The following is a 107,809-nucleotide window of genomic DNA, read 5'->3' as shown; positions in this document are numbered from 1 at the left end:
AATTAATTTCCGCTAATTGTTTGTAATTTTTCTCATTTGTAAAAATGTACATTCCAAAATCATTATACAATATATATAAGTATGATATTATTGATACGCCTTCCGTTATTTTCTTGTTCTAACTGATATCAAGATAAAAAATTGTGGTTTGGATGTTATTTATTTTTTTAGATGGAATTGTCACGTTAAAAAACGAGCTTTTATCATGAGATAGTATATTGATCTTGACGACCTTTTATGTGATTATCGTAAGATGTAAAGAATGCAATATGTATATAGTATCTATATTTTCATCTTTGAATCATTTAAAAATTGTGTAAATTGAAATGCATAAGTTGCATAAGTTTCAGTGGTCAATTCATTGTTCATTTCTAACATTGTTCTCTATATATAGTATTCGATTTAGACGAAAATAATAATTTACGTGGAATGTCATATAGTTTCCATTAAAACTTTGATCTTGCCGTGTGTGTTTATGGACGTTATTAATTATGTTATACTTATTTTTGTATTTCATTAAGAATTAGAACGTGTAGCCCTTTTTGTTAACTGTTTTTTAGCAAACGATTGCGGCTAAATAAGACACGGAAAATGGTTAAAGCGACACTTTCATTAAAGGTTTAATGTGAACAATATTAAATGAAGCCTTTTTTGGTATTAATATATTTTATTGACATGTTAAATTCGATACTGGAACAGGTGTTTAGTCTTTAATAAATGTCGCTGATATTGTTAATTTCAATAACTGTTAATATGCTTAATGTTGTATAAGAAATTGAATAGTTTCACTGAGTTTGTATTCCCGCCCTAAAATCCGATGTCGTAAAACGCGCAACGGTTAAGAATAAGTCTGAATAAGTTTAGGTATTCAAATCCGAATATCTGCAGCTGTTCCAGCTGGGAAGCCCCGTTTTAGCTTTAACAAACCGCAAGCGAAACACATACTTTTTTTAAGTCTTGCACTAAGACTCCATGATCACAAGTATAGGTCCCTGCTGTGGCGTATGACACCATAGTGCTATTTAGTATTGGTCGGCACAGTATCTGATCATAAGAGATAATTGGTTTGTGCTGAACACAGGGGCAATAAAACCACAGATCTATCGATAACAAGATTATTGAGATATCTTTTATTGAACACCGCGATAAAAATGCTCAAAACCACGGACTCTAGATTACACGGATAAGAAACATGGCAACATTCTCAGAATCATCACTGCATATGTGTAATCACCTAACAATTCGTCTAAAATAATTTATATATTTGAGTTGAAGACGATGTACTGTTGTATAAGTCTGAATAAACTATCTGTCTGCCTGTCTAAATCTAAGCCGTCATCGTCCCAGTGAAAAAAAAATGATTTTGAATAGTTGGACATGATGCCCTGATGTCAAAATACGAAATGCGTAACACCGACCGTGATATCAAGAATCTTTAATAATTGATAATTTAAGGTAAATAACATTTCATATAATTATACATAAGTCCCTCGTTGATAATTAACAGCAAACGATGAATGTTTTTGACACCCCATTTTATTTTCAAGTATGCATGCAAAGCCGAATAAAATCGAGAGGATCCGCTATAAAAGCTGTTTCACTCATCATATCATAAGTTATCACCCTTTCTGTGTTATAAACAAGAGCTGAAATCGTTAATATTGTTAAGATTTATTTATAATAAGCTTTATTGATATGTTTCGTGAACAAAATACCACAATATATTCCATCAAAAATATAATAATCATGGCAAGGAAATTCAATGGCCGGTTTCTAAACAAAAGCATAATCGCCAAGATCGTAGCATCAGTTCAGTGCGTTAGGAACGCGCGCTACTTTCTTCCGCCTTCATTCCTTAATTACTTTCGTTTTTTTAAAACAATTTTTTTCTATCGTATACAGAATTCTATTCTCCTAAGCAAGATGTAATTTTTAACAACTGAACTCCAAATATAAACGCTACAATTGGTTTTAAGTACGAACATGTCAACCGTAATCTAGATTCTAAAACTCCAATACGGTATGATATTTGCAAAAGTTAAAGTTATAACTCGCCGGGCTGTCGAAATCAAAAGAAAACACTTAAATATGTTTATATATCTGTTTACTACAGAACGTAAGCTTCTAATGATATATAATTTGTCAAAATCGGCCGAGAAATGAAACATAAATTCAACAAAAGACGTGAGTGGGTACATCAAAATGTATAACCTCGGCGCTTCGCTTTACGCTAATTGTACAAGATCGATAGCCACAACACGGTAAACGCGCGGTGGTAAAACATAAAATGTGTATTTCTTGTGTTTATCTCGCTATAAATCCATTAATAGCAACGGGAGTATACTAAAACGTATATTTTTTGAAAGAGGATTAATAAGCAACAAGATAACGTATAAACCAATAAAATCGAATGAATAGTTTTTGCATAAGATTGAATTTACTACAGTAAGGGTCAAATACTCGAATCATCTCCTATCAATATACACTCCGTGATACAACTGGTAGTTTTAAACACACCATATAGGTTTCATTTAATTAAAAAGTACAGAAAGCTAAAAAGTGATGTGGTTTGTTGTACAACAACAATTGGTTATGTGTAACCTATTCAAAAAATAATTTCGTTCAAGATAATTCAATGTAATTCTATAAACGACAAAACACTTCGTGTGTTGTGTATGTTTTTTTTAAAAATGTACATAAGTGGTTTAAAAGCACAATTTTTACACATTTAAGAGGTAATCGCTCACATTTATGTCTAATTAATGATAATTTTATGCATTAGCAAAGATTTAACGAGAAAAACTGAAGTTTAAGTTGAACTCAATTTGCTATAAGGAACCGACGGTAGCCGTTTAGACGTAAGCGGGGTAGCTTACGTCTAATTATTGGACTAGGTATTTCCTTACCTGTCTTTCCAAACATATTAAAGAAGATATACCGAAGAACAAGAACCGGATGTAATATATCGGTTTCTGTGAAGAATGAGAAACTGGAAACTGTGTTTAATAGTTACTTATATGACCATTGTGTGCACAATGTTTTGTTGTAAAGGGGGCCTTTTCACAGATTTTGGGCATGTTTTGAAGTTTGTCATTAAATGCTTTATATTGATAAATGTAAGCATTGGATCTAAAAAGCTCCAGTAAAAATTCAAGAATAAAATTTAAAAAAAAAGAAAAAAGATAACCCTCAGCAGTCAGCAGGGCTCGAACCACTTGAGTCCTGGAGTAAAAACGACTTAGACCACTGGGCTATCCTTCCTGATACAATGTCAGAGGTATTTTATTGCTTTATATAAGCATTCCTTGTAGTTTCACAAAATATAACGACAACAACAGAATTTGTTTCGCATTGCAACGCTTTATCATTTTCATTTTTTAAAATCGTCAAAACATGCATATAATGGCTATTTTAGAGCATGGTATTGGTAAATGTTCAGTATTACTGTTTCCTCCTCACCAATATCATAACTAAAACGAAAATTTGCGAATCTGAAACAACTTTTTTCAATTTTGTCAATTTACCCAAACGTGAAAAGGCCTCTTTAAGAAAGCTATAATGGATACAAAAGTCCATTCAGATCTATTCGGGTCGATTTTTAAATGCGGATTTAATGCCTCATCATTATGCTGTCTTCAAGTTCACCGTAAGCGCCCAACAACCTTGGGCCAGTAAAATTTTATATTTATATAGTACCTGCTAAAAACTGCAAATGTATCTACAGTATGAATGTAATCACAAAGTATAACTGTTGTTTCAGAATTATGTGCATCGGGCCATTGTTTACCGTCATTCCTACAAGATATCACCGATACTGTCAAAAGACATTCTGAAATCTTACATTGCCTGTGACGATAAATACAGAGACCAGCTCCAAAAACAAATGTGCCCAGCTGACATACCTGTAATCGTTCGAGAATACACTATAGCTGTTTATCCAAAGGTTTTGGACAACTTAAATGCCATAGGAAGGCAGCTTTAGAGGACCTCCATCCCTGGATACTGTGCACGTTAATTGACTGGGAAGATTCGACAGAGTTATATGTGACATGCCGGGTTCTACTTGTGAAGGTAAGTTGGCAATACAGTTTAGAAACTTGTTCATCTTGTTAAGATCATATTATATTAAAGGATAAAGAAGTTTGGATGGGGGATTATAGGAATCTTAATCACCTGCCGGTCAGATTGTCTGTTGACTTTAGTAGGCATTTTTGTCACAAAGTACATGTAATGGTACAGATTCAACTGAATTAATACTATATGCTAAGGTCATAATATTTGACGTCTAACTTTGCTTCACAGAGTTGAAATTTACCGCAATTTTTGTCACAAACTACTTGTACAGTTTACATTGGATTGGATTTGTACATTAGTTAGTTTACCAAGTAAATTGATGTGGTGATTGAAATCATTAAATTTCACCTGATCTTTTCTTTGCAGAATAATAAATCAGAGCTCCAGATAAGGTTTTGTGAAATTCTTAACGTTACTACCAGATTTTCAAAAATAATAAACTTAAAGTTTAGAAGTGTCAAAAGTCAGCCATATGTACATGTAATGTACATGTATATGTAAATATTAAGGATGTGTGTATTTATCAGAGAAATGTTGTTTTAAATTCAGCACGGGGCTGAAGGATCTGTTGTGCAGTTGCCACAGGAAAAGTTCCACCGGAAAAAGTAAGTTCACTGACATTTTATAAAATAAATTATTTTTATTAAACACATTTTGAGAAAATGCATATACATGTATTTCAATTTGCTATGTTTCTGTGGAAAGCAGTTAGAACATAAGTTAGTGTGTGAAACCTGGCTCTCATTTCAATGCCAGAAATGGTTGCATAATGATTGATGAACTAGTTTGTTTTTTCCTGACTCATGGCTGTGAACTTTGCAATGATTTGACCAACATTGTTTTATATGCCCCAAGCATTAGTGTTAGCACACGTCCTTCCGGGCTACCGGTAAGGGTTGGGAGCCATCTAACTGTAAACAGAACATAAGATAACAATAGACTTTATTCCGTAACAACAGAATAGGGGGACAATGGCCCTGTATTAAAAGAAAATAACAATGGAAATGGCCCTTTATCATCCCATTCCGGCATGCTGTCCGTACAAAATAGCTTAACCTTTTTTGGCAAGTTGGCTATTAGTCTATTTCTACAAAAACCTACAGTGATGAAACTTCACACACTTACTTGTTAATGTATTTGCCATCATATGTTTTTTTCAAAATGCATATTCTTGAGAACTTAAGCATTTGGTTAACAGCTTTGTAAACTTGGCATTTGTCTATTTTCACAAAAGCGACAGTGATTAAACTTCAAACACCAAATTGTATCCATGGATTTTAGATTCTGTTGATCCACCTTCAGTTGACAAAGAAACAAAGCAAACATCAAGTGCCCAAGGTATAATTTTTCATAATCATTTTGTTTATATACAGGTAACCACATTATTGTTTTATGGGTATATGGAGCCAGTTATTTGACCTAATGCAAGCTGGCTTTTAAACCCTTTGAGCGCTGGGAACCTGATTTTGAAGGCCTTTGCAAACAGTTTGGATCCAGATGAGACGCCACAAAACGTGGGCGTCTCATCAGGATCCAAACTGTTTGCTATTCTGATAGTATTCTTTGAAAAAAAATCGAACAAAATGCTAATTTTAGAAATTTAGCAGACAGCATTTTAGCAGACGACAAATTTCCCAGCATGCAAATTGTTAACGGGCTGACTAACAAACACCAATGGCAGAAATGTTAGTGCATAATACTTGTTATTGGAGGTGTTCCTGTCATTGGCCAGCCGTATTTTGATGAGCAAGAAACTTAATGCTTTGCTTAGTACTTGTTGGTTCAAGGAACATATTCCAGATTGTATCTATAAGCTTTAAGCCTCCTTCCATACAAATTCAATAAATCCTGTATAAATTAACCTACCATTTGAGTGGAACACTAGTGCTAAATGCTGACAACCTCTCTACATATTCATCAGCAGGGTTTGAATAACTTTAGAAACATTTTCATAAACAGGTTTAAGTGGTCTGGTTGATTCTAACTCACGAAACCCGAATCGTTTGGATTGCTTCTATCATTGTGCACCAAGTATGACTTTGGGTTTTTAAGATTCTAGAATAATTTGTCTTTTCTGTACCCTTTTCACATTTTGAGAAGAACATTGACAGTGTCTTGTGTCCTTGATTTTCTTGTGATGCCAATACAAATCAAAATCCTTTGAAAATTTTGACCTTAATACATGTAAACTTAATTAATCACTTAAATAATAAACTTATAATATAAACATAATTACTTCAGTACATGTAATTTGATTGTGAAAAACAATTGATTAAATAGTTGTTTTTATGCCCCCGAAGGAGGGCATATAGTGATTGGACCGATCGTCTGTCTGTCTGTCTTGCCGTCACACTATGCGTTTAGGTTTCGCGTTTAGGTTTCCAAAAATGCTCATAACTTCTATGTCGCTTCAGATAGCAATGTGATTCTTGGGCAATGCATGTGTATCTCATGGAGCTGCACATTTTGAGTGGTGAAAGGTCAAGGTTATCTTTCAAGGTCAAAGGTCAAATATATGGCATCAAAGCGGCGCAGAAGGGGGCAATAGTGTTTCTGGACAAACACGTCTCTTGTTTATTATAACTCACAAATAAAGTTAATTTACTGTTTTAGATTCCAACAATGGAGAACGTCCATGAATGGAATGAGGCCGAGACTAAACTACTACTTGACACGACTGCAGAGAACATGGGAAAAATTGAAACTGCAAAAAACAAAAATAAGGTGTGATCTTGCATTGCAGATGTTCTCATAAGACATGGTTTCAATGTCACTGTAACTCAGTGCATAGACAGGTACAAATATATGAAACGATCATACAAAGCATATCTTGATAAAAGCAAAAAGTCAGGAAGTGGTAAATGCTAATTAAATATGATGAGAGTGTAACTGCTTCTAGTAGTTCTACACCAGTGTCTGAACCCAAGCGTTATTGCGGAGAAGCATGATAAATGAGTTGAAGGAATTGGATGGAAGAAAGAGATCAGAGGTTGCTCTCTGCACTTAAGAAAATGAATAATGAGCAAAATGAGCTGATGAAAAAACTTATTGATAAGTTGTAAACTTATCTGAACTAAAGATGTATTGTTTTAAAGAATTAGAAAAACTGTTTTAATTTGTTGATTAATTTTAATTTGAAGAGTTAATTTTAATTACTATGTTTTTTCATGCTAGTAAGGCTATTTTGAGGGTTAAAAAGCATTATAGTGAACTAACTCACACGATCGTCATTTTTAGAAAAATGGAATCGAAGTGTTTAAGTGTGCCTTCAACTTATTAAACATTGGTGTCATATATCGTAATTTTGTTAATAGTCAATTGTAGGCTTTCATAGACGAATGTTTATTAGTTTAATTTCTTTATGTCCCCGGATCGATAGATCGGGGGTATATTGTTTTTGGCCTGTCTGTCTGTCATTCTGTCCCAAAACTAACCTTACAGTAAAGTTTTGCAATAACTTTTGAAATATTGAACATAGCAACTTGATATTTGGCATGCATGTGTATCTCATGTAGCTGCACATTTTGAGTGGTGAAAGGTCAAGGTCATCCTTCAAGGTCAAAGGTTAAAAAATTTTAAAACTCTAATATAGTAAAGTTTTGCAATAACTTTTGAAATATTGAACATAGCAACTTGATATTTGGCATGCATGTGTATCTCATGGAGCCGCAAATTTTGAGTGGTGATAGGGCAAGGTCATCCTTCAAGGTCAAAGGTCAAAAACAAAAGCGGTTGCATTAGGGGGCATTGTGTTTCTGACAAACACATCTCTTGTTTTTTTAATAAAAACATAAATTCGTGGGATAGTTCTTTATGACATTCTTTTATTTCTAATTCGTAGATAAATATGTCATAGTCAACCAACCCACATTGCAAATGTTTCTCAATACAAAGGGTTATTAGCGTAGTCGTCGTGCAAAAACTTTGATGTGAGTCATTACTTCTTTGTTATTTGCATATGTTCATCAAATTCACAAATATTTTTCTTCTTGCAACAATGCCTATCCAGAGCTGAATTTTTTACCTTGACCTCTGATTTCAACCTTGACTCCTTTGACTCTGATTAACAGACAAGCATTGGTTCCCGCGGGAGCTGTTGTATATAAACTATAATTCTATGCTATATAAATTTATTTCCAAACTTATCACAATTTAACAAGAAAGCATTACATGCATAATATTTGACATAGTGATATATTGTCATAATGCCCTCACAGTATGATTACGTGTAAAATTATGACTAAGGGTATTAAATGATGGAACATTGATTGAGGCTAATTAATTAAAAATTACTTTCATGTAGAATTGCACAATCTAGTAGTGGTACTAAAACAGATTGCATAAATATAATTTCCCTAAATATTTTACAGAAAAGTATACTCAAAATTATTGAATTTTTGGGTGCCTTTGACATACAATGAAACTAAAGGAATTTTCCTACCTTCATTTTGGGGCTGAAATATGGCTCAAATGCAGTATACCTATTTTTCTATATCTCTTCAATGAAATCCTAATTTACAATTTCAAAATTTTAACACCTAGATTCTTAAAAATTAATCATCATTTTCCAATTTTGAATTCTGTAAGAAATCAATAACTCTTTTTTGTGAAAATGTGGTTTACTTCACTATTGCTTTTCACCAGCCATTTGTTTGACAATTTTTGTATTTTATTTCATTTTTATGCTCCCCCCAATTTTTTTTGGGGGGATCATATAGTCGCCGCTTCCTCTGTCCGTCCGTCCGTCCGTGCACAATTTTTGTCCGGGCTATTTCTCAGCAACTAATAACGGATTTCAATAAAACTTTATGGGAAGCTTCACTACCAAGAGGAGATGTGCACATTATCAGTGGGTTCTGGTCGGATGATTTTTCACAGAGTTATGGCCCTTTGAAATTTTCCATTAACTGTACATATAGTGCAATTCTTGTCCGGGCTATTTCTCAGCAACTGATGACCGGAATTCAATGAAACTTTATGGGAAGCTTCACTACCAAGAGGAGATGTGCATATTTTCAGCGGGTTCTGGTCGGATGATTTTTCACAGAGTTATGGCCCTTTGAAATTTTCTATAAACTGTACATATAGTGCAATTCTTGTCCGGGCTATTTCTCCCCAACTACTGACTGGAATACAATGAAGCTTTATGGGAAGCTTAACTACCTTGAGGAGATGCGCATGTTATTTGTGGGTTCTGGTTAGATGATTTGTTTAGAGAGTTATGGCCCTTTGAAATTTTTAAGTTGCTAAACCATCCATCGTATTATTTTGTCTAAAGTTATGCCCCTCAAGATGTTTCCTTTTATCTGAATATATAGTGCAATATTGTGACAAAAAAAACTTAAGGGAGCATCACCAGTCCCCGAAGGTTTCTTATTAAATGTGTTTGTCAAAATTGTTCATTCCCGTAGGTTTAAACTTCAACCTTATGTGTTTTAATAACAGAAATGGGGAGGAAAAAGACAAGCAGGTGAAAGATGGGGGGGGGGGTTGCATTAATTTAATGTCCTGTGGACTTATTCCTAGTTTTGTTTAATCTAGTCAATTCCCTAAGAGTACAAGGAGTACATGTTACTATGATAATTTATTTTAAATTTCTATAATTTGTTAATAAATTATGTTTCAACTCAATCAACATTCTTCGTGTTGTGGATTGAAGGTTCCCAGAATCATATGTTCCGGCAGCGAAAATTAGTAGTGTCTTAATACATGTCTGTTCCAAGCTTGCCTAGATAGCTCATTGGTAAGACATCAGACTGTCATTCCAGTCGTTGCTGGTTTGAACCACAGGGTGGCAGGCAAAATTTATCTGTGGTTGTTTAATCAAGGTCAGTGTCTTAATGGATATTAACCTTCCACCTAAGAAATTTTAGAAAAAAATTGTCAGTACTCATTGAACTCCAGGAATGCTGGTTAGTTATCCGACCCACTGGAATGTTAACTTATCTGTTGAAAACTTACATTAGGCGTATATAAAGACTATGTATTAAAACGTAATTCTTACATATGAAATTTGAGTATAATATTACTATGTTTCCTGGAAAAGATGTATTCAAGAAGGAATCTATCAAACATAAATTAAGAACATCAGTAAATACTATGCTTTATATGTGACGATAACGTTAGAATATGACACATGAACATACATGCAAATACAACATAACTGTAACCAGGTGTATTGCTGTAAATTAGGACATATAGTGAAATGTAAGGTAAAACCAACTGGTACCTTAATTTACATCTCAATCTGAACTGATTATGACATAAGCTCAAAGCAATGCATCTGATAATAAATCATTTCCAACATGCAACAGTACAAATAAAGTACAATGTTAAACTTTCACTGAGACAGATGTCGTACAAGTTCATCTCTAAATTGGATTCCACTCTCTCTGTCTTCATTTAGTTCATCATACACATTAATATCAGGTTCTGCACAAAAATCAGTGATTTCATCGTCATTTATAAGACAGATATTATGGAGAACACACGCAGCTACTATACAGTAAGTTAAAAACTCAATTTTGTGTACATAAAAGAATGTTAATCGTCTAAACCTCCCCTTCAGTTGGCCGAAAGCACGTTCTACAACCTGTCTTCCTCTGCTGTGCTGCTTGTTATTATTTTGCTTTTCCCTTGACAGAGTTCCGTAATCTTTGAATGGTGTCATCAGCCAAGGTAGTAGTGGATATGCAGCATCTCCAAGTATATACTTGTTCTTGGGTATAACCTTTTCAGCACTATCTTAAAAGAGTGGTGAGTTTTTGAAAACTCGTGCATCGTGACTGCTGCCAGGCCAGCCAACAAATATATCAAGAAACAAAGACGATGATCACTAACAGCCTGGAGAATAACTGAGTGAAATTTTTTCCTGTTGTAATAGGATTCTTGATGTATCTGAGGAGCCGTTATGCGTACATGAGACGCATCTATCGCGCCAACAATGCCTGGAAGCTTGCTCTTTTCCGAAAATCCCTGAGTTACAGAGTCAAGTGCTTCATTCCTTGGCCACTTTATAAATAGTCTCACTAGATGCATACTTATTACACGTGCAATTTTCCAACAACAAATGTGTGCGGTAGATGTTGATTTCCCAAATCTGTCTGCCAGTGACCGAAAACTGTCGTGTGTTCCTGAAAATAAAAAAAATGGATATAAATAAAGCTTATTCAATATTTTGACAGTGTTTAGAAACGGTGCCACAGGGACCTATACGTATAGGTCCCTGGGTGCCATGACTTAATTTTCTGATACACTTTTCCAACTATCAATGAGTGATACTATAAAACACATGCACAAAATATTGTATGAAGTAATTTGTGCAATACATATTACTGCGCGGTAGTAAGTATATGATTACACTTGCAGAAATCATGACGCAAAAAGTCATAAAGAGGTATGTTTTTCACCAATCAGATGAGTCTGTTCATTTGTTCATGAAATGCAGTATAACTATAGCTCTAATAGATCTACATGTTTACTGTATATACATATAGGCAAAGTAGTACTGTTTTTAATCTATGAAGATTTAGTAAAAATAAGTACCCATAAACCATAGGAAAATCAACAGTTGTTTCTCCAAAGCCAGTGGTATGTTTCCTTTGCGTCGTTTCAAATGACTGCCAATGACACCACATATGATTCAAATGAGCTTTTTTCTAGGCGAAAGTGACTTTTGAAGTCGCTCAAACTGTATCTTGGCACTATCGATTCTGCATACAATCTTTTGCGAGGTACACTGTCGCGCCGTAAAAGTCTTGTAGTTACAAAGTCATTTTGAGTCATGAGAATGAACAATGATCTGGTGCGGTTAGCGTCCATGAGTTTTTTAATTGCTAACGTTATTAAACCTTTCTTTCTTCGTGTTTTGTCAGCCATCTTGAATTACTCCATAAGCGTTCGGACTAAATCCGTTACCCGAGTTACTCGGGTTACATAGGGTAAGCAAAACGATTTTACACGGGTATGTATGCCGAATGCGCTCATTGTATATATCAAAGCGATTTTCTTGAAAATCGGTTATCGTCAACTAATTTTGAGATGAATTTCATGTTCGTATAAATGATTTTACCTGTAAAATCCACACCTGTAACAGCCGTAAGGTGTGGAAAGTAGGACCCCAATGGCATAAATCCGCAATTGCATAATCAATATATCGTTGTAAAGGTGTGGAAGTGGGTTTCTGTCACAGGTTATTGTTTACTGCGTACATGACGGCCGGTAAATTTACCTCGTGTTACAATGCGGTTAAGGCCCAGTCTCAATATGATGCCGGCGGAGCCCCAGTGCGTGAACAGGCATCTACCGGGATGAACCGGGGCCCTACCGGGATGAACCGGTGCTCCACCGGGATGACCCGTGGACGACCGGGGACAACCGGGGCTCCACCGGGAAAGTATTAAAATGTTTAATACCTACGGGATGAAGCGGGAGTCACCGGGTAGGACCGGTAACGACCGGCGTGGCACCGGGACTGTACCGGGTACAACCGGGACGGCACCGTAGCTCCACCGGGGCCCAAACACACCCCGGCAGAGCTACGGCAAACGCCCCGGTAGAGCCCCGGTGAATGCCGGCAGAGTCCCTTTATAGCTACGTTGCATAAGTAAACCGGATCTCTGACGGTGCCGTCCCGGTTGTTCCCGGTGAAGTCCCGGTTGTTTCCAGTGCCAAGCCGGTCATTGCCGGTCCTTCCCGGTAACTCCTGGTTCATCCCAGAGGTATTGAACATTTGAATACTTTCCCGGTGGAGCCCCGGTTGTCCCCCGTTAAACCGGGGCGTTGCCGCAGCTCTGTCGGGGTCTGATGCCGGTATAGCCCCGGTGAGTGCCGGCGTAGTGACGGTATACAGGGGCTCTGCCGGCTTTCACCGGGATCAACCTTTTCGTTTTGATGTTTATGCGCACAGTGAAGCACGGCATCTTTTGCACTGGGCAATGGCATGAAATGGATACAGAGACTTCGTTGAGCAACCTATACATTATATTTGTACTTCGTTGCGCAACCAATACATACTCTGTGCGAAACCTATACATAAAGCGACATGTAATTACCTTTGAAACAAAGCATTCGAATAATTAAAACACATGTTCGTAACCTGTTTTGTACTTTAAAATGTGTAATGTACACTGAATCAAAGTAACATGTTGTTTTATTTAATTTAAGTTACCGTAATTGGTAATTTTAACAGAATGACCACCTTATGCATTGCTTCAAATCAAAATATTTCGATTTAAGCTCAAAATAAACTTAAAGGTTGCAACTACGCGCATTTGTTATTAGTTTGTTATTGAAAATAAGTGCCTAACATTACTGGATGTTCCGTTCTCTAATCCATAAACACCAGAAAAGATGAAACTCGCCTGATTAAGTAGTGTATTTACACAATGTTTTCGTAGAAAAACATATACCCGACGTCGTAGCGAAACGGACTACGCTTTGACCTCGTCAGCCCCCAGTGACAACAGCAACACTAAATTATGTGAAACAGATGAAACAAGAGATGTGTTTGTCAGAAATACAATGCCCCCTTCTGCGCCGCTTTAAAGCCATAAATTTGACCTTTGACCTTGAAAGATGACTTTGATCTTTTACCACTCAAAATGTGCTGCTCTATGAGATACACATGCATGCCAAATATCAAGTTGCTATCTGAAGTGACATAGAAGTTATGAGCATTTTTGGAAACCTTAACGCAAAAACCTAAACGCAAAGTGTGACGGAAAGACAGACATACATCACTGTACGCCATTCTTTTGATCCTGCGCCGTTTCTTGTCCTTGGATTTTCTATTTCCTGTATATGTGTCCTCATCTGAGCTATCTTCTGCCTTACGCTTCCCTTTGCTGCAAATTGCACAATTAACAAAGTAAATGCATAAAACAATCATCATACGAAAATTCAACCATTTTGTACCTTTTGCAAAGCAGAGTATTTTTCTCAATTCATCACCAATAAAAATGGTGAATAAATTGTTGGCGATAACATATCTTACCAACCCTTATGGTTCCTTACCTTTTTCCCTTTTTGGCTCCCTTTTTCCCATTTGCCTCTTCTTTGGAATTACTGTCTGAAATATTGGCATCTAAGATTTTGCTTTTGAATCGCTTCTTTTTCTTGGGTGTCACAAAGTCCGAATTGTCACTGATGTCGTCTTTAAACTTTGATTTCTTTCCTTTACTCTTGCCCTCTCTCTGATCACCTTTCTTTGGAGTGCTCAGTTTGGGGAATGACATCTCTGCAATAGAAGTAAAAAGACCATCGTCAATACTTTTGTTACTACATGGACAGACTTGCAATGAAATTCCTGAAGTACGTTTATTGCCTTGTACCAGTACCAGTACCATATGGTGATCACGTGAGTGTTTGAACATTATGTCTTCATATATTCAACACATAATTGAACCATTTACAATACTTTTGCTATCTTCACATCACAATTTTTTAGTATAGGCAAACTTACCTGGATCTCTAGACATGCCAGAAAGCATTTCATCTTCAAAGTCACTTTCTTCCTCCTCATAAGCCTTTTTTGCCTACAATGATAAATTAAATACTAATAAAATATACATAAAGTAAGCAAACTATTTTAATAATGGCACATGCAGAGTAGAGCATGAACCTGCTACTGTGTTTATTGTCACAAAAACTCTAAATATTAGTAGCATTTTTTACATGCTAAATAAATAGCTCAGCCCTAAAATGCTTTATAGTTTGTATTCAAAATAATCTAGACTTGTTGGGAATGACGGATTAAACAGTAATTTATTTATCTATTATTAAAAATGAATGAACACTGTGTATTTATTAGCTATAGAAAATTAAAGGTTCTATAAGAAGTTTATGTTTGTAACTATTTTACATCATTCAGTACCTCTGTACATGAAAGAATAAATAGAATTCTACATGCATTATACATGCTGCTATACATGTTATTTTGTTTACTGTAGGTAGCCAAAATATGTACATGTATTTGTATTTTATTTAGTTCAGCCATAAACATGTACACATATTTTATTTAGTTAAGCCAAAAATATTTGCATTTATTAAAATTTTCAGATAAGCCATAAATATATCAAGATTATTATATTTATAAGGGTAAGATAACAATCAGAGCAGGTTGTTGCATTAAAGATGCAGGATGGAAGCAGTACCAGTGCATCAACATTCTCTTCTAATAGGCTTTGCTCAAAAAGAGGTCAAACACCAGTAATAAAGGCTTTTTAAGCATTGTCTTTTCATTTTCCTTTAAATATTTGCAAAAAATGACATACATTAAAAGAAAAGATGTTTAGACTTTTGTGTTGACCAGTCCAGAAGGGCAGGTGGGGGCTTAGCAAAAAAGGAGCAGGGCCAAGCAAACTATTTTGCTCTAGATCTTTCCATAATTTATGTAAGCCATCAATAGAAATCAACATACTTTTTATAGTACAGCGTTTTTTTCCCCAATTGGCAAAGGTTCCTGTACCTCCTGTACCTTTACCAACGGGAGTTTTTCGCGTCGTGAAATCTTCAAATTGGGGAAAAAAAACGTGTCGCGAAATCAATGAATTGGGAAAAAATTGAGTCGCAAAAAATTGATGATTGGGAATCTTTTAAATGCATCTTATCTATCATTAGGGGCTATATTCTGCATCACAAAGCATTTTAAACTCTAGGTTTTAACAGAAAAACTACTAGTGATTATATGTTGACAATCATATCATGTCATGTGAAAATTGTGTTATTCCCACATCAGTGGGAATGTGCTGTCAATGGAAAGGCCCAAAGTCGCTCACCTGAGATTCAAAGGAACTGACCTGTTCTGTGCAGCCCAAGATGTCATTAGAAAAATGTTCTTACCAACTTTCATAGAAGTGAACACCCTGGCAGCCACGTTTTTCAACAGACCAGAACTATTTGTATACACATCCAAGATATCATTAAAACAAATATTCTGACAACGTTTTCATGAAGATTCATGAAGCCATATAAGGAAAAATGCCCCGCCCCCTGGTGGCCATGTTTTTCAAGCAACTGGGACTATTTTCAAACTTGTCAAAGATATCATTGGGACAAATCTTCTGACCAGGTTTCATGATGATCGGACAATAAATGTGGCCTCTAGAGTGTTGATAAGGTTTTACTATAGCTATATGAGGACAAATGCCACGCCCCCTTGGCGGTCATGTTTTTTCGCCAACAGGAACAATTTTCAAACTCATCTAAGATATTATTGGTACTAATCTTTTGACCAAGTTTCATGATGATCAGACAATAAATGTGTCCTCTAGAGTGTTGATAAGGTTTTACTAAAGCAATAAATAGCCATATAAGGAAAAATACCCCGCCCCCTGGTGGCAATGTTTTTTAAGCAACCGAAACCATTTTCGAACTCATCCAATATATGATTGGGACAAATCTTCTGCCCAAGTTTCATGAAGATCGGAAAATAAATGTGGCCTCTAGAGTGTTAACAAGGTTTAACTAAAGCCATATATAGCCATATAAGGAACAATGCCCCACCCTCTGGTGGCCATGTTTTTTAAGCAACCGAAACCATTTTCAAACTCATCCAAGATATCATTGGGACAAATTTTCTGATCAAGTTTCATGAAGATCGGGAAATAAATGTGGCCTCTAGAGTGTTAATAAGGTTTTATTATAGCCATAATAGGAAAAATGCCCCGCCCCCTGGCGGCCATGTTTTTCAACCAACCGACATCATTTTAAAACTTGTCCAAGATATTATAAGGATAAATTTTCTGGCTAAGTTTCATGAAGATCGGACAATAAATGTGGCCTCTAGAGTGTTAAAAAGATTTTACTATAGCCATATATAGCCATATAAGAAAAATGCCCCGCCCATTGGCAGCCATGTTTTTTCAAGCAAACGTAACCATTTTTGATATCAACCATGATCTTATTGCGACCAATCTTCTGACCAAATGTCATGAAGATTGGAAATAAATGTGGCCTCTAGAGAGTTAACAAGGCAAATAATGACGCCGCACGACGGACGACGGACAAAAGGCGATCACAAAAGTTCACCATGAGCACATTGTGCTCAGGTGGGCTAAAAATATTAAATACAAACAAGAGCTGTGTTTGTGATACACAATGTCCCTTACTGCGCCGCTTTGAAGCCATATATTTGACCTTTGACCTTGAATGATGACCTTGGTCTTTTACCACTCAAAATGTGCAGCTCCATGGGATACACACGCATGCCAAATGTCAAGTTGCTTTCTTCAATATTGCAGAGGTTATGGCCAACGTTTTGTGACAGACACACACATACAATGACAGACAGACAGGCCAAAAACAATATAATACCCCCGCTCATTCAATCCAGTGGCATAAAAACTCTAAATAAATTAACACAAAGAAAACTTTGAACGCAGGATCTACATCTAAGTGTCATAGGCACTTAAATGAAGCAACATATCTCCATACGAATTAAAGGCATTGAGCCGAAATAGTGTTTTCACTTTTTAGAAAGAATGACCTTCCCCAACTGTTGCCAACAGCAATCCCTTACTAAGTCTGCATAATAGCCGCATACAAATACAATGTGAAACTCACATGTATCTGGAGAGCCACAGAATCAACTGGCTGCCTAAAAGGCAGGGATTCTGGGTCTTGTCGATTCAACTTTTCAAGAGTTGACATCAATGCCATGCGCATCTTGTCTGGCTTGAAAACTGAAAGTACACACAATTGAGTGTTTTGTTATGTATTCTTCACCAATTTCAGAAATATCCTTCATAAGATAACAGTTGATAATGTACCGCACTTGGCAGTTACAAAATTTTGTAATATAAAAAAATTAAGTGTTGATGGATTATTCTCATGGTCTTTTGCAGTAAATGAATCATGTAACCTCATTCCACCAAACAAAAAGGCCCTATGTTGCTCGCCTGAGAACCTAAGTAACTAAACAAATCTAAGCAGCTTTTGTGGTGCATGTATAACAAATATGTCTTCTGAAATTGATTTTTACCTAGAACCATTTTTTCAGCCCATCTCTGATAGATATCCTCAGAATAAATGTTTTGATAATGTTTTATTCTGACTATGCAAAAAGTGAGACATCCAAAGTGTTCACAGGGATTCCAAATTGTCATAAAACGAAAATGCCTACTGTGATTTATACTCACTTTTCTTTGACCTAGGAGGTTTGAGCTGTGCAGGTGAGGTTACTGGGGTGGTGCCTGAGGGCTTGCTGGTGTCCATCGGGTTTGACTTCATGTCATCACTGGAGTCCAGGGGCTCCGTTTTGGGTGTGGACACCCCACCAGTGTCCAGACCGGTCAGCTCCTCTTTAACTGACCGCATACCAGGCTCCTGGTTCACCTACAAACATACACAAACATTCAGTTAGCTGACAGCTTTGGGGTGGTTCATTATATGGCCTGGCATGCGTGCGCACATGGGCTCAAACTGCTGAGTGTTAAGACCAGGGTTCATTTGTGGTGGGATCGATGGTAGGTTCATCTGGAAGCCAAAAGAACAATAATGTGATGTGTCTCAATTAGTTCATTACAATAAATATATGAAGAGTAGAAAGAGGATGGACATAACGTAAATCAGTGCAAATTAATTCGAATACTTACAAGTGGAGGTGTGGTTCGACTGGATCCCGGCTGCATGGCAGTCATTCTGGGGCCAATACCAAGGGTTGCTATGCTGGTCTGGTTGCAAAACAGGTCACCAGGCAAGCTGGACGTAGGGTTAGACCTTGGACCATCTGAAACATTTAAAGTACACAAACTATTGACTCCTCTGTTTACTATATCATTATATAAAGTTAAACCTTTTTTGGCTTGATTGCATGGAAAGCTTTAGATTTATTTGAAACATTCTCGTGCCCGTTTCCTGGGACTAGAACCAGTCCTTGGTGTCTTTGTGGGAGATCTAAAGAATGCTTCCACAGTGGGGATCCAACCCGTGACCTCCTGGCAGCTAGACGGACACCATATCCATTTCGCCACGGCGACTTTAAATATCATATTAAGTTAAATACTTACCAATTTAAGTTTTGTAAAATGTGATTTTCAAACCTTTAAGGTAAAGAAAACAGCATAATCCACATAGAATTTTACAAAAAGTCTTCATTTTCAATCAGATCCTTATATTTTTCAATAATATTGCCATGTAAAGGAAGGAAAGAATCCAGTTTAAAACCTTTGTATATTATCTAATCAATAGACAGTACAATCATGTTTTGCTCTTTAAAATGTCAAACAAAACTCACAACATAATTCTTCACAAAACAAGCAAATTATTTTAATTGATATCCCCCGCAAATATACTTCTGGACACAAAAGTATTATATTTGACACTCAAAAAAGCATTTTTTCAAGATACAAAGGGCCATAACTCCGTTATTAACAGATGGTGTACAATGCTATTTGGCGTGCATCATCCTCTTATCCATATACATACTCATACCAAGTTTCAATGAAATCCGCCAAAGCACTTCCAAGAAATGGCTCCGGACGGACGGAAAGACGGATGGAAAGACGGACGGACGGACAACGCAAAAACAATATCCTTCCGCCTATGGCGGGGATAACAAAAATATCAGAGCATAAGAAGCCCAACTGACTGGCTTGGGCAACAGGCCTGATTGGGTCCATACCTGGTACATCTGTCCCTGCACCCTGCTGCTTGTGTTGTTCCTCACGGCGAAGGATACGCTTCTCCTCCAACTCTTTCTGGATTTTATAGATCTTCTCCGCCAAAAAATGGTAATATTCCTCCTGTTTAAACAATTACTCATTTTGGTATTGTAAGTTTGTTCCCATGAAAGTATGATACATTGAGTAAATAGCTCTGTCAAAAGCGAGTTATAGCAATTATTTTACAAACATTCTTTAAAATGCCTGACGAACACTCTGAGTGGTCAGTAGCAGGAATTACTGATACAGTCTATTATATTGGGTTAATGTGGATTAAATGTGTATTTCACCTTTGGTTCTGATACCCATTCTTTGGAATGTCTGATCATCGTTAAATTTTAACAAGAGAGTCAAGATCATTAGGGTTATGATTGGAATTACCTTTGAAATGGACTGCAATCTGATGTCACAAAACAAATATCGAAGCTGTTGGCTTTTGGGGTTGAGAAAAAGTTGTTTCTTGTCATTATTCTATGTAATTCAATATTGCACTAATCCAAGATATCAATACAAAAAATGTTCTTACCAAGTTCAACTAGAGCTTTGTCACAGACGTGACGAATACCCCCACATGCCGCATTGACAAAGACTATTTTGCATGTTGTCTTCACAAAATAACAGCGGACAGCATGCTCAATGTTCAAAACGCACTAAGTGACCCCGTGACCTAGTTTTTGACCCGGCACATGGCCAATCTTCGAACTTGACCTACACATCATCTAGATACAACTTCTGACCAACTGTGGTGACGATTGGATGAAAACTACTTGAATTAGAGAGCGGACACCATGCTGAATGTGTTAATCGTACAAAGTGACCCCGTGACCTAGTTTTTGATCTGGCATGGCCTTAAGAACGTCTAGATAAAACTTTTGAACAAGTTTGGTAAAGATCGGATGAAAACTACTTGAATTAGAGAGCAGACAGCATGCTAAATGTTAAAAAACTCACTCAGCGACCCCTTGACCTAGTTTTTTGCCCAGCATGACCCATATTCAAACTTGACCTACACATCATCTAGATACAACTTCTGAAAAGTTTGGTGAAGATCGGATGATTTTTTTTTAAGTTAAATTCATTTTAATTATTAAATACTTACCTGCTATCAATTAGCTTTCTCCTTTCCAAGGGGAATTAACTCATCCGGAATTTTAACTGGGAACCGGCCACCTCCATACCGTAATACAGGCCAGGTTAAACATAGTGCAATTCAACCTAGGCAAAAACCGGTAACCAACCCTCAGTATTCTTTCAATATATATACACAAATATTAATCGAATAGCGGGGTATGAGGTGGGACTTACCGATAGCTGGTAAGTATTTATTAATAAAAATGAATTTTACTTCAAAAAAATGTTTAAATGTTATAAATACGTTACCTGCTATCTTTTAGCTGATTTTGCAGCTGCAGAGGGAAGGTTATTATATATTTTCCCATCACAGTAGAACCCATATACTAGGTTATCAGCTAATGATAGCAAAACCCAAACAAGGGTAATCAGCTAATCTTCGTTAGAACAGTATTAATTGTGACTTCTCGGACAGAGTAAGTATGTCAATGTCGTAAAAGACACTACCGTTATTGAAAACACAACGAGACCAAACATATACAAATTGTATTGTTGGCACTTCAGAGAACGAAGGTAAAAAGATGAAAAAGGTGGTCGGATTCCTCCAGAAAACAGATTGGAGCACGTCAGAAAGTTGAGTGTGATTAATATACGCCCACGAAACAGACAGAGCTCTTAATTCATTCAGGAATTAATCCTTATATTAGAGATAAGAGTAAACCTTCCTTAGTCACGGTCCAAACCCGGAAAATAGAAGCCGCAGACACATCTCCCCCCCCCCTATTTCAGGGAAATGAAGAGTGTCTTTTGAGAACCTCGATTGGACCAACACCTCTGAGATGGAACTTCAAAGCCCCGATTGGCCATAGAAGTTTATCCTCATCTTTATGTCTACCAGTTTAAGAAAAACTTGGAATCTTGAAGATTTTAAGAAGCCATATAGAGGGGTTGATATTAAGCAAGAAATCCTGGCTGTCACAACAAAATAACGCGCCATCAGATCAAACTGAAAGTGGTCTTATTCAACAGAAAAATCATGAATTTCACTTCTCCGTATGGTTTAACCATTATGAGAAGGAAAACCGTCTTAAAATTATATTGGAATTGTTAATAAGCCTGATGAAAAGGTTCATAGGAAGCGTATTAAGTAACCCAATAACACAAGCCAAATCCTCTTAAGAAAGTAAGGGAACGAAAAACATAGTGTTGAAGTTCCATAACTTGGATCAGTTCCAAAATAGGTAAGACAGCACAGAGTTGTGATCATTTACAAAAACCAAGGCATACGAAGGCATAATCTGTATCCTTTGATGGAGATGAGAACAAATTTCTTATCATAAAAGAAAAAGATGACAAAAACCTCTATGCATCTAGCAGAGTGATTAAGGTCATAAATATGCTCTCGAATACCCAGTAAAAAGAATTTCCAGAGAACCTCATAGAAAGTAACAAGGATTTCTGTAACAGAAAACGTTCTTCTGTAGAAATTACTAAATAATGGCCAGACATGTATTAAGCGATATGTTTACACAAGTTTTATTTGAACAAGGTCGCCCACCTGATACACATCGGAAAAAAATGTTTATTAGCCAATTTTGTAATGTTTGTGTTTTAACGGTTCCTTTCTAAGTTTTTTTTCTGTACAGACGAGATTTGATATGGTCACGATAATAATCGTGACAATGATGTAATTCGAACTACACCTTTTCCTTCCTTGTACAATTTTGATGTAGAGAGTAAGCATTGGTAAATCAGCTTTTTCATTTAAATATCAAATGAAAGGAATTTCAAGCCAAATTAATTAATTTATCTGCATTTTTTTCTTTTTATTTCATTTAATGAATTGGCCTAGAATTTTTCCACTTGTCCAGTCAGACCAGAAGATTCTTTTTAACTTTTTAAATTTGAATTAGATAACTGTAAATATCTGCCACTCAGCGATGAAATATTAAACCAACACCATCATCTATATACTCACAACTTATTGACAAGATGATTTCTGAGATCCTGTGTGACACTCTCATGCCACTGTTTTGTGCCGTTGTTTGTCTGTGCCACAATATGCAGCCAATCTGTGGCATTCAAACCACCCACAGCAGTGAGGGAGTTCTGGGTCGGATTGGAATTACAAACCTGCGCTGGCTGGCCTGGATTCAAACCTAGGTTCACTGAAACACACACACAATACTGAACCTTAGCAATGTCAGTCCATATCAGTTTAAAAGCACAAATATTATTCCAAAGTCACCCAAACCCAATATTTCAAGGCTTAGACCCTTTTCCCAAGGCCTAATAAAACTCTGCTTATGCATTCAATATAACTATAAAATAAAGTCATTAAGATTTTTTCTATTCAAGAATCACAAAGTACCTTGATTATTTAGTTGTCCAGGCCTGGAGGTGGAAGCCTGTATCCCATTGAAGGTGAGTCCTAGGGCAGCGTATGCCTTCTGCATCTGTGCCTCATTCATGTTTGAGGGGATTTGTGGGGTAGCAGCATTCACCTTCGCCTGTGGACCAGTACTCACAGCTGGGCTAGCCTGTGCTGCGCCTAACAAACAACAATGTAGGCTTACAATACTTATCAACAACAATGCTTGATTAAAATGACCTCTTAACCCAAAAGCATATTTTGATTGTTCAAATATGAACACATTCTTGGCATTTATGCATAATTGGTTTCAGCATACAGTGATTTTTGTCACCATTTTTAATGGGGCCAGGTTCCTTTGGATTGGACGAATCAAGGCGTTTTGACTAAAATTGGGAAAATTATGTTGTTTTGCTTACAAATGCTCAACAATATAGAGTAAACAGGTCTTCAATATTATATTCACTAAGGTACAATTTAAAGATCTGGATTGGAACTAAATGTAGAGATCTACAAAATTTTTTTATTGAAACCTTCAATTTTTTTGGTACAATTTGGGAAGAAGATATACTTTTTCCCATCAGGAATGAGGCCCAATACTGGCCACGACTTTGAACGAAAAAATAAACCTTGCTTTATTTGAAATCAGGAGTCACTTGACGAACTGCTCACAACTTTTAAGGAACATGATTTGCACACGTTTTTAATGTTTTGTAAATTGTTAAAATATTAATTTTGACTACGTACCAATTTACACGTATTTCTTAAATCAAACTGTACCTGCTGCTGCTACTGCCACAGGCTGTTTCTGGCGATCAGAGGCTTGCTTCAATGGTAAGCACACCGGACAGTCCTGTCGCAAGCAGTTTCTCCAGTGGGTGATTATCTGCCTTGATGAAGCACAGTGAGCAACTGCAAATAGATATTAGAACTCCATATGAGGTGCTTACTAGTGAAGCAAAAATAACACATATAACCTAAACTATAACCAAAGTTAACACTTTCTTAGTTAAGTCTTGGCTACCGTTTTTTCGTCAACCATCAATTTCAGTCTAAAGCGTTTTCTTGAAATTAAAATATGGCGCCGTTCGATGTGCTGATTGCATAATGACTAAATGATCATAAATTAGAGACTAACAATTACTAAGGAATTTGACAGTTTAAGTGTGATCATCTATTTTTTGGCGCAATAGAGGTGTGATAATAGCATGTGTTTCAAGCTCTTTTGCTGTTACTATGTATGTGCTATCGATCATATAAATAATTGACAGCTTTTACAAATTTTACAATACATGTTTAATGTCCTTAAATTTGTAGGCAATATGAATTTAAATAGTGTCTGCTAAAATGCAATTGAAAACGTAACAAGCAAAGAGAAATTAAATAAACAATGAAGACGATTAGTTCCATCCAAACGCATGGTAAATGTTTATACAAATACACTTTCATTTTTATGCGATAATCAGGACATCGCCGGGATGCATATTGTTTGCATGACTGAGTATGATGCAATTATCTCATTGCATTCAATCTAATTTTATTCTCATCTTTATATTGGTTGTTACAATTAAATCTGAACAATGCCCCATGAAACCACTGTTCATAATGCATTGAGCATTTTACACTTCTGAAAAATGGTGTATGTTTGTTTTTATGAAAGCAAGTATTGGCGAATGGAAACACAACCTTGCAATAATTTATAAATGAATGAGCTCAAAATGCAATGCGAATCCATTTATAACGCTATCTTGAGGCTTGGACCCCGTCATTCGCGTAATAATGGAGTTACAGCGTATAGATACAATTCACAGGCATCTTTGAAATTAATTCCTATAAGTGAGATGAACAGCAACATCTCACACCCAAAATTGTGTACGGAACGCAAGATGAAACAAGAGGGCCTGAAAGGCCCAAATTCGCTCACCTGAGATACCAAGATATTATTTGGACAAATCTACTGAACAAGTTTCATGAAGATCGGAAAATAAATGTGGCCTCTAGAGTGTAAAAAAGGTTTTACTATAGCCATATAAGGAAAAATGCCCCGTCCCTTGGCAGACATGTTTTTCAACCAACCGGTATCATTTTTGCACTCGTCCAAGATATTATCGGGATGAATCTTCTGACCAAGTTTCATGAAGATCAAACAGTAAATGTGGCCTCTAGAGTGTTAACAAGATTTTTTTAGAGCCATATAAGAAAAAATGCCCCGCCCCTGGTGGCCATGTTTTTAAAGCAACCAAAACCATTTTCGAACTCATCCAAGATATTATTGGGACAAATCTTCTGACCAAGTTTCATGATGATCGGAAAATAAATGTGACCGCTAGAGTGTAAACAAGATTTCACTATAGCCATATAAGGAAAAATGCCCCGCCCCCGTGGTGGCCATGTTTTTCAACCAACCGGCATCATTTTTTAACTCGTCCAAGATATTATTGGGATAAATTTTCTGACCAAATTTCATGAAGATCGGACTATAAATGTGGCCTCTAGAGTGTTAACAAGATTTTACTATAGCCATATATAGCCATATAAGGAAAAATACCCCGTCTCTTGGCAGCCATGTTTTTCAAGCAAACGTAACCATTTTCGAACTTATCTAAGATATCAATATGACAAATCTTCTGACCATATTTCATGAAGATTGGACAATAAATGTGGCCTCTAGAGTGTTAACAAGGTTTTACTATAGCCATATAAGGAAAAATGCCCCGCCCCATTGCGGCCATGTTTTTCAACCAAACAGCATCATTTTCGAATTCGTCCAAGATATTATTGGGATAAATCTTCTGACCAAGTTTCATGAGGATTGAACAATAAATATGGCCTCTAGAGAGTTAACAAGATTTTATTATAGCCATATTAGGAAAAATGCCTCGCCCTTGGCATCCATATTTTTCCAGCGAAGATTACCATTTTTGTACTCATCCAAGATATAATTGGGACAAATCTTCTGAGCAAGTGTCATGAAGATCGGAAAATAAATGTGGCCTCTAGAGTGTTAACAAGGTTTTACTATAGCCATATAAGGAAAATTGCCCCGCCCCCTAGCAGCCATGTTTTCCATCCAACCGGCAAACTCGTCCAACATATTATTGGGATGAATTTTCTGACCAAGTTTCATGAAGATCAGACAATTAATGTGGCCTCTAAAGTGTTAACAAGATTTTACTATAGCCATATATAGCCATACAATGAAAAATGCCCCGCCCCTTGGCAGCCATATTTTTCAAGCAAACGTAACCATTTTTAAACTCATCCAAGATATCATTGAGACCAATCCTCTGACCAAATTTCATGAAGAACTGACAATAAATGTGGCCTCTAGAGAGTTAAAAAGGCAAATGTTGACGCCGCACAACGCACAACGGACAACGCACAACGGACGACGCACGACGGAAAAAAGGCTATCACAAAAGCTCACCATGAGCACTTTGTGCTCAGGTGAGCTAAAAACGTCAGCTACCTTGACATGACTTTTCAGCACTACAAGTGGTCATGTGGTTAAGCACATTCTTCATGGTTCTGCAGTGTGGCAGGGTGCACGCCTCACCACTGCTCTGCTCACGCCGCTGACACATGTGTGCGTGAAGAAGCAAGACCAATTGGTTCTGGATAAGTTTGCGCTTCTCTGGATCTGCAGACTGGAGCTGGGCCCATTGTGTCTGGGAGCCAGCAGCTCCCTGAGTACTGGGTACACCAGTGTGGACGACTGGCTGATTCTGGGAAATCTGCTGCTGAAAAAAAAACTTTATTGCTGTATTTCACTTAAAATGGATGATAGACAACACACAAAAGAAACAAGAGGGCCTGAATGTCCCAAAGTCGCACACCTGAGATAAAAAGAAATGACCTGTTCTTTGCAGCCCAAGATATGAATGGAACAAATGTTATAACCATGTTTCTTGAAGAATGAACAACAAATGGCCCCCTGGCGACCATGTTTTTTAACAGACCTGAACCCTTTTTGAACTCATCCAAGATATTATTAGGACAAATCTTCTGACAAAGTCATGAAGATCCCACAATAAATGTGGCCTCTACAGTGTTAACAAGGCAAATATTCATGACACACAACGAAAGACAGATAATTGACAAAAGGTGATCAAAAAGTTCACCATGAGCAAAAAATATTATGCTCATAAAGATTGTCTCCATGTTTGAAGATGATATTATTAAAACTAATTGAGTAAACTAAATCAAGATATGATAACAACATTTGTACTCAGCAAGTGTCATTCAGATTGAACTAAAAATGTGACTTAAAGAATTCACAATGTTACACTATAAACAACTGTAGACATACAAAATGCTGAAGGCACTGCAGTTGTTCGCTTTTTGAACGTATCTTATATTCCTTACAGTCACCGGACATGAAGTTCGTTTTTTGAACACCAATGTAATTTACTTTTAATTGTCTACAGTGGTGAGATTTTGAAAAAGAAGGGAAATGCCATTGATCAACAATCTCTAATAGTTTTATGCAGGATTCTCACAAACTCCACTTATGATTACAAAGATGAAAAAAGAAATTCAACGTATATCTAAGTTGGCGCTAAGGAAAAGTCTGTGAGTCTAACAAAGAATGAACCACACCATAATTATAATAATAAATGTATTGGTATTAACGAGCTTTGTATTAAATTCTCAATCAAACCAAATAAAACAAGGGCTGTTTGTTAAACATGTGTACCTCCCAGTGTGCTGTCAGTTGTAGTGGCAACCATTGTGTGAATACGTTTTTATCACTGTGACATTGACCTTTAACCTAGTGACCTGAAAATCAATAGGGGTCATCTGCCAGTAATGATCAATGTACCTATGAAGTTTCATGATCCTAGGCCTAATTATTCTTGAGTTATCATCAGCAAACCATTTTACTATTTCGAGTCACTGTGACCTTGACCTTTGACCAAGTGACTTGAAAATTAATAGGGGTCATATGCCAGTCATGATCAATGTACCTATGACGTTTCATGATCCTAGGCGTAAGCATTCTTGAGTAAACATCCGGAAACCATTTTACTATTTCGAGTCACTGTGACCTTGACCTTTGACCTAGTGACCTGAAAATCAATAGGGGCAATCTGCCAGTCATGATCAATGTACCTATGAAGTTTCATGATCCTAGGCGTAAGCATTCCTGAGTTACCATCCGGAAACCATTTTTTCTATTTCGAGTCACTGTGACCGTGACCTTTGACCTAGTGACCCGAAAATCAATAGGGGTTATCTGCCAGTCATGATCAATGTACGTATGCAGTTTCATGATCCTAGGCCTAAGCGTTCTTGAGTTATCATCCGGAAACTATCTGGTGGACGGACCGACGGACCGACGCACCGACCGACCGACATGTGTAAAACAATATACCCCCTCTTCTTCGAAGGGGGGCATAACAATATTAAATATTTTTAGCCTGATATTAAATGCTTCATTTAATGCGTTTCCATTATTTTTATTTGATTTAATTTAATTTTTATTGATTTTCATGTACTGACATTAACGCGTAACTCCTCTACTCCACGGTCACCAATATTTTTATGAAAGAACCATCTACTGTAATGTTAATTCGTAAATTAACGTATTTTTTTTCTAAAGTTTCAATACTTTTTCATCGTGTGCATTTATTCCGATTTATATTTTTCACCCAAAAATACTTAATGTTCTGAATTCCACGTCTATATTGAGTTACAGCACCTGGTCTGTTGCAACATGTACACTTTTCATGCCAATCGGGAAACCTCGGACAATTCCGCCATCTTTGTCACACTTCCTGATATGTGGCTTGTCAAATTCACCTCGGCTGCCCGGGTATTCGCGAACGAAATAATTGTGATCCAAATAAACTAGTGCATGGTGGCAAATGACAACTTAATGTGCACTGGTAGGCCATTTAACGACAAATCATGTCTGGTTGCCCTTAAAAGGACAAGGTTACTCTGCAAAGGGAGTGCTGAAAACTAAAGAAGATCTCTTTCCCGCTCCTTGCGCGCTCCGCTGCTTGTATGGCCTCTAGAATCCACAAGCTGTCGACCCGAACCCCAGAACGGGTTCCTCAGCACGTTGAGCGTACTGGGTACCGCCGACCTTCGACACTTCCATTATCTTCATAGGGCCATCGCCTCGAAATCCTGGGCTGTATGTATGCCACGCTCGTCCTCTACGCTGCCAGTTACTCTGTACCCGTCCCTCTTCCGGCGATGTAGTGAAACCCTTTTTTTCCTATGGACAATTACCATTTCGCTTAGCGATCCTTCGAAATTCTGGGATTCAGCAAAGTCAGGAGGAGGGGACGTCCGGGTCGAGGGATGACGGTACTCGCTTGATTAACAGAGTCGCCCTTCGAAGTCTTCAGGAAAATCTTCTGCGAGCGACTCTCCCCCCGATCGCGACGTGCATTCTCCAGCTGCTGACCGAGCTCTATTAATTTAATGAATATTATATCATTTATCGAGTTACCTTGATTTTTTGTACAATCGCCATTTTCTTTTACATGTTCAACATTAATCGCGAGCTGACAGATTCAATGCCATAGGCGATTTTGTTGATTGGAAACGCTAAAATATAATATCGTGACTTTGAAAAAGAGTTAGAAAAATATGCTTTAAATAATTTAATTAAACACAAATATTTAAATTATTGTTATTGATTTTTGTCACTTGTTTTTCGCATATTCATCGCTGAAATTTGTGTGATTAATTGCACCTGTTTCAAACCACACGTAAATGTATGTACATAAAAGTTATAATTTGTGTCCTCAATTTGCTTATTATGAGTATATTTTTTCACCATCGAAATATATGGTATTGAAATATTTGATTCACATGCAGTTTTCTTTTGACATGCATTTTGTTTCGACACATTCAGCTCATACTTTTGTAGCCGCGTCATGCGAAAATAGGTATAACGCCGCGTTGGCTAACGAAGCTAAAACCCTGTCTGCGCAGTTGCGCAAGGTTTCGTTATCTCATTATGTATCTCCCGACCTACTGCGGGATGTGCAGGCTGGACCATTGCTACGCTAGCCGCATATGGCATGAGACCCATTTTCGCATGACGCGAATCTATAAAAATATCTTTATTTCATATAAATAGAACATCTTTGCACAATACTTTTCGATAGGATATTGAAGTCAAACTGTGTTATTTATAGCGAACTGACAAATTTCGGTAGCATTTAAGTCTTTCAAGAACGACTGCCATACAGACTGAAGATTACGGTAAACATTTGTGGTTAGATAATGAAAAGATTTCCGTCTTATCATGACTCTTTATTTTTTCGTAGTTTTTGTGTCTCATCTTTAAAGCAATACTGTGTTATCAACGTTTATCGATAGTCCATTGTGTATTTCCGAGTCAAAATGCAAAGTATTATTTAAACATATATCAAACACACAATAATATCGAAAATGATCAACCCAAGTAGTTTTGCTTTTTTCAGTTGAGTTTAAGCGAAAGTTGATAAATAATGTCAGATTGTCACGAATTTCCCCCAATGAACTTCGTTTTACGTATCATTATAAAACAATAATGAATGGAATTCATATTAATATTAAAATAAAACGTTTTTCTTTAAATAATTTATACTTTTCCGTTTTCTTCCGTTTATCTGATAAGGAATCGGCCGATATTAATTAAGGTTGGTAACTAATAAGCTCATCTGCGCACGTGAATGTGTGAATTTCAAAGTTCATTTAGAAGTTCTGCTGCAGATTTTACAGCCTTATCAGATCCCCCCCCCCCGCAATTCTACAAGAAAGCAGTAAAGCTCTATCAACTTAGTTACGCTAAAAACAAGCATAACCTTATAAACCTTATACTATTGCGTTGTTATCACCCGTGCAATTGGACTTTCCCCACTACGCTTGTTTATCTTTTCCCGCATCTATTAATAGATTCTTGTTATATTTAGTTGTTTTTTATATTCGGTTTTAGTGATTATGAACCATTTTTTTGTTGTCTATCGTATCCCTGTAATTATTGTTGAACTCATGTTCAACGTTTTATACATTGAGAACTGTGAACTATAGCCATATAAGGAAAAATGCCCACCACTTGGTGGCCATGTTTTTCAATCAACCGAAACCATTTTTTAACATGTCCAATATATTATTGGGACAAATCTTCTTACCAAGTTTCATGATGATCGGACAATAAATGTGGCCTCTAGAGTGTTTACACGGTTTTAATAAAGCTATATAAGGAAAAATACCCCGCCCCCTTGGCGGCCATGTTTTTTCACCAACCGGAACCATTTTCAAACATATCCAAAATATCATTGGGACAAATCTTCTTACCAAGTTTCATGATGATCGGGCAATAAATGTGGCCTCTAGAGTGTTAAAAATGTTTTAATAAAGCTATATAAGGAAAAATGCTCCGCCCCCTTGGCGGCCATGTTTTTCCACCGAAACCATTTTAAAACTCACCCAGATATCATTGGGACAAATCTTCTGACTAAATTTCATGAATATCGGACAATAAATGTGGCCTCTTGAGTGTTAAAAATGTTTTACTAAAGCAATATATAGCCATATAAGAAAAAAATGCCCCGCCCCCTGGTGGCCATGTTTTTAAAGCAACAGGAACCATTTTCAAACTTGTCCAATATATCATTGGGACAAATCTTTAGACCAAGTTTCATGATGATTGGACAATAAATGTGGCCTCTATAGTGTTAACAAAGTTTTACTAAAGCCATAAAAGGAAAAATGCCCCGCCCCCTGGCGGCCATGTTTTTCAACCAACTGGCATCATTTCTGAACTCTTCCAACATATTACTAGGATGAATCTTCTTTCATGAAGATTTGAGAATAAATGTTGCCTCTAGAGTGTTAACAAGATTTTACTATAACCATGTATAGCCATTTAAGGAAAAATTCCCCGCCCCTTAGCAGCCATGTTTTTCAAGCAAACGTAACCATTCTCGAACTCATCCAAGATATCATCGACACCAATCTTCTGACCAAATTTCATGAAGATTTGACATTAAATGTGTCCTCTAGAGTGTTAACAAGGCAAATTTTGACGCCGCACGACGGACGACGCACGATGGACAAAAGGCGATCACAAAAGCTCACCATGAGCACATTGTGCTCAGGTGAGCTAAAAAGCTATCCTTTTACAAGGATTAGGGAAAGAAAGGTGCCCGAAGGGACAAGCATACCAGAGTGCTTGTCAAACAATTTTCAACACCACCAGTTTGAAGCAGTCAGCAGGATATGCAACACACAAGTCAACATTTCTGCAAAATATTGTCTGTCTTACCATGCAACCTTAAATAAAACCATGAATACACCATGAACATGTGGCGTTTATCATAAAGATATCAAGTGTTTCGGGGATTTTTCATCCAATTTTACATCTTGATGCAACAGTCGGTACAAAGCATACATGAACAACACACATTTGTCAAGAACAAAGAATTTAATTTTCAGAGACATTAATTGTTCAAAACAATATCTTCAAAAAGGTTAAAATAAAACATTAACTGGATATAAAACTAGAACGAACAGCTTAACAACAATGCACGAAATATTATGATGCCAATTAATAACTGCGTAATGAGGAATTTCGGTTCCAGTAGTTTTTATATATATTCGAGGCCTCGACACTAACTTTTTTTCAACTAGCCCACTCGGGTTAGGAAATGCAGAACCTACTAGCCCTGACCAATCTTTCATGTGCCCTGACCCAAGTATCATCAAAACATTTATATTTATCATTCAACTTGTATTTTCTTGTGCGTGGAGATGCGTAATTATGATTCAATCATTCTTATAAGCTTGCCTTACTAATGATAATGAATTCATCTACTTAAGACTAGTATTATATGATTCGTTGTATTCCAGCCATTTGTAATCTTCGAGCAATTTCGGGAGACGCGATCCCACAAGTAATTCCAGGAATCGGAACAGTATTGAGTTTCCTAGCAACCGACCGGATCTTCATTAAATTCCATGCGAAACCACTTAAACAATCCCTAGTCCCCCTACACAATCGCTCGTATAACTGCACGTGGGTACTTTTCACTCGTCTGCGACGTCGATTATAATGTACACGGGCGTATATGCTAATCTTAAGAGTGTCTCGGATCGACCGGCGAATATCGAACTACCCCGCCTTGTGTCGAACAATATCATCAAATTGTCGATCGACTTGGTTGAATGCTGTAAACTGCGCTAAGTGGGTGACTTTTATTGAAAACTATTGCCGGTGTAATATTTCAATACAATTTACGTTAGTCGGCGTATTTCCAATAGCTCTTTAAAATGTCTTTTGGTACAAGTAAAGTAAATATTTTGAGATATTAATGAAACTTTTGACGAGGTGATATTGTATCTATTCATGTCGTAGGTCGATAATGTGCTCATGTCGATAGTCATGGAGTGAACTCGAATTTATCACGGAAATCGATTCTCTGAAAGTTTTAATTAACGAAGCAGCATGTTGAGGTTAACTCTCAAAATCGTTATCGTTGAATACGGAATGAGCATTTTTGCTGAAGTTTCATCATATATACTCATGCATGCAGGTGCATTTCTGTTTTTAAATAATTATATTTGCATGGATTTGGTGTGAATGTGTACAGGTAGGACTAGATTTGACGCACGTATGTACTGAAGGTAATAACGGCCAGTCTAATTGCAAATTTTGTGTCTCTTACCTCGTAGAAGCATACCTGTCAGTGAGCATCGGACTCCGGATGTTGCAGTGGTAAGAAATGACAAATGCCGAGGCATCAAACATACTAGTATGTTAAATTCTTATATGTTTTCATACCAAATCACTCACAAACTGCATCTCAATAATGAAACCCAACCGTCGCATGTCAAAATAGATATCACCACTATATGATTTTTTTCAGGGCTAACTGATGTTTTTCATTTTATGTCCATTGTATGACAGACTAGTATAAATGTATTTCATTAAAAGTGCCGTTTGTGGCCTTTGCGTAAGCAAGGGAATTACGTAATAATTGTCTGTCGTTATGTGTCGACAAGTTTTTTTCTGTATGCGTTAAAGATCTCATGAAGTATGTATTGGACAACTCTGCAGTAGATCTTTAGTATTCAGACAAGTGCATCTTCATTGGACGTTATCAAAGAAACAAGCTAATAAAAGGGTTACTTAAAGCTAAAGTAGTCTCCCTTGCTCGAACGGTAAAACCTCAAAACTATCGAGTATTGAACACACTACACAATACAGTTTTAATTATATTTTATACAGATACTGTACATCATCTAGCATTCAATCAGCATCAATTGCGCAAAATAAAACAAATGAAGTCATAATAATGTTTATTTTGTTTTACATTATTTGCAATATCAGCACTTAACATGACATTACCAACATATCCGACATATTAACTACGACGGTAGCAATTTGTTCTTACATAGTGCACTGGTTTCTCTTGGAATCGGGTAAAAAATGTTAAAAAAATAAATAAAGGAGTCCAAGAAGCCAGTCCACTGTACCACAAATAATTTGAATTGCTGGTAAATTCTGTACAGATATGAAAGTGGAATAAGATAAGATATATTTTATGTACAATGTTAACTATAAAATAACTTTAATGAATTATTTTAACAACATCCTATTCACACTGTCACACTGCTTGACACTTTGTGCAATGTTTGAGAACACATAAACAACATCAGGGGAAAATCTTTCGTTATAATTAAGGATATATTACATTATGAAACAAATTCTATCTTCCATAAATTACTAAATGTTTGTACAAAGAATGATAATGAAAACACTTAAGTTTTGGTTTTATATCGTGTAGCGCACTTCAACACATGAATACGGTTGCTTTCAAGCCCTGCTATAATGTTTCGACAAACCGCGATAATTGATCCTGTGGTTATAACTGACTCACTTCATTGTCCGGTGAAAGCGAGTGCACCATATCAAGGCCTGGGTTCTGATCTTGAGGCACAGAATTGTGAGATTGTAACTGGGATAGCACCACTGAATCCGATGTCATTTGATTATAGTCCTGACCATGCATGCCAGGGTCGGGCGATTGGTTCGGAGGTATGTGATGCGGCGACATCTGGGGTTGCCTAGGAGACGGATTGAGCTGTTGTCGCAGTGATGGTGTGGGCTGGGGTGAGCGCACTTCAGGTGCAGGGTGGAGGAGGGGGTCAGCGAACCTGCTGCATGATGTTGGAGGTCTGCTGGGACAGCATCTGAGGATTGACAGGCTGGTCCCGGCTATCTGCTGATTGAGATGCTGCTGGACCTGGTGAATCATCAGGTGGTTTTGGTTCTGGAACTGCATGCCGTCTCTCTGGAACCTCTGCTGCTGCACATAATGGGACATCTGCGTTCATTGTTGGTTAAACGGAGGTGGCGGCGGGTTGAAGTGGCCCATATGTTGCTGTTGGGGCTGCCCCATATGCTGCTGCTGTGGTGGCTGCCCCATCTGCTGTTGCTGTGGTCGCATCCTCTGCTGCCACAGCATGTAATGTTAGGCTGACTGAGGGCCTTGTTCTGCTGCATGCCAGCCGTTGCCTGCATCTAAGGGTTGTTGGGCCGCGGCTGCATCGGACTGGGAGCCAAACCACCAACTCCCTGCACTGGTGAATTCCTCTGCTTAATGAAAGCTGCCATCAACTGAGGATTTGATTTCAGGATCTGTATAACCTGCTGTTGTTGCTGTGGGGATGGCGGAGATTTCAAAGTACGCATCAACTGCTCCAGTGCCTCATTGGGTGCCCTCTGGCCAGGCGGTCTCTGAATCATTGGCTGAGCCCTGTTCTGGTTCATGACACTATTCATGCCAGGTACGCCATCTGTCATGCCAACCATGATTTGGTTCTGGACAAGCATTCGGGGCTGCTGCATAGCCTCTCTCGACCAATGTTGGGAGCATTTTGCTGCTGCTGCTGGATGTTCTGGGGCAAGATGGACTAAGGTATGGTCTGGGGCACTGGCTGTGGTATCTTCTGAGTGGCCTGAGGCCACTGCTGGGGAATGGTGCCTCCACCCATGTTCTTGCCTTTACCCATGCTGCCAGCCTGTCTCGGTGCGGCCTCCTGGGACTGTTTAGCTGCCTGCGCCAGATGTAGCCTCTGTTGCAACTCTGGCTGACGCAACTTTTTGCCTGATTTGCTGGCAAAATGGCACTTGACACTTCTGTTCATTACACTGTTTTGCATGATAGCAACACAATCCAATCAGCTGCTTACAGATAGGACACCCAGAGTTTGTCTTTCTCCTACACATTCTTGTATGCGCCACAACACGTTTTATTTTAATACAGCCAGGCAAACTGCAGTTGGCATCCTTACAACCACAAGCATGAACCAGCGACTGATTACACCGCTGAATAGACTGTTTGCGATTCTCTTGAGGATCTTGCTTGTCACCACCAGAAGACCCGTCGTCCAGGTCGAGACCCAACCGGTCTATCTCGTGATTATGGCCATCTTTTTGGTAACAGTTGTTGCACAAGTCAAAGTCCTAAAATAATAGACACACCAGGTTCAGAAACTAAAAAACCCAAATTGAACATCAATTCACCAGTCATTTGTGATCGTTGATGTGTTGTAAGCAAAGATGTCTTGATTTACAATGATCTCATTACATAAAAAAAATTAACATACAACACTAGGTTTAAATATTTTTTTAATAGTTTTCATACATAATAATATTTGGATTCATATCTTTATCATTTGATTTCAATATACAAAACTTGTCCTAGTATTGATGTCAACATAATCAGATACCATAGAAAGCAAACTTATACAAGAGGGCCTGAAAGGCCCAAAGTCGCTCACCTGAGAGGAAAGAAACTGACCTGTTCTGTGCAGCCCAAGATCTCATTAGAACAAAATGTTCTTATCAACTTTCATGACTAGTGAACACCCCGGCAGCCAAGTTTTTCAACAGACCAAAACCATTTTCATACACATCCAAGATATCATTTAAACAAATGTTGTGACAATGTTTCATGAAGATTCATGAAGCCATATAAGGAAAAATTCCCCGCCCCTGGCGGCCATGTTTTTCAAGCAAATGGAACCATTTTCGAACTTGTCCAAGATATCATTGGGACAAATCTTCTGACAAAGTTTCTGATGATCGGACAATAAATATGGCTTCTATGGTGTTAACAAAGTTTTACTATAGCTACATAAGGAAAAATGCCAGCCCCCCTTGGCGGTCATGTTTTTCCACCAACCGGAACCATTTTCGAACTCATGGAAGATATCATTAGTACAAATCTTGTGACCAAGTTTCATGATGATCGGAAAATAAATGTGGCCTTTAGAGTGTTAATAAGGTTTTACTAAAGCAGTATATAGCAATATTAGGAAAAATGCCCCGCCCCTGGTGGCCATGTTTTTAAAGCAACCGGAACCATTTTCGAACTCATTCAAGATATCATTAGGACAAATCTACAGACCAAGTTTCATGAAGATCGGACAATAAATATGGCCTCTAGAGTGTTAACAAGGTTTTACTAAAGCCATATATAGCAATATAAGGAAAAATGCCCCGCTCCCTGTTGGTCATGTTTTTAAAGTAACCGGAACCATTTTCGAACTTGTCCAAGATATCATTGGGATGAATCTTCTGACAAAGTTTCATGAATATCGGACAATAAATGTGGCCTCTAGAGTATAAACAAGATTTGACTATAGCCATATAAGGAAAAATGCCCCACCCTTTGTGGCTATATTTTTCAACCAACCCATAACATTGTCATACTCCTCCAAGATATAATTAGAATGAATCTTCTGACCAAGTTTCATGATGATCGGACAATAAATATTGCCTCTAGAGTGTTAACAAGGTTTTACTATAGATATATAAGGAAAAAAAGCCCCGCCCCTTGGCGGCCATGTTTTTCAACCAACCAAAACCATTTTAAAACTCATCCAAGATATCATTAGGACAAATCTACTGACCAAGTTTCATGAAGATTGGACAATAAATGTGGCCTCTAGAGTGCTAACAATGTTTTACCACAGCCATATAAGAAAAAAATGCCCCGCGCCCTGGCAGCCATGTTTTTCAACCAACTGGAACCATTTTCGAACTCGTCCAAGATATTAAAGGGACAAATTTTCTGACCAAAAAGTTCACCATGAGCTAATTGTTCTCAGGTGAGCTAAAAACTTTCATTCTTTCAATCAATAAACAATGATTTAAGGTAATGCACTTTTAATCAGTTTTTATTGAAAAACATTTCTTTTTAATGCATTCTTTATTAAATGAAATCCTCAGACTGAGCAAGTAAAGAACACAAAATAATTTCTGACTAGAGTACCAAGCAACAAAATGTCAGGTTACTTACCTGTGGCTGGTCAGAAGTATCCATTGGTTCATCCTTCACTTCAGACATGCCATCGTCTACAAACAAGAGTTCACTAGTTATTTAAGATTCTTTTTTCCTGATGTACCCTAGGTACCCGAAATGTTATTTGGACATTTTCTAACAAATTGATCTATTTACATAAAATACATATAAGTACATAAAATGCAACTAAAATTATTTTATTTTTAATAGTTTTCATTTCAAATTCAAACTTCAATGCCATAAAGACACATGTCACAAGCAATTAAAAAACAACACAAGTGCATAACACGGTACAACAGTCAAACAAAAGTCAATTTGCCCTCACAGAAAGCCAGTATAATTTAACGAGGACAGGTCAATGAAAAATATCATTAAGCTGGCACACAAGACCAATTAAACACTTAAAACAAGGAAAATTGAAAAGTAAAAATTTGTATTTGTCTCACCAGTTAATTGAAATTTGATCAATAGTTTGATTACCAGACCTTATGGCAAATAATGATTATTTGACTTCCGTTGAGACTAGATGCTTATAACTTAACTTCAAGCAGCATTTAACCAATATTAATTGTATATATTTATATAAGTGCTAACCATGTTGTTCAAGTTCTGTTGGTTCTGACTCCTCAGCCAGGTGCTCATCCTGCTGGGTTGTGTCCCCTGCCTCCTGCAGATGGCTTTCCTCCCCTGTCTCCTGGAGATCAGTTGCAATCCCTGTCTCATCCGCTGTTTCCTCCCCCTCAGCCATCATTGCACCCTCATCCTCCTGAAACACAATCCTAGTATGGTCACATGATCATATGGGAAAGTACAAACAATAACCCAACATCATTCGATTGACAATGTGTTGAGTGAATAATACATCTAGGACATACGTGTTGAATATTTGATGGGTCTGTGATGTTAAACCATTTGTACATTGTATGTTATGTATGATATAAATTAATTATTAATCAACATAAATTGCTGATAAACAAAACAAATGTGTTGCAGAGAAACTTTAAAGTTGCTTTACTTGTCTCTCTTTTTTTAAAAGTTGCTCAGGTGTGGTGCTAAAGGTGAAATTATACATGTGAGTTATTAAAGGGACCTTTTCTATTTTTGGTAAAAAAGCAAAATTAAAAAAATGATTCAGATTCGCAAACTTTGGTTGTAGTTATGATATTTGTGGGGAAACAGTAATACTGAACATTTTCCATGCTCTATAATATCCATTTTAGGTATCTTATGACGATTTAAAAGCCTGAACATATGAAGCCTTGCAAGGCGAAAAGATGAATAATTTGGAAAGTTCTGTTGTTGTCCTTATATTTTGTGACACTACGAGGATTGCTTATATGAAGTATACAAGAGGGCCTAAAAGGCCCAAAGTCGCTCACCTGAGATAAAAAGAAATGACATGTTCTTTGCGCAGGTTAATGTAAGGTAGCTTTGTTCCCAATATTTAAAGTACACATAGAAACTGATCCCGATTGAAACTGTTCCAAAAATTACTAAGTTCAATAGTGAGTTGAGAATCATCAAACTTATAAAAAATGGAATCATCTTCATCTCTGTTCTTTAATAAACTATCTTAGATGTTGGTAAATTTCCCAAATGTCCATTTCTAGAAACTATATTCAATGTCCAAAATATTAATTAATTACCAGTGACGCAGATTATTTAAGCAAGTAAAATTAAGTAAATTTAAGTAAAATTTTAGTTTTCGGGATGCTGATAAGCCCTGTGCAGCATGTTTTATACATCCTCAGGCTAGAAGGACATTGGCCAATAGTCAACATCCAATAATATACTTCAATACATCTTTTCTGGGCTTATCTCAATTTTAATTGGCTTTTGCATAGTCGAAGAGGAGTGTTGAGATTTTGATTGACATATAAGGATCTAAGACAAGCATTTCAGCCCCTCCCTCTGTGACTCCTCAGCTTAGACAAAGGAAACATGACAATTAACTAAAATTCATGTATAAAAATAAGAGTCAAAATATTACAAAACAACAAATAGCATATTCATGCTCCTCTAACAAAATGCTTCATTTTGAGTATAAACATGATCTATATTGGTTATCAGATGACAGAATTGTGTCATTAATTAATTACTGGCAGTTGAGACATTAAACATCATATAAACACTACTCAGAAAGAAATGATTTACAGTATTTACACAAACAAAGTATATACACATGTAAATGCAAATTAATGACACCCTATAGTAAAAAAAAATTCATGAAAATAATGATCAGCTTTATGTCTCCTTTATGGATGGTCATTATCTACTGCACTAAATGTGTACAGTTAAGCCAGTGCATTTTACTGGAGTCAAGGTTGCCATGGAAACAGTTTTATAGCACAGTAGTTTGCTGAGATTATTGATTTTCACAATCCAATTGATCTTAGAAGATGTTCAATCAATACACCAAAACACAGTAGGTTAACTTGGCTTATCACTAAAGATCAAAGATATGGCTCTACAGGGCATTAGTACATGTACAGTTATTTTATGACATAGAAACAATAGGTTTATGAAATTGCATGCAAACTACTGTCTTTACGTACACCACATTATATAAAGGAAGTCCCAGGTTTAAACAAGGGAGTTAAATATTAGAAAGTATGTACAGGTTATCTTTCTTTAACATTATGGCTTATCAGAACTAGACTGTTCACATGTTTTCACTATATACATATAGAGAAAACTGGCCCTACCCCTGGCGGCCATGTTTTTCCACCCATCATTACCATTTTAGAACTCGTCCGAGATATTTATAAAATTGATGTTTAAAAAAAAATCACGATGATAAGGCAAAAAATATGACTTCTAGAGTGTTCACAAGCTTTTTTTTACTATATAAATATAAGGAAAATGACCCCCCTGGCGGCCATGTTTTTTTACCGATCCGAACCATTTTCAAACTCAACCGTTATATTCAGAAAACCTATGTTTTGACCAAATTTCATGAAGATTGGACCAAAAATGTGACTTCTAGAGTGTTCACATCTTTTCACTATTTACATATAGATAAAGTGCCCCTCCCCCTGGCGGCCGTGTTTTTTCACCGATCTGGACCATTTTAGAACTCGTCCGAGATATAAAAGAAACCAATGTTTTGACCAAGTTTCATGATGATTTTGCAAAAACAAATTTTCTAAAAATAAAATTCATTTTAATTATTAAATACTTACCTGCTATCCCTAGCTATACCTTTTCAAGGTGGGTTAGCTCCTCCAGAAATCTTCAAGTGCCGGGAATCGGCCACCTCTTCACTGAAACATATCAGATTAAACCTAGTACAATGTAACATAACCGGAAATCAAGAACCGTAACTCATCTTCCTTTTCATACAATTATGAAAATATTAAACGATGAGTGGGGTGGGAGGTAGGACTTACCGATAGCAGGTAAGTATTTAATAATTACAATGAATTTTTTTTTAAGAAAATGTGTTTTAATGTCATATTTACATTACCTGCTATCCCTAGCTGATTTTGTAACTTCGGCGGGAAGGTTCGTTTATATTTGCCCATCACAGCAAAACCCATATTCAGGTTTTTCAGCCAGAGATAGTAAAACAATGTCCTCATGTAATCTTCGTGAGTACAGTATAGTACTTTAATTTCCGGATAGCGCCAGTACATTACGCCATGGAAGAAACTACAGTTTGAGCCACAACAAGAGGACCTAACATATATAAATTTTCTTGTTGACACTCAAGAGAACGAAGATAGAATGAGGGAAAGGTGGTCGGATTCCTCCAGAAGGCAGCTTGAAGCACTTCAGAAAGTGGAACATTATTAATATACGCCCACGAGCCGAAAGAGCTCTTAATTCATACGGTCTAATCTTAAACAGGGACAAATCCCTAGATGACAGAGATGAGTAAGCCTTCCTTTTAGTCGAGGCTACCCAACGAGAAATAGATGCTCCAGACACATCCCCCCTTTTAACGGAATGAAAAGTCTCTTACGAGAACCTCGAATAGACTTTACTCTTTTAAGATAGAACTTTAACGCCCTGACAGGGCAAAGAAGTCTATCATCATCTTCACGTCCACAAGTATTAGAAAGACTTGGAACTTTGAAGGGTTTAGAAGCCATTGAGGGGAGTTGATTTTTAGCAAGGAATCCTGGCTGACATAACAACGTATCAGATTCATCTGAGGAATCAAAACGAAGATGACCATCCTCGATAGAAAGAGCATGAATTTCACTTCTCCGTTTGGCTGAAGCCATAGTAAGAAGAAAAACGGTTTTCCAAGTTAGAAACTGTAACGAAGCTTGATCAAGAGGCTCATAAGGAGCCTTAGTAAGAGAACCAAGAACACAAGCCAAATCCTATTTAGGAGCAAGTGTTCGAGAAAAAGGACGTTTGAGTTCCATAGCTCGAATCAGTTCCGAAATCGCTGGATCAGCACATACATGTGATTACTTACTAAACGCCAATGTATGCGAAATCATAGAGCTGTATCCATTGATGGAGCTAAGAGAAAGTTTCTTATCACCAAAAAGATAGATGAGAAAATCCGCTAAAATCTTCTGCGTCTAGAAGATGGATTGAGGGGATCAATTTTCCCTCAAATACACCAATTAGAGAAGAGTTTCCCGCGAGCATAATAGACTGCTCTGGTGGACTTTCTCCTTGCAGAAGCAACGAGGGTTGAAGCCCTGACAGAAAATCGTTTCTTTTGCAGAGATTGCCTGACGTGTAAGTGGAGCATTGCTGGATCCGCATGAAGTCTGCCTCTCTGAGACAGAAGATCTATTCTGTGAGGAAGTTTCCTGGGGTAATCGTACAGGAGACTGAGAAGATCGTTGAACCAAGATCTCCTGGGCCACCAAGGGGCAATCAGGAGTATGCGACACGCACCCACCCTGATTTTCGCCAATATTTGGGATATCAGAATGGGTGGGAGATAGGCGTAAGCGTCCAGTTGGTCCCAATCGAACGAAAGCGCGTCTACTGCCCACGCTGCTGGATCGTAAACTGGACTATTTTCTTTTGAATAAGAAAAAAACGACTGTAAAATCCTGGAGAATAAGGATCTAGAACCCTTTTTACCGCCTGTTTTTCCAAGAGACCGAGAATGGACTCTGGAATGTGAGGATGCGGAGATACCAGCTCTATGGGGACGCGAGAAAGTGGAGGTCTGTTTCTAATTGATAAGTCAAGCCTTTTGTAACAAGAGAATGAACCCAAGCGTCCGAAGTTATTCGAAGTCATCGATTTGAAAAATGTAGAAGTCTGGCCCCCAATGGTATTTTTGGCATCGGCGGAGATGGCGGCCCGTCCCTGCCGGCAGGAGGTTTGGAATTCCTCTTATCCAGCTGAGGTTATCTCTTTTTACCAGAGTTCTTAATAGACGACCTCTGAGAAAAGGAAGGTCTGTTATTTGAAGACGGTCTATTAGAAACTGACCGAGGATTCCAGGAAGGCTTTTTAGAGAAAAGATTATTCCTTTTATCCTTCTTAACTATTGGAACTGCCGGTGGTCTAGAAGCTTGACGCTTTAAGAGCCCTTGGCGTTGACCAGAGTTATTTCTTGCTAAAGAAACATGAAGTTGATCATCTTTGTCCGCTGTGAGTGCTTCTTGTATCTTTCCACCGAAAAGCAAACCTGATGAGAGAGGTGCTGCTCTGAGAGAATTCATACCTGGTTCTAATAGAAAATCTTTAGGTAAAGATGAAAGGATAAGATCTCTACGAATCCTTAACATCTCAGACATTGAAAAAGCAGCATTATGTGAAAGGCACAATATCGTTCGTGATAGATGAATCAATAAATCCCGAAGTTCTTCCGGAACAGAGTCTGACCAATCACAAACCAAGCGCAAAATAGTCGCAAGCATTAAGTCTACCTGGTTAGAAAGACCTAAAGCTTTCCGCTCTCTTCCTTCGCATTGTTCTAAAAAAGAATAAGGAACAGAAACCGAAGTTGACGAACTAGACATGGTAAGCGAAAGCTTATTAATGTCTTTATCCTGAACCGGTAATTTTGAAAAATCCAAACCGGAAGTCGGATCAGGTACAGTTTGCTTATAGCTTCGAGCACGTTCCCGTAAGTTTAGGCTCAGAAAAATCCTTAGGTACCTTCCATATTTCTTCTCGTTTAGGATCCTTTTTAAAAACTGGTTTCCAACGATTGAAACACAGATTAAACAGAAGAATCAATCGGAAGGCTTGTATCAACGCCGGGAACTCGCCATAGTAACCCTGTTAGGATCAAATGTCCGAACTAATTGCTCAGTGACCGAGATCGTCGAATTAGTAGAAACTCCCAACAACACCAGCGGTGTGCAAAGAATCCGTGGAAACAGAGGTAAGGATAATAGGAAGATTATCCTGCAACAAATTGTGATTCTCTGGTTAAGACGAATGACCATCCGCAAAGTCGACACGCTGATAATTAAAACCGGAAGTCGACGGTAGATTATCAGAAGTGACAGGTACAAATTGTCCAAAGGAATCTTGAACCCATAATGTGTTACGAATGGATGGAGTAGCAGCCGGGGGTACACGACTAGGAACTGTAGTAGAAACCCGCGGTGCAGACAAAGCAGCCGTAGTGGTGAGATGAACACCAGAGCTGAATGGCTGTGAAGTAGGACCAGTCACTGCAACATGAGTTGATGTCAAACTGGAAACTGGTACATTAGGTATGGAGACATTACAATCCGAAATTGGATAGTAATGTGAACGATCAGGAAAGTCGGAATGACAATGCGTACGTGAAGCTTGTCTACGACCTTTATCCCTGCGATGCCGAGATCTAGATTGGCTGCGACGGGAATAACGTCTCCTAGAGTATCGTTTCCGTGAGGATCGAGCTGCTCGATAATGATCATAACGACGCCGGGAATGAGGACTGCTCGATAAATAAGAGCGTGTCCGACGTCTACCCCTATTGTCGGTACTAGTCGACGACGAAGATTCATTCGACGACGACGAGGTAGAATAGTCCGGTGACGAAGAGCGACGTCTGTTTCTGGTCGTTGACCGGTGACCGGCAACTGTCGACCGGTCAATGACCGTAGCATGTTGACCGATGCCCGATGACCGGTACCCGGTGACCGGACCGGTCCCTGTTGACCGATGACCGGTGCCATGGACCGGTGACCGGTGACCGGACCAATCCCCGGTGACCGGTAGCATTGAGCGGTTACCGGACCGGTCAACAGTGACAGATGACCGGTGACCGGACCGGTCCCCGGTGACCGGTACCATGGACCGGTACCCGGTGACGTACCGGTCATATCATGACCAGTGTTGTTACCGGATGATAATCGTATGGCGGCTGCCAATTGGTCAGGCATTGGTCAATGTCCTTGACCAATGCCATCGGGCAAAGACCGGCTGACGGTTGTCACCATATGGTCTGATGTTGATCGACTTTCTAAGAAACTTAGCGTAATGCGATCTCCATCTGACCATGTTTTTCAACCAACCAAAACCACTTTGAAACTCATCCAAGATATCATTAGGAAATCTACTGACCAAGTTTCATGAAGATCGGACAATAAATGTGGCCTCTAGAGTGTTAACAAGGTTTTACTAAAGCCATATATAGCAATATAAGGAAAGATGCCCCGCCCCCTGGTGGCCATGTTTTTAAAGTAACCGGATCCATTTTCGAACTTGTCCAAGATATCATTGGGACAAATCTTCAGACTAAACAATACGTTTTTACTATAGCTTTATAAGGAAAAATACCCCGCCCCATGGCTGGAATGTTTTTCAACCAACTGGCATCATTTTCGAACTCGTCCGAGATATTATTTGGATGAATATTCTGACCAAGTTTCATGAAGATTGGAAATAAATGTGGCCTCTAGAGTGTTAACAAGGTTTTACTCTAGACATATATAGCCATATAAGGAAAAATGCCCCGACACTTGGCAGCCATGTTTTTTAAGCGAATGAACCATTTTCGAACTCATCCAAGATATCATTGAGACCAATCTTTTGACCAAATGTCATGAAGATTGGACAATAAATGTGGCCTCTAGAGTGTTAACAAGGCAAATGTTGACGGTGCACGACGCACATTGGAGGACTGACGACGGACGACGGACAAAAGGCGATCACAAAAGCTCACCATGAGCACATTGTGCTCAGGTGAGCTAAAAAAAGACCTTTGACCTTGAAGGATGACCTTGACCTTTCACCACTCAAAAGGTGCAGCTTCATGAGATACACATGCATGCCAAATATCAAGTTGCTATCTTCAATATTGGAATAGTTATGGCCAACCTGAAAGTTTTGGGACAAACACACACATACAATGATAGACAGACAGGCAGGCCAAAAACAATATACCCCCAATCATTCAATTCAGGGGCATAAAAACTTTCCAGTCTGTTTTCTGGGTTTAACTAGAACTTGGGTGTCTTTCAGGGATGTTAATAGAATGCTCCCACAGGTGGGATCAAATCTGTGACCTTTCGGTCGTAAGGCGGACAGCATATCCACTAGGCTACAGCTATCATACCCACCCTAGCCTTAAGATCCTGTACTTTCTGGAGTACGGCAGACTGTCCCAGGTTGGCTGAGCCCTGCAGGAGGAGGTTCTGCATGTTCAACTGCTGGGTGGCCAGCATCTGCTGTTGGACAGAGCCTATCTGGCCTGGCATCATCCCCCCCATCATCGCACCACCCATCATCTTCTGCACTGAAAATGAGAGGAGTTAAGCGTTTCTTAGAGGCTAGTATGAAAACTTAACCACTCAAATACGCACTTTAACGCATTTTAGTCTCTTAGAAAATCAAATTAAATTAAAGACCTTTCTTATTTGCTATAAAGTTTTAGAGACTTCCTTTTCAACCATTAATCTTAAGGTACTGATGAGCAGCAAACCTCATAAAACCTAACCAGACTGTGAGTCATTCGCAGGCTGTTGTGGTTTTATGCTGTTTGCATATAACGATTTTCACTTTATATATGATTGGGAAAGGGTTAAATATGGGAACATCAAGTAAGCTGTCTATAGTGGATGAATCTAAATTTATTAGACAAGGTATCCTTTAGTTATATGCAAAAAAAAGTTACTTTTGCACTCATATAATAATGAATTACAATAGAACAACGCAGTGAAGTCTCCACAAAAGATCCTCGCCAACCCTCAGATAAAACCAGTAAACTACACAAGGTCCAGCAATAGTTTCCAGAATACTGACCGCCATCATTGGTAAACAAGAGGGCCAGAGGCCCACAGTCGCTAACCTGAGACATCAGGAACTGAATTGCTCTCAGCAACTTTTGTGATGTTTCTGAAACAATTTTCAAACTTGACCGAAATATCAGCTAGAGAGTTAACAAGGTTTTAATATAGACATATAAGGGAATATGCCCAGCCCCCGGCAGCCATATTTTCAGACGACCAATAACGAACCTGACCTGCTCTGTGCAGCCCCAAGATATTAGAACAAATGTTCTGACCAAGTGTCATGAAGAGTAAAAACTATAAATGTAACTTTTAGAGAGCTAACAAGGTTTTTCTATAGCCATATTAAGATAAATTCCTCGACACCTGGTGGCCATGTTTTCCAACAGACCAGAACTATTTTCGAACTGACCCAAGGTATCATGTTGTTGCTAAAGCCATATAAGAAAAAATGCCCCGCCCTTTGGCAGCCATGTTTTTTCAACAGACCCAAAATATTTTGGAGCTCGTCCAAGATATCACTGGAACACATCTTCTGACCAAGCTCCATGAAGACCTGACAATAAATATGGCTTCTAGAGTGATAACAAGGCAAATACATGTATTGACGACAGACAACAGGAAATCACAAAAGCGCACCATTGAGCTAAACAAATCAGGTCAAGTGGTGCTTTGAAGTTCATTGGCCAGTTAAATGGACATTTGACCAGTATTTAATATGACTTTACCAGACCTTGTGGCAATAATGGTTTTTGTAACTTTGCAGAGACTAGCACAATAACGACATCGCTTACTGTTCATGTTGATTCCCTTCTTTTCGTTCTCATAGTCTTCCCACGCTGCCTTCTTTTCATCCTCCGTCAGTTTCTGTTCCTCGACATTTTCCAGAAGAGAATCATGCTCGTGGAATGTAATGATCCACTCTTTGTTTGTTGTACTTAACTCAGCCAACATGTGATCCTAAACATGCAATTTAAACATTGTTATAACATATCTTAGTTTTTTATTTCAATCAATCATTTTTTTTCTTTCATTGAGCATCTCCTTTTATTATTCATTTTATCGTATCTTTCCCCTTTTTAAATTTCTATAGTGCCCTTATTTACAAAACACAGGCATTAAATAACATTGAGCATAAGAGAATTTAGTAACCCAATATACTCAAGAAGAAAATTATCACTATCAATAATATTTGCAGTGAAAGAGACAGTTGATAAGCAATGTTGCTGCGCTACTGACCATTGGTTGCTTAATACCTTATACGAATTCGGACAACTGCATTGGTTGTTGGTCATTAATTGCAGATGTTTTCAATGGACTTTAGATTGGGTTTATTAGTAATAGTCATTTAATACAGGAGTTAGTCAATACATGCGGGTGATGGCGACCTTAAGTCAGACTGTTTTGATTCAACTAATGTAAATAATCAAGCACAGACCTTTGGCAAGATGGGCAGAGGTCGCTCCTTCCCGTTGGGATCATCCAGCCGGTCAGGTGTGAAGCGGTACAGTTCCTGAAGGTCGGCCGCCGTGAAGTGACGCTCTATCTGGTGCTCATCCACGACTCTCTTCGACAGCGACTGCTTCGTGACCTGCCGCTCGTATATCTTGTCTTCCATTGTTCCCTAAAGTGATTTAAGGCACAAGCTTTGTATAAACTTGACGGCTTATTAGAAAAACTTTGTTTCCTATAAATACAGAAGAATCCTTTGAGACGTTTATTGCAAGGTTCGTATAAACCTGAAATTGCTAGTTGTGGATCAGTGCCGCTGTTACAACAATGTCACAACCCTGTCTACACACTAAGTGACAATTTATTTATTTTTATTTTATGCTTTCCGGTGGTTTAAAAAGAAATATCAGTGAATTAAAACTAATAATTTCACTGTTTCAAACAGTGAGAATTATCAGTGAAAATTATCGATAATTTTCACTGTTTAGTGTGAAATGACGTCATTTTTCTGACGAAATGACGTCATTATTCCAGCAAAATTCTTTAGTTAAACTCTTTAACAATGTATATAAACGGTGAAAAAAAGCATGAAATAAAAAGAAAATATGTTGGATTCGGTGGAATATCGATGTGAATTCACTCGTGATCATAGAAAAAATATATTTTCACTCGTGGCTGCGCCACTCGTGAAAATATTAATTTCTATAATCACTCGTGAATTAAAATCGATAATCCACTGAATCAAACAAATATCCTCTATATTCCACAAGTTAATCATATTGAGGATCTAATTTAATTACAGTAGGTCTTCTATACATTGAAACAATTATTTAATAATTTACCTTAGTCTGTGTCAAACATGGATCCAACTACGAACAGAAAGAAGAACTAACCTGTGCTAGAAATCTGTACACATACACTGGCTTGACTTGTCCAAATCTGTACGCTCGGAATATTGACTGAATGTCGTGGGAGGGGTTCCACGAAGCATCAAAGATGATGACACGATTGGCCGACACAAGATTAATTCCTAAGCTTCCAGCCTTCGTTGAAATCAAGAATACACGGGCTCTGCAACATGCAATATGGTTCGATGAAGGTGTAGTATTTATTCCGTTTTCAAAAGCGATTTTTTTGTATAATGCACACAACAAATGAGATATTACATTTTTTATTTTGCAAGAGGTCATCCCTAACTGGCAGATCATAAATGATTTTTATTTAAAATAGGAACATTGTTAACACAAAAGGGGATGAGATGCTTCAAAGTTAACTAGCATTTCTATATACATTATTATTTTACGACTGCATCGATGACGATTAAACAACACGTTAGTTCAGTTGACCAGCTTAATGACATGAATGCAATATATTTTGCCTCCCAATAAACATCACGCAAATGAAATCGAATGTACACGTATAAAATATTCACTAACAGATCTATATAAAATATTATGCAAGTGAGAGTCGGATATAATGGCCGCAGCGTTAACCAGAAACAGTTATTGGTAACAACGAGCCCCGAAAGATTGGATGATTTAATCGTGGAAGCTGGCTTCTAGAAAATTATGCCTACCAGAGGTGGACGAGCACACGTTGAATTACCGATGTGAAGTTATGACGCTATAGTAGCAACACCGTCTACCCAAATAAAAATACTCTTGCTTATCAAGCGACCGGGCCAGGACAAACCATTTACTTGATTGGGCTAGACCTAGCTCGCTTGACCATTAATCGCTCACCCAGCGATAATACCTTTACGCAACACTTTTTTATACCAATGCCCACATCAATAATCGCTACACTTGCGATCACACTTTTACACGACTCTTTTAATATCAATGCTCGCTACACTTTCGATCTCACTTTAATTGATTGCTTCACTTGCGATAACACTTTTCTTGATCGCTACACTTGCGATCACACTTTTACAACAACTGCTACAATTGCGATCACACTTTTACAACAATCGCTACAATTGCGATCACACTTTTACTTGATCGCTACACTTGCCATCACACCCCCACAACCAGCGATACCACTTTTTATACCAATGGTCACTTGAACATTAATCGCTCAACCATTACACACTTTTTAAATCAGATATTTATTAATGATAGAAAATAAGCTAAAACAAATTTGTTATTATTCTATTGCATCAAAAGCTTAAGTCATTAAGGGACCCTCTACAGTTACTCTCCTGGGAGGAACCAATTTGGAATCTTTGGGGAGATCTTAAGAACGCTCCTAAAGAAGGGCTAAAACCTGCAACACCTAAAACAGTCCCCGAGGTAAACACATCCACTATGCCACAGCGACCTCATAATTCAACATTGTTCAAAAGTTGACCTGACGGACAATTTAGTGTTAAACAAAACTGGAGAACCTTGAAGAGCAGAATATTATGGCAAGTTTGTTTTTAAATATGTTACTCAGCAAAAAAATAAATAATGTAAGCAATATACAACAATAGTGTCTCTAGGCACCATTTTAAAACATTGGTTGAAAATAAAACTATGATTTGGAAATGTTGACTAAATAAATGGGACTGCTGACTATAAAGAAAAGGCCAAGACATTGCCTGAGTACTGAATAATTGTAACAGAATATGAATCCCGCTCTGAAAAAACAGGGTTTATTGCATGTGCGTAAAGTTTTGTTCCAGATTAGCCTGTGCGGTATGCACAAGCTCATTAAGGACGACATTTTCCCTTTACACTGGATAAGGGACTTCCTTTAAATAAAAAACTCCACAATAGAGAAAAGGTTCTTCCCTGATAAGCCTGTGCAGACTGCACAGGCTAATCTGGGACGACACTTATCGCACATGCATGTTTTTCCACAACGAGGCCAATATCTATGACACATTCAGATTGATGTCAACAACTACCTGAAGTTCTCTGGGTCATTAAACATATCTTGAGCTGCTTTTCTGTGAATAGAACTTGTTGAGCCGTCCATGCGGAAATAATCACCACCCTTTATCCATGACTTGCCATATTGAGACAGCTGAAAATAAAAATCAGGTGCATTTACAGGAGCATTTAAATGAGAAATAGTTTTCTTCAACTTTACTGGCGCTGAATAAGATTGTTTTAATCAAACTCTATTTAAATGTAAATGGCATTTCAGATAATTTCTAAATAAAATTCATTCATGTATACCAATGAAGCAGAAAAAAATCTGTCTGTTAAAGTTTTGTTCTCATTATAGGGAAAATATGCTGTACGGTGAACAATAAAACAAATTTTTTAAGTAAAATTCATTTTAATTATTAAATACTTACCTGCTATCTTATAGCTTTCTCCTTTCCAAAGGGAATTAACTTATCCGGAATTTTAACTGGGAATCGGCCACCTCCATACCGTAATACAGGCCAGGTTAATGCAATGCAACCTTAGCAAAAACCGGTAACCAACCCTCAATATTCTTTCAATATATATACAAAAATATTAATCGAATAGCGGGGTGGGAGGTGGCACTTACCGAAAGTAGGTAAGTTTTTTTATAATTAAAATGAAATTTACTTAAAAAAAATATTTAATATCAAAAATACGTTACCTGCTATCTTATAGCCGATTTAGCAGCTGCGATGGGAAGGCTCGTATATATTTTCCCATCACAGCAGAACCCATTAAAAAGGTTATCAGCTAATGATAGCAAAACCCAAAACAAGGGTTATCAGCTAATCTTCGTTAAAACGGTATTAATTGTGACTTCTCGGACAGAGTAAATTTGCATGTCGTAAAGAAGACACTACCGTTAGTGAAATCAAAACAAGACCAAACTCATACAAATAGTATTGTTGGCACTTCAGAAAACGAAGATAAAAATATGGAAAAGGTGGTCGGATTCCTACAGAAAACAGCTTGGAGCATGTCAAAAAGTGGGGTGTGATTAATATACGCCCACGAAACAGACAAAGCTCTTAATTAATGCGGTAAGATCATAAGAAGGAATGAATCCTTAGATTAGAGATAAGAGTAAACCTCCACTTGTCGAGGGCTAATCCCGATAAATAGAAACCGCGGACACATCTGCCCCCCGTTATTTTAGGGAAATGAAGAGAGTCTTTTGAGAACCTCGAATGGACTAAAACTGCTGAGATAGAACTTCAAAGATGGGCCATAGAAGTTTATCCTCATCTTCATTTCTACCATTTTAAGAAAAACTTGAAAACTTGAAAAATTTTTGAAGCCATAAAGATGAGTTGATATTAAACAAGGGATTCTGGCTGACACAACAAAGTGAAGACGACATCAGATCAAACTGAAATTGGTCGTATTCAACAGAAAAAGCATGAATTTCACTTATCCGTATAGTAATAGCCATAATAAGAAGGAAAACCGTTTTAAAATTATATTGGAACTGTTAAAAGCCTGGTCAAAAGGTTCATAGGAAGCTAATTAAACAACCCAATAACACAAGCCAAAACCGTTTAAGAACGCAAGGGAACTAAAAACATAGTGCTAGTGTTCCATAGTTTGGATCAGTTCCAGAATAGGTAAGACAGCACAGAGTTGTGATGACTTACAAAAACCAAGGTATACAAAAGAATAATATGTATCCTTTGATGGAAATAAGATCAAATTTCTTATCATCAAAGAAAAAGATAAGAAAAACCTCTATGCATCTAGCAGAGTGATTAGTAAGGTAATTACAATGCTCTCGAATACTCAGTCAAAAAGAATTTCCAGAGAATCTCGTAGACAGTTTTGATGGACAAATCATTGCAAAAGTAACAAGGATTGAAGCTCTAACAGAAAAACGATCTTCTGTAGATATAACTAAATAACGGCCAGACATGTAGTGGAACATGTTAGGATCAGTATAAATAAGTCTCTCTGAGATATGATATTTGATCTGTGAAGAAGTTTCCTGAAAATAATTGTACAGGAGACTTAAAAGGTCGAAGAACCATACTCACATGGTTCACTAAGTAGATACTATGAATTATGGCAAAAACTCACCAAGATATTCCAAAAAATAGAATAAACGTAAGTATCCAGTTTATGTCAAGTGGACGAATGTTTAACAATCGCACACGCTGCTGGATCGATTTCTGTGATCGGATTTCGCTCATAACTAGCGTCAGATGAAGAACAACGTTCCTCGATATTATTTTGAAGCTACATGTACGCCATTTGCAAAAACACTGCCGCGCATGCGCAAATCACATTTCACTTCAACTAAACGGAAAACTAATTCGACAGAAAGAACTGCAAGACAAAAAGTCCAACTGGGCGTTGAGACGACCTGGTATGTATAAGACGATAGAGAAAATTGATGTTGTTGCAAAGAACGAATGAGTTCCTGGTTTCCAGATACAAGGGGTGATAATATGTTCACCTCTGTGTCTGGAAGTAAACCACGACCAATGTGTGTTAGTTGAAACCATCTCAAAGGAGTCGTGAAAATGTGTTGTAAATGAATAACAGCTAAAAAGAATGCTCGCTTTTCAAGATGTTGATGTGCAGGTGATATTTATTAGGATGCCACATAATTGAAAATATCAGGATAAGTTGTTCTAGGTGATCGTACCTAACTTTCCCTGCTCACATCTATATAAGATGTAAAGGAAGGTTGTGGTAGAATAAACTATACTCTTGCAAAGATAATCTTCTAGTCTTGACACCACTGAATAGTGGGAAACAATGATGAAAAGATGGAAATCTGTGTCATTTAATAATCTCGAGATTAATTTCAATAAACTTAAAAATAAAGCTGAAACGTACGTAAGAAAAGACGTCTCAGCACAAAGACCGGTGACCGGACCGGTAAATACCGACCGGTGGTATGAACCATTAGTCAAGGATGGGTGGGGAAAGAAATCACGACAAACCGAACTTTTCCACTCCCAACAGACTTGAAAATTGGTAGAATAGGAAAATGGAGGTCGTTGATATGGCCAGTAGGTGCATTAATGCCTACGTGAGAAGTGGCGACGTCCCATATACCTGCGATGCCGAAATATTTTTAGGCTACACTCTAAATATTGTCTCTTACAATATTTCCACGTGAGCGTTGACGTGATCGCCTACAAGCATATCGACGCCGCGAACTGCTCAATGAAGGAGAGGTGTGTTCGATGACTATCCTGTTGTGGTCAATGAAGTAGAGGCGTGTCCGATGTATATCCTGTTTTGCTCAATGAAGGAAAGGTGTGTTCGATGACTATCCTGTTGTGTTCAATGAAGAAGAGGCGTGTCCGATGTCTATCCTGTTGTATCTATGGTGGAAGCTCGTTGACGATAATAAGGTCCTTCGACGAAGAAGAAGAATAGTCCGATGATGATGAAAGACTTCTTCTTCTGACCGGTGACCGGACCGGACCGGTGACAGGACCGGTGATGAACGGTGACCGGACCGGACCGGTGATGAACGGTGACCGGACCAGACCGTTGACCGGACCGATGACCGGACCGGACTTGACCGGTGATGAATGGTGACCGGACCGGACTGGTGACCGGACAAGACCGATGACCGAACCAGTGACCGGATTGGACCGGCCGGTCAGACGTCGATCAATGCAGAGCCAAAGGTCCGTGATTAACGTCCTAGTTGACGTACCCGTCATATCATGACCAGTGTTGTCACCGTATGATGACCAAAGTATGGCGGCGGCCATATGGTCAGACATTGGTCGATGTCCGTGACCAATGCCCTCGGGTAAAGACCGGCGTATGTGGACGCCATACGGTCTGATGTTGACCGACTGTTTAACTTAATAAGCTAAGTACGATCGCCATCTTGCCCGGTACCCGGTGTTTGATGCTGCAACTTTTGTCAACGTGGTCTGCGAAGTCACCGAGTATTTATCAACTCTTGTATCTGCGACCATAATGTAGTCGATTATATGAAAAACAAGAGCAAAACGTATTCAACAATAAACTGGTCACAGACCAGATTATCATACGGCACATAAAATCATTATTTGCCCATAATGAAAATTATAAAAACACTGCCGTAGATCATAAATTAAACAAAAGTTTAATTCAAAACAGATGAAAAATAAAATGACCATCAATTATTTTGTCATACGGAACATTAAAATCATTATTACACACAATGGCAAATGATAATGATAAACGGACTGACTGTTTCACACGGACACAACCAACAGACAGTCATTATGGAACCCCACAAACTTTGTTTGCGGCCGGTATAATGTACACACTATGTATATCTCACCCTTTCTTTCAGTTCCTTGGCCTTCTTGTCCTCCTCACTCAATTCCTTGCTGGCCCCTTCACCAGCTCCTATCTCCGACGAGGAGGCCCCTCCAATTCCTCCTTCCGCAACCTCCATTGGTTTATCTCCCTCTTTCCCGTCCTTGTTTCCGGCATTGTCTCCATCGCCGCTGGCTTCTGGTTGATTTAATTCATTTATCTTTGCCAGGATATTCTCAATGATGTCAAGGGAGAGGAGGCTTTGACTGAAGACTAGCCTGTAACAACAAGTATGCCTTGAAATACAAAATGACTTAATACTACTAAATCAGCTTTTACTAATTAGTTGTTTGTATATATTAGCCAGATTTTGGGCGATAAATGTTGATTGGAACTTTATTGTTCGTATTTTTCTTAAAGATTTTCGTATCATTTGAAAATTTTGATAAATTTGATTTGCAATCAGTTCATACTGACAATCTCGAATTTGTCCACTTTATGTATCGGTTAAAACAAAAAAAAAAAATGTTTCTACGCCACCAACAGGGCTTTGTGACCGGATACATGTATACAACAGAATTACTGATTTTAAAACACTAAGGAGCACCAGTCTTGCAAATGATTTCAGACCAATACACTTTTGGCATACAGCAGTCACACATTCTTATAGTCTTCATACTAAAACACTTGTCCATAGCCCAAGCCAAGGAAAACAAGCTAATTAGTTAAAATCAAGAGCTGTCGGTAGGACAGCATGCTCGACTTTTCTCAGTCTTGATAGAGTAATAGATGCTTGATATTAAAGCAAAAGGAGTATCAAGAAAGACAGTATATGGCTATTTGCATTAGTGACAGTAATTAAAAAATCAAGTTAGGTTAAAATCAATTTTAGGTCACACATACAATATTATAAGATATATTTTACTTATGTCTGGCATTAGTGTTTTACCCAAGTGTTCCATTTATAAAACTTTAACAAAAATGTCTTAGTTAAAAAGGGCATAACTTAACTAAACAAAATGTGAGCAGCTTAATAATACATGCATCTTGTAGAAATTGTTCACAGTCTCAACAATTGCAAGTTTGAGTTAAATATCTTTGACAGTCTTAAAAATATAGAAATTAAACTAAATATTTCAAGTTAAAATGGGACATAATTGTAAAGAAACTGTTGTCAGAGTTTTTTAAGCTTGACCTACACATGAGTCCTGTCACCATAAGGAAATAGTCTAAGTCTGAATTGATTATCTTTGATAGTATTCCAATCATTGAACATAACTGAAGATTTAATCATAATATCTTATTTAAATAGAGGCATAACTCTAATAACAATGCTTATAGAGTTATGCAGCTTGACCTACATGTGTGACATGTTGCCGTAAAACAATATTTCAAATTAGAGTTAAATATATTTGATAGTGTTAAACTTTTAGAAATTTAACAACATACTCTAAGTTAAAAAGGGCATAACTTTAAAAATATTGTTGACAGAGTTATCCAGTAAGACCTTAACAAGTCTTGAAGTGTCTTGTCCTCATAAGAATTTAGTCAACGTCTGAATTGATTATCTTTGATAGTGTTCAAATTATTGAACTTAATAACAAAATAACCCGAAATTATGTTAAAAAGTGGCATAACTCGGCATATAATGCTGACAGAGATATGCACCTTAACCAACACCATTGTCTTGTTGCCATAAAGAAGTATATCAAATATGAGTTAAATATCTTTCATAGTGTTAAAGTTTTAGAAATTTATCAACATATGTAAGTTAAAAAGGGGCATAACTTTAAAAATATTGTTGACAAAGTTATCCAGCAAGACCTAAACAAGTGTTGTGTACTTATAACGAAGTAATTCAAGTCTGAATTGATTATCTTTGATAGTATTTAAATTATCGAACTTATTACAAATTTAATTCGAAATTCTAAGTTAAAAAGGGGCATAACTCTAAAAAAATGCTGACAGAGTTATGCACCTTAACCTACACAATTGTCTTGTTGCCATAAAGAAGTAGTCCAAGTTTGAGTTAATTATCTTTAACAGTGATAAAGTTATTTGACATTATAAAAAACTTTAAGCAGCGCCGACGCCGGGGTGAGTAGTATAGCTCTCATTTTTCCTTCAAAAAGTCGAGCTAAAAAGTGTAAAGTTATGGTATCTTTTGCATGGCACTTCTCGTCATAGATATCAATACACCCATACAGTTTTGTGTCGAATTATTGTGTTTTATTTCAGATATAGCCCTGAAAAGTTACATCATAATAGAAAAGACAAAGGGCAACAATTATGTTATAAGAAAGTGTAGGATTATGGCCCATGTGCATGGCACTTCTCCGCATTGATATCTATACATCCATAAAGTTTCTTGTTGATATCTTATAAAGTTTCTGAGATATAGACATGAAAAGTTTTGTGACTGACGGACAAACGGACTGACAGACTGACGGATGGACGGACAAAGCAAATTCAATATCCTTCAGCCTTTGGCAGGGGATAATAAAAATCGGGCAAGTATATAGATTTAATTTTTGGAGTCAGGCAAGAAGCAAATTTAATTAGTTCACTAAATATCATAATAATTTTGGGAAATGTTTTTATAAGTTAGAGTGAAGATTGCTTCCCAGTATCTTAAACAAGCAAATATACATCTAGTGACCATGAAACTGAGATCACATGTTAGCACATATCACTAAAGCTGTATTTAACAAAATACATCATCTTTAAGCTTGCGTTTATTAAAAACACACCAAAAAACAAGTGAAATAAATTATCTACCGTTATATTTCCAGTAAGTGGATTACACCAAATATCAACAGTATATTCACATTATTTTGTTATCATGATGTTTTCAATAAATATCATCAATTTTATTAAGTGTTTTTCTTTCTTTCATTTCAAATTAATCCCTTCAATTTAGAAATTGATGAGCTAAAAACAATACATGAGAAGCTTGTCAAGAATGTTGGTTTAGGTGTGCCAATTCTTGCTATACAAACTTTAATCCTAGCACCCAACTTACACTTTGTCGCCTATGTCCTCACACATCTTGAGTATCTCGAAGAGCAGCATGAGCTTGCCAGAGAGCTCCAGCTTGTACTCATCTTCCTCCTTGACAAACTCCGCCCACCACTCGGAGGTAAGCTCCTTGGGGCCGCCGTACCCCATGTCAGCTTCGTCCATACACGAGGATCCCGCACCCTCCTCTGAAATAGGGGGAAAAGTGTAATTTATTGATATATGCCACACCCGTTTGTTGTGCCTTCGATAATCATATTAAATGAAAGACCTTGCTAAATATATTAACCTTTAAGTCTTCTTTTCAAACACTAAGGTACTGATGAGCAGCTAACAGCATAAAACCTAAACATCCTGCCAGTAACTCTCAGGCTGTTCTGGTTTTATGCTGGTTGCATATGGCTATATCACTTTCCTTCTGAGTGGGAAAGGGTTAATTCATGTGCATAAAGTGTCAACCCAGATAACCCTGCGCAGTCCCCACAGTCTTATCATGGAAAACACAGTCAGCTTACATGGAAATTTGCCTTTCTTACTTTTGGATTTCTTCGTCGAGTCGTCGGACATAACGTTATCATCCTCATCCGACGTGGTGAAGTCATTTATAAATGAGTCTTCAGCCTTACTGTCTTCATCCTCTATGAAAGAATCCTTGCTGTCATCAAACTGACGCTGGACAAAAAAAAGTGTTCACAATAAGTTTCAACAAAATAGAATGAATTAATATCCAACTATAAGGGCTTATTCTCTCTCCAAGGGAAATCCAAATGGGACCCGAGCCTTTCTTGTCAGGAGTTTTATGTAGAATACCCCACCAGGGTACCAGGCATGTTAATAACAAGCATACCACTATATTGGATAAGCATGTGTTGCTGATAACTCATCTGTTCTGACACTCTCACACTGAACACTGTCTTAAATAACTCAAAAATTTAACATATGCGCACAATACATTTTCAAAAGATTTTACAAATAAATCTCATGCTTTCCATTTCAGCCTGGCTCTGGGAAAATGGGGCTTATTGTATGTACCTATGCACAGGCTAAACAGGGATGACCGTTTCTGCTCGCATGTTTTTTTTTGTTTAGAATAAAGTATAGCTTAGATATAAAGTGTCGTCCCTGATTAGCCTACGCACACTTCACAAGCTAATCTTGGACAACACTTTATGCACATGCATTAAGCCATGTTTTTTCCGAAAGCGAGGCTCATTTTTTATAAATTGTATGGTTAATTGGGCCACCTTATTCTCTTGTCGGATCTCGTCAAGTTTCAGCACCCAGGGGTGGGTCCATATCCTCATGAGGGCCTGATAGTCCTTGAAGAGTTGCGCCCCCTTGGTTTTTGTGTCAGGGTTGGTGGTGACCCCTGACAGCTCCAGGTACTTTTCATACAGGGACATCTGCACTTTTGAGAGTCGCACGGAAATCACATACTCCATCTTGGGAGGAAGGAATTTTGTGAGGGCCGAGTAATCTTTCCTCTGAAAATTAATTAACGGTAATTTTTTAAGCGAATTAACAATAAATACCTTCAAACGCAAAATTTGTTCAAAGAGCGAAAGCATGACTTATTTTTTTTATTGGGGGGGGGGGGGAGGAATGAACAATATCTTAGCTTATATGGAACATTAATTAAGCTGTAATCATTTGAAGAAATTTGTTTAAGAAATTTTGATTTGGATGCAGTTTTTATCAAGTTCAAGTTACTTATAAGATCTTTTTTTATTGGTGAAGTGCTCTTCACATAACAATACTTATCTGAAAGTATCTAAGGTTATTCAACCAGAATATGTACATCTTCAGAATGAAAAATGATACATTTCATTAACATATACCATTACATTAAATTGACATAAAACAGTGCATTATACTAACACCACGTTAACATTATCTTCATTCACCACTTACCTGGACACACCCTGCCAAAAGTTCGTGGAGGATATGGGCGCGACGTTTCATGACCTTCACGTCCGTAGGAGTGGAGTCGCTACACTGTCCGTTTGTGATCGGGTTGGCAAAGCGGTTGTTGAACTCCTTCCTGGTACCGAGAAGGCTGGGCTTGACAAAGCTCACCATGCAGTGGTCTGTAACAAGGGATACATAACATGACGCATGCAAACTGGTCATTGTTTCAAGTACATCTTCTAATCCTGTTAATTTAAGACCTTTCTTACTAGATTCAAGTTTTTGTGTTAAAGAATTCATATCAAACCCTAAGATACGTATGAGCAGCAAACAGCATACTACTTAATTAGACTGCAAGTTATTTGCAGGCTGTTCTGGTTTTATGCTGGGTGCATATAGCGATTTTCTCTTTGCTTTGAGCGGAAAAGGGTTGAAAACTTACATTCTCCAAGGTTATTCTGTAAAGAAGTGCCGGTGAGAACAATCCTACGGCGTGACGTTATTGTGTTCATGGCCTTGAAGAGAGAGGTCTTGTCATTCTTCAAGATGTGACCCTCATCACACACAACAAGGTCAGGACCTGAAGAAACACGAGTTCCTCAATAGCCAAAATAGCTTGAAAGAAATGCAAATATAAACAATTAAGGCTAAGTAGATCATCAAATTGGATGACGGATGAGGAATTCATATGAACACTTCCTGAAAAATGAAATAATATTTTTATTATCTACCGGGTGGTCCCGTATTCTATTTCTAAATGGAACATATTCTTAGAATCTTTCAGAAACCAAGAACATGTTCTTCCCAGGCAAGGGACTCAATAGTGTGTATAAAAGCCCACCGCTTTCAATGTAATAAAGCTATACAATCTACAGCTTTACATTTAATAAAATATTTTCATATATCACCTAATCTTAAATAAATGTGAACTCAAGCCTACCAGGGTTAGAGAGCGTCTCAAAGAATATTTTCTTCTGCTTTTCGCTTTCGCAGTGTGACCCCTTCACAAGATTCCTGTACATGTCATAGCCGAGAATCATCACTCCCGCCCTGCTCTCGTGCCACTCCTTCAACATCTCGGCATGCACAAAGTTCTGCTTCAACCGCGACATCTCGTACACCTGATGAGAAAAACAGCCATCAGCAACTTTACATAGAACTTTGGAATAACCTTAACTTTACTACTTAGATACTTATTTTCACGCATTTGTAGTCCCTAAGAAAGTTAAATTTAATTAAAGACCTTTCTAAATAGATTCAAGTTTTAAAAGCTTCATTTCCAACCCTTAGATACTAATGATCAGCAAACAGCATAAACAGGCCGTTCTGGTTTATGCTGTTTGCACATAGCCATTTTTACTTTGCTTCTGAGTGGAAAAGGGTTAAAAGGCTGAAAAAATAAAATTTTCACTTGTTTACTTTATATTTTGCTAACATTTTGCTAACATTTTTAAACTCTCATGTACATACGATAATTGAAACTTTTATGCATACAAGAACCTCGAATTTTACAAGACTTTTAAAGCTTGATGGACCACTATTAGCATTGCTCACTATTTTTAAATTGTGGTTAGTTTGTTTAAAGATAGTTTTGACTTAATATGTTGTAATGCCAATTTTTAAGCATAAAATAAATTGATTATAAAATGAAATTGAATATTTCATTTAAAAATCACTTCGTTTATAAAATTTCTTAGGAGCCATTTGAAAAGGGCCTTTGTTTTCCATGGGACAGATATCATTTTATTACCTTTATCTTAAAGTCAGCTATGCAAATACCATACCTTGATTTCAAAGTCGACGTCGTCCAGCCAAATCTGGAACTCGTTGACCCAGTTGAGGCAGGTGTTGAGTGGACACACAACAAGACACTTGGACATCTTTGTTAGCTTCACGTTGCTCAACATGGTATGTACAAAAGTGATCACCTGAGGAAAAAGATGATCCAAAGTCATTGATTTTATTAACAAAATAAATCTGAGATCATACAACTTATGTTTATGGTTGTTCCACCATTAAAAACTGTAAGAAAATATATGTTGGGAAAGATTGAAAGATTACGATCATTTCACTTTGGGTTGAGTGAAGCTGTAACACATAAGAATTGAGCAATAATTTTGAAATCATGGCAGTGTTTTGCCAAGTCCCATGCAATGAGCCAGGATACGGCCCTTCCCTAAATCGCTACAGAGAATGGTTCCTAACTTACAGTGTTTTGCCAAGTCCCATACAGTGAGCCAGGATACAGCCCCTCCCTAAATCGCTACAGAGAATGGGTCCAAACTTACAGTGTTTTGCTCAGTCCCATACAGTGAGCCAGGATACAGCCCCTCCCTCAATCGCTACAGAGAATGGTTCCCAACTTACAGACAGTGTTTTGCCAAGTCCCATACAGTGAGCCAGGATACAGCCTGCTCCCTCTTCCTTCTTCCGTATAGCCAATCTTTCCACACAGCAGTTGTACATGAACCGCACAGCTGGGAAACAATAAGTGAACTTTATTTAGACATTGAATTTGATAACCTGTTTGACAAGCTTGAAAATCTACTGAAATGACTGTGCTAATCTGACATTAAATTTTACCAAATATGCCCATGATAACAAAATCTTTTTGTCAACAACTTATTCTTCAAATAAACCCAACAGGATAACAAAATTGATACTACTTAGATATAGTAACACAAAAGAAAAAAATGAGGTGGATATCAGGATAAATAGAACTTAAATTGAGATGTTGAACAACTCAAATTTAAAAAAGGTAAGAGCCAAAATAGAAGAGTAGTCAATTACATACTCAGTCTACAATATTGACATCAGATAAAACAACAGAAAGTTTTTGTCAACACCATACAAGGCATCTTATAAGTTTAATTCTAGTAATCGCAAACTTACCCTCCACCTGGTGGGGCTTCAGTTTCCTAATGAGGGTCCTATCCACCTCTATGAGTGGCTTCTTGTTCTCGTCCATCTCCAGGACGCACTTGGTCGTCACCAGAACCTTGCGGGGCGACCCAAGAATCTTATCGTTGGTGCTAGACGTGTCAGTGGCCTGCTCCCGCTCAGTGCCCTCTGGAATGTCCCCTTCCTCCTCCGCCCCTTCCACCTGTACGTATGCGTTGTACTGGAATGAATGATGCAAATATTCACAGAAATTCCTCAGATTCACAAAAATCCTTGACTCCAAGGCCATTTTATTTTTTTAATAGTAACACATTTTTAACAAGTTGATTTGAAATTGTCCTTGCGGTATAACTTAAGATTTCCCTTTGTAAATACAGAATATGACCTTCCTTTTTCATTTTTTTTAAAATTTATTATTACAATTCTTAAGTGGATTTTTTGGTTTTTATAACTGGATATCAGTAAACTGATACAGTCTTTCACTGCTACCATACCTCTTTCTGCCTCTCCTCAATACATTTTCTCCGAGATTCCTCTGCCTTCTGAGCAGCCATTGTCTCGTCTGCAAGCTTCTTTTGACCCTGAACCTTCCTGATCTTACGACGCTTGAGATACCCGCCAGGTGTGTCCGGGTCTGGGACGTCCTCGTCGTCTGTCCCAATGTCGTCTTCCTGAATTATTAGAGAATAATTTGTTGAGGGTTTTTAAAGGTGTGATCATGCATCGTATTGATACTAAGTAATAAGTTCTTGTTAAATACAGAATAATAGCATCTTGGTGTGCAAATGGACTTATGAACGAAGAATACTGCCAAGATCACCACAATATTTATATGTACAAGAGTAATATGAGGAAATAGGGCTATTCAGCTGCCTTGAAAATATTGTCATTGAGCAAACTTATTTATTTGTAAATGTTTTTTAAAAATATCACATATTCATGGTTTGTTTAATGTGCACAACAGCAACACCAAATTATGTGAAACAGATGAAACAAGAGATGTGTTTGTCAGAAATACAATGCCCGCTTCTGCGCCGCTTTAAAACCATACATTTGACCTTTGACATTGAAGGATGACCTTAACCTTTCACCACTCAAAATGTGCTGCTCTATGAGATACACATGCATGCCAAATATCAAGTTGCTATCTGAAGTGACATAGAAGTTATGAGCATTTTTGGAAACCTTAACGCAAAACCTAAATGCAAAGTGTGACGGAAAGACAGACAGACCCTTCTGTACGCCATTCTCTTGATCCTGCGCCGTTTCTTGTCCTTGGATTTTCTTTTTCCTGTATATGTGTCCTCATCTGAGCTACTTTCTGCCTTACGCTTCCCTTTGCTGCAAATTGCACAATTAACAAAGTAAATGCATTAAACAATTATCATACGAAAATTCAACCATTTTGTATGGTAATACCTTTTGCAAAGCAGAGCATTTTTCTCAATTAATCACCAATAAAAATGGTGAATAAATTGTTGGCGATAACATATCTTACCAACCCTTATGGTTCCTTACCTATTTCCCTTTTTGGCTCCCTTTTTCCCATTTGCCTCTTCTTCGGAATGACTGTCTGAAATCTTGGCATCTACGATTTTGCTATTGAATCGCTTCTTTTTCTTGGGTGTCACAAAGTCCGAATCGTCACTGATGTCGTTTTCAACCTTTGATTTCTTTCCCTTACTCTTGCCCTCACTCTTATCACCTTTCTTTGGAGTGCTCAGTTTTGGGGATGACATCTCTGCAATAGAAGTAAAAAGACCATCGTCAATACTTTTGTTACTACATGGACAGACTTGCAATGAAATTCCTGAAGTACGTTTATTGTCTTGTACCAGTACCATTACCATCTTCATGTTATTTGGTGATCACGTGAGTGTTTGAACATTTGGTCTTCATATATTCAACACATAATTGAACCATTTACAATACTTTTGCTATTTTCACATCACAATTTTTTAGTGTAGGCAAACTTACCTGGATCTCTAGACACGTCAGAAAGCATTTCATCTTCAAAGTCACTTTCGTCCTCCTCATAAGCCTTTTTTGCCTAAAATGATTAATGTAATACTAATAAAATATACATAAATTAAGCAAACTATTTTAATAATGGCACATGCAGAGTAGAGCATGGACCTGCTACTGTGATTATTGTCACACAAAATCTAAATATTGGTAGCATGTTTTACATGCTAAATAAACAGCTCAGCCCTAAAGTGCTTTAAAGTTTGTATTCAAAATAATCTAGACTTGTTGGGAATGACGGATTAAACAGTAATTTATTTATCTATTATTAAAAATGAATGAACACTTTGTATTAATTAGCTATAGAAAATTAAAGGTTCTATAAGAAGTTTATGTTCGTAACTATTTTACATCATTCAGTTCCTCTGTACATGAAAGAATAAATAGAATTCTACATGCATTATACATGCTGCTATACATGTTATTTTGTTTACTGTAGGTAGCCAAAATATGTACATGTACTTGTATTTTATTTAGTTCAGCCATAAACATGTACACACATTTTATTTAGTTAAGCCAAAAATATTTGCATTTATTAAAATTTTCAGATAAGCCATAAATATATCAAGATTATTATATTTATAAGGTTAAGATAACAATCAGAGCAGGTTGATGCATTAAAGATGCAGGATGGAAGCAGTACCAGTGCAGCAACATTCTCTTCTAATAAGCTTTGCTCAAAAAGAGGTCAAACACCAGTAATAAAGGCTTTTAAGCATTGTCTTTTCATTTTCCTTTAAATATTTGCAAAACATGACATACATTAAAAGAAAAGATGTTTAGACTTTTGTGTTGACCAGTCCAGAAGGGCAGGAGGGGGCTTAGCAAAAAAGCAGCAGGGCCAAGCAAACTATTTTGCTCTAGATCTTTCCATAATTTTTGTAAGCCATCAATAGAAATCAACATACTTTATAAAGTACAGCGTTTTTTCCCCAATTGGGAAAGGTTCCTGTACCTCCTGTACCTTTACCATCGGAAATTTTTCGCGTCGTGAAATCTTCAAATTGGGAAAAAAACGTGTCGCGAAATCAATGAATTGGGAAAAAATTGAGTCGCAAAAAATTGATGATTGGGAATCTTTAAAATGCATCTTATCTATCATTAGGGGCTATATTCTGCATCAAAAAGCATTTTAAGCTCTAGGTTTTAACAGAAAAACTACTAGTGATTATATGTTGACAATCATATCATGTCATGTGAAAATTGTGTTATTCCCACATCAGTGGGAATGTGCTGTCAATGGAAAGGCCCAAAGTCGCTCACCTGAGATTCAAAGGAACTGACCTGTTCTGTGCAGCCCAAGATGTCATTAGAAAAATGTTCTTACCAACTTTCATGACAAGTGAACACCCTGGCAGCCACATTTTTCAACAGACCAGAACTATTTGTATACACATCCAAGATATCATTAAAACAAATATTCTGACAACGTTTCATGAAGATTCATGAAGCCATATAAGGAAAAATACCCCGCCCCATGGTGGCCATGTTTTTCAAGCAACTGGAACCATTTTCAAACTCGTCAAAGATATCATTGGGACAAATCTTCTGACCAGGTTTCATGATGATCAGACAATTAATGTGGCCTCTAGAGTGTTGATAAGGTTTTACTATAGCTATATGAGGACAAATGCCACGCCCCCTTGGCGGTCATGTTTTTCCGCCAACAGGAACAATTTTCAAACTCATCCAAGATATTATTGGTACTAATCTTTTGACCAAGTTTCATGATGATCAGACAATAAATGTGGCCTCTAGAGTGTTGATAAGGTTTTACTAAAGCAATAAATAGCCATATAAGGAAAAATGCCCCGCCCCCTGGAGACAATGTTTTTAAAGCAACCGAAACCATTTTCGAACTCATCCAAGATATTATTGGGACAAATCTTCTGCCCAAGTTTCATGAAGATCGGAAAATAAATGTGGCCTCTAGAGTGTTAACAAGGTTTTACTAAAGCCATATATAGCCATATAAGGAAAAATGCCCACCCTCTGGTGGCCATGTTTTTTAAGCAACCGAAACCATTTTCAAACTCATCCAAGATATCATTGGGACGAATTTTCTGATTAAGTTTCATGAAGATCGGAAAATAAATGTGGCCTCTAGAGTGTTAACAAGGTTTTACTATAGCCATAATAGGAAAAATGCCTCGCCCCCCCTGGCGGCCATGTTTTTAAACCAACCGACATCATTTAAAAAGTTGTCCAAGATATTATAAGGATAAATTTTCTGGCTAAGTTTCATGAAGATCGGACAATAAATGTGGCCTCTAGAGTGTTAAAAAGATTTTACTATAGCCATATATAGCCATATAAGGAAAATGCCCCGCCCATTGGCAGCCATGTTTTTTCAAGCAAACGTAACCATTTTTGATATCAACCATGATCTTATTTCGACCAATCTTCTGACCAAATGTCATGAAGATTGGAAATAAATGTGGCCTCTAGAGAGTTAACAAGGCAAATAATGACGCCGCACGACGGACGACGGACAAAAGGCGATCACAAAAGTTGATCATGAGCACATTGTGCTCAGGTGGGCTAAAAATATTAAATACAAACAAGAGCTGTGTTTGGGATACACAATGCCCCTTACTGCGCCGCTTTGAAGCCATATATTTGACCTTTGACCTTGAATGATGACCTTGATCTTTTACCACTCAAAATGTGCAGCTCCATGGGATACACATGCATGCCAAATGTCAAGTTGCTTTCTTCAATATTGCAGAGGTTATGGCCAACGTTTTGTGACAGACACACACATACAATGACAGACAGACAGGCCAAAAACAATATAATACCCCCGCTCATTCAATCCAGTGGCATAAAAACTCTAAATAAATTAACAAAAAGAAAACTTTGAACGCAGGATCTACATCTAAGTGTCATAGGCACTTAAAAAAAGCAACATATCTCCATACGAATTAAAGGCATTGAGCCGAAATAGTGTTTTCACTTTTTAGAAAGAATGACCTTCCCCAACTGTTGCCAACAGCAATCCCTCACTAAGTCTGCATAATAGCCGCACACAAATACAATGTGAAACTCACATGTATCTGGAGAGCCACAGGATCAACTGGCTGCCTAAAAGGCAGGGATTCTGGGTCTTGTCGATTCAACTTTTCAAGAGTTGACATCAATGCCATGCGCAACTTGTCTGGCTTGAAAACTGAAAGTACACAAAATTGAGTGTTTTGTTATGTATTCTTCACCAATATCAGAAATATCCTTCATAAGATAACAGTTGATAATGTACCGCACTTGGCAGTTACAAATTTTGTAATATAAAAAAATTAAGTGTTGATGGATTATCCTCATGGTCTTTTGCAGTAAATGAATCATGTAACCTCATTCCACCAAACAAAAAGGCCCTATGTTGCTCGCCTGAGAACCTAAGTAACTAAACAAATCTAAGCAGCTTTTGTGGTGCATGTATAACAAATATGTCTTCTGAAATTGATTTTTACCTAGAACCATTTTTCAGCCCATCTTAGATAGATATCCTCAGAATAAATGTTTTGATAATGTTTTATTCTGACTATGCAAAAAGTGAGACAACCGAAGTGTTCACAGGGATTCCAAATTGTCATAAAACGAAAATGCCTACTGTGATTCATACTCACTTTTCTTTGACCTAGGAGGTTTGAGCTGTGCAGGTGAGGTAACTGGGGTGGTGCCTGAGGGCTTGCTGGTGTCCATCGGGTTTGACTTCATGTCATCACTGGAGTCCAGGGGCTCCGTTTTGGGTGTGGACACCCCACCAGTGTCCAGACCGGTCAGCTCCTCTTTAACTGACCGCATACCAGGCTCCTGGTTCACCTACAAACATACACAAACATTCAGTTAGCTGACAGCTTTGGGGTGGTTCATTATATGGCCTGGCATGCGTGCGCACATGGGCTCAAACTGCTGAGTGTTAAGACCAGGGTTCATTTGTGGTGGGATCGATGGTAGGTTCATCTGGAAGCCAAAAGAACAATAATGTGATGTGTCTCAATTAGTTCATTACAATAAATATATGAAGAGTAGAAAGAGGATGGACATAACGTAAATCAGTGCAAATTAATTCGAATACTTACAAGTGGAGGTGTGGTTCGACTGGATCCCGGCTGCATGGCAGTCATTCTGGGGCCAATACCAAGGGTTGCTATGCTGGTCTGGTTGCAAAACAGGTCACCAGGCAAGCTGGACGTAGGGTTAGACCTTGGACCATCTGAAACATTTAAAGTACACAAACTATTGACTCCTCTGTTTACTATATCATTATATAAAGTTAAACCTTTTTTGGCTTGATTGCATGGAAAGCTTTAGATTTATTTGAAACATTCTCGTGCCCGTTTCCTGGGACTAGAACCAGTCCTTGGTGTCTTTGTGGGAGATCTAAAGAATGCTTCCACAGTGGGGATCCAACCCGTGACCTCCTGGCAGCTAGACGGACACCATATCCATTTCGCCACGGCGACTTTAAATATCATATTAAGTTAAATACTTACCAATTTAAGTTTTGTAAAATGTGATTTTCAAACCTTTAAGGTAAAGAAAACAGCATAATCCACATAGAATTTTACAAAAAGTCTTCATTTTCAATCAGATCCTTATATTTTTCAATAATATTGCCATGTAAAGGAAGGAAAGAATCCAGTTTAAAACCTATGTATATTATCCAATCAATAGACAGTACAATCATGTTTTGCTCTTTAAAATGTCAAACAAAACTCACAACATAATTCTTCACAAAACAAGCAAATCATTTTAATTGATATCCCCCGCAAATATACTTCTGGACACAAAAGTATTATATTTGACACTCAAAAAAGCATTTTTTCAAGATACAAAGGGCCATAACTCTGTTATTAACAGATGGTGTACAATGCTATTTGGCGTGCATCATCCTCTTATCCATATACATACTCATACCAAGTTTCAATGAAATCCGCCAAAGCACTTCCAAGAAATGGCTCCGGGCGGACGGAAAGACGGATGGAAAGACGGACGGACGGACAACGCAAAAACAATATCCTTCCGCCTATGGCGGGGATAACAAAAATATCAGAGCATAAGAAGCCCAACTGACTGGCTTGGGCAACAGGCCTGATTGGGTCCATACCTGGTACATCTGTCCCTGCACCCTGCTGCTTGTGTTGTTCCTCACGGCGACGGATACGCTTCTCCTCCAACTCTTTCTGGATTTTATAGATCTTCTCCGCCAAAAAATGGTAATATTCCTCCTGTTTAAACAATTACTCATTTTGGTATTGTAAGTTGTTCCCATGAAAGTATGATACATTGAGTAAATAGCTCTGTCAAAAGCGAGTTATAGCAATTATTTTACAAACATTCTTTAAAATGCCTGACGAACACTCTGAGTGGTCAGTAGCAGGAATTACTGATACAGTCTATATTATATTGGGTTAATGTGGATTAAATGTGTATTTCACCTTTGGTTCTGATACCCATTCTTTGGAATGTCTGATCATCGTTAAATTTTAACAAGAGAGTCAAGATCATTAGGGTTATGATTGGAATTACCTTTGAAATGGACTGCAATCTGATGTTACAAAACAAATATCGAAGCTGTTGGCTTTTGGGGTTGAGAAAAAGTTGTTTCTTGTCATTATTCTATGTAATTCAATATTGCACTAATCCAAGATATCAATACAAAAAATGTTCTTACCAAGTTCAACTAGAGCTTTGTCACAGACGTGACGAATACCCCCACATGCCGCATTGACAAAGACTATTTTGCATGTTGTCTTCACAAAATAACAGCGGACAGCATGCTCAATGTTCAAAACGCACTAAGTGACCCCGTGACCTAGTTTTTGACCCGGCACATGGCCAATCTTCGAACTTGACCTACACATCATCTAGATACAACTTCTGACCAACTGTGGTGACGATTGGATGAAAACTACTTGAATTAGAGAGCGGACACCATGCTGAATGTGTTAATCGTACAAAGTGACCCCGTGACCTAGTTTTTGATCTGGCATGGCCTTAAGAACGTCTAGATAAAACTTCTGAACAAGTTTGGTAAAGATCGGATGAAAACTACTTGAATTAGAGAGCAGACACCATGCTAAATGTTAAAAAACTCACTCAGCGACCCCTTGACCTAGTTTTTTGCCCAGCATGACCCATATTCAAACTTGACCTACACATCATCTAGATACAACTTCTGAAAAGTTTGGTGAAGATCGGATGATTTTTTTTAAAAGTTAAATTCATTTTAATTATTAAATACTTACCTGCTATGAATTAGCTTTCTCCTTTCCAAGGGGAATTAACTCATCCGGAATTTTAACTGGGAACCGGCCACCTCCATACCGTAATACAGGCCAGGTTAAACATAGTGCAATTCAACCTAGGCAAAAACCGGTAACCAATCCTCAGTATTCTTTCAATATATATACACAAATATTAATCGAATAGCGGGGTATGAGGTGGGACTTACCGATAGCTGGTAAGTATTTATTAATAAAAATGAATTTTACTTCAAAAAAATGTTTAAATGTTATAAATACGTTACCTGCTATCTTTTAGCTGATTTTGCAGCTGCAGAGGGAAGGTTATTATATATTTTCCCATCACAGTAGAACCCATATACTAGGTTATCAGCTAATGATAGCAAAACCCAAAACAAGGGTAATCAGCTAATCTTCGTTAGAACAGTATTAATTGTGACTTCTCGGACAGAGTAAGTATGTCAATGTCGTAAAAGACACTACCGTTATTGAAAACACAACGAGACCAAACATATACAAATTGTATTGTTGGCACTTCAGAGAACGAAGGTAAAAAGATGAAAAAGGTGGTCGGATTCCTCCAGAAAACAGATTGGAGCACGTCAGAAAGTTGAGTGTGATTAATATACGCCCATGAAACAGACAGAGCTCTTAATTCATTCAGGAATTAATCCTTATATTAGAGATAAGAGTAAACCTTCCTTAGTCACGGTCCAACCCGGAAAATAGAAGCCGCAGACACATCTCCCCTCCCCCCTTTTTCAGGGAAATGAAGAGTGTCTTTTGAGAACCTCGATTGGACCAACACCTCTGAGATGGAACTTCAAAGCCCCGATTGGCCATAGAAGTTTATCCTCATCTTTATGTCTACCAGTTTAAGAAAAACTTGGAATCTTGAAGATTTTAAGAAGCCATATAGAGGGGTTGATATTAAGCAAGAAATCCTGGCTGTCACAACAAAATAACGCGCCATCAGATCAAACTGAAAGTGGTCTTATTCAACAGAAAAAGCATGAATTTCACTTCTCCGTATGGTTTAACCATTATGAGAAGGAAAACCGTCTTAAAATTATATTGGAATTGTTAATAAGCCTGATAAAAAGGTTCATAGGAAGCGTATTAAGTAACCCAATAACACAAGCTAAATCCTCTTAAGAAAGTAAGGGAACGAAAAACATAGTGTTGAAGTTCCACAACTTGGATCAGTTCCAAAATAGGTAAGACAGCAAAGAGTTGTGATCATTTACAAAAACCAAGGCATACGAAGGCATAATCTGTATCCTTTGATGGAGATGAAAACAAATTTCTTATCATCAAAGAAAAAGATGAGAAAAACCTCTATGCATCTAGCAGTGGGATTAAGGTCATAAATATGCTCTCGAATACCCAGTAAAAAAGAATTTCCAGAGAACCTCATAGAAAGTAACAAGGGTTAAATCTGTAACAGAAAAACGTTCTTCTGTAGAAACTACTAAATAATGGCCAGACATGTAATGGCACATGTTTTGATTATTATAAAATATGTCTCTCTGAAGTATGATATTTGACCTGTAAAAAAGTTTCCTGACAAAAATTGCAAAGGAAACTGAAAAGGTCGTAAAACCATAATCCATGGTACACCAAGTAGAAACCATGAAAATATGGCAAAAGCTCACCAAGATATTCCAATGAATAAAATGGATGAAATATAAACGTTAGTATCCAGTTGATGTCAAACGGACGAATGTATAACAATCGCACACGCTGCTGAATAATTCCTGTGAAATGCGTTCACTTTGTTCAGTATTTACACTGCGATCTGCGATTTTGTAAAACACTTCTGTGCATGCACAAATCACATTCATTTAAACCGAATTCTCGAGAAACTAAACGAAAGAGAATTTCAATTTAACCATTTCCTTATGAAATGACTAAGCAACACAAAACACTGCATGACAAAAATGTCCAACAGGGCGTTGAGGCGACCTGCTATGTGTAGAATGATAGAGAAAAATTAATGTTCTTGCAAATAACGAATAAATTCCTGGTTTTCAGATACAAGGAGTAATAATAGTTTCACCTCTGTGTCTGGGTGTAACCACGACCAACCACGACCGATGTGTGTTAGCTGAAACCATCACAAAGGAGACGTGAAAATGTGTTGTAAATGAAAAACAGCTCAAAAGAATGCTCGCTTTTCCAGATGTAGATGTGCAGGTGATATTCATTAGGATACCACATACTAGAGAATATCAGAATAAGTAGTTCCAGGTGATCGTCCCCAGCCTTCCCTGCTCACATCTGTATAAGATGTAAAGAAGGTTGTGGTAGAAGAAACTATACTCCTACCAAAAATATCTAATAGTGTAGACACTTCTGAATAGTGGGAAATAATGACAAAAAGATGGCAATCTGTGTCATTGAATAATCATGCGATCAATTCCAATAAACTTAAAAATAAAGCTGAAACGGACATAAGAAAAGACGTTTCAGCAGAAAGACCGGTGACCGGCTCGGTAAATATCGACCGGTTGCCAAAATCATTATTCAAGGATGGGTGGGGGAAAAAATAACGGCAAGCCGAACTTTCCCACTCCCAACAAACTTGAAAATTGGTAGAATAGGAACGTGTTGAACACTTTTAAGTCTATGCCCTATTTACAGTAGCCTCTTTCTTGAACCAATAAAAGGCGCCTTTAAAATCCTGGAGAATAAAGCCCGCGTAGTCATCGATTTGCAAAGTACGAACATATGACTGAAAGTGGTACCTCCGGCATCGGAGGTGTGGTCGCAGAAAAGGTGAAAACCAAAGGAGTTACCTTGGTTAAGCCCTCAATTTCAAGAATCCTAACCAGACGAATTTCGATAGGAATACGATCTGTTATAGGATGAGGTCCTTCCAAATCCTTAGCATATAAGATCTGAGTTCAATAGCTTCCAAGTCATCTTCAAGATTGTGGCCGCCATGCGGTTGAGCTGATAGACAGTGCTATGTATCAGCCCTCTCTCAGTTGTCAAGTAGAAACAACTGGCTCTATAAGCGAAAATATGATGTCAGAAATCTGACCCGACAGTTTGGAAACAAATCCAAATTGTTCGTCAGGTCAGATACAGGGGACTAGTACCTTTACCGCCATCAAGCGGTGTAGGCTTAGTCATGTCCTGAGGGACTTCTTGACGATGCAGCAGAAATATTATTGATTCCAGTAACTTGAAAACATGCACTGTCGTAGGAGCAATAGAAAAGCAGAAGTCGACACAAAATGTCGTCTTGCTAATCCTGCTAGTATGTTTCCCAACTGTTCCGTGACAGGTAAAGGCGGTTTAAGAATTCACCCGTAGGGTCTTGAACATAAATTATAGATCTGATTAATAGAGGTCAAATAGTAAAATTCGATCTCGAGGTAAGACTGCGAGCCCGCCTCAGCCGAAACATCTGCAAAACCAGTAGTCTGCATATAGCCGACTGAGAGAGAAGTAGAAATAACTGATAGAAGTATTTCATAATCTTCTGGTATTAGTAGTTCATATCCAGTACCAGAATGGATTAGCTGGTGAGGAAAATCAACCATAGACTAAGTCAGCGGAGATGATTTGGTAACCAAAGGTAGAAGATACCCGTAAGGCTACAAATTATGACCGATAACAGTAATACCGGTGATTGGTAACTGGTAATCGAACCGGACTGGTCAATGACCGGTGACTGTAGCCAGGTGAACGAACCAGTCTTAATATGCCAGTGACGTTACCGGTTAAAGACCGAAATATGGTGGAATCAATATGGCCTGATATCAATGTCGAGAACTGCTCGGAAAAGAAGAGCGTGCCCAAAGTCCAATCCGATGGCGATGAGACATCATTAAAGCAGACGACGAAAATTCATTCGATGGCGAAGAAGAGGAGGAAGAATAGTCCGATGATGATAACGAAGAAGAGGAGAAAACATAATCCGATGATGATGAACGACTAGTTATTCTGACCGGTGACCAGTGACCGGTGATATGACCGGTGAATGGTGACCGATGTCCGGTGATCGGACCGGATCGGTATAATACAACTGCGTCAGAATGGAAATATCTGGTGCAGAACAATGACCATCCACTTAGTCATCTGATAATGTTAACCGGAAAACAACGGTAGATTATTATTATTAATAGGCATAAAGTGTCCATTGTAGTCGTAGTGAAGAAATGAACACCTAATCCCGAAGCCTGAAAGTTTAACGAACTAGTGTTCGTATACAAATATGGTGCAGTGACTGCAACATGTGTGGATGCCATAAGATGACTATCCTGTTATGCTCAACGAAGGAGAGGTGTGTTCGATGACTATCCTGTTGTGCTCAATGAAGAAAAGCTCGTCCGATGTCTACCCTGTTGTATCTATGGTGGCAGCTCGTTGACGATGATGAGTCCTTCGACGAAGAAGAAAAATAGTCCGGTGATTATGAAAGACTTCTTCTTCTGACCGGTGACCGGACCGGTCCCCGTTGAGAGATGATGACCGGTGACCGGACCGGACCGTAAAACACCCAGCATGGTAGAATTAAACCATTTTTCAATAAATACAATCATGGCTTACCTTTACAAATGAAACAAAAGTCCATTTAATCCACATAAATTTATTCGAATGTGAAGTAAAAAGATAAATAACACAATTTATCTATTCAAAACCCCTATCAACCAAGTGAAATAAATAAAAAAATCAATTTTCAAATCAGAGCCGTGAAAGACACGTATACACCTGGTCGATCCGGAAAGAATGTTGAGGGTTGGTTACCGGTTTTTGCCTAGGTTGCATTGCGCTATGTTTAACCTGGTCTCTATTACGGTATGGAGGTGGCCGATTCCCAGTTAAAAATTCCAGATAAGTTAATTCCGCTTGGAAAGGAGAAAGCTAATAGATAGCAGGTAGCTTATTTATGACATTAACACTATGTAATTAGAGAGCGGACACCATGCTCAATGTTTTAAACGCACTAAGTGACCCAGTGACTTAGTTTTTGACCCGGCATGACCCATGTTCGAACTTGACCTAGACATCAACTAGGTACAAAATCTGACTAAGTTTGGTGAAGATCGGATGAAAACAACTTGAATTAGAGAGAGGACACTTAATACAGACCGACAGACCAACAGACCGACCGACAGACAAGCTCACTTCTATAAACCCACCCTTAACAACGTTTGTGAGGGTATAATAAAGATTGGACTATAAATGTGACTTTTAGAGTGGTAACAAGGTTTTACTATTACCATAAAATGAAAAAAGCCCCAAACCCTAGCGGCCATGTTTTCAACTCACTACAACCAGTTTCAAACTCATCCAAGATATCATTAGAAAAAAGTTCTGACCAAGTTTTAGAAAGATTGGACAATTAATGTGATTTCTAAAGTGTAAACAATGTTTTACTAAACTCGTATAATGAAAAATGCCCCGACCCCTAGCGGCCATGTTTTTTAACCAACCGATTTTTTTTTAGAACTCTTCCCAGGGGGGTTGCTGCCGATCGCAATTGTCGCAACTTTCAGCATATTTTCAATTTGTCGAGACAAGTCTTTTCTTGGCGAATTTCATAACTGACACTGAAATTGTAGTCTATGCTAATTTTTATTTTATCTCGTCTGGCAAATAACTGAAGCATATTTAGTCATCAAATTGCGTACAAACAAGACCCGGGGTCATTGATAGTTATCGCTTATTTCCCCTTTGTTCCAGATAAAAGTGACAACCTGTTAAAGATTATCTTTAAAATTAAACATATTTTTGAATGCGGAAATGCGGTTTTCTTCAAAACAAGGTTAATCTGCACATTTTTTGGAATTGATTTCTAATTTTTTAACAGTCATCAATCATGATAAAATTTAACATGAACAAAAGTGCAAAACTGTCACAAGATAAGCCCGTTTGAATGTTTTGGACAACTTGATAACTTTACCATATAAGTGACACCATGCTAATTCCTTGAAATGCACTAAGAAACCGTATAAACTAGTTTTTGACCCGGCATGACCCATATTTGAACTTGACCTAGATATCATTAAGCCACAACTTCTGACCAAATTTGATGAAGATCGGATTAAAACTACTTCAATTAGAGAGTGGACACCATGCTAAATGCTTGAAATGCACGAAGTGAATTCGAGAAATAGTTTTTGATCCGGTATGACCCATATTTGAACTTGACCTAGATATCATCTAGACACAACTTCTGACCAAATTTGGTTAAGATCGGATGAAAACTTCTTCAATTAGAGAGCGGACATCATGCTTAATGCTTGAAATGCACTAAGCGACCTCGTAACCTAGTTTTTGACTCAGCATGACCCATATTTGAACGTGACCTAGATATCATTTAGACACAACTTCTGACCAAATTTGGTGAAGATCAGATAAAAACAACTTCATTTAGAGAGCGGACACCATTTTAAATCCGTGAAATGTACTATGTGACCCCGTGACCTAGTTTTTAACCCGACATGACCCATATTTGAACCTGACCTAGATATCATCTCCACACAACTTCTGACCATATTTGGTGAAGATCGTGTAAAAACTACTTCAATGCTAAATGCTTGACATGCACTAAGTGACCTCGTGACCTAGTTTTTGGCCCCGCATGACCCATATTCGAACTTGACTTTGATATTCTCTAAATACAACTTCTGACCAAGATTGGTGAAGATCGGATGATAACTATTTGAAAAAGAGAGCGGACACTGATGTGGACGCCGCCCGCCCGCCAAGGGTGAAACTAGTGTGCGTCCCGTTTTGAACGGGCGTATAAAAAGGGCAGACAGTAGTTATTTCAATAAAAACAGATCTTGTTGGGAAGGAGGATTTAGCGCTTCGCAAGTAAAGTGTTTTATTGATATCGTCATGTTTGCAACCCAATCAAACTGTCAACAATGATGACAATGGTTAATGATTTGAAATAATGTAATTAAATAGAATCTGATATCTCCTATCATTAACAATCATAATGTATCATTTCAATCATGAGAATGAAGTTAACGTAACTTCTTAACGGAAATGACGCTTATTTTACAGCTTAGTTCTGTGGTTTTATGTTCAAATAGATAAATCTGAAATATTTATGCAGCCTTCTGTTACAGAAATGTTTAAAATATATGATAATTTTGATCACCTGTTTTGTTTATGATGTGAAAAAATGTGTTAGTTGTTTAAAAATAAAGCGTATTAACACTTATTGTGTTACTTCTTGTTATTTGTGTAACTCTAGGAAATCATAGTTATTAGATTAATAATACAGTTAATGACATTAATTTAGCTGTAATGTTTCTTTAATGATTGTTCTTAATAACAAGGTCAGATTAACAGAGGGTTTTAATATTGCAAAAAAGTGGCGACAACTTTTTTAGGCCAGTGAAACCCCTGTATCCAAGATTATATTTAGACAAATATTCTGACAAAGTTTCATGAAGACCGAACAATGAATGTGTCCTCTAGAGTGTTAACAAGGTTTTACTATAGCCATATAAGGAAAATTGACCTGCTCCCTGGCGGCCATGTTTTTAACCAACAGAAGTCATTAACTTGTCCGAGGTATAATTGGGGCATTCATCCAAGATATCATTGAGACAAATCTTATGACACAGTTTCATTAAAAGCGGACAATAAATGTGGCCTCTAGAGTGTTAACAAGGATTTACTATATGCATAATTGTAAAACCATATTTAAAAAAATTCTCCACCTCCTGGCGGCCATGTTTTATAGCAACCGGAACCATTTTCGAACTCGTCCATGATTTCATTGGGACAAATCTTCTTACCAAGTTTCATGATGATCGGACAATAAATGTGGCCTCTAGAGTGTTAACCAGGCTTTACTATAGCCATATAAGGAAAAATGCCCCGCCCCCTGGCGCCATGTTTTTCAACCAATCAGAACCATTTTCAAACTTGTCCAAAATAATATTGGGACAAAACTTCTGACCAAATTCATAAGGAATGGACAATAAATGTGGCCTCTGTTAACAAGGCAAATGTTGACGCCTCACAACGCACAAGAAAGGCGATCATAAAAGCTCACCATGAGCACATTGTAATCAGGTGAGCTAAAAAGAGAAAAAAACACTTTTGACCTCAGGGAATTTCAAAGACCAATTAAACAATTGTTTTTTTTTAAATAAAGTTTAAAGACATACAATAGGGAGCCCAAAGATTACCATATGCACTGCACATGTTAACTTAAAAGCTGTTAACCTAACTGGCAATTTAAACAATTGTACAGCTTACCCATATATTTTCATTTCAACGCAGACTTCTTAAATATTTTTGCTGAATTAATAAGTAGTGTGCTCAATATACAAACTCTTCTATTGGCTGTTTCATAAATGTCCCCTTCCACTTTTCTTGCATATGCAACAAGATTGTTCATCCTTCTGTCCTTTAATGCAGCTGGATCTTGAGTGGAGAATGCTGCTTGAACCCTGAAGAAAAATGGCAACTTTTTAGCTTAACCAGTCATGTCAGAAAGTGTTGAAACGGAAAAAGAGAATTAAAGAATATAATTTGATTTGAAATATTATTTGTGAAATACCCTGTTAATTCAAAATAGTAACTGTTACCCTTTGTTTATGAAATTTTTTCAAAGATCATGCAACAGTAAAACATGGTTTTTGTTTTGCCAATTTTGTTATATTTTCAGGAACAGTCCCGACCAATGTGACCTTTCATTTGTGAGATCGCTCAAAAATTAAGTCATTAAAATTAGCCTTTCTTCAGACTACTCAGTGCACTTATTTGTTAGACTAGTGCCCTAATATGTCCCTTATCTTGAACATAAAAGTACTTGTCCTGGCCTTAAAATGTTACGATGTTTGTTTTCACTAATTTAACAACATATATTAAGCGATATTTTTACACAAGTTTTATTTAAACAAGGTCGCCCACCTGATACACATCGGAAAAAAATGTTTATATGCCAATTTTGTAATGTTTGTGTTTTAACGGTTCCTATCTAAGTTTTTTATTCTGTACAGACGAGATTTGATATGGTCACGATAATAATCGTGACAATGATGCAATTTGAACTACACCTTTTCCTCCCTTGTACAATTATGATGTAGAGAGTAAGCATTGGTAAATCAGCTTTTTCATTTAAATATCAAATGAAAGGAATTTCAAGCCAAATTAATAAATTTATCTGCATTTTTTTTCTTTTTATTTCATTAAATGAATTGGCCTAGAATTTTTCCACTTGTCCAGTCAGACCAGAAGATTCTTTTAAACTTTATAAATTTGAATTAGATAACTGTAATATCTGCCACTCAGCGATGAAATATTAAACCAACTCCATGATCTATATACTCACAATTTATTAACAAGATGATTTCTGAGATCCTGTGTGACACTCTCATGCCACTGTTGTGTGCCTTTGTTTGTCTGTGCCACAATATGCAGCCCATCTGTGGCATTCAAACCACCCACAGCAGTGAGGGAGTTCAGGGTCGGATTGGAATTACCAACCTGCGCTGGCTGGCCTGGATTCAAACCTAGGTTCACTGAAACACACACACAATACTGAACCTTAGCAATGTCAGTCCATATCAGTTTAAAAGCACAAACATTATTCCAAAGTCGCCCAAACCCAATATTTCAAGGCTTAGACCCCTTTTCCCAAGGCCTAATAAAACCCTGCTTATGCATTCAATATAACTATAAAATAAAGTTATTAAGATTTTTTCCATTCAATAATCACAAAGTACCTTGATTATTTAGTTGTCCAGGCCTGGAGGTGGAAGCCTGTATCCCATTGAAGGTGAGTCCTAGGGCAGCGTATGCCTTCTGCATTTGTGCCTCATTCATGTTTGAGGGGATTTGTGGGGTAGCAGCATTCACCTTCGCCTGTGGCCCAGTACTCACAGCTGGGCTAGCCTGTGCTGCGCCTAACAAACAACAACAATGTAGGCTTACAATACTTATCAACAACAATGCTTGATTAAAATTGCCTCTTAACCCAAAAGCATATTTTGATTGTTCAAATATGAACACATTCTTGGCATTTATGCATAATTGGTTTCAGCATACAGTGATTTTTGTCACCATTTTGAATGGGGCCAGGCTCCTTTGGATTGGACAAATCAAGGCGTTTTGACTAAAATTGGGAAATTTATGTTGTTTTGCTTACAAATGCTCAACAATTGAAAGTAAACATGTCTTCAATATTATATTCACTAACGTTCAACTTAAAGATCTGGATTGGAACTAAATGTAGAGATCTAAAAAAAAATATTATTGAAACCTTCAATTTTTTTTGGTACCATTTGGAAAGAAGATATACTTTTTCCCATCAGGAATGAGGCCCAATACTGGCCACGACTTTGAACGAAAAAATAAACCTTGCTTTATTTGAAATCATGAGTCACCTGACGAATTGCTCACAACTTTTAGGGAACATGATTTGCACACATTCTTTAAATGTTTTTAATGTTTTGTAAATTGTTAAAACATTAATTTTGACTACGTTCCAATTTACACGTATTTCTTAAATCAAACTTAACCTGCTGCTGCTACTGCCACAGGCTGTTTCTGGCGATCAGAGGCTCGCTTCAATGGTAAGCACACCGGACAGTCCTGTCGCAAGCAGTTTCTCCAGTGGGTGATTATCTGCCTTGATGAAGCACAGTGAGCAACTGCAAATAGATATTGGAACTCCATATGAGGTGCTTACTAGTGAAGCAAAAATCACACATATAACCTAAACTATAACCAAAGTTAACAATTTCTTAGCTGGGTCTTGGCTACCGTATTTTCTTCAACCATTCATTTCAGTCTTAAGCGTTTTCTTGAAATTAAAATATGGCGGCGTTCAATGTGCTGATTGCATAATGGCTAAATGATCATAGATTAGAGACTAACAATTACTAAGGAATTTGACAGTTTAAGTATGATCATCGATTGTTTGGTGCAATACAGGTGTGATAATAGCATGTGTTTCAAGCTCTTTTGCTGTTACTATGATCTTATAAATAATTGACTGCTTTGACAAATTTTACGATACATGTTTAATGTCCTTAAATTTGAGGGCAATATGAATTTAAATATTGTCTGCAAAAATGCAATTGAAAAAGTAACAAGCAAAGAAAAATTAAATAAGTCGATTAGTTCCATCTAAACGCATGGTAAATGTTTATACAAATACACTTTCATTTTTATGCGATAATCAGGACACCGCCGGGATGCACATTTTTTGCATGACTGAGTATGATGCAATTATCTTAATGCATTCATTCCAAATTTATTCTCAAGTTTCCATTGGTTGTTACAATTAAATCTGAACAATGCCCCATAAAACCACTGTTCCATAATGCATTGAGCATTTTTCACTTCTGAAAAATGCTGTATGTTTGTTTTTATGAAGGCAAGTATTGGCGAATGGCAACACAACCTTGCAATAATTTATGAATGAATGAGCTCAAAATGCAATGCGATTCCATTTATAACGCTATATTGTAGTTTGGACCCCGTAATTCGCGTTATATTGGAGTTACAACGTATATATACAATTCACAAGCATCTTTGAAAATAATTCCTATAACTGGGATGAACATCAACATCTCACACCCAAAATTCTGTACGGAACGCAAGATGAAAAAATGTCAGCTACCTTGACATGACCTGCCAGCACTACAAGTGGTCATGTGGTTAAGCACATTCTTCATGGTTCTGCAGTGTGGCAGGGTGCACGCGCCACCATTGCTCTGCTCACGCCGCTGACACTTGTGAGCGTGAAGAAGCAAGACCAATTGCTGCTGGATAAGATTGCGCTTCTCTGGGTCTGCAGACTGGGGCTGGGCCCCTTGTGTCTGGGAGCCAGCAGCTCCCTGAGTCCTGGGTACACCAGTATGGGCTACTGACTGGTTCTGTGGAATCTGCTGATGAAAAAAACTACTTTATTGATGTTGATGCTGTATTTCACTTAAAATGGATAACATACAACACACAAAAGAAACAAGAGGGCCTGAAAGGCCTTAAGTAGCTCACCTGAGATAAAAAGAAATGCCCTGTTGTTTGCAGCCAAAGATATCAACGGAACAAATGCTATAACAAAGTTTCATGAAGAATGAACAACTAATGCCCCCCTGTCGGCCATGTTTTTCAACAGACCTGAACCATTTTAAAACTCATCCAAGATATCATTGGGACAAATCTTCTGACAAAGTTTCATGAAGATCGGACAATAAATGTGGCCTCTACAGTGTTAAAAAGGCAAATATTCGTGAGGCACAACGGAAGACAGATTATTGACAAAAGGTGATCACAAAAGTTCACCATGAGCAAAAAATGTTATGCTCATAAAGATTGTCACCATGTTTGAAGATGATATTATTAAAACTAGAGTTTTGTCACAGACGTGACGTATACCCCCACGTGCCGAATTGACCAAGACTAGTTTGCATGCTGTCTTCACAAACCAAGATAATCTAATTTATGGCGATTTTTAAGAATTATTATGCCATTATTATTTATGGCCATTTTGACCTTTGAACTCTTGATTTCTTTCGCATGGCACGCCGTCTAATGACTGTGAACAAAATTAATGAACAGAGTCATGTTAAAATCACACAATGAATTCCATTGTTTTGGCCCGGACAAGCTCATTTATGGCCATTTTTCACATTTAACCTCCAAGTGTGACCTTGACCTTGGAGATATCGACGTAATTCTTTCGCATGACACACCGTCCAATGATTGTGAACAAATGTACCAAGTAATTTTAAAATCTCACTATAAATGACATAGTTATGGCCCGGACAAGATCATTTATGGCCATTTTTTACCATTGAACTCACAGTGTGACCTTGACCTTGGAGATATCAACGTAATTCTTTCGCGCAACACACCGTCCAATGATGCTGTGCCAAAAGATTTAAAAATCTCACAATGAATGACATAGTTATGGCCCGGACAAGCTCATTTATGGCCATTTTTTTACCTTTGAACTCAGTGTGTGACCTTGACCTTGTAGATATCGACGTAGTTGTTTCGCGCGACACACCGGCCAATGATGGTAAACAAATGTGCTATATGATTTTGAAATCTCACGATGAACAACATAGTTATGGCTTGGAAAAGCTCATTTATTGCCATTTTTGACCTTTGAACTTTAAGTGTGACCTCGACCGTGGGGATATCAACGTAATTCTTTCATGCGACACACCGTCCAATCATGGTGAACAAATGTGCAAAATGATTTTAAAATCTCACAATAAACGACATAGTTATTGCCCGGACAAGCTCATTTATGGCCATAATGCTCTTTGAACTCGAAGTATGACCTTGACCTTGGAGATATCGACGTAATTCTTTCGCGCGACACACCGTCCAATGATGGTAAATAAATTTGCCAAATGATTTAAAAATATCACAATGAATTACATAGTTATGGCCCCAACAAGCTCATTTATGGCCATTTTTGACCTTTGAACTCACAGTGTGGCCTTGACCTTGGAGATATCAACGTAATTATTTCGCGCAACACACCGTCCAATGATGGTGAACAAATGTGCCAAAAGATTTTAAAATCTCACAATGAAAGACATAGTTATGGCCCGGACAAGCTCATTAATGGCCATTTTTATACCTTTGAACTCAGTGTGTGACCTTAACCTTGGAGATATCTACGTATTTTTTGTCACACAACACAGCGTCCCATGATGGTGAAAAAACGTACCAAAGTATTTTAAAATCTAACAATAAATGACATAGTTATGGTCCGGACAAACTTTCGGTTAAAAACACAATAAGTGACCCCGCGACCTAGTTTTTGACCCGGCATGACCCAACATTCAAACTTGACCTATACATCATCTAGATACAACTTGTGACCAAGTTTGGTGAAGATCGTTTGTAATTTCGGAACAGACCGACAGACAGACCGACCGACAAACCGACCGACCGACAGACAGACCGACAAAGTGACTCCTATATATCCCCCATTACCAATGGTAATGGGAGTATAACTAATTGAGTAAACTAAATCAAGATATGATAACAACATTTGTACTCATCAAGTGTCATTCAGATTGAACTAAAATGTGACTACAAGTATTCACAATGTTTCACTATAAACAACTGTAGACATACAAAATCAAAGCGCTAAAGGCACTGCATTTACTTTTAATTGTCTACATTGGTGAGATTTTGAAAAAGAGAAAAAAGCCATTGATCAACAATCTCTAATAATTGTATGCAGGATTCTCATAAACTACAATTATAATTACAAAGATCAAAAAGGAAATTCAACCTATATCTAAATTAGCGCTAAGGAAAAGTCAGTGAGTCTAACAAAGAATGAACCACACCATCATTCTATTAATAAATGTATTGTTATTAACGAGCTTTGTATTAAGTTCTCGATCAAACCAAATTAAACAATAATAAATATTTTTAGCCTGAAATTAAATGCTTCATTTAATGCGTTTCAATTTCATTTTTATTCATTTTCATGTACTGACATTAACGTGTAACTCCTCTACTCCACCTTCACCAATATTTTTATGAACGAACCGTACTGACATTAACGTGTAACTCCTCTTCATCACCGTCACCAATATTTTTATGAACGAGCCATCTACTGTAATGTTAATTCGTAAATTAACGTATTTCTGCTATAGTTTAAATTGGTCAATACTTTTCATCGTGTGCATTTATTCCGATTTATATTTTTCACCCTAAAATACTTAACGTCTGAATTCCACGTCTATATTGAGTTACAGCACCTGGTGTGTTGCAACATGCACATTTTTAATGCCAATCGGGAACCCTCGGACAGTTCCGCTATCTTTGTCAGAATACCTGATATGTGGCTTGTCAAATTCACATCGGCTGCTCGGGTATTCGCGAACGAAATAATTTTGATCCACATAGACCAGTGCATGGTGGCAAATGACACTTTAATGTGCACTGGTAGACAATTTATCGACAAATTATGTCTGGTTGCCCTGTAAAACTACAAGGTTACTCTGCAAAGTGAGTGTTGAAAACTAACGAAGATCTTCTTCCCGCTCCTTGCGCGCTCCGCTGCTTGTATGGCCTCTAGAATTTACAAGCTGTCGACCCGAACCCCAGAACGGGTTCCTCAGCACGTTGAGCGTACTGGGTATCGCCGACCTTCGACACTTCCATTATCTTCATAGGGCCATCGCCTCGAAATCCTGGCCTGTATCTCGGCCACGCTCGTACTCTGCGCTGCCAGTTCCTCTGTACCCGTCCCTCTTCCGGCGATGTAGTGAAACCATTTTTTTCCTACGGACAATTACCATTCCGCTTAGCGATCCTTCCAAATTCTGGGATTCAGCAAAGTCAGGAGGAGAGGACGTCCGAGTCGAGGGATGACGGTACTCGCTTGATTCACAGAGTCGCCCTTCGGAGTCTTCAAGAAAATCTTCTGCGAGCGACTCTTCCCCCGATCGCGACGTGCATTCTCCAGCTGCTGACCGAGCTCTGTTTAACTAATGAATACTATATCATTTATAGAGTTACTTTGATGTTTTGTACAATCGCCATATTCTTTTACATGTTCAACTTAAATCACGAGCTGACAGATTCAATGCTATTGGCGATTTTGTCGATCAGAAACGCTAAAATATAATATCGTGACTTTGAAATAGAGTAAGAACAAGACGCCCCAAAGGGCCCTAGGTTGCTCACCCGAGAGACTCAGATGGAAAGAAATAAAGATTAAAACTCTTCAGCAAATATTTCGAATTATTAGTATGAGAAGACTGACATTAAAAACAAGAGGGCCTAAAAGGCCCAAAGTCGCTCACATGAGATTCAAAGGAACTGACCTGTTCTATGCAGCCCAAGATATCATTAGAACAAATGTTCTAACCAACTTTCATGATATTAAGTGAACAACCTGGCAGCCACGTTTTTCAACAGACCAGAACCATTTTCATACACATACAAGATATCATTTATACAAATATTCTGACAAAGTTTCGTGAAGATACATGAAGCCATATAAGGAAACATGCCCCAACCCCTGGTGACCATGTTTTTCGAGCAACTGGAACCATTTTCGGAAATGTCCAAGATATCATTGGGACAAATCTTCTCACCAAGTTTCATGATTATCGGAGAATAAATGCGGCTTCCAGAGTGTGAACAAGGTTTTACTATAGCTATATAAGGAAAAATGCAACTCCCCCTTGCCGGCCATGTGTTTTTCCGCTAACTTGAACCATTTTTAAACTCATCAAAGATTTCATTGAGACGAATCGTCTGACAAAGTTTCATAATGATCGGACAATAAATATTGCCTCTAGAGTGTTAATAAGGTTTTACTAAAGCCATATATAGCCATATTAGGAAAAATGCCCCGACCCCGGGTGGCCATGTTTTAAAGCAACCAAAACTATTTTCAAACTCATCCAAGATATTATTAGGACTAATCTTCTGACCAAGTTTCATGAAGATCGGACAATAAATGTGGCCTCTAGAGTGCAAACAAGGTTTTAATAAAGCCATATAAGGAAAATGCCCCGCCCCCTGGCGGCTATTTTCTTCAACAAAGCGGCATCATTTTTAAACCGGTCTAAAATATTATTGGGATAAATCTTCTGACCAAGTTTCATTAAGATCGGCCACTAAATATGGCCTCTAGAGTGTTAACAAGATTTTACTATAGCCATATAAAGCCATATAAGGAAAAATGCCAAGCCCCAAGGCAGCCATGTTTTTCAAGCAAACGTGACCATTTTTGTACTCATCCAAGATATCATTGAGACCAATCCTCTGACTAAATTTCATGAAAATTGGACAATAAATGAGGCCTCTTGAGTGTTAACAAGGTTTTACTAAAGCCATATATAGCCATATCCGGCAAAATGCCCCACCCCGTGGTGGCCATGTTTTTAAAGCAACCAAAACCATTTTCGAACTCATCCAAGATATCATTGGGAGAAATCTACTGACCAAGTTTTATGAAAATTGGAGAATAAATGTGGCATCTAGACTGTTAACAAGGTTTTACTATAGCAATATAAGGAAATATGCCCCGCCCCTTGTGAGCCATGTTTTTCAAGCAAACGTAACTATTTTCGAACTCATCCAAGATATCATTAAGACAAAACTTCTGATAAAATTTCATGAAGATTGGACAATAAATGTGGCCTCTAGAGTGTTAACAAAGTTTAACAAAAGCCATATATAGCCATAAAAGGATAAATGCCCCGCCCCCTGGTGGCCATGTTTTTCAAGCTACCAAAACCATTTTCGAACTCATCCAATATATCATTGGGACTAATCTTCAGACCAAGTTTCATGAAGATCGGAAAATAAATTTGGCCTCTAGAGAGTTAACAATGCTTTACTATAGCCATGTAAGGAAAAATGCCCCGCCCCCTGGAGGCCATGTTTTTCAATCAACCGGCATCATTTTAAAACTCGTCCAAGATATTATTAGGATGAATCTTTTGACTTAGTTTTATTAAGATTGGACAATAAATGTGGTCTCTAGAGTGTTAACAAGATTTCACTATAGCCATATATAGCCATATATGGAAAAATGCCCCGTCCCTTGGCAGCAATGTTTTTCAAGCAAACGTAACCATTTTTTAACTCATCCAAGAAATCATTAAGACTAATCTTCTGACCAAATTGCATAAAGATTGGGCGATTAATGTGACCTCTAGAGTGTTAACACGGCAAATGTTGACGCCGCACGACGGACGACGGACAAAAGGCGATCACAAAAGCTCACTATGAGCACATTGTGCTCAGGTGAGCTGAAACCAAATCGAGAATGTGATACTTTTCTTGGTAAAAATTGAAAACAAATGCAACAGCAAAACAAAAACTTTTATTTACCTCAATGAAAACTTTAATTCAAAGCTTATAACAATAAAGTAACAACGATATGCACTTCCATTTTCTGTTCTTCCATCCCTTCATCGCAATCCATTTCCTGTTTTCTCATCCCTTTATTGAAATGTATTTTAAACCAAACTATTTGTAATAGCGTTTGTATCGAATGATAACCACTCTCAGACTCTGAGTCTGACCCAAAACACGTTTACGAAATCGTAATCCTCTATGGGCAAGTTATTTAATTCCTAAAAAAAGGCTATCGAAGTTAACAATTATGCAGGACAATCAAACAATCAAAAATATGTAATGGATTCATTTGATGCTTTAAAAAAATTATTACTGTTAAAAACCACCACGTCCAAATTGTCCCTCTGATCCAGAGTCTTGCTTAAACTAGTATGTTTCGTCAGAGAAATGACGTCACACTAGGTACGTCATAAATTGCAAAATCAAGTTAATGAAAATAAAAAATACGGAAAGCTGGTTCGATAATATATTTTAAAGAAGAAACTAAATAGGATTATGTAGATTTAATTAAACGATAACATTCATGACGCGTCTCAATAAATTTACAAGGTCAAATATTCGAACATGTTAATCGGCGCGTAGGAATATGTACTTACGGTAGATCGCGGGCATGCGAGGTATTGCCGGTTATCAACTAGTTCTTTCGACCCTGCTTTATTCGGTCAACAGAGGCAGGATAAATTATCGATATTTTTCACTTTTAAGTGTGAAATGACGTCATGTTTTCGACGAAATGACGTCATTATTCCAGCAAAATTCTCCAGTTTAACTTTTTTACAATGTGAATAAACGGTCAAGAAAAGCATAACATAAAAAGAATTTGTTAGATTCGATGGAATATCGATTTTAATTTACTCGTGATCATCAAAAAAATATATTTTCGCTAGTGGGTGCGCCACTCGGGAAAATATAATTTTCTAGGATCACTCGTGAAATAAAATCGAATCCAACAAATATCCTCTCTATTCTTAAAACTGTACATTGCTATAAATGCTTTAATGAAACGTGTAACTTTGCATTGAGCCCATGAAACAACCTCATTCTATAAAAGATCTTTGTTGGATTCGATGGAATATCGATTTTAGTTCACGAGTGATCATATAAAATAATATTATCACGAGTGGCACGGCCACGAGTGAAAATATTTATTTTGTATGATCACGAGTGAATTTAAATCGATATTCCATCGAATCCAACAAATTTTCTTTTAATTTTATGCTTTTTTCAACGTTTATTCACATTGTAAAAGAGATTAACTGGATATTTTCACTTAAATAATGACGTCATTTCGTCGAAAAAATGACGTCATTTCACAGTTAAACAGTGAAAAATATTGATATTTTTCACTGTTATTTTTCACTGTTTGAAACAGTGAAATATCAGTTTTATTTCACTGATATTTCTCTATAAACCACCGGAAAGCATAAAATGTTTTTTTCTTAGGTCTATGTCTTAAAGTGAAAATAGCCATATGCAAACAGTATAAAACTAGACCGGCCTGCGAGTAACTCGCAGTATGTTCATGTTTAATGCTGTGTGCTGCTCATCAGTGTCTTAAGGTTGGAAACGACGCCTCTTAAACGTGAATCTTGTATGAAAGGTCTTTAATTTAACCTTTTACCACTAAGATACGTATTTTGACGCTTTTGTTTTTCCTTAGAAAGTTACATTAAATGTAAGACCTTTTTTTTACTAAATTCAAGTTTAAAAGGCTTCATTTCCAACCCTTAGTTACTGATGAGCAGCAAACAGCAGAAAACCTGAACAGACTTCTGACAGGGAATGGGTTAATCTGATTTTTGGAGTGACAACACGCAGGTGAAAAAGGGTAAGTGATCTTAGTTAATTTACCTCATTATTTATGTCTGGAAGATCATTGATGCCTTCGATCCCAGTCCCCTCTGTAGGGTCGTCATCAAACTCCGCCATGGGGTCAGAGAGGCACGGGGTCAAGAGTTCAGACTTTGATGTAACCATAGGGACGTCGGCAGCAGAGTTGGGCACTGTGTTCTCCTTGTCATCCACTGCTGCTAGCCAGTTATCTAGGGGCATAAACAAGAAAACATACAGTTTTAGTACATTTGATTATTTTAAATAGTTGTCAGTGTGTTGCTGCACAGTGTTTTCCTTGCCATTCATTTCTGCTAGCCAATAATCTAGAGGCATTAACAAGAAGTAATTAAATGTAAGTACAGCCTACAGGTAATGATAAACAAGAGATGTGTCAGAAGCACAATGCCCCCTTATGCGCCGCTTTGAAGCCATATATTTGACATTGAAGGATGACCTTGACCTTTCAACACTCAAAATGTGCAGCCGCATGAGATGAACGTGCATGCCAAATATCAAGTTGCTATCTTCAATATTGCAAAAATATAACAAATGTTAAAGTTTGACGCAAACAAACCAACAAACCGACAGACAGGGCAAAAACAATATGTCCCCCAGTATAGACTGGGGGACATAAAAACAACGTCAAACTGACAGTGGAAAGAATAAGAGCTGTCAGAAGACAGCGCGCTCAACTTTTCGAGTGCTTGACAGTATAGCGTAAGCCATCATAAAGAAATTGTTCATAATCACTAAGGTCAATGTAATATAGTCATATTCTAAGTGGAAGAGGACCATAATTGAACCATATTGATCGCTTATAATTTAAAGAACTTGTACTTTATAGACGATTCTGAGTATAGGTATATTTTCCACAATCTATTGAACAGTTGTAAAGACATAAAACAAACTAATAAAATTTTATTTCAAGTTTGATAGCAATAGCTTGGGTGGGATGGTTGGACCGTCCTTAAAAATAAATAAATATTTATGTTTTTTTTTACCATGTTTCAAAGAAACAAAATCTTTTTGGGTGGAGGGGGGGGGGCTGTGGTGGGAGTGGAGAGGGGAGTATAATGTGGGGATGGGGTCATGTATTAGATGATCTTTCAAAGATAAGAAAAATATTATTTTTTTTGGGGGGGGGGATTCTGGGTTGGGGCGTAGGAGATCGCTTGGGTGGAGTCCATTGTGATATGTCAGGTAAGTGTTGTTTTGTCAAAGTATGAATCAAATCTGATCTTAAATAAAGAAGTTATGGCAATTTAAGCAAAATGTATTAATTTGACCATGAGAGTCAAGGTCATTCAAAGGTCAAGGTCAAAGTCAACTTGCCAGGAACAGTAACCTCATGATAGTAAGAAAGTATTTGAAGTTTGAAAGCAATGGCCTTGGTACTTTAGAATTAAAGTGGATCAAAACACAAAATTTAACACAATATTAAAAATTACTAAGACAAAAAATGGCCATAATTCCATTAAAATGCCAACCAGAGTTATGCAACTTGCCCTGTACAGTCCCCTTACGATAGTTAGCTAGTTTTCCAAGTCTGAAAGCAATAGCTATGATACGTTAGGAGTAAAATGGACCAAAACACAAAACGTAACCAAATGTTAAATTATCTAAGTATAAAAGGGCCATAATTCCATTAAAATGCCAACCAGAGTTATGCAATTTGCCCTGTACAGTTTCCTTACGATAGTTATCTAGTTTTCCAAGTCTGAAAGCAATAGCTATGATACTTTAGGAGTAAAATGGACCAAAACACAAAACTTAACCAAATGTTAAATTATCTAAGTATAAAAGGGGCCATTATTCTGTCAAAATGCCAGTCAGAGTTACATAACTTTAAGTATAAAAAGTTAACATAATTCTTACAAAATGCTTGATACAGTTGTCTGCTCTTGTCTATATATTGGGGTAATGTTGGTAAATAAGTATGCAAAATAAAAAAGCAATTAATATGACAAGGTACAGTACAGCCAACGTGGAACAAACATTTTCCGCGATCCGCGGAATCAAGGCGCAACGGGTCGATGCCGAGTCTGCCGTTGAAGCCGCGACAGTATGCGGCGGCACGTCGCATTTCGCCGCGATGCTTCGCATCTGTCCGGCGAGACATGCTGAGGCAAGCCGCGATCCGCGATATGACGCCGAGTCGATGCGCATCATAAAATAAAAATCTTTGAAAAATTATAAGTAAGTCAATAAATTTTAAAAGAACAATTATAATGATATTTAAAATCATATTTAATTAAATAAGCGCGGATTGTATTAGTGCATATTTAATGTGTCTTGCCAAGTAAGTTTGTTTCCCGCCCGTGTATGTTTTTCACACCTAAACATGGTCACGTAATTATGTACAATTATTTCCCTTTCATATCGAGACAACAAGGAGACCAGGCAGCTGTTTTTGCACCTACAAGTGGTCAAGGCTCCAGCAGATAAGGGATTTATAATTGCTTGTTGATTTTGCTATAATATTGTAGCTGAGACAATTAGCAGGTTGAAGCCACATCAATAATCAAGACTTAATTGTTGTTTTGTTAATTATCAGCTAATTATAACTATTGTTATTCTTAAGTATCAAATACTTTTTGGGATTTTTTACTATTTAAAGATGTGATGAAATAAAGTCCAATCGGGGCGTTTTTTTCTTCCACTGAACACGCGTAAATCGCCTGACGTGATGGTCATGTTTTTTTACAACACAAAATACACCCACATTTTCCATTCGACGTTCTACATGTCTGCATAATTTTCGCGCGCTTTTTATTAAGACAAAGGATATTTTAGCACTGTTTCTTTGACGCTAGAATTTGTTAATGTCGCGTTAGCATTAAAATTTGGAAGCGTGTTTAGGATTACAAATTCAATAATGCTCATTTGAGAATCGAACGAAACATTTACATTTGTGCGTAATTAATTCAACGATTATTTGTTTAAAAGCATTACGTGCCATATCGCTTATTAAAACGTTAAAATAAAAACTATGAAAGTAGCGTAAATCTAGGTTTCTACGCTACACAAATGTACATGTACGTGAATATTTTTTCACTTGATCCGCCGCGTACGTATGCGGCGAATTTATTCCGCGAAAGTACGCGAGGTTAATATAGACTCGGCTTCATTGCGCGGAGCGATGCCGAGTGCTTCAGCGATACGACGCGTGAACACACGACGCGGCCGCCGAGTAGTCTAACTATTCTGGCCGTGGCGTAGCCGGGGATGATGGTTCCGCGTTGGCTGTACTGTATATAGAAAATATTTGAGGTTGCACGCAAACTTTAACATAGATTTATTAATAACATGCATATTCTTAGTAAACAAAGGGCCATTATTCTTACAAAATGCTTAATATAGTTGTCTGCTCTTCTTTATAGGTTGGGATCATGTTGGCAAAGAAGTATGCAAAATATGAAACAATATGTCAAGAGACATAGAAAATATTTGAGGTGGAACGCAAACTATAACATAGATTTATCAATGATATGCATATGTTACGTGAAAAAAGGGCCATAATTCTTACAAAATGCTTGATACAGTTGTCTGCCCTTGTTTATAGGTTGGTGTCATGTTGATAAAGAAGTATGCACAATATGAAAGCAGTAAATCAAGGGGTGAGTAGGATAGTTCCACTATATATATTTCATATATAAAAGTCGAGCTAAAAATATGTCGACATTTTCAAGTTTGGCATATCGTGGAGTCATGAAATCTCCATAACATGAAATAATGTGGATTTGTGAAAATCAGTATATTCAGTGAATCCTATATTCGTTTTCGTTTTTAAATGTTATATTGCAGACTTTATATGCAAACATTTATTGAAAATATGATTTCTTGATTGAAGTGGGCCCACAAAAATCAATGGATACTTGTGTCTCAATGATAATACTGGTTTTACAGCAATGAAGATTTGCATATACCTTCATCAGTGCTGATGTCCCTCCTGCTCATCTCCAAGGCGCGCTCTAGGCTATTCTCCTCCCCTAAGTCCTCACTGTAACACACACAAAGTCCTCACTGAGCTGTAACACACACAAAGTACTAACTGAGCTGTAACACACACACACACACACAAATTCCATACTAAGCTGTAACACACACAAAGTCCTCACTGAGCTGTAACACACGCAGAGTCCTTACTGAGCTGTAACTCACACCTAGTCCTCACTGAGCTGCAACACACACAAAGTCCTCACTGAGCTGTAACACACAAAGTCCTCACTGAGCTGTAACACACGCAAAGTCCTCACTGAGCTGTAACACACACAAAGTCCTCACTGAGCTGTAACACGCACAAAGTCCTCACTGAGCTGTAACACACACACAGTCCACACTGAGCTGTAGCACACATACACATAGTCCACACTGAGCTGTAACTTGCAAAAAGTCCTCACTGAGCTGTAACACACACAAAGTCCTCACTGACCTGTAACATACACACACAGTCCACACTGAGCTGTAACACACAGACACACACACCAGGAGCCGATGATTTCTTTGAATACACTATTATAACGCGTCATATTCAAAACAGCTATGTTTCATGAAAAACATGCTGCATTAATGCCAAAAAACAAAAACAATTTTGGAACTTTCTGGAAGTCTGCTTTACCTTAATATACCATATGCCTTATTAACCAGTCGCCACCTGTCAATCAAATTTTCCGATCAGCCAATCATAAATTGATTTTTCACACACCCCTCAGCAATGCTTACTTTGCGGCCATTTTGTCCAACAAACAAAGCGTGTCGTACATATGGAATGGACGTAATTTTTAAGACTTAAGACAGATTTTATATCAAATGCCTGATCATTACTGTTTGATCATTATTCAACATTGTAGGTGCTATACATACTTTATAAAAGGTCATTATTTTACCTTTATTTCTTGAAACATATGAACAAGTAATGTGAAATAAAACACAATTAATAGTTTGACCACAACAGTTGTGTGTTCTATACAACGTGTTAAACCGTTTGATGCGCAATATTATTAAGCAGTTTGGGCAACAAAATAATTGCCAAACATGTCTATTAATAATCTCAGCGTTATTGTCGATAATTTAATAAATGACAGTATGTTGCGCGGATCTCAGATTGAAGGAAAATTAAGGCATTGTTAGGTACTGTACACAAGAAAAGAAAACTATTTAATTACTCGACTGATTTCCAATTTATTGTCTGTGGATCATAAACATGAGAAATTTTTATAAATTGTAAACTTAAATCTTGTGTTAACTAAAGTAAAAACAACTAGAGCTTTGTTACAGACGTGACGAATACTCCCACATGCCGCATTGACACCATGCTTAATGTTTAAAACGCGCTAAGTGACCCCGTGACCTAGTTTTTGACCCGGCATGACCAATATTCAAACTTGACTTATACATCATCTCGATACAATATCTGACCAAGTTTGGTAAAGGTCGGATGAAAACAACTCGAATGAGAGAGCGGACACTTAATACGGACCGACAGACAAACAGACAGACAGACCGACCGACCGACAGACAAGCTCACTCCTTTATACCCCCCTAAACTTCGTTGGTGGGGCTATAACAAACAAGAGGGCCTGAAAGGCCAAAAGTCACTCACCTGAGATAACAAGATATTATTGGGACAAATCTTCTGACCAAGTTTTATGAACATCGGAAAATAAATGTGGCCATATATAGCCATATGAGGAAAAATGCCCCGCCCCCTGGTGGCTATGTTTTTTAAGCTACCAAAACCATTTTCGAACTCATCCAATATATCATTGGGAGAAATCTTCTTACAAGTTACATAAAGATCGGAAAATAAATGTGGCCTCTAAAGAGTTAACAAGGTTTTACTATAGCCATATAAGGAAAAATGCCCCGCCACCTGGTGGCCATGTTTTTCAACCAACCGGCATCATTTTCGAACTCGTCCAAGATATTATTGAGATGAATCTTCAGACAAAGTTTCATGAAGATTGGACAATAAATTTGGCCTCTAGCGTGTTAACAATATTTTACTATAGCCATATATATATAGCCATATTAGGAAAAATGCCCCGCCCCTTGGCAGCCATGTTTTTCAAGCAAAGGTTACCATTTCTGAACTCATCCAAGATATCATTGGGTCAACACTTCTGAGCAAGTTTCATGAAGATCGGAAAATAAATGTGGCCTCTAGAGTGTTAACAAGGTTTTACAAAAGCCATTTATAGCCATAAAAGGAAAAATGCTTCGCCCCTGGTGGCCATGTTTTTTAAGCAACCAAAACCATTTCCGAACTCATCCACGTGATCATTGGGACAAATCTTCTGACCAAGTATCATGATGATCGGACAATAAATGTGGCCTCTAGAGTGTTAACAAGATTTTACTATAGCCATATATAGCCATATAAGGAAAAATGCCCCGCCCATTGGCAGCCATGTTTTTCAAGCAAACGTTAGCATTTTCAAACTCATCCAGAATATCATTGAGACCAATCTTCTGACCAAATTTCATGAAGATTGGACAGTAAATATGGCCTCTAGAGAGTTAACAAGGCAAATATTGATGGCGCACGATGGACGACGCACGACTGACAAAAAGCGATCACAAAAGCTCACCATGAGCACGTTGTGCTCAGGTGAGCTAAAAAGGAAAAAAGAGCATTTTGTAATATGTAAAATTCATGTTACCAGACCACATCTAGCATTGAAATTTTGACTTTTGCTATAAGGAACATTGATTTTTTATGTGTTAACGTCATTTTTCGAAATAAAGTACGAAATATTCATTGATTTTGAGTGTGTATGGGCTTTTAACCCTTCAAAAATACAAAGATGTAATGATTATGATATAGATTGTTTAAGTAAAAAGCAACAACTTATAATGTATCAAAACGACTCATTTACATGAAATACTTTTGTCTCAACCTTTTCTCCCATAAGAAGCAGAGTGAAAATGAGGTAGGTAGGCTGATGTTATCACAACACATGGTCTTATGCTGGTTTATATTTGTGCAGTTATTTTCAAAATCCATCAATTTACGTCAAACTAAATGCTGAGAAAGGAAATTTTGCACAGACATACAGATGTATGGCGCAATAACTATATTCTGCCTTCTTCGAAGGGGGTCATAAAAACAATTATTCAAACAGACATCCTTATATTACTTGCAGAAAGGGGATTGAAAGTAGAAAGTTGTGAGCACCCATCATCCTAAGGGATACCCATCCACACAAATAATAAGTCGCTCACCTGAGATAACAAGATATTATTGGGACAAATCTTCTGACCAAGTTTCATGAAGATCGGAAAATAAATGTGGCCTCTTGAGAGTTAACAAGGGTTTACTATAGCCATAGAAGGAAAATGCCCCGCCCCCTGGCGGCCATGTTTTTCAACCAACCGGCATCATTTTCGAACTCGTCCAAGATATTATTGGGATGAATCTTCTGACTAAGTTTCATGAAGATCAGAAATAAATGTGGCCTCTAGTGTGTTAACAAGATTTTACTATAGCCATATATAGCCATATAAGGAAAAATGCCCCGCCAATTGGCAGCCATGTTTTTGAAGTAAACGTAACCATTTTCGAACTCATCCAAGATATCATTGACAAAAAATATCTGACCAAATTTCATGAAGATTGGACAATAAATGTTGCCTCTAGAGTGTTAACTAAGTTTTACTAAAGTCAATATATAGTCATGTAAAGAAAAATGCCCCGCCCCCTGGTGGCCATGTTTTTAAAGCAACCGAAACAATTTTCAAACTCATCCAAGATATTAATGGGACAAATCGTCTGACCAAGTTGCATGAAGATTGGACAATAAATGTGGCCTCTAGAGTGTTTACAATGTTTTACTATAGCCATATAAGGAAAATGTCCCGCCTTCTGGCGGCCATGTTTTTCAACCAACTGGCATCAATTTCTTACTCGTCCAACATATTATTGCGATGAATCTTCTTAACAAGTTATGAAGATTAGACTAAAAATGTGGCCTCTAGAGAGTTAACAAGGTTTTACTTTAGCCATATATAGCCATATGAGGACCCGCCCCTTGGCAGCCATGTTTTTCAAGCAAACGTAACCACTTTCGAACTCCTTCAAGATATCATTGACACCAATCTTCTGACCAAATTTAAAGGAGGAATGACGTAATATCACTTGGTAGGGAAAATGCATAATTCTATCGTTCTAACGAACTCGTCCAAGGCAATCCGTGCATAACGTTTCATAACGAAACAGACAAAATTATTCCGTAATCGTATCTATAGAAACCAGTAAACAACATTCGTTTCCGAGAAAATAAATATATTATTTATTTATATTCAGAAATTAATAAGTCTTATTTTACGACCACAACGATTAAACAACACATTACTTCAGTTATCTAGTTTCAATGACACGATTCCAATATATTTTGCCTCCCAATAAACATAAAAAAAATGTAAAAGAATGCATTAAGTATTCACTAACAGATCTATTTAATATGTTATACAAGTAAAAAGTAGGATATAAAGGCCGCAGCGCTAGACAGAAAAGACAGCCGGTGGTAACCACGCGCCCCGAAAGATCGGCTATTCACTCGTGGAAACCTGCTACTTGAAAAATATGTCTACCGGAGGTGGATTAGCACACTTTTACATGACTCTTTTAATATCAATAATCGCTACACTTGCGATCACACATCAATAATCGCTTCACTTGCGATCAAACTTTTACATGACTCTTTTAATATCAATAATCGCTTCACTTGCGATCACAGTTTTACAGCACTCCTTTTATATCAATAGTCTCTACACTTGCAATCACTCTTTTACATGACTCTTTTAATATCAATAATCGCTACACTTGCAATCACACTTTTACATGACTCTTTTAACATCAATAAAAGCTACTCTTGCGATCAGAATCTTTTTATCAATAATCGCTACACTTGTGATCAAACTCTTTTAATATCAATAATCGCTACACTTGCGGTCAGACTCTTTTATGTTATAATTTTCAGTTGTTTATAGAAAAATATCAGTGACTTAAAAATTAATAATTTCACTGTTCCAAACAGTGAAAATAAACAGTAAAAATTATCGATAAGTTTCACTGTTAACTGTGAAATGACGTAATTTTTTGACGACGAAATGACTTTTAAAATTTGTTTTAATATCATAAATACGTTATCTGCTATCAAATAGCTGATTTTGAAGCTGCGGAAGGAAGGTTCGTATATATTTTCCCATCACAGTAGAACCCATATACAGGGTTATCAGCTAATGATAGCAAAACCCAAAACAATGGTTTTTCAGCTAACCTTCGTTAGAAAGGTATTTATTGTGACTTCTCGGACAAAGTAAGTAGGTCTATGTCGTAACAGACATTACCGTTAGTGAAACCACAAAAACACCAAACATATATAAGTTGTATTTTTGGCACTTCAGAAAACGAAGATAAAAGGATGAAAAAGGTGGTCGGATTCCTCCAGAAAACAGCCTGGAGCACGTCAGAAAGTGGGGTGTGATTAATATACGCCCACGAAGCAGACAGAGCTCTTAATTCATGCGGTCAGATCCTAAGAAGGAATGAATCCTTAGATTAGAGATAAGAGTTATCCTTTCTTAGTCGAGGCTACCAACGAGAAATAGAAGCCGCAGACACATTTCCCCTCCCCTTTTTAAGGGAAATGAAGAGTCTCATGCGAGAACCTCGAATGGACTAACAATGCTGAGATACAACTTCAAAGCCCCGACTGACCAGTGAAGTTTTTCTTCATCTTCATGTCTACCAGTTTTAGAAAAACTTGGGACCTCAAGATTTTAAAAAGCCATATAGGGGAGTTGATATTAAGCTGACACAACAAAGTGAAGACGCCATCGGATCAAACTGAAAATGGTCGTATTCAACAGAAAAATCGTGAATTTCACTTCTCTGAATGGCTGAAGCCATAATAAGAAGGAAAACCGTCTTTTAATATTTGTGGAACTGTTAATAAACCTGATGAAGGGTTTCATAGGAAGCCTAGTAAGAAACCAAACAGCAACCCAAATCCCCTTAAAAGGTAAAGGAACGAAAAACATAGCGTTGAAGTTCCATGGCTTGGATCAGTTCCGAAATAGCTAGGTTAGCACAGACTTGTGATGACTTACGAACGCCAAGGTATGCGAAAGCATAGTCTGTATCCTTTGATGGAGATAAGAACAAATTTCTATCATCAAAGAAATACATGAGAAAAACCTCCATGTGTCTAGCATATTGATTGAGGAGATCTTATGCCCTCGAAAACCGAGTCAGAAAAGAACTTCCAGAGAACCTCATAGACAGTTCTGGTGGAATTATCTTTGCAAAAAAACGAGGATTGAAGCCCTAACAGAAAAACGTTCTTCTGTAAGGATTACTAAATAATGGCAAGACGTGTAGTGTCACATATTTGGATCCGTATAAATCTGTCTCACTAAAATATGAGATTGGACCTGTGAGGAAGTTTCCTGGAAACATAGTACAGGAAACTGACAAAGTCGTTGAACCATTATCCCATGGATCACCAAGTAGCGACCAGGAGGATATGGAAAAAGCTCACCATGATATTCTAAGAAGAAAATAATGGATGAGATATAAGCGTAAGCATCCAGTTGATCTCAAGCGGACGAATATGAGACAATCGCACACGCTGCGGGATCGTAAACTGGACTCACGTACAGAGGAACTATGTTGTTGTCTCTGGTCGCATACAGGTCGACCAGTGGAAAACAAAACATAAGAAAATTCTGATTTACCACTTGCTGATGAAGTGTCTAATCAGACAGAACAAACTCCAAGGCAAAAACGTCCAACAGGACGTTGAGACGACATGGAATGTATTAGGACGATAGAGAGAAATTGATGTTCTTGCAAAGAACGAGTTATTCCTGGTTTCCAGATACAAGTAGTGATAACCTGTTCACCTCTGTGTCTGAATGTTAACCATGACTGATGTGTTGTCAGTTAAAACCATCACATAGGAGTAGCGAAGATATGTTTCAAATGAAAAACAGCTAAAAAGAATGCAAGCTTTTCGAGATTGTTGATGTGCAGGTGATACTCCTGATGGTTACTATACGTTTCCACCCCAAACCATTTCCTCACTGTGGACGTTTCTATCCAAAACCGTTTCCTCCCAAGACGTTTCCTTCCCAAACCGTTTCCTCCCAAGACGTTTCCTTCCCAAAATAATTTACAAGTGGACGTTTGATATTGGATTAAGTAAAGATAATAAGGTATTTTGATGCTTTTTACATTGGATTAATTAATGATAATAAGATGTTTTTTGTGTTAAATTTGATCTTATTATTAATGACTATATGCGTTAATATTAATCAATTGTTTTGTACAATTGATTTGTTTTCCATACAAATGGGGCAATCAAAAAAGCATGGAAGTAACAACAATATTAGATTTGATACAGATATTAATTCTCTTTTTACTTATTACTTATTTTATTAATAAAATATATAATGTGTGAAAAAAATCTATTTATTGTGGCATAAACACTCTAAAATAAAACACTAAGGTTGCTTTTCAAAATAACTAGTTATTATCAATATTCTTAATCAAGTGTTCCAGGTTTTGCTGTTCAAATATTTCAAAGAGAAGATTTGACAGTTCCAGATTTAACACCACTTACATTTTTTAAATAGTAACACTGATATTCAATAATATATGTAATTTATTTTCGTCATGATCGTAATAATGTGTGTATAATCATGTAAAATGTATTCTAAATTTTGATTTGTTTCTTATAATGAATATGCTTTTATGTTTTTTCATTACTAAATTCATCCTAATGCAACTCAAATGTAATAATAAATAATACTATATAATTGTATCATAATATTTATTATTTATTTGTTCGGGCACGCAACCGACTTATCAGACATTTGGTAACTGATGTGTTTTTTGTTTTGCTTTTAAGGATAGTTATTTGTATTCTATTTCTTAAAATATTGTTTTTATTCACTAAAACAGTTTAAATTTGTAAAAAGTGCATAAATAAATAATAATGGCATTGGATAAATTATTTTGAAATAATCCAATGTTTGTTTTATTTGATAAGTGATGCAAGATGCAGAATTTTTCATAAAATTTAATATTGTTGTATAAATATCTATAACGGCTGTGCTTATATAAGATCGTGGGAATCCGCTTATACATTATTTATAGTGCACACTATGTGTGATCCCTACCAAAATGACCAAGACGTTACTCATGGGAATAATGCGAGATGCCATGTTCGATATTAAAAAATATGTATGTCCAAATGTCCAGCTACTGTAATAAATACTGACGAACATTACAAAAATTCCAATAAACATAGTTTGTCTAACATGTTTCTTATGGTAATAAATGTGTACTTGAATAAGAATTGTCTGACATTTAGACTTTGTGATGCTATCCATATTTATGAAGGTATCGTAAAGAACTGGACTTATGGAATAACATGCGTACAAAAGTACGAACTCTCTGCATTGGTTTTCTAAATATAATACACATTACGTGTGTATACGTTTTTTTACTTTATGCAAGTAGTATAAATCAAACTTTATCATTTCGGATTATACATCGCTGTTTACAATGCCGGTCATTTCAGTACAAAAGATGTCATTATCAGCTGTTAAAGCAAAGTCCTTTTCGGTCCAATTATCTTCTTATCACATCGAGACAACTACAAGTGTAACAATTATTTGCGGCAAAATGTTGGGCTTAAAATATATTGTGCTTCTGGCTAGCTTTTGCTTATGTCGTCATATTTATCAAAATATATCAAGCGGCTGGGACAGAAACGTCAAAGATTATTCTTGTTTTCCGGTACAAGATTCAAGATCTGACAGCCGCGTTCATATTTCTGAATCTGAAATACCGGCAATTGCCTCGAGTGTGATACGAAATAGCGCAAGCCACGAGACTGATACAAACACTTACAAGTAAAAATTGACTTGCGTAGTATTCCTTTTATTATAAACAATTTTGAGTCATTTAAGTTAAAAATGATTTTTAATTAACCAAGAATAATCTTATAATTTTCGGCATTCAGAGTAACGTCATTAAAAGTAGTCCGGCTAGTATGGTTATACGGAATTGGAGAACTAGCGAGTAGCATAATACGGGGATTATTTATGTGCAGTTGTATTTTACCGATTGATACAACTTGTATTATTTGGGAATATAAAGCATGTATATATACAAAACTTTTTTATCTGTTTTGTTGTGTATTTTTTGTTTTTAATAAGACAATAAACAACTTATTGTTAAGAGCCATTTGTGTTATTGGATAAAGGTTATTCATTAGATATTTATTTTGTGAAGAGTGGTATTTAAGTATATGCAACATCGTTAATCTGTGACCTTCGACCTAACTTCACCCCGACACAAGTTTAAAGTATTAAATCTTTATATCAGAAAAATAGTAGACAAATACTCAATGTTTATGAACAATTCAGTTGTTTCCTATTTCGTTTAAATGTTGTGATTCTATTCATTGGACATTCGCAAGTTAATAATAGATATAGGCTTATAATTTAAATAAGTTGTCTTATAGATCGAAAATGTGCAGAATAGTAAAAAAATCATATTTGCAGTCCTGTAACAAATAGTTACACATACACTTTTTAGAATAATTTCACTGGACAAAGACTTGCCATGGGCTTTTTAAACAATATCAACTTCTTTCAGTTTTAGTAAGAGAATACTGAGTTTTATATGTATGACACACTTTATTCCGTTTCTTATTTCAGTATAAGTTTAGTTTTTTAGTATTCATAGTGTCGTTAATAGTATCATTATGTCTTTTCAATGTTGTATACTTTTGTTATGTTTGTTTTGCTTTTGAAGTATGTCATAATTCAACAACACTTAATTTTAAATCACAATGTGATCTTATGACAGTCAAAATCAATATTTCACAATCATTTACTTTGTTTAATCAACAGAACTTAACCGAAAAACATGGAAAAAATATATTGTGCTTTTGGTTTCATTTAAAACAATACCATAAAGTTTATATATAACAGATCAATATTTCGTGATTTAATCAATTTAATTAAAAGATAAATACGTTAACACAATAACTGAGAAGTAAACTTACCTTTTTTAAATGTTTACAGTACTAGTATTAATAAGTTTTATCTTCAATGTAAACAATACTTCAGTCCATAGCATTTAAATACCAAATCCACATTTTCGATGTTTCATTTCTACTCCAAAGTTATTATTTTGAATATAAACACCAACGACGTATTGTAATATTAGCCTTTCCTGTAAAGCGCCACTTCGATGCGGTAAGTTTTTAAAATAACTCGTGACAAACGCGTGGTTTTCCCCCAATATAACTTCCCACATCGTCATTCAATTCATTCAGTCAGACACAGACCATTTCTGCTTTCTACAAATTTTGTTGAAACCCACAAACGATCACAATCTCAAAGAAATTTAATACATACTTGATTATTAAACAACGAGTTATATTCGTTTAGACACAATACGGACATACTTGTACCATAGATAACACGGTTCCTACGTGTGTAACAGTCTTATGTGTTTCGCTCAAACCACGCAATTTAAAAGAAATTCCATATTGATGTCAACCATCACAACAACAATCGAGAACAAAATTCGGAAGTTTATGCAGCGTCCATCGAATGTGTTGCCATGTTCAAAGAGTCAACACACAAAATAAAATGCTTGATTAATTTTTAGTAATAATTAAACACTACTAAAAGGGAAACTCTGATAATACATACTTCACCATTCTTAAAAGGCAATTCTTGTTATATACACTTTACCGTATACGTTTTAATCAACCGCAGTGACCATGCTTTTATTATTATTGTGTCTTTGTGTCGTATGAATGAATCTGCATGAAAACTACTTTTAGATTCACATCGCACATCGAATAATTTCTGACGTCAGTTGTCAAAACGAAAGTACGCTCGAATTTGCGAGTGAAGTTGACGGTCGGCGTGTAAAGTTTGTTAAATACCTGACCGACCGGTCGAGTGCTGTTTTTTCCGGTTGAGAAATATAATTTCAGTTCCAAAACTCCTGACACATCGATACAAATTTCGAACTATTTTTCGAACGAACAAAACATAGATTCAGTACACAAAGAAACTGCACTTTCGTTTTGACAATGTAAATGAGCTAATAATGTCGTTTCGGCCCTAAACCAAGATGGCCACGGATGATTACACCTTAGATAAATCAGCTTCAAGTCAATTCGGCCCCAAATCTAAGACGTTTCGGCCCCAGAAACATTGTCATTTCGGCCCCAAATTAATCAATCTTCTTCTCTGGTGAGTTCTTTTTGAAAACCTGGGGAAAACGTTTTTTTATATTATTTTATTATTTTATACATCTAATAAAATAAAATTCTGTTTTGGTTTTAAATTGAAATTCATTTATTTAGTATTATTAATATTATTATTTAATATTATTAATATATAATATATTATATATTAATATATAACCGATAAATATACGTATTATACTTTAAATTATTATTATATTTTAAATTTCATTCAACTCCATCAATAAATGATTTAACTGATTTAAATGATATAAGACTGCAATGACATTTTAATACATGGTAAACACTGTTTATATGAATGACACTTTTACACGTCATCTGTACCTTTTAAAATGTGTTAATGATATTTAGAATCTATATAACGATAATCTGTCCATAGTCTCGTAACTCAAATTGAGTGATTTGTACATTTTATTGTAAGTATTTTAACTTAACTACCTTTTATTATATTTTATT

At 37.2% G+C, this 107,809-nt stretch overlaps 2 protein-coding genes across 2 annotated transcripts; both read right to left on the bottom strand.

The window, feature by feature from the left end:
* Nucleotides 1–34,385: 34,385 nt before the first annotated feature.
* LOC127881355 (histone acetyltransferase p300-like) lies at nt 34,386–35,510 on the bottom strand. Its single transcript, XM_052429125.1, has one exon. It carries the CDS (start codon nt 35,508–35,510, stop codon nt 35,049–35,051), a length of 462 nt encoding a protein of 153 aa, XP_052285085.1. The 3' UTR covers nt 34,386–35,048.
* On the bottom strand, nt 34,386–107,169 carry LOC127881354 (transcriptional regulator ATRX homolog). Its single transcript, XM_052429124.1, is given in 35 exon segments — nt 34,386–36,288; nt 36,290–36,652; nt 38,493–38,548; nt 39,090–39,261; nt 46,982–47,157; nt 48,445–48,610; nt 49,089–49,274; nt 49,996–50,173; nt 51,993–52,111; nt 56,294–56,549; nt 59,294–59,477; nt 59,826–59,961; nt 60,534–60,773; nt 61,201–61,376; nt 61,640–61,777; nt 62,138–62,318; nt 62,982–63,125; nt 63,565–63,674; nt 64,090–64,318; nt 64,593–64,769; nt 65,331–65,439; nt 65,617–65,839; nt 66,076–66,148; nt 69,174–69,292; nt 69,747–69,942; nt 70,203–70,336; nt 71,231–71,351; nt 80,683–80,800; nt 81,685–81,874; nt 82,079–82,258; nt 82,874–83,005; nt 83,980–84,244; nt 92,067–92,257; nt 95,975–96,048; nt 106,788–107,169. Coding segments are annotated over 35 exon segments (5,709 nt in total). The 5' UTR covers nt 106,796–107,169; the 3' UTR covers nt 34,386–36,099.
* Nucleotides 107,170–107,809: the final 640 nt, after the last annotated feature.

This window comes from Dreissena polymorpha, chromosome 5, assembly GCF_020536995.1.
Source record: "Dreissena polymorpha isolate Duluth1 chromosome 5, UMN_Dpol_1.0, whole genome shotgun sequence".
Lineage (NCBI taxonomy): Eukaryota > Metazoa > Mollusca > Bivalvia > Myida > Dreissenidae > Dreissena > Dreissena polymorpha.
The sequence above is the reverse complement of the archived record's forward strand: the minus strand, read 5'-3'. Positions and strand labels throughout refer to the sequence as shown.

Coding starts and splice junctions, on each gene's coding strand:
- LOC127881355 (XM_052429125.1), bottom strand. CDS start 35,510: ATGTCCCATTATGTGCAGCAGCAGAGGTTCCAGAGAGACGGCATGCAG.